The 120279-nt window shown below is 46.3% G+C and overlaps 2 protein-coding genes and 1 long non-coding RNA gene across 8 annotated transcripts; 1 reads left to right on the top strand and 2 right to left on the bottom strand.

Annotated features, from left to right (window-relative positions):
* Positions 1-2184: 2184 nt before the first annotated feature.
* On the bottom strand, positions 2185-30188 carry LOC308459104 (tubulin delta chain-like). 3 transcript variants are annotated; one of them, XM_080974214.1, is made up of 12 exons: positions 29970-30188; positions 29513-29587; positions 25514-25616; positions 23410-23505; positions 22176-22237; positions 19287-19424; positions 16591-16732; positions 13481-13660; positions 12138-12233; positions 9044-9119; positions 6022-6163; positions 2185-5267 (listed from the first exon to the last, which is right to left on the bottom strand). In XM_080974214.1, exons 3-12 carry the CDS (start codon positions 25609-25611, stop codon positions 5041-5043), a joined length of 1257 nt encoding a protein of 418 aa, XP_080830340.1. In that variant the 5' UTR covers positions 25612-25616; positions 29513-29587; positions 29970-30188; the 3' UTR covers positions 2185-5040. The 3 variants fall into 3 exon arrangements, with proteins under 3 accessions (XP_080830340.1, XP_080830341.1, XP_080830342.1); XM_080974215.1 differs by having other exon boundaries at positions 29513-29592; XM_080974216.1 differs by lacking the exon at positions 23410-23505.
* Positions 30189-31252: 1064 nt separating this feature from the next.
* Positions 31253-114565, top strand: SETD2 (SET domain containing 2, histone lysine methyltransferase). Of its 4 annotated transcripts, none has more exons than XM_080973940.1 (22): positions 31253-31387; positions 34707-34853; positions 54082-54097; positions 55608-60076; positions 60922-61053; positions 63809-63937; positions 65898-66021; positions 66963-67040; positions 70312-70409; positions 72938-73064; positions 74136-74270; positions 76057-76185; positions 78554-79201; positions 93707-93755; positions 96291-96459; positions 98093-98771; positions 100954-101088; positions 101824-101963; positions 104668-104779; positions 108485-108565; positions 109585-109686; positions 113688-114565. In XM_080973940.1, exons 1-22 carry the CDS (start codon positions 31332-31334, stop codon positions 113847-113849), a joined length of 7917 nt encoding a protein of 2638 aa, XP_080830066.1. In that variant the 5' UTR covers positions 31253-31331; the 3' UTR covers positions 113850-114565. The 4 variants fall into 4 exon arrangements, 2 of the variants coding, with proteins under 2 accessions (XP_080830066.1, XP_080830067.1); XM_080973941.1 differs by having other exon boundaries at positions 96294-96459; XR_013977810.1 differs by lacking the exons at positions 98093-98771; positions 100954-101088; positions 101824-101963; ... (2 more) ...; positions 109585-109686; positions 113688-114565 and adding an exon at positions 82807-83099 and having other exon boundaries at positions 96294-96386.
* Positions 50859-56276, bottom strand: LOC308459180. The gene is made up of 3 exons (XR_013977862.1): positions 56138-56276; positions 53994-54072; positions 50859-51826 (listed from the first exon to the last, which is right to left on the bottom strand). It is a non-coding gene; the product is annotated as an uncharacterized lncRNA (long non-coding RNA).
* Positions 114566-120279: the final 5714 nt, after the last annotated feature.

The raw sequence follows: 120279 nt of genomic DNA on the forward strand, positions 1-120279 counted from the left end.
AGAGGGAGGGGGGAAAAAAAGCAATTTAAAATACAGGTTAAAATGCAATTTAAAATGCAGCCTCATTCTAAAATAGCTCATAAATCAAGACCATAAGGGGAGGGAAACATAAGGGTCAGACCGAGTCCAAAGCAAAGGCCAGGCAGAACAGCTCTGTCTTGCAGGCCCTGCGGAAAGATGTCAAGTCCCCAATGTCAATGAGAAGGGGATGCTGGGAGTTGTGTGTGGGGAAGGCTGAGCTAGGAATCCTACCCTCCTTATCCTGTTGCTGATAGGCGGAGAGAGAGAGAGGAAGACGAGGGCTTCATTCAAACACTTCTCAAGAATGGGGCCAATTCCCCTCTAAAGAGGAGTCTACCTGGACGCTTTTGTTTAGGACTGCATCCTTTTGTCCTACATGCTCCTTCTGCCATCTTTGTAGAAGAATTTCCTCCCAGCGACCAAGGGCTTCAGAAGAGAGCGGGGTACCCGTTTCAGGGCATATCCTACATTTCAGGAAAAGTCCATAATAGGGGACTCAAGTCTCCAAATTAAGCAGCTCATTGTTCTTTTCTTTTTTCATTTTGTTTATTGATTTTCACAATTTCAACACACACACACACACACACACACCCTATTTAGATCTTGGTAACATTATTAAGTGACTTCCTCAAACCCCCTTGGTTGAATTTCATTGTATCTCATTTTTAACAGTTTTCCAAAATCGATTTTCTCAAAAAGTTAACTTGGGTCACTTAACCTCTTTCATTCTTTCTAGTTTGACATTAAACACCTTAAATCTTATCCTTACATATTTAACTCCTAAGACTATCGATTTATTTGCAAGCTCTTCCAATTAAGTTATCTTAACGTATTGAACTAAGTAATCTTTAAATTTCTTCCATTCTTCCTGGTACTCCTCCTCCTTCTGGTCGCGGACTCTTCCAGTCAGGGCAGCCAGCTCCCAAAAATCCATCATCTTCATCTGCCAATCTTCCACTGTTAAGCAGCTCATTTTTCAGTGGCGTGGACTGTTTGGAGACGCAGTTCGGTGAAGGGATGGCCCGACATTGCCTGTGATTGCTCTTGGAGCAGACCTTCCTCTGGAATAGCGAAGGTCTTGACACGACCTTGACACTTGCTCCTCTCTTCTTTTTTTTTTTTAAAAAAATAATATTTATTAAAATTTCAAAAGAAGAAAAATCACATTAATAAGAAAATTAACAATAAAAAAGAAAAATACAAAATACAAAAAAGAAAAAACAATTAAAAAACAATTCCATCTTTTCTTCACTTCTTTTACATTTACTTGTTTCCCGGACCTCCTCATACCTCCCTCTTTTGTATTCCAATTCAGTATGTTAATCCAGCAATTCCTTTCCCTCCTTTTTAATCCTAATTTTTAATCTTGATAAATTATAACATTAAATTTTTACATATTAAAAACCAATTTTTCCATATTTTTTTATACCATTACCGCTAGAAACCGCTTAACTTCAATCCGTCATCATTCTAACATTCATTAATTTTACAGTATTTCTGTAAGTAGTCTTTAAATTTCTTCCAATCTTCTTCCACCGACGACACTTGCTCCTCTCTGTGCCCCTGAAAGATGGGAGACTGGAGGGTGATGGGCAGTGTAAGGGTATCAGGGGGTTGCTCGAGAGCAATCAAGCAAATGCCTCCCTGGTCTGTTGTAAAGCCTTGTTATTGGTGCCAGAAAAAACCTTCACCACGCAGAGCGCCACTATTCCATGGCGGGCTCATTCACTGGCAGAATCTGAGAGTGGGTGGTCCTTAAACCTTCCCCGGCAAAGTAGTTTCTTGACGCCCAGTCTGCGCCTCCCCTCTCGGCATGGAAGCCTACTGCGCAGGGAGGGCGTGGGTAACGGAGGACCGCTCTCCTCCCCGCTTTGCCCAGGCAAGGTGTCCTGGCACCGCCTCGCCTCCTCCGAGCCCTGAAGCTCCTCTGCACTGGAGGCGTGGTTACTCTCCTCTGCTGAGGAGGTGCTGCTTCCCACAATCTTTGGGGGCTCTCTGTAGTCCATTCGGCTTTTCCCCTCTCGCCCCTGAGCCGATGGCAGTTCCCTGACAGGCAGGGAAAGCAGTTTCCTTCGCCGCAGCACCTCTGCACGTGGTTCTCTCTGCACCTGTGATGGGTTTGTTGAGCCCTTCACAATAAATCCCTCTGCTCAATCAGAGACGTATTTTACAGCCTTTATTGTACATACTGTATTTTTCGCTCTATAACATGCACCTGACCATAACACGCACATCGTTTTTAGAGGAGGAAAACAAGGGGGGGGGGGGAATTCTGAATGAAACAGTGGATGTATCATTTTTGTGCTTCATGCTGTGGCCACAGACATGTGATCTGATGGTGAATTTGGGGTGACCCAAAGCAGAAAGCCTGAGAATCCCTGTGGATTCATGCTTTGTAACCACGTTTTTGCGCCATTGTGGCCCCAGGCAACAGTGGGTGCGTGAGTTTTGGGGGGCAGGCTGTAGCCATGGACATGCTATGTGATCTGATGGTGAATTTGGGGTGACCCAATGCAGAGATCCTGAGGATCCATGTGGATCCATGCTTTGTAACTACATTTTAAGTGGGGAGGGCAGGAAAAACACAGAAGGGACAAGGAGCATAAGAATGCAGGAGAGGGATTTAACGGGAGGGAGGAAAGAAAGGCAAAAGTCCCCCCACCCACCCAAGCCAGCCCTCTCTCTCTCCCTCTCTCCCACCTGCATGTTTTCTGGCTGCCTGCGAGGAGCAGGGAGAGGAATTAGAAGGAAGGATGCTCTGCTTTCCCCTCTGCTTGCCTGGAGGGGAGGGGATTTGCCTGCTCTTTGTTCCGTTTGAGCAAACACAGCAACGAAACACAAGCAGGTGGGCAGTAAGACCCTGAGGCAGAATGCAGGAAAGCAGCAACTTCCTCTTTTCAGGTTTCCCTTCTCCGACATGTGATTTGATTTTTGCCTGATTTTTGTTCCTGTGCTCGCCCTAGTCGGCTCCAGGGACCACACATTCGCTCAATAACACGCACAGACATTTCCCCTTCCTTTTTAGGAGAAAAAATCTGTGTGTTATAGAGAGAAAAAAACGGTATTTACAAGGTACAGAGCATCACTTCCAGCGTCCGAATCATCCATAGCAGATCCTGGGAGAGGGAACTTCCTGCTCCTCCTCCAGCAAATCAGCTTGGGCAATCCCAAATGGTTGTTCCCGGTGTTTTAACCCCCTCCTGTCCTGAGCTGACAGAACAGGTCTTCCCTCTCCCTCCGTGCCTGTGATGGCCTGGGATTCGGACTCGGGTGCTGAACCTGAAGAATCCCAGCCTGCACAGGATTCCCCGCCTCCAGAACCAGCTGAGCCAGGGCTGGGGCTTGAGCCTGAAGGGTCCTCACCTGTGCTGGATCCTCAGGTGCAGGCACCAGCTGAGTCTGCTCTGGCCCTGAGATGATGGAGGACCCATTGCCTGCAGGTGCTCCACTCTCAGCCCCGTCAGGAGAAGCTGAGGTTGCCTCTGGGTCTGGTAACCCTCCAGCCTCTCCTGAACTGCAGAGGCTCAGGGCAGAGAGGCGGAGGGAACTAAGTTCCCCCAGGAGGAGTGCTCGCCTCCAGGCCAGGAGAGGCGAGTCACCTGTGGACCGGGGCCGCCCTATGCCTCAGGGCAGATAAAAGCCAGCCAGCCCCAGTCCCAGGTTGCGGGAGCAACATTGTTGGTAGCCTGTTCCTGCCTGCACCCTGCCCTGCTCTTCTGCCAGAGTTCCTGACCTCACCCGACTCCCTGCCTTGGATCCCGCTTCAGCTTTGATGGACAGCCTCCATACCGCACCTTCAACCTCAGACTGGACTCGGACCTCGCCGCACGGTTAACCCTCGGGACCAGCACAGTGCCTGAGCTGGCAGAGAGGTGCTGATGCCCGCTAACTTCACCTGAGTGGCTTCCCCTTGCTCTCCACCCTCTTTTACTTCTGCCTCTTCTACCGGCCCCTCTCTCTCCCCCTCCTTCAACTCCAGAGCCTTCCCTGCCAGCTCCGTGACAGTACCCATCTATCAGAACAGAGCTCCCCCAAATAGCGCCTGGCCTCACCCACAGAGGTCCCCCCTGGCACCCACAGTGCACCCTTTCGTACTGGCCTTTTGGGAGTTGCAGTGGCAAACATCTGGAGAGTGCCGGGGTGGCGTGGGGCAAAGGTTGCCCTATGTACACTACGGATCTCCAACTAAGGGACGTTGCTGGATGTTTTAAAGCACAGAGCACTGGTTTCCAAACCTTCCACGGACCACTTGAAAGTTACTGAGGGTCTTCGCGAACCACTTAATGATTCTCCTGCCTGTTGTATAGCAACTGTCCAGCACTGTGATAAATGCTTTGGAATTTATTAAAATTAAAACTCTCCAGCATGGACATTCACAGACCACTGCTGGTTGGTGGGACACTATCTGGGAGCCCATCGCAGATGGACACGTGTTTCTTTCACTGAAAGTCAGCAGGCAGGGCACTAGGTTTTAGAGATCCTGATGGACAGGCCTCGCTCAAAGAGAGGGATGAGGCTCCTGATGCCCTTCGGATGTCGCCGGACTGCAGCTCCCATCATCCTTGACCAAAAGCCATGCTGAATGGGGCTCATGGGAGCTGAAGTCCAGGAAGTGCCCCGAGAACTTTAGGTAGAGGACTCATTCTGACTCTCCCACGAGAACCATTCCCAAAAGCATTCCTGGGTGGGCCAGAGTGCCTGTAAAAGGGATTGCAGGTATACATTTGAAAGCCAGAGTCAGGTCCTTTCCCAAAGTTGGTCTCCCACAGTTTTTGGACTACAACTCCCATCATCCCTAGCTAGCAGTAGACAGGGATGATGGGAACTGTAGTCCCAAAACAGCAAAGTTTGGGAAACCCTGTTTTACACAGTCACGCAGCCATGCTGACCCTGGGGTGTGTTTGGGTGTGGATTGCGGGGGGTGGCACATTCTTAACGAGAGTCACCCCATATTTCCTTGGGCCCTGCTCCTCCCGGGTGTTACGAGGTGGTCTGTTAGAGGTCCTGCATCCGTCACGCTCACTCCCCGAGGTGGCTGTAATCTCCCAGGACGGAGCGCACCGTCTCAAAGGCCTGCTCAAAATCTCCTTCCTCGCAGCCGTGCCTCCAGTACCAGTGCAGGAAAGCGTTGCTCTCGTACATGGCCCTCGCCCGCTGCTCCACCCGCTGCAGGAGGTCAGCTGAGCTGCTGTGGTTGGCACAGACGGTCAAGTTGTGCCTGCCGGGAGCCACGAGGCTGGCAGCATCTGGAGGGAGGACAGAGGTGGTGAATTAGCACAAGCTCTGGAGCCAGCCTAAAATATATAGATTTACAGCAGATGTCCAAAGCACATCATCAGCAGGTCTTGGGAGTTGCATGCAAAGATACTGCCACCCCATGGAACAGCCTTCCCAGGGAAATTCTCCTGGCATCATAATTCAGCCAGGCCTTTAAAACTAATCGTGCTTGGATATAATATTAAAAAGCAGAGACATCACCTTGCCGACAAAGGTCCGTATAGTTCAAGCTATGGTTTTCCCAGTAGTGATGTATGGAAGTGAGAGCTGGGCCATAAAGAAGGCTGATCGCCGGAGAATGGATGCTTTTGAATTCTGGTGCTGGAGGAGACTCTTGAGAGTCCCATGGACTGCAAGAAGATCCAACCTCTCCATTGTGAAGGAAATCAGCCCTGAGTGCTCACTGGAAGGACAGATCCTGAAGCTGAGGCTCCAAGACTTTGGCCACCTCATGAGAAGAGAAGACTCCCTGGAAAAGACCCTGATGTTGGGAAAGATGGAGGGCACAAGGAGAAGGGGACGACAGAGGACGAGATGGTGGGACAGTGTTCTCGAAGCTACCAGCATGAGTTTGACCAAACTGCGGGAGGCAGTGGAAGACAGGAGTGCCTGGCGTGCTCTGGTCCAGGGGGTCACGAAGAGCTGGACATGACTAAACAACAACAACAACAATAATAATAAATGTCCTGGGCAGAACCAGAACCAGGGGCTTGCGAGACTGACCGGTCCAGTAAGTGGCAGCGAAGGGGTTCCACGAAACGCAGCGGTAGCCTTGCCTCAGCTTCCTCAGGACCAAACTGGGGTTCGCGAGAAAGGCGTCTTCCCGGGGGCCGCGAGCCACAGCCAGCACGGCTGTGCTCTGGTGCTGCCGGCAAGCCTGCTAAGGACCAAAGCACAAGGGAGATGGAAGAGCCCTCACCACCCCAGCCCCACCTGGTGCCCTTCCCCGGGACTTGCATCCACGGATGCTCCCGAGGGAGCAGGAATTCCTTCGGCTAAACAGAGCAGGAACAGGGAAATCCAGCCAGACTGTTTTCGAAAAGGGTCAACCTCGTTGTTGCTGCTGCCCCTCGTCGTCCTGCCACAGCAGTGTGGAATAGTGGTTAGAGCAGGGGTGGGGAACCTCAGGCCTAGGGGTGGATGCAACTCTCGGATCAGCAGTCCTTCCTCGCTCCCAGAACCCGGGCAACCAAATGTCCCTTTGTGGTCGCCATCTGTTGTAAACAACATCTGCCCTTTTTCCCTTATGGGGTATCCAAGAGCCCATATAGAGTCCTTACATAGGTTCCCTAATGGTAGGAGAAAATAAAAGAGGCCAACCAGAGAATATTGAGAAGCAAAGCAGCTTGTAAGCCTGATCTTTATTGATCTGTTGCAACAGGGTCCTCACTCACCACACAAAGGAGGGAGGAGGAACCTAGAACAATTGCACGCAAGGCCTTATATAGACATTTTAATTCCCTGCACTGGAGCTCAAGACCACTCCTCCATACATCATACATACATCACAGAAGGGGTGTAACCTAAGACCACCCCCCAGATACATCATACCTACATCACAGAAAAGACGGTCTAAAACAGAAATTTGAATGTTGTTTTTCTCCTGTCGTTGTTTATCTCCTGTCTGGCAGGTTACTTGATTGGATTTCCTGGGGAGCCTGACCAGTTTTTTGTAATGATAAATACAGTGGTGCCTCGCAAGACGAAATTAATCCGTTCCGCTAGTGTCTTCGTCTAGCGGTTTTTTCGTCTTGCGAAGCAACCCTATTAGCGGCTTAGCGCTATTAGCGGTTTAGCGGCTATTAAAGGCTTATCGGCTTAGCTGCTAAAAGGCTATTAGCGGCTTAGCGGCTTAGAAAAAGGGGGGGGGGGAAGTGGGAAAAAAATCTCAAGACTCGCAAGACATTTTCGTCTTGCGAAGCAAGCCCATAGGGATATTTGTCCTGCGAAGCAACTCAAAAACGGAAAACCCTTTCGTCTAGCGGGTTTTCCGTCTTGCGAGGCATTCGTCTTGCTGGGCACCACTGTACTTAGTTCCTGGGCCAGGTCACAGGCTCACACCCTATTCATATCTTAAATGTGCCCTTAAGACAGGATCTGTGAGGAAAGAGACAATGGGGAGGTTTCCCACTTTGACCTTACAGAGAAAACATTTGCTCAGTTTGGGAATCAAAATGGTTCCAGGTCGGTCTTCCTGTGCTGATCTATGTACGTGCTTGGTTGGTACACTTATGAAACTTTAACATATACCTAAGACCTCAAAATTCCTATCACACTGGCATGTGTCCTTCATCTCTGGCAAAGCCTTTTGCTCACCTGGATGGAGACAAAGAGATTGGAAATGTCTGGAGAAACCACCCTACTGTGCAAAAGGGAAACTTGCATTTTCCGCTGTGCCCAGTTTTGCCTCTGATCCTGCCCACCGCCAGGCTGCCCAGAAGGTAACACCGACCCCAAGCAGATAATGGTTCCCCATCCCCAAGTAAGAGTGCCAATCTAGGGCTGACGAGATCCGGGTTCAAATCCTGGCTTTTCAAAAAAGCTTACCAGGTGGCGACCTTGAGGCACGCATTTACACACAGCTGAACCTAACCTTGCAGGCTTATTGGCAGGGTAAAATGGAGGGGGGGGGACTATGTGTGCCCCTTTAAGCTCCTTTGAGGAAAGGCAGGATATAAATGAAGGGACGCGGGTGGCGCTGTGGGTTAAACCACAGAGCCTAGGACTTGCCGATCAGAAGGATCAGAAGGTCGGCGGTTCGAATCCCTGCGACGGACTGAGCTCCCGTTGCTCGGTCCCTGCTCCTGCCAACCTAGCAGTTCGAAAGCACGTCAAACTGCAAGTAGATCAATAGGTACCGCTCCGGCAGGAAGGTAAACGGCGTTTCCGTGCGCTGCTCTGGTTCGCCAGAAGCGGCTTAGTCCTGCTGGCCACATGACCCGGAAGCTGTACGCCGGCTCCCTCGGCCAATAAAGCGAGATGAGCGCCACAACCCCAGAGTCGGTCACAACTGGACCTAATGGTCAGGGGTTCCTTTACCTTTACCTTTAGGATATAAATGAGATAATGGAACTGACTTTAGGATATTACCGGGTTTCTTAAAAAGGGGTGGTATTATTGCTTATCAAGCACTTGAAATAACTGGGCAGCTCTGTCCTTCAGTTCTGTTCCTGAGTCTGCCCCTCCTTTGCTAAATCAAATAATCCCGCTCTTGTATTTGTTCTTTGAAACTACCTTCCAAACTCCGCTTTGGGCTGGATTTTACGAACGAGTTTGTTCCATGGGCAGGCAACCTAAGGCCCGGGGGCCGGATGCGGCCCAATCGCCTTCTCAATCCAGCCAGCGGACGGTCAGGGAATCAGCGTGTTTTTACATGAGTAGAATGTGTCCTTTTATTTAAAATGCATCCCTGGGTGATTTGTGGGGCCTGCCTGGTGTTTTTACATGAGTAGAATGCGTGCTTTTATTTAAAATGCATCTCTGCGTGATTTGTGGGGCATAGGAATTCATTCATTTTTTCTTCAAAATATAGTCCGGCCCCCAACAAGGTCTGAGGGACAGTGGACCGGCCCCCTGCGGAAAAAGTTTGCTGACCTTCTATCCCAGCTCAATTCCTAGTATGATCTGTTATCCGAGGCAGGAGATTCTTCCTCTGAATTTTACACTGCAGCCTGCACGGGGGCAAACGCCCAGAGGTAGAGAAGCCCAAGTTACTCATTTAACTCCCCCCCTAGTGAAAGGATACGGGATTTCCATCCAGAGACTGGCGAGGCAGCGGCTGCAGCACGGAAGACGCCAAGCTGTCCCAAAAGACCGTCCCCCTGGGGAAATGGAACGCAGGCCCCGCTCACCACAAAGGCAATCCCATATGGAGGAAGGTAAGGAGCAATAGCTCACAACAGTGTCAGAGAAATTAACTCTTTTTTCAAAGAAACGAAACAGCTCCTGTGGGGACTGAAGGCCCTTGCTTTCTCACTTTCCCGCCGGAATCTGAGACTCCATCGCCCTGCCTGTCTTAGCTCCCCCCTCTTCATACCTCTTCTGGTTCTGGGAGACCAGGGGCAATAGCAGCTGATCACAGCAGGAGGGGGAGACCCCCAGCAACCTGCTTCCCCAGCAACCTGCCTCATCCTGCTTCTTCTGCTTCTTTAAAAAAAAAAAAAAATATTCAAAATTATAACAAGACATATTATCCAAAAACATATCATCCTTATTCCCCCCCCCCCATTTTTCCTCCCTCCCCCCCCCACAACCCCACCCCCACCCCGACTTCCTTCAGTTCCAGTCTTTGGTTTCTCTAAGAATGCTGTTTTCTGCATGTTACAAAGTTTTATAGATCCTCAAACTATTTAGCTGATTATTATCAATAAAAAGTTTGTGAATGTTTATTCAAAGCCAGCCAAGGAGTCCAGTTCGCTTTGTTGCGTCTTCAGATACTTTGTAAAGGGTTCCCATTCATCCTTAAAGTCACAGTTATCCTTGTCCCGTAGCTTGTATGTCAGTTTTGCAGTTCTGCATAGTCCATCCATTTTCTTGCCATGATTCTTTAGTTGGGGTTTCTTCAGTCTTCCATCCTTGTGCTACCAGAACTCTCGCGGCCGTTGTCGCATAGCCTCATCTCTGCTTCTTGGCTCCCTTCCTCTCCCTCTCCGGACTGCTCTCTGCCCCAGACTCTCCCTGCTCACTAAGCCCAGTTGCCTCTTCAGCTTCCAACACCTCCTTTCCCAGTCTGGCCACTCATCTCTGTCCCAGCAACAAGCCCTGCTGCTCTGAGCCTTTTTTCCCTGGGGTTCCCCTTGGGGGTTCCCCAGCTGGTGCCTTACACCATTCTTCTGCATCTTAACCAGCCCATGACGGGCGCTGCTTATACCAAGCCAGACCACAGACCCATCTAGTACACAGGCTGACAGGTGGCCCTCCAGGGTTTCGGAGAAGGAGATGCTATTTTGGAGGTGCTATTGGGGACAGAACCTGGGACCTTCTACATACTGAGCCATCCCACTGTCTATATACCAGTTAAACTGGGTCAGCCAGCACTATATATTCTGGTACAACAGTGGTACTTTGGGTTACATATGCTTCCGGTTACAGACTCTGCTAACCCAGAAATAGTGCCTCGGGTTAAGAACTTTGCTTCAAGATGAGAACAGAAATTGTGCAGTGGTGGCGCGGCGGCAGCGGGAGGCCCCATTAGCTAAAGTGGTGCTTCAGGTTAAGAACGGTTTCGGTTTAAGTACGGACCTCCGGAACGAATTAAGTACTTAACCCGAGGTACCAATGTATTGAATTTTTATTTTATTTTTATGTATTAAAATATATATATAAATAATTTTATTTGGTTTTAAAAGAATAAGAAACAAATGCAACAAACAAAACACAAAAATCCATACACAGAGATTACTCTGAATCTCGTGACTTACTCCGACCTCATCCATGGGCCCCAATAATAACATTTATAACTGCCTATCAGTTTGTTGGGATGCGGGTGGCGCTGTGGGTTAAACCACAGAGCCTAGGACTTGCCGATCAGAAGGCTGGCGGTTCGAATCCCCGCGACGGGGTGAGCTCCCGTTGCTCGGTCCCTGCTCCTGCCAACCTAGCAGTTCGAAAGCACGTCCAAGTGCAAGTAGATAAATAGGTACCGCTCTGGCGGGAAGGTAAACATGACCCGGAAGCTGTATGCCGGCTCCCTCGGCCAGTAAAGCGAGATGAGCTCCACAACCCCAGAGTCGGCCACAACTGGACCTAATGGTCAGGGGTCCCTTTCCCTTTATCAGTTTGTTATCTCGTTTTTTGTCCATCTAAATTGTCCATAATTTTTCATTACATTACAAGAGTGTTTAAAATCCTGCTAATGCTGTCGTCTCCTAAGTAAACTATAATTTTTTTCCTGTTCTTTTTTAAAGCTTTTGTCATCTTGGTTCCTGAGCTTCCCAGTTAATTTTGCCATTTCGGAATAGACCATCGTCTTGGTTTGCCATTCTTCTCTGGTCGGGGTTGTCTCTTCCTTCCATCTTTGGTCTAATAACATCCGAGCGGCATACTTTATGTATGAAAATATAGACTTCACTCTACACCTTTGTTTGAAATAGAGCTGTTTTAATGAAAATAAGACTTTGGCCTGGATTCGGCATTCTAGCTCCCGCAGGCATCCCCGGACTTGACCCCCCAGCTCTTTGGGACTACAACTCCCATCATCCCTTGCTAACAGAACCAATGATCAGGGATGATGGGAATTGTAGTCCCAAAAGATCTGGAGGGCCGAGTTTGCCTATGCCTGTGCTAGGGCAACAGGGCTTTTCCTCCACTAGTTCAAACTCCTACAATGCAGGGTCATCTAGTATCACCCCCTGCAAAACAAGCAACACAATAATAATAATAATAATAATAATAATAATAATAATAATAATTTATTATTTATACCCCGCCCATCTGGCTGAGCTTCCCCAGCCACTCTGGGCGGCTTCCAACAAAACACTAAAATACAATAACATATTAAGCATTAAAAGCTTCCCTAAACAGGGCTGTCTTCAGATGTCTTCTAAAAGTCTGGTAGTTGTTTTTCTCTTTGACATCTGGTGGGAGGGCGTTCCACAGGGTGGGCGCCACCACCGAGAAGGCCCTCTGCCTGGTTCCCTGTAACTTGGCTTCTCTTAGGGGAGGGAACCGCCAGAAGGCTCTTGGAGTTGGACCTCAGTGTCCGGGCAGAACGATGGGGGTGGAGACGCTCCTTCAGGTATACTGGACCGAAGCCGTTTAGGGCTTTCAAGGTCAGCACCAACACTTTGAACTGTGGTCAGAAACGAGTTGTAGCCTCCCAGTGAGGCCCCTGCTCCTACCTTGTGCTGGCTTGAGCTGTGTGGAGGAACTTGAAGGCAGGCATGGGGCAGACGGTTCTCAGCAGCTCCCAGGGCTCCATCCCCATGCTAACCCCACTGCAAAGCAAGGGACAGAGCATTGAGAAGAGCAGACACAACAGGCAACACCTGCTCCAGAGGCTCCCAAACCATTTTGGGGCTGGATAATAATGATGATAATTTTATACCCTGCCCATCTGGCTGGGTTTCCCAACAGAATACAGTGGTACCTCAGGTTAATAACTTAATTTGTTCCGGAGGTCCGTACTTAACCTGAAACTGTTCTTAACCTGAAGCACCACTTTAGCTAATGGGGCCTCCCACTGCCGCCGCTGCGCGATTTATGTTCTCATGCAGAAGCAAAGTTCTTAACCTGAGGTACTATTTCTGGGTTAGCGGAGTCTGTAACCTGAAGCGTCTGTAACCAGTGGTACCTCGGGTTACAGACGCTTCAGGTTACAGACTCTGCTCACCAGACTCTGCTAACCCAGAAATAGTACAGTGGTACCTTGGGTTACATACGCTTCAGGTTACAGACTCTGCTAACCCAGAAATAGTACCTCAGGTTAAGAACTTTGCTTCAGGATGAGAACAGAAATCGCGCCGCAGCGGCAGGCCCCATTAGCTAAAGTGGTGCTTCAGGTTAAGAACAGTTTCAGGTTAAGAACGGACCTCCGGAATGAATTAAGTACGTAACCAGAGGTACCACTGTACCTCGGGTTAAGAACTTTGCTTCAGCATGAGAACAGAAATCGTGCTCCGGCGGCACGGCGGCAGTGGGAGGCCCCATTAGCTAAAGTGCTACCTCAGGTTAAGAACGTACCTCCGGAACAAATTAAGTTCTTAACCCGAGGTACCACTGTATTAAAAACACCAAACATTAAAAACTTCCCTAAACAGGGCTGCCTTCAGATGTCTTCCTAAAAGTCAGATAGCTGTTTATTTCCTTGACGTCTGATGGGAGGGTGTTCCACAGGGCGGGTGCCACCACCAAGAAGGCCCTCTGCCTGGTTCCCTGTAACTTGGCTTTTCGCAGGGAGGGAACTCCAGAAGGCCCTCGGCACTGGACCTCCGTGTCCGGGCTGAAAGATGGGGATGGAGACGCTCCTTCAGGTATAAAGGGCAGAGGGCGTTTAGGATGGGAGTTGTAGTCCGGAACACCTGTTGGGTGATAGGCTGGGGAAGGTTATCTCAAGCGCAGACGTCTGCAGAAAGCATTTGGCCCTTCTTAAGAGAATGCAATGGAACGGCTCTTCAATCAAGGGCCGGCTGGGCATCAAACAGCAAAAGCCAGCCCCTCTCCCCAGGGCCTGCCTCGGACTCACCTTTGCGATGTGAAAATCTTTAGTGGGCAGAGAAGCCCAGCGAGGCAGGAAGCGAGGTAGGCATTCATAGAAGGGAAGGAGACTTGGCACGAGGCTTCAGGTGTGTCCTTCCTCACCAGGGGAGCGGCTGCCTGCTTTAGCACCTCGTCGTTGTGAAACAGAAGGACCCCATCCGCATACCTGGGAGGAGGGCAAAGCAGGGTCAGGGGCATTTCTGATAGACTAAAAGGTAAAGTTAAAGGGACCCCTGACCATTAGGTCCAGTCGTGGCCGAATCTGGGGTTGCGGCGCTCATCTCGCTTTATTGGCCGAGGGAGCCGGCGTACAGCTTCTGGGTCATGTGGCCAGCAGGACTAAGCCGCTTCTGGCGAAACCAGAGCAGTGCACGGAAATGCCATTTACCTTCCCGCCGGAGCGGTACCTTTTTATCTACTTGCACTTTGAGGTGCTTTCGAACTGCTGGTTGGCAGGAGCAGGGACTGAGCAACGGGAGCTCACCCTGTCGTAGGGATTCGAACTGCCGACCTTCTGATCGGCAAGTCCTAGGCTCTGTGGTTCAACCCACAGAACCACCGGCGTCCTAATTTCTAATTCTTCCCCACCCCAGATGGGACTCGAACCCACAATCCCTGGCTTAGGAGGCCAGGGTCTTATCCATTAGGCCACTAGGGCTATATTCTGATAGACTAGATAATAATGCAGTCATACCTTGGGTTACAGACGCTTCAGGTTGCGTTTCTTCAGGTTAAAGACGCGCCGAAACCTGGAAGTACTGGAATGGGTTACTTCTGGGTTTCGGCGGTCGCGCATGCGCAGAAGTGCCGAATCGCGCTTTGCGCATGCGCAGAAGTGTTGAATCGCAACCTGCGCGTGCGCAGATGTGGCACTGCGGGTTGCGGACGCTGTGGGTTGCGAACGTGCTTCCCGCACGCATCACATTCGCAACCCGAGCACCTATTGTAATAATAATAATAATAATAATAATAATAATAATAATAATAATAAATTTTTATTTATACCCCGCCCTCCCCAGCCAAAGCAGGGCTCAGAGCGGCTAACAACAGTAAAAATAGCACAGTTTACATAAAACCACCGTCAATTAATTGAAATACATTCTAAAATCAATTCAGAATCAAATTAATGGCAACCACTGGGCTAGAGTTCTATGAGGATTACCAAAGGCTGTGCCTTGGCCAAAGGCCAGGCGTAACAGCTCCATCTTGCAGGCCCTGCGGAAAGATGTCAAGTCCCGCAGGGCCCTAGTCTCTTGGGACAGAGCATTCCACCAGATCGGGGCCACAGCCGAAAAAGCCCTGGCTCTGGTTGAGGCCAGCCTAACCCTCCTGTGGCCCTGGACCTCCAATATGTTTTTGTTTGAAGACCGTAAGATCCTCTGTGGGACACACCAGGAGAGGCGGTCCTGTAGGTATGAGGGTCCTAGATTTCCCAGATGTTCTAATAACACAGCGACAGCTGCTTGACAGTGCAATGGACTCCCTTGGAGAGTGGTAGAGTCTCTTTCCTTGGAAGTTTTTAAACAGAGGTTGGTTAGCTGACTGCCAGGGACTCTTGAACTAAAATTCCAGCACTGCAGGCATAGATGACTTCCTTCTAACTGTGGACTGGGGCTGATGGGAGCTGTAGTCCCAAATACCTGGAGGGCACCCCCTTGGGGGAAGCTGAACTAGTTTATGAATTTCTTCCCCATCCCTTCTCCTTTGCAGACGCTCCTGAGGATGTCACCTATTCTTATTCAATCAATCAATCTTTATTACGGTCCAGAGACCCAACAAATCGTTACAAAGCAATACACAGTTCAGACAGTCTGCCTCCAGGTTAAACAAGCATTTTGTTCAGACTTAAAGATAGGGAACATTGGTTCTTGCAACCACCAATAAAACTTCACCACTGCTAATGTTCTAGCGTTTGTCCGGTCTTCCAATAGGAACCTGACACAGTGAGCCTCTGATTTTCCCAGGAAAGGTACCAGCAAGGGTAGTATCAGTTCAGCCCTGGCTTGCTCGTATTTCGCACAGCGCAGCAAAATATGTTTTACAGACTCGATGTCTTGGGCATACAAGCAAAGTCTGTCCTGGTAGGGAACTCCTCTCAACCTGCCATCCAACACTGCAGAAGGAAAGACATTTAGTCTGGCTTTGGTGAATAACCTTCGATAATTTGGTACTGTCAGGTTTCTAATGTAAGGTGTTAACTTAAAGACATGCCCATATTGTACTCCTACTGCCAGTGGACTGCAGACTGTGTGTGATCGAGATCGCAAGTCACTATGTGCATTATCCCATAATCTTTGCTTTTAACGTCTTTAGGGTGCCTTCATAACCCAGGTAATAAAGTGGGGGGGGGGGTGCCAGACCAATAGAGGTGGTTTTTCTAGCCATGGTTTTCTGCCATTTGCTGACAAACTCCTCATTGGTCAAGTGTTGGTACAAACACTTTCTCCTTATTGTTCGGATCTCACCATGTCTGGTGCACATATAGTTAGGGGTTTTTTTGCTGGTTTTTTGGAACAGTTTTATTCGAGTTCGGGATTTTTACATACATTATATTATCTCCTTCCAATTTTTAAATTTCCTGTAGAATTTTTTCCTTTCCCACCCTTCCCACCCCCATATCCATTGGAAGGGTTCAAACTATTATCCTCAGCCACGGGTATAGCGTCTTTAGTTTCCACCAAATGTCTTTTGTTCCAGTAGTGTTTATCCATTGAATATAGGGGTTCCATCTGTTCTTTATTGTGGTGGGCTTCACCTTCCATGTTGTTTCCTGTGACATGACTGCGACAATGTCCGACTGAATAAGTTCAAGCAAATAACTATTCCATGTCTCTACTGTCCATTTTTCTCTCTCTTTCCAACCTAAAGCTATCGTTATATAGTTAGGTACTTTTTGAACTTCCAATAAAGGTGTTTTTTTAAAAAAATATGCTTGCCATGCTTGGAGGAGAACCACTGAAATAAAGTGGAAATGCCTAACTCTGGCACATTCATTCTGACCTGTCTACCCTGAGTAGATCTGCAGTCAGCTATATTCCAGTGTCAATGCTTTTTTTCTTGCCAAGCCTTGTAAGAGATAGATCTTCCTTTACTCACCTCTGGAGCCAAGAAAGGCACAACAGGGCGTTGTAGTGTTGCAGAGGGCTCTCACCAGTTTGGTGCGGGGCCACCGAGACCGACAGGATGTGGCCGAGGGGGTACTCTTCTCGAATGGCTTCGCACAACCGGGAACTCAGCCCTAGGGGAGAAGAGCCCAACACAAACAGATTAGCCTTGCTTAATAGCAGGGAAAGAAGGAATTGCCATTATTATCACTGCTAATCAATCATCATCATCATCATCTGTATAAGAATGAGGAAATCCTGACAAAAGAACAGTGGCAAGAGAAACTGATGTATCATGCAGAACTGGCTAAATTGACATACAAATTGTCAGATAAGGACAACTGTGACTTCAAAGAAGAATGGGAACTTTTTACAAATTCCTTGAAAAGACAACAAAATGAATTGGACTCCTTGGCAGGTTTTGAATAAACATACGCAAATTTATTGATTGATAAGATGGTAGATAGATAATGTAAGGCAAAGGTAAAGGTACCCCTGACTGTTAGGTCCAGTTGCAGATAACTCTGGGGTTGCTCACTCTATAGGTCAAGGGAGCCGGCATTTGTCCGCAGACAGCTTCCGGGTCACGTGGCCAGCATGACTAAACCGCTTCTGGCGAACCAGAGCAGCACACGGAAACGCCATTTACCTTCCCACCGGAGTGGTACCTATTTATCTACTTGCACTTCGTGCTTTCAAACTGCTAGGTTGGCAGGTTGCAGGGACCCTGCAACAGGAGCTCACCCTGTCGCAGGGATTCGAACCGCCAACCTTCCGATTGGCAAGTCCTAGGCTCTGTGGTTTAACCCACAGCACCATCCACGTCCCACAGATAGATAATGTAAGGATCAGCATAATTTTACAACATGCAGAGAATAATATGTGTTGAGAAATCAGAGAGAGGAGCTGAGGGAAGTCTCTGGGGAGGGGAGGGAGGGTTTGAGGGGTGGGAAGGGGTGGAAATAATGAATATGATATGTTTGGATAAGTTGTTATGTTGAAATTGCTAATAAAACTATTTTAAATAAATAATAATAATAATAATAATAATAAGTATATCTCGCCCATCTGGCTGGGCTTCCCCAGCCACTCTAGGCGGCTTACAGCATATATAAAAACACACCAAAACGACAAGCATTAAAAAAACCAGAATATCCTATACGAGCAACAAACCAACCAACCAACCAATAAATTGATAGAAACCAATAGCAGTAATAGTTTATTTTTATAGCCAAATTAAAATAACCGCAACCCCAAAAGCCCAGCCTGACGAAAACAAAACAGAGGAACCACAATTAAAACCATTTAAAACATTTTAGCCATTTGCCCCAAGCTAAGAGATGTTTCAGCAATGTCCGTCTGGACATTGCGATGTAATTATTATTATTATAATATTAACTGGCCAAAGGCCTTGTTGAAGAGGAAAGTTTTCGCCTGGTGCCTAAATATGCATAATGAAGGTGCCAGGCGAACTTCCCTGGGGAGAATATCCCACAAACGGGGAGCCACTGCAGAAAAGGCCCCATTCTCGTGTTGCCACCCTCTGGACCTCTTGAGGAGGTGGTACACGAAGGAGGGCCTCAGAAGGTGATCTCAGGGTCCAGGGTGGTTCATATGGGAAGAAGCGGTCCTTGAGGTATTGCCGTCCTGAGCTGTTTAAGGCTTTACAGGTCAAAACCAGCACTTTGGATTAAGGCCAGAAGCTAACTGGCAGCCAGTGCAGTTGGACCAGGATCGGTGCAAGATGTGCAAACTGCCTTGTCCTGGTGAGCAACCTGGCTGCTGAATTCTGCGCTGGCTGAAGGCAACCCTGTTTAGTGGAGTTTTTAATGTTTGGTGTTTTATCGTGTTTTTAATATTCTGTTGGGAGCCGCCCAGAGTGGCTGGGGAAACCCAGCCAGGTAGGCAGGGTATAGATAATAAATTTATTGTTATTATCATTATTAAATTTTATTTATACCCCCGCCCTCCCCAGCCAAGACTGGGCTCAGGGCAGCTAACACCGGTATAAAAACAATTGATTGAAATACAACTTAAAAACAAGATTAAAATACAACATAAAAATGCAGCCTCATTTCAGTAGGAACTCAAATCAAAACCTTTTTGAGGGATGAAAACGTCAAGTCTTCACCAAGGCCAACTATCCAGACTGGTCCTATGTGGGCCATAAAAAAGCCAGGGAAGTCCCCAAATAGGAGTTCCATCACAGAAGGAGAATGGAAAAAAGAAGAGGGGGAGGGAATCAAACTGATTCCAAGCCAAAGGCCAGGCAGAACAACTCTGTCTTACATGCCTTGTGCAAAGAAATCAGATCCCGCAGGGCCCTGGTCTCACGAGACAGAGCGATCCACCAGGCCGGAGCCATCACTAAAAAGGCCCTGGCTCTGGTTGAGGATAATCTGACTTCCTTAGGGCCCGGGACCACTAGGGTGTTGCTATTTATGGACCTTCTTCTTCTTGTTGTTGATTATTATGAACCATCTTCAGAGGCAGCCCACACCATGCCTTTAAAAGCACATGGCTTACCCCAGAGAATACTGGAAACTGTAGCTCACCGCAGGTGCTGGGAAGCGTAGTGCCGTGCGGTGCAAACCACGGTTTCCGGGATTCTTTGAGTGAAATGCATTGCGTGGCTGTGGCCGTAGTCAGGGGAGGGGAAAATAACTTTCATTCAAACAACGTCCTCACCAGCTCCTGTGCCCCCGCTGAGGCTGTGGAACATCACAGTCCCACCGTAGAAATCCCTTTTCTCTGCCTCTTTCCGCAGACTCTCCATTGTCCGACTGCACAAGCTCTGCTCGCTCTCTGCACAGATGCCGTGATAACCTGTGAACCACAAAAGGTACAGACACCAAGTGAGAACAGCTGCTGGAGACAAGCAACAGGGCAGGAGGGTCCCTGCTTTTATTTATAATTTTAATTACCGTATTTTTCGCTCTATAGGACGCATTTTTCCCCTTCAAAAATGAAGGGGAAATGTGTGTGCGTCCTATGGAGCGAAGACGCCATAGCCCCGCGACCCTCTCCCGGCTGGAGAGGTGACGCGTGGCTATGGCAGGAGCCTCTCCGCTGCGCCTTTCCGCTGCTCCCTGACCTGCTCTTTGGAGCTGGTGGCGGGCTTCCCCCCGCCAGCCCCAAAGAGCAGGTCGAAAGGAATCTGAAGCCTGGAGAGCGAGAGGGGTCAGTGCACACCGACCCCTCTCGCTCTCCAGGCTTCCAAGGTAGCCGCCTGAACGCACCCTAAACGGCACCTTGTTTTTAGAGCGGGAAAACAAGAGGGGGAAAGTTCTCCCCCTCTCTGCGCAGCGCCTCCTGCCGCTTCGTTGAAGGGGCGCTCGGCAGAGAGGGGGAGAATTTTTTTTGCTTGTTCTCCCCCCTCTAAAACAAAGTGCGTCCTATTGTCCGGTGCATCCTATGGTGCGAAAAATACGGTAAATTTCTGTTTCACATTTTAGAATACAGTCATACCACGTTACGTTTGCTTCATGTAACGTTCTTTCAGGTTACGTCCCGCGGCGACACGGAAGTACCGGAAAGGGTTACTTCCAGGTTTTGCCGCTCGCGCATGCGCAGACACGCAAAATGACGTTACGCGCATGCACAGACACGCCGAAATGCAACCCGCGCATGTGCAGACGCGCCGCTGCAGGTTGCGCTCTTTTCATGTTGCGAATGGGCCTCCAGAACGGACCCGTTCGCAACCAGAGGTACCACTGCATTCACTTAAACAACCTTAAAATATCACTGACTTCCCTTCGTCTTTCCATGGTTCATTTTGCACAGCATAAATCCCTACTTATTTTATATACTGTATTTTTCGCTCTATAAGACGCACTTTCCCCCTCCTAAAAAGTAAGGGGAAATGTGTGCGCGTCTTATGGAGCGAATGCAGGCTGCGCAGCTATCCCAGAATATTTTTTTCTTGTTTTCCTCCTCCAAAAACTAGGTGTGTCTTATGGTCTGGTCTTGACCAGAGCCAGGGCTTTTTCAGCCGTGGCCCCAATCTGGTGGAACCGGACATCTTTCCAGAGGGCCTTCAAGACAGAGCTGTTCCACCAGGCCTTTGTCCAAGGCACAGCCTGACCCCCTCCTTTGGTAATCCTCACAGAACTCTAGTCCAATGGTTGCCATTAATTTGATTTTGAACTGATTTTAGAATGAATTGATTTCAGAATGCTGTATTACTTTACTTTTGTTAGCCACTCTGAGCCCGGCTTCGGCTGGGGAGGGAGGGATATAAATAAATTATTGTTATTATTATTATTATTATTATTATTATTATTATTTGACCAGGCTTCCACGGCTTCCGATTGGCCGCAGGAGCCACGCTTTGGTTTCTCCACGTTTCAGAAGTTTCAGACTGGACACGCCATTTCCCTCCATATATATTGGCTCTCTTCCCCTGTCTTTCCATTCTTAGGAGCTTTCCAGAGGAATGGGGGGGGGGGATCGGGCTGTGGAGCCCCCAAGGGAAGAGAGCTGAGAGCCCAGGGAGTGGTGATGGGATGACGATGAGCTTTCAGTGGGAGAAGACTGGGAAGAGGAGGTGTTGGAAGCAACAGAGCCTAGTGAGCAGGGAGAGTCTGTGGCAGAGAAAAGTCCAGAATCGGAGGCAGAAGCAGGAGAGGAAGGAAGCCAAGAGGCTGAGATGAGTCAGGCTGTTGAAGAAGCCCTTCCGCTGTGACAAGCTCCTCTCCCTGCTTATCTCCCAGAACCAGAAGAGGTCTGAAAAGGGCAGAGCAAAGGTTGGTTGCATGCAGGCGCTGACTCCGGATTGCTTGGGGAAAACCCTGGAAAGGAGGGAGCTTAAGACGACTGTGGAGAGGTGGGGACCTTCTGTCGTGGCAAGTGATCCATGGGTCAAGACCTATTGGGGATGATCCTCTGTGTTCACGAGGCCTGACACTCAGCCAAGCCTGTGCAGATGTTCTTGCTAATAAAAAGGTAACTCCAGCATTGAGCGGCGTGATGATGGGGCTTGGACTACTGCAATGCGCTCTATGTGGGGCTCCCTTTGAAGGTGACCCGGAAACTACAACTAATCCAGAATGCGGCAGCTAGACTGGTGACTGGGGGCGGCCGCCAAGACCACATAACACCGGTCTTGAAAGACCTACATTGCCTCCCAGTACGTTTCCGAGCACAATTCAAAGTGTTGGTGCTGACCTTAAAAGCCCTAAATGGCCTCAAAGGCCCAGTATACTTGAAGGAGCGTCTCCACCCCCATCGTTCTGCCCGGACACTGAGGTCCAGCGCTGAGGGCCTTCTGGCGGTTCCCTCCCTGCGAGAAGCCAAGTTACAGGGAACCAGGCAGAGGGCCTTCTCAGTAGTGGTGCCCGCCCTGTGGAACGCCCTCCCACCAGATGTCAAAGCGATAAACAACTGCCTGACATTCAGAAGACATCTTAAGGCAGCCCTGTTCAGGGAAGTTTTTAATGTGTGACATTTTAGTGTATTTTTGGTCTCTGTGGAATCCTCCCAGAGTGGCTAGGGAAACCCAGCCATATGGGCAGGGTACAAATAATAAATTATTATTATTATTAGTATCGTTACAAGGGAGAACTCTGGGGCTCTTACCATAAGCCCAGTTGCTGCCTCGTCCCTGCTTCCCCATGATGAGATTGGACTCTCTGAATAACCTGGTTTTGGGGTGGGGGGAGGAGAAAGGAAGAATGATGATGATAATGATGAAACTGTCAGAGACTTTATTCGGGTCTCCGTGCACTAAAGCAATAAAATAAAAATATGTTTCGTGTGGGGTTTCTGTTCCTGGCCCCTGAGCGCTTCGGTGTAGCGCATATAAGTGCACTGTGTCACCCCCACCCCCGTTTCTACCTTCTTCCAGTTTCAAAAGGGATAATATGTCAACTGGATGCACCTAAACTGGTCATCACCTGTATACGAAGTTTTCCCCAAGAAAGTGGATTTCTGCAATCTGAACCAACCGAATATGCATATAAAGCTTATTTTGCACAATTTAGCCTTCTGGCTAAATGGGACGTGGGTGGTGTTGTGATCTAAACCACTGAGCCTCTTGGGCTTGCCAATCAGAAGGTCAGCAGTTCGAATCCCCACAACGGGGTGAGCTCCCGTTGCTCGGTCCCTGCTGCTGCCAACCTAGCAGTTCGAAAGCACGTCAAAGTGCAAGTAGATAAATAGGTACCGCTCTGGTGGGAAGGTAAACGGGGTTTCTGTGCGCTGCTCTGGTTCTCCAGAAGCGGCTTAGTCATGTTGGCCACATGACCCGGAAGCTGTACGACGGCTCCCTCGGCCAGTAAAGCGAGATGAGCGCCGCAACCCCGGAGTTGGCCACGACTGGACCTAATGGACCCTTTACCTTTTAGCCTTTGGGCAACCTTTCACCACTGGAAATCCCGCTGACCCACCCTGGCTTCTGAGATTTCAGCAGACACTGAAAGCTTCCGAGCCTCTCTTGACTATGCAATCTCACAGAAGGCTCATCCCCTCTTGTATACTTCCCCGTCTCCATGGAATACAGTGGTACCTTAGGTTACATACGCTTCAGGTTACAGACTCCACTAACCCAGAAATAGTGCTTCAGGTTAAGAACTTTGCTTCAGGATGAGAACAGAAATCGCGCTGCGGCAGCAGGAGGCCCCATTAGTTAAAGTGGTCTTCAGGTTACAAACAGTTTCAGGTTAAGAACGGACCTCTGGAATGAATTAAGTACTTAACCTGAGGCACCACTGTACCCACTACCCGAATAAATCTATTAACAGTGGCCTGGAGATTCTTTATGTTGCCTTCCAAGGAAAGCAGGGCAGCAGAGCTGGAGCCCCCTGCCACTTACCCTCTTTTGACTTGTTTCTGCAGCTTCCTCACCACTTTGGGCTCACTGTCCACACAGACGGCACTCAGACGGCCATCCTGGGAGCAGAACGGGTAACTGGAAGAGACACAGCAGCAGCTCACATCAGGGAAGACCCAAGACACCCTCGCTCCACTCAGCTTTAGTTGAAATTCCTGCATCGCAGGGGGCTGGACTGGACAATCGTCGGGAGCCCTTCCACCTCTACAATTATATGATTCTATTAATCCTGGAGGGACGCGGGTGGCACTGTGGGTTAAACCACAGAGCCCAGGACTTGCCGATCAGAAGGTCGGCGGTTCGAATCCCCACGATGGGGTGAGCTCCCATTGCTCGGTCCCTGCTCCTGCCAACCTAGCAGTTTGAAAGCATACCAGTGCAAGTAGATAAATAGGTACCGCTCCGGAGGGAAGGTAAACGGGGTTTCCGTGCGCTGCTCTGGTTCGCCAGAAGCGGCTTAGTCATGCTGGCCACATGACCCGGAAGCTGTACGCCGGCTCCCTCGGCCAATAAAGCGAGATGAGCGCCGCAACCCCAGAGTCGGTCACAACTGGACCTAATGGTCAGGGGTCCCCTTAACCCTTTATGAATTATGGAGTGATTCCAGAACTTTGGAGACATCCCTCTATGCAAAACGATCAGTGCAAAGTCTGTTTAAACTCAATGCAATGTAGTAAGTGATGGCTTTTTGTCACTGACAACACGCCCCAAAAATGTGAGTTGCTTAAGGAATGGTGAGCCTGTGATCCTCCAGATGTGGCTGGGATCACAACTCCCATCACCTCTCACCGCTGGCCCTGCTGGCTGGGGATGATGGGATCTGGAGTCAAGCGGCAGATTGCCACCGGATCCTAGTCCTTGGGTTAGATGGCTTTCACCATTTCTTGTTTTGAGAAGCCCATTGCTTTTCAGAACAGCTCTAGAAGGAGTTCCAGCCAAGAAATTAAGAATTGCATCCCTCCCCGCATCATTATATTCAAAATTAAACCCAGAGCTCTGTATTTCTTCCTCCTGGCTCAGCTACTGAGACATACTTGAGGGGTGAGGACAAAGGTCTGTCTCTGATTTGAAGCCTTTTAAAAAGACAGAGGAATTGACTGACGTATTTTTTCCTGTCCACCCAGGGAAAAAGGAGGTGGCCATGTTTTTGCCTGGGCCTAGATGATACAACTATGATTACTACAGAAACGTAACGATTATAAACTACTCCCAAGCATTCAAAGTTCTTCACATGTATCAACTAACTGAAACCCTTACAACGACCCGGCAAGAAAAGTCACGAGAGGAGGATATTAATAGACAGGATAATCAACTGTTTTTATATGCAACAATGGCAGCAAGAGTACTATTGGCACAGAAATGGAAACAAGAAGAACTACCGATGAAAGAAGGATGGCAGACGAAATTAATGGACTATGCAGAATCAGATAAGATGACAGGAAGGATTCGAAACCTGCGAGATCGGAGATTCTCAGAGGACTGGAGTAAAGATGTGAATTATTTGAAAAGCAATTGTAATCAACAGATTACGCTAGTCGGACTGCAAGAAGTTTTGTCAGGAGGACTATGCGAAATATTACAGAAGAAAGTATGAAGAGAATTATTAGTGAAGGACTATTAAAAGTAATAGTGAAATTAATGAAATGCAGATAAAGTGATAAAGACTGAAATGTGGTTGATGTGGTTGATGGAAGTCCAAAATATTGTGTAAGATAAGAAAATATGTTATATGATTTGTGGAATTTTTGTGTGTGTGTGTATGTGTGTGTGTGTGTGTATATATATATATATATATATATATATATGTATGTATATGTATATGTGTGTGTGTATATATATATATACATATATATATGTATATGTATGTGTATATATATGTGTATATACACATATACATATACACACACACACACACACACATATATATATATATGTGTGTGTGTGTATATGTATATGTGTATATATATATACACATACACACACACACACATACATATACATATGTATGAATGAAAAAGTCATGAAAGACTGGAGGCCCAACTATAAGCCTGTGGTCTGATCCAGCAAGCTTTTCTAACAGACGTACATGTCAGCTTCTCGGTTACTTGTGCCGGTAACGATTTGCCACCATTCCTGCCCAATCTGGTTGCCACACTGTCCAATCTGTAGCCACACAGCAGACATGGTTCCTGGAAGAGTAAAGACAACAACATACCAGTGTTAGACACAGGACCTCAGAACAGGGGAAGATGTTAATTGAGTCTCTGGACATGATAAAAGCAGGTGATGTTGAATGGCTATCTTCTGTCGCTGGCATGGGTCTGTCTCGAGTGACATTGGAGTGTGCCTGAGGGGGTGAAGTCAAACCACTGTGTTGGAAGTACTTAAGTAAGCTCCCCGGACCACAAGCCTGGGCAGTGTGTCTGGAGGTCCTGGGCTGCCCAGACGACAAGACCCCTTCTCGGCCTCGCTGATGAAGCCCAGAGGAAAGCAGAGCAAGATGTTTGCCACCTGCTTGGTCGCAGGATTTGCAGAAAGGTGGCATACAACCATTTTAGGGACTCCGTTCCAAATACACTAATACCTCCGCAAACGTCCGCCTCATTAACAGTGCATTTCGGCGAATGTCTGCGGCAAACCCAGAAGTACCAGAATGGGTTACTTCCGGGTGCAAACCGCTCCGCGCACAGAGCAGAGCTTTCGTCAAGCGTCCAGGGCTCCGGAACGGATCCCAGACTCAAAACAACACACCACTGTATGTAAAAAAAAATTTATTTAGCTTTACGTAATGATTGTACACAACAAACGTAACAATTCCAAAAAGAAAAAACTAAAGGTTCTCTCAAACCGTCAGACCTTCCTCCCTCCCTCCCCGAGTTCCATTTCCAAATTTTATTCCTCCATCTTTTACTGTAATCTATCTATTACATATCCATAGTATCCAAAGTCCATGTTACTTTACAAATGTTATTGTATTCCTGCTAATGATTTTAGCTGTTTGCAGTGGTCTCTAAGATATGTCATAAAGTTATTCCAATCCTTGATAAAGATTTGGCCTTCCTGATTTCTGATCTTTCCTGTCATTTTTGCCATTTCGGCATAGTTGGTCTGGAATTCTTCTCTGGTTGGAACTCTATCTTCTTTCCATCTCTGGGCCAATAACATCCGTACAATGCTGGATGGAACTTTAGATGATGACTTTCCTTTAGATGTCCTCCAAATGATAACATCTGCCGTATTATGCTTTCCTTCTCCTACACGGGCTACTTTCCCAGGTTGATGAGCCCCATCTGCCCCTCACTTCTGTGATGGGAATTTTGAGGTCTTAGATATATATTAAATGTTCATAAGTGTGCCAACCAAGCATGTACATAGATCAGCACAGGAAGACCGACCTAGAACCACTGATGATTTCCAAACTGACCAAATGTTTTCTCTGCAAGGCCAAGGAAAATGGAAAAGCCTCCCCAATGTCTTTTTCTTCACAAATCCTGTCTTAAGGGTATGTCTGTGTTTGAATAAGGTGAGCCTGTGACCTGACTTAGGAACTAAGTATTTATCATTACTAAGTATTTATCATTACAAAAGACTGGCCAGGCTCCCCAGAGTATCCAATCAAGTAAGCAGGCGATCCAATCAAGTGACCATTAAATAGGTAATCTGTCAGACGAGATAAACAAGTCACTCAGAGTTCTGATGTAGACCACCTTTTCTGTGATGTATGTATGATGTTTCTGGGGGTGGTCTGGATCTCCAGGGTGGCAATCTCAAAAGTCTTTATAAGGCCTTGCGCGCCATTGTTCTGGGTTCCTCCTCCTTTCCTGCGTGTGAGGGGAGCACCCTGTTGCAACAGATCAATAAAGATCAGGCTTCCTAGCTGCTTTGCTTCTCAATATTCTCTGGTTGGCCTCTGTTATTTTCTCCTACCAATAGGGAACCTATGTAAGCACTCTATATAATAAATAATAATAATAAATTTTTTATTTATATCCCGCCCTCCCCAGCCGAAGCTGGGCTCAGAGTGGCTAACAACAGTAAAATATACAACATTCTAAAATCGTTCCATTATAAAATCAGTTCAAACCAGATTAATCGCAACCACTGGGCTAGAGTTCTGTGAGGATTGCCAAAGGAGGGGGTCAGGCTGTGCCCTGGCCAAAGGCCTGGTGGAATTGGTCTGTCTTGCAGGCCCTGCGGAAAGATGTCAAGTTCTGCAGGGCCCAGTCTCTTGTGACAGAGCGTTCTACCAGATCGGGGCCACGGCTGAAAAAGCCCTGGCTCTGGTTGAGGCCAGCCTAACCTCCCTGTGGCCCGGGACCTCCAAGATGTTTCTGTTTGAAGACCGTAAGGTCCTCCGTGGGACATACCAGGAGAGGCAGTCCCGTAGGTACAAGGGTCCTAGGCTGTATAGGGCTTTAAAGGTTAAAACCAGCACCTTAAACCTGATCCTGAACTCCATGGGCTCTTGGATACCCCATAAGGGGAAAAGGGAAGATTTTTGTTTACAAGAAAACCTTCAATGATGTTCCATGCAGGTATCCTTTTGCAAATATTCATTTCATACAGGCTAGGATCGGTTCTGCCAGGGTATGGAATAAAATGTTATGTATTTTGTCTAGCCAAAGGTAAAATACATAAAACAGAACAAAATGGATTACACAGCTTAAATAATTATTAAAACCATGTTCTATTCTGCCACGGTGGTGCCCTTGGAAGCAGGCTTGGGTTTACTGCTTACTCTTCTGTGAAAAGCCACCAAGGCAGGCGGCTAGTCTCACTGGTAAGGCTATGTTCTCATCAGCATAAACTGATGGCGCAGAGCCAGCTATTCCAGGTGGATTAATGCTTACCAGGGACACTGAATCACAAAAGAAAGATGTTTGTTTTAGCAGGCTCCCCATCAGAAAGCAACAAGGAGGCCTCTTCCAGGTGAATGGGAGATGAATAGCTAGAGGCATAAAAGGAATCACTGTATGTGAATAGGCCAACTGCTTTGAATGGGGTCCCGGGAACAGTTGCAAAGATCCTGAAATAAATTAAGCATCTAAGCAATATTGCCTGCATCTAAGCAATATTACTGCTCCTTTTTGTATGCCAACAGCAAAAGCGTCCTGCCCCAAATCAGACCCCCTGGACACTCTAGCACAAAATGGTCTATTTCTGGCTCTCCAGGCAGAGGGGTCTTTGACATCTCTCAATATCCCATCCGGTTTTTAAAAAACAGAAATGGAGATTGAATTTAGTACATCAAGCACGTGATGGCCAGCCTTGCTGGCAATTGGGCTCCAAGTCCAAAGGATGGCTTTCCCCATATTTATTTACCTACTTAATTTCTAGAGCTGCCCCACAGCAGAAGGACTCTAGGGCAGGCATAGGCAAACTCGGCCCTCCAGATGTTTTGGGACTACAACTCCCATGATCCCTAGCTAACAGGACCAGTGGTCAGGGATGATGGGAACTGTAGTCCCCAAACATCTGGAGGGCCAAGTTTGCCTGTGCCTGCTCTAGGGAGCCAGTGTGGTAAAGTAGTTAAGAGTGTTGGGAATAGGACCTGGGAGATCAGGGTTCAAATCCCCACTCAGTCCTAAAGCTCCCTGGGTGACCTTGGAGTCAATAGCAGCCTTTTAATCTTTCCTTATGGGACGCTGGTGGCGCTGTTACACCACAGAGCCTGGGGCTTGCCGATCAGAAGGCCGGCAGTTTGAATCCCCGTGACGGGGTGAGCTCCCGTTGCTCAGTCCCTGCTCCTGCCAACCTAGCAGTTCAAAAGCACATCAAAGTGCAAATAGATAAATAGGTACCACTCCGGTGGGAAGGTAAACGGCGTTTCTGTGCGCTGCTCTGGTTCGCCAGAAGCGGCTTAGTCATGCTGGCCACATGACCCAGAAGCTGTAAGTAAAGCGAGATGAGCGCCGCAACCCCAGAGTTGTCCGCCACTGGACCTAATGGTCACGGGTGCCTTTACCTATAATCTTCCCTTACAGGGTTGCTGTAATGTAGAGATTAGCTGAGGACGGGGTTGAACCATGGACTCCTTGGAGAAAAAGGTGGGATATAAATGCAATAAATAAGATCTTCTGCTTACCTGCTTAAGAAAGCTGGAGAGGCCAGCGAGGTGGAGATGCACCTGTTGCAAAACACACCCGGGGAATTTCTAGCACTGTTGTGAACAAACAAACAAATATTATTCATCTATCAGATTTCTTACCCATTCCAGGGTGGTTTAATAGCAGCTTGAAAACACAATAATAACAAGACAAAAGAAATACTTGTGAGTAAGCACGTGATAGGATCAGGCTGCAAACGATGAAAAATTGTGCCCATAGTGCTACAAAAAACAGCTGATGCACAGCGAGAGAGATAACAATTATTCCTATGAAGCAAAAAATAAATCACCAGCGCCAATAAATGCAGAAGCAATCCATACCATGCTCATTCTTACAACGCAAATCAGTTGCCATAAAACCACAGGGGAGAGAACTGCAGAGAAAGTCTTAGTAGCAGGAGTATTTAAAGCAGAAGACATCAATAATCCGAAATACCGCCGGATGAAGAGCGCGACGCTCTCCGCCTGCGTCCTGGGAAACGCGTCCTCCTCTTCCTCTCCAAGGAGCGCGGCGGCGCTTTGCAGCAAAAGCGCGCTTCCTTCGGAGCTTGCAAACCGGCTCTGCAAGCCGGAGGGGAAGGAGAAGCGTGTCGGGATGGCGTCGGAAGGGAAGATCCGCGACCTGCAGCCGCGCAGCGCTTAAAGGAAGCCTGCAGGAGAAAGGGGCGCCGGTTGCGCGGAGCTGCGCCTTTGCGCTTTTGCAGCAAGTAGGAAGTCGACGAGCTACAGTTTCCGTTTGGACGTTTCAGGACTCCGGGAGGAGGAGGAGGAAGAGGAGGAGGAAGAAGAGGAGGAGGAGGAGGAGGGAGGAGGGAGGAGGTGGCGGCGGCTGCTCCTCCTAGGAGCGCGATCGCCGCCGTTAAACGAGGACAAAAAAAGAAATAAAGCCAGGGAAGAAGGGACAGAGGAAACTCGGAGAGGGAAGGCAAGGAGGCAGCAGCGAGGAGGGCGAGGTTGGTGCCAAGAAAAAGCCCTGCAAAAATCAAAATACAAGCCGCCGCCGCTGGAGGATCGCCCATTGGGGGAAAGAAGAAGACGCCTGGATCTTGCCCAGGGAAGGAGCTCGTGGGAAAGGCCCGGAGGAGGGAGGTCAAGGAAAGGAGAAGGGCGTTTTGGGGAGGGGAGGTTTGGCGCCCGTCTCCCGATCCTGCCCATTTCTTCGAAGGCTCGTCTGGGGCCTAACTTTCTCCTCTGCCCACCTTGCCCGCGCGGAGAAAATATTGTTTCGGTTGCAAGAAGCAGCAGCAAAAAAGAGAGGAGCCTTTTGCAAAGAAGCGAGCGCCGTTTCCCCTTTTCTCCGCTGGAGGATTTTACAAATTGCATTCTTATTATTATTATTTTGCGCGCCTGGGACGCGGGGAGCAGTTTGCAGAGAGACCCATGGCCTGATCTGCAGCCAGCGAGGATTTGCAGCGCTTTTCTTGGAGGGCTTTGGTGGGGGGCGTCCTGTTTTGCTTTGGGGTGGGGGGCAAGGAGGCCAGAAAAGGGTAAAAAGCAGCAGCAGCAGCACATCTTTCCGCCGCCGCAGAACTTAAATTTGGATATCTATCTTGGCTTCCCCGAAGAGGATGTGAAGGAGGCGCCGGGAGCCAGACCCACCGAGCGGCCTCCTTTTTGGGGGGCAGGTCAGGAAGAGGCTTGGGGGTTTCCTGCACGCCTGTTTGGGGGGGGTTGCAACCTTGGGCGTTGGTGGCGGGGGTCGTGGTCGTTTCCCCCGCCGCCCAGCCCCATAGCAATCCCTTATGTGGGGCGGAGGCTGCGCCTGCCCTGATCCTCCACGCCGGGGCTGCTGCATCGGATGAAGAAGAGGCCGAAGATGGGGGATTTCTACGACCCGGAACATCCCACCCTGGAGTAAGTACCACGCTGCCTGGCTCTCAGACACGGGTGCGGGCGCTCGTGTGGAAGGGACCCCCAACTCGGGTTGCCCCACTTCCAGGATCGCGCGGAGGTGGGGCAATTTCTGCGGGGGGTATCCTCCATTTACACCTCCCTCCCCATCTTTATAGCCTTATGGAGAGGCTATAAAGGGGGAATGGACATATCCCACCCCCCACCCCAATAATAAACCTTTGCATTGCAAGGATTAGGCTCTACATTTCTAGGATTTTGTAATGTTAAGGGGATGTCCCACCCCATGGGAAAGTTCAGCAAGGCCTTGGCCCCCAAATATGGGGTGCCCCACAAGACCCCCCCACTCCTGGGGTGCAGTGGGTGGTATTTATTTTCCCCTGGGGGGGTACAGACATGGTGGACTCTCCTTCCCCTCCATACAAAGGGGTCTGTCAGGCGAAAGGGCGGCCAAAAAGCCACCCCGTTGTGGGGAGGAAAGGGGCGCGTGGGTCCAAGTGACCCCTTTCTCCTCCCCACAACAAAATAATAGCCCCCTTCCTGCAAGATAACGGTGGGGAGGGAAGAGCGGCTTCTCGCCACGGGCCTAAACGGAGAGGCTTCAGGCGGGGCCAGGCCTCGCATCCCCGGCCTCTCGTGAGAGCCCTGGCCGGCCCGAGGGGAGCCCTCGGCGGCGAGCGGCGGAGGGAGGAGTGGGCGGGCTTGGGAGCTGGAAGGCCGCTTCTTGAACCGGGCGGTGGGTGGGTGGGTGTGGGACGACGGCACGCCGCCTCGTAAAATGGTGAGAGGCTGGCCTTGAACCCTCGCCTCACCTCGGAGGGAAAAAGGAAGGCGCCTGTGAGGCGAATGCCCTCCTCGGCGAGGGTCATGGCGGGCCGCTGTTTTGCTGTCAGCCATTTGTGGCCACAAGGCACCTGAAAAGGGACACTTTCCCCTTTCCTCAGAGCGGGATTTTTATAAATTTTATTTTGGGGGGGGGGGAATAAAAAAATATAGGGCCAGCATTTTCGCTCTCTGAATCCCATGTGTGGGGGGGCTGGAAGAGGAAAATGGGGGGTGAGAGAAGATGTGTGTTTCCTTTCTTTCAGGAGAAAAGGATTGAGGATGAATATTTTCAGGAATAGGGGGCAAGGGGGCACCGCAAATGTGCCATTTTCCTCCCCCTTCCTTGGGCACCTTGCCCGGCTTGAGAGGTTATGGGTGCCATGCCAATTATTTTGGGTGGGCGGGCTGCAACGGGGAGGAAAAACTGCCCTTGCAATGCAAAACGTGGGGAATAATAATAATAAATAATACATTTTATTTGTATCCCGCCCTCCCCAGCCAAAGCCGGGCTCAGGGCGGCTAACAACAATCAAATAATACAACATTCTCAAATCCTTTCATTGTAAAATTAATTCAGGGACACGCAGGACCCCTAACAACAGGTGTTTGCTTTTCTGCACCCAAAATGGGGCCACCGAGAAGCAGGCATTAAAAAAAAATAAATGCCCCGCCATAAAGGTAAAACCAGACACCAGTTGAGCAAATCATCCAGACTTAATTCAGCCTAAAACTTCCTCCTTTGCAGGAAATTCATTGTGGGGCTTTGGAGCGCCCATGTGGGTCTCTTCAGGAATCATAATAATAAGAATTTATACCCTGCCCATCTGGCTTCGTTTCCCCAGCCACTCTGGGCGGCTCCAAGAAAATATTAAAATATAATAATTGTTAAGGGTGCACATGCCTTCTTGAAAGGTTTGGGGCGGGGTAGGCCGCATTTCCCCCGTTTTAATTCATTTAATTTAACTGTTCCCTAATTCAAAGGGGCCGAGGCAGGTTCCCCCGTTTTAATTCTTCACTTTGCATTGTGTTGGGGGGTACAGACAGATAAAACCGAAGAGTTCAAATTGGCTGGTTGCTTGGGGTGAGTAAGAATCCCCTTTAGGCGACTGGGCTCAGGATCCACCATTTGCTTCTTTTGTTGTTATTAATTATTTCATAAAATGTATATGCCTCTTGATGGTTTCAAAGCAGCCTCAGAGAGGCATGTTTGTGAGACAGGCTTGCCCCCCAAAAGTTTCTGAAATAATAATGTTTACGAGCAAGGCTGGAAGGGCGGTTTCCTTGACCGCTCTTTGGACTTCATTGTGGGACATCTGAAGATGAGAAGAAAAGGGCCATTAAATGTACTATAAAGGCTGAAATCCTAAACTTCCCAGGGTGTGAATCCCATTGAACACAAACTGGGGCTCTTTCTGATTAAACATACTTGGGGTGTGCGGTGATAACCGTTCTTTATTTTTGCACCTCTTATCCCAAAATGGGTCCACAAAGAGGCAGACAAAAAATAAAACTTCATATACAAGGAATAAACATTAGACGGCAAAATTGGACACCAGTTGCATAAATCACCAAGTCTTAGTTTAACTTTAACTTAAACGCCCCCTGAAATGAAGCTATTGGCCACCTAAACATTTAAAGCAGAAGAACAAGTCTTGGTGCCACCACTAAGCAGGCCCTCTTGCCTGTAGCCAACACCCACACCTCTTTTTGAACCAATGTGTACAACACTCTGCAAAATAGCAATGAAAAGAGATCTCCCTGTCTTGAGGAGTGTAAAACTTAACACAGAGATGGCAGTAGCTGGTGGGGAAGGGCAAGTAGGGGAAGATTATGTGTTGAGTTCGATCAAACATTGAGCTTCCACCCCATGACCCACTTTACTCACTAACGTGTACTGGAAACAGTGAGGAGGTGGGGGAATCCAGTCATAACAGCTCTTTTAGCCATCCTTTTCGGAAATGCATCTTAGAAGTTAAAGGGGTAGCTAATCCTTGTGATGCAATCTTGAGTATGAGCCCAGTTGCCTCCATTTTGAGTTCGCTAAGGGACATTTCTTACAGCCTTAGACCTTTATGTGTTAAATAATGTCGCTACATAAGACATATGGGCATTTGTAGGGCAGGAGAGATTTTGTCCTGGCGTGAGCCATGCCCATGCTTCATATATGGAAGGAAGATAACACACACACGTATTTTTATTATTAGTTTTCCAATAGCCAAATTATAACAATAACAATCCCCCAAATTATTCAGTTATCAAAATGCCAATCAACTTCCCATTAATAAACTTACCTTTATTGACATTTGCTTTGTTTTTCTTTTGCCACTGAATTTCACTAAATGCACATATGTAACTATTAGCAGGGTTGGACCTGCTTTCTGTTCTTAATTTCTTTCGGAGAAGGTGGCAAAGTAGCTCAAACCCTCCTTGCTTCCCTTCTCTCGGATGTACCTCTAACCCACAACCGTTTGTCTTGAATACTATTTTATTTTTATAGCACAGCTTTCATGTCGAAGGATCCCAGTGGACATCATAAACCTAATACGTCCAGCATCCCTGAAATGCAGTCACCTCTGAGGTGGAAAGGGACAGACAACTGGTGTATCTTTCCACAGAATATGGATGGGTCTGAAGAGGTAGAAAGGTAAAATTTTGGACAAGGGCAATAGGGTAAACCTTTGTTTTTGCAAAACACTACTTACTGTATCACCATCTTTCAATACCAGTGCCAAAGTATGTTTTCTACAACTTCTGAAATTAGTGTCGTGTGAAACAAATTTGAATTCAGCTTCTATTTTACTAATTCAAATCGTAGTCATGTTTTTTTGTCAGGTGGTCTTTTTATGATGGGCAGTATATAAGTTTAATAAAGAATAACATTATGGTTTTTTCCTACTCATAAAAAGTATTGTACTTGTAAGAATGTCCTTAACGGGTAGTTACTTAACAATAGTAAATAGTGTTCAAGTATTGGGTGGGAATTATTTTTCAGAATCTCACTGGTTTCACAAGCTCCCATTCTTGCAGACTGTTTTACATTACTGCTTTGTTTTTAAATCCAAGCTTCCTAACAGTTTAGCAGAACAAGTTGGCCTTTTATTTTGGGGATTCTGTAACGCAATAGCTTTCCACTCTTCATGGCTCTTTTTGTCAGCACTGCATTGTTAGGTACATCCAAAAATATGACATGTCTTCTAAAGCTGTGTGGAGATGTAATCCGAAAGATATTTCACCGTGTGGCTGGCCTCTTGCATTGTTTCCTGTGTTTATATATTACGTAGCTATACAGGGCCCAACATTATGTGAGAGCAAATATTGGCTATCTTCTTTAGCAAAGGACGTAAAGGTGCATGTTCTTTATGAAGGCATTTTTCATCTGAGATTGGTTGCGCTTGCATTTAAATAGCTCGTCTAAACTTGCATCTTCAACAATAGCCTCCTTTCTGCCCCTCAAAGTGCCACAAGATGTTTTAAATATGCTACGATGGTGGCATTCCTGGAACCAGACGAGGGGGGGGGAGAGCATGGAGCAATTTGAAAACAAACCATCATGGCTGCAGGATATTTTCTGCTTGCTGGAGAACATGGCTTCCTCCAAATAGGGTACCTTAAATAGGGCAGACACTGACAGCTTATCCACAGTAAAGCTACAGACAGCTTTCTGGCCTTTTTTTTTCTCCTTCTTGAAATGGGAGAGAGCGCGTTAATTTCCCCCGTTTAATTAATGTGAGCAGGTAGCGTTCTAGGAGCGCAGCTGTTTGAAACTGTAGGCGTAAAGTAGTAATTTGGAAAATTGGAGAGATGGCTAGTTGGCTTTCTCTCTTAACTGGAAGCTGGCAATCCGTTGTCCTGTCTTGTGCAGTTTTTTCTTTCTTAATGTGATTACTGCAGAGAAGGGAGTTTTAAACTAGATAGATGAGGTAGGAGGTAACTGTTCCCTTATGTGATGATCCGCAGCATTTTAGAAAGTGGCAAGATCAGCTGTGTTGGCTCAATTCATTTGTATGTAGAGGAGAAACACTTCCTTTTGCTTTGCTGTGGTTGAAACAGTTTGGTTATGGAAAATAATCCATTAGCTGAAGATGCAACAAACCTCAAGTATGTAAGCCAAATTAGGCAAGGACCTTTTCTGCATTTCTTTCTATAAACTACTAGGCTATCTGTAAATGGAAAACCTGTTCAGCAAAGAGGTCTAGGAACCTGCGAAAGCTTCAAAATCACAGCTTATCTTTCCTGCCTCTTATACTCCAGCTTTATTAATCCACAGTAAGTTATTGTATTCTACTTGTAATTCTCAGAAGGAATTTGCATATCTGCTCCACACGGATGGTTTGAAACAGCGTGAGGGAAAATCTACCGTACTTTTAATTACCTTGGTAGAGGGTTCAAAACAGCAATTCTCTTTGTAAACTGCTTTGAAGTTGTTTTTACTAACAGGCGGTGTATAATTTTTTATTAAATGAATGAAGGGGTACATTCACGTTAACAGTGACGAATCTGGTCCATTAAAGAGTAATACAATTCTGGCTTGAGCCGTTCTAGTACTGTAGGTTTAGGTTTTCGCTGTAACGAGCTAAAAGGATTATTTCCCTTGAATACAAGTCCAGCCTTTCTCACCCCTGGGTCCCCAGATGTTGGACTACAACTCCCATCATCCCTAGCTAGCACAACCACAGATCGGGGAAGATGGGAGTTGTAGTCCAGCAGCCTCTGAGGACCCCCAGGTTGAGAATGGCCGTTGGGCTGTGAATTATGTATGTAAAGGAAATAAATTAATACTCTTTATGATTAAGTGGTTTGGTATAAGAGTAATGAACACTTCATTGTGGAGCTAAAATCCAAAATGCAGTTGGGCCATATCTTAAGGCTTAAAAGTTAGGGGACATGGGAAGGTCTGTTGAATTTGAAGTGGTCCAGTTCAGTATAGCTCCTTCACCACTCTTCCCTAAAAACTTATTCATCCTCAATGTCATAAATCTGCCACACTTCATATTTGCCATTGCAGTACCTGAAAAAACACACTATTTAATAACCCGAAGTACACGCAATAAGGGGATGAGTGCAATATGTTCGTTCATTCATTCCTGTTGTGCTTAACTTTATTATTATTGAATTTTAGACAGTTAACGGAAGCAAATACTGAAGTCAGCCTTTGGTCATAATTTAGCTGCATCTTTCGTACAGAACCTACCACCACAGGCTGGATTTGCACTACTGTTCTGTTGTCGCTGGTTTACTGCTGGGGTGACCATCTGAAGGGTTTCTGTGTGGATAATTGGACGCTTAATCAGACTCGACTACTGTAGATCCAAGGGCGGTTTGAACATCCCAGAGTAAGATTAGTGTGGACAGTTCTGGGGTGCTTGGAAAGATTATACGCTACATTTCTGCAAGCTAGCAGTTGAGGCAGCTTGGTAGTGAAAATACAAAGCAGCGTAAGTACAAAATGATAAAATAGAAAGTAGCAGCCACTGTAGAAAAAAGAGCTGCTGTAATGTAGATAAAATATAACTCATTCCTCCCCCACCCCAGTAACATAGCACACATCAGTAAAACAATTCAGCCATCAGAAACTCCCATCACAGCCCAAAACAGTTTAGAACAGAATGTCCTTAAGTTTTAACATTTTCACTTTGAAGGGCTGTGGCCCAGGCAGAGCATTATAAAAAAAAATTAAAAAAATTACCCTCCCTTCACCGCATGGTCTCAGGTTACTACTATTTAAGATACAGTGGTACCTCGGGTTAAGTACTTAATTCGTTCTGGAGGTCCGTTCTTAACCTGAAACTGTTCTTAACCTGAAGCACCACTTTAGCTAATGGGGCCTCCTGCTGCCGCCTTGCCGCCAGAGCATGATTTCTGTTCTCATCCTGAAGCAAAGTTCTTAACCCGAAGTAATATTTCTGGGTTAGCGGAGTCTGTAACCTGAAGCGTATGTACCACTGTACAAAGAAACCATTTTAAACAAATAATCAAGAGAATAAGGTGGCCCCAGAATATACCTCTCAGAATGTCAAAAGCCAGTGTAAAGAGGTGGGTCTTCAGCATATGACAAAAGCTACATGTGGAGGGGAAATTCCACAACTTGGGGCCTGCCGCAGAGAATACTCTGGCTTGAAATACACTTTAGGGGGGACCAGTGTTGGAACTGGGATAGAAAAGCTATTTACCACATGGCTCCTGGAACCTGTGCTGTGGGCACCAAAACAGAATGCTTAGTCACATTTTTTTTTTTAAATTCAGCAACATTTTCATAAGCACGAACTAATACTGTTCTTTAACCAGGTAGAAGAGCGCTTGAATCGCTTGGCTCATGTGCCTCTTTAGGTGCTCTACTTCTGCGCGAATCGGCTGGTTCATGGGGCAGCGCAGCACCAAAAGAGGCGTACCTTTTTGTGCCCTGTTGCCCCTCAGACCATTTGCAGCCACACCAGCCGTCCAGATGGAGATGTTAGGCACCAAAACTGGCGCTCAGACATCTCCACCTCCTCACGAAAGGCCGGTTCCCTGTGGCAAAATGTGCCTGGCCCCTGGCAGGCTCAGTGGGAGGGCAGGGCGGAAAAAAATGGCGTGCCAGAATTCAGTGTGGAAAAGCTTCCTAGGACTAGGTCGCTGAACTCTGCTTGCTGGCTGTGCAGGAGGTTATGAGTTGGAATGATAATGAAGCTGATTATTGGAGCAAGAGAGGCTTGTGCCCTAAGGTAGGGGTGTGAAACCTGTGAATCTCTGATGTTTTGGGACCCCTAACTGCCATCAGCCCAGCCAGCATGGTCAGTCATCAGGGATGATAGCTGGGGTGCTGCAGTTCCTCTGTCTGCTTTAGGGAAGGGACATGGGTGGCGCTGTGGTCTAAACCACTGAGCCTCTTGAGCTTGCTGATCGGAAGGTCAGCGGTTCGAATCCCCACGATGGGTTGAGCTTCTGTTGCTCTGTCCCAGCTCCTGCCAACCTAGCATTTCGAAAGCATGCCAGTGCAAGTAGATAAATAGGTACTGCTGCGGCGGGAAGGTAAACGGCGTTTCCGTGTGCTTTGGCACTCGTCACTGTCTTCCATGCGTCAGCGGTTTAGGCCTGCTGTCCACATGACCCGGAAAACTGTCTGTGGACAAACGCCTGAAAGCGAGATGAGCCCCACAACCCCATAGTCACCTTTGACTGGACTTAACCGTCCAGGGGTCCTTTACTTTTTACCTGCTTTAGGACAAGCTGGTTTTCAAGCGCGTTGCTGCCTTTACGACTAAAAGATTTATTTAGTGGCAGTAGTAAGCTAAGAGATGGTTAACAAACCAGTGGCCCAGGCATCCCCAGGAACCACTATCGCATACTTTGGACTTGTGACAAAGGTTGGCTACGACCAGGCTAGGAGATGGAGAATGTGTAATTTGCATGGTCTTTACAGACTGAGTTTACATTCTGTGTGGAGTTGTCCCTCAAATGCAGAACGTAAGCTCAGCAGGGGCAGTTTGGTTGGAGTACAGAAGGAAATGAGGTGGTTCAAGTAAAAAAGTCCTTTAAACCTTTTGGAAGAAATTAAGACTTCTCAAACGGAAGCTCCACAGCTGCCATGGTTTTGAATCACTTTAGAAACTTATAGCTAGTGCAAGACTCTTGGACAATTTTGTGTTCCTTGCGGGTTTATTTTCCAAACCTCCTGTGGATATGTCTTGTCTTTTCTTCCCCACGGAGTGGATTATTGGTAACTTTAGCCCTCAGCGAAATGTTTTCCTACTTGCAGAACACATTTACGTGGATAAAGACAAACAGAGCAAAGTTGCTTCCTCAATTATTTTATAATCGTAATGCATCAGGGAGACAGTAATGGCTCTGGAAAAGAAAGATTTGTTTTACACCTGCACCTCTTCACCATCACTTCCTTATTAAGGAAACTAATGATTGTCTCTGAGGGCATTAAAGTGAAGGGAGGAAGGCTTGGCTGCGGTGGCGTGTAATCTTTCTTTAAAAAAAAGAAGAAGAAAACTTGCTTGGTAACGCTGCCCTTCCCAACTGAGCTAAGATGCCACTTCAAAATGTACCCTACATAAACTGGATGCATGGATAATGTTGGGTTCAGCTGATGTACCAAATTTGGGTGGGTAGGTGGTGAATGTACTGGGGACAGGCCTTCCTTTTGCATAATTTTTCCATTTGCCTAAAATGAAGATGCGTGTGTTTCTGCACGTGTGCATATTAACATACACATACTTGGTTGGAAAGTGATTTCACCCTCCTTTTTGTGTCTTGTCACATACTTCATCCACAATATCTCCTGTTAGTTAGCCATCTGCATCTGTGCAAGGTATTGCAGCAAAAAACCTGGTCCTGAAGTTATTAGGCAGTGAAAATGTAGCTGCTAAAATATACCTATGAAAACAGATAAGGCTAGAAGGAACTTTCATTTATCACAGGCATAGGCAAACTTTTTGGGACTACAACTCCCATCATCCCTAGCTAACAGGACCAGTGGTCAGGGCTGATGGGAATTGTAGTCTTAAAAAAACTTACGGAGGGCCGGGTTTGCCTATGCCTGATTCATCCTTTCCTGTTAAATGCTTGTCCTAACAGGAGAGGCTTACTTAGGAAGTAAATTCTGAATTAGGAAGCAGCCATCAAGAATTCAGCCTCTTCTGCCCTTCTTTAAGATTAGCATGAAAGTTGTACACTTGAAACATTCTCTCATACCATCCTCTTGTGGGACAGTGTTTAAGACCAGGTCCAAGCCGTGTTGTAGGTAAAAAGCAGTACAGTGGTACCTTGGGTTAAGTACTTAATTCATTCCGGAGGTCCGTTCTTAAGCTGAAACTGTTCTTAACCTGAAGCGCCACTTTAGCTAATGGGGCCTCCAGCTGCCACCGCGCCGCCGGAGCACGATTTCTGTTCTCGTCCTGAAGCAAAGTTCTTAACCCGAGGTACTATTTCTGGGTTAGCGGAGTCTGTAACCTGAAGCATATGTAACCCGAGGTACCACTGTACTTCGAATTTTACCCTTGGTGATGGGAAGGTAGCGCAGATCCTGGACCACTGTTACAGAATATTTACAGTGACTCACCTCCCTTAGGTTCACTACATAGATTCCTCAAGAAGGCATAAACTGCATAATTTGACCCAAAGGCAAACCCGGCATCTAAACAAAGGGACTTTTCAGCTGGTGTGTAAATCAAGCGAAAAAGCAAGTGATGCTTTTTCAGCGCTCCTTTGCTCAGAATCCCTTATGCTTTTAAGGCAGCATAATGTAGTTCTGTGTCCCACTTGCTTTCATTTTTTGGGGGGGGTAACAGTTCTTATTTGCATGCAAACAGCGCAGCCTTTTCTGTAGTTTTGCAAGGGTTTCTACTTTCTTTTTTCTCTGCTGCCATTTCATCGCCAGAGTATTTTGTTTGTTGTATCCACAGCAACCACCTCAGATGCAGAACAGTACTGTAAAAGTCAATAATCTTGCCTTTTATGCTTGCCTAGGGAGATGACTCCCTGACCTTTCTGTGCTCAGGAGGCCTTCCCTAAAACTTGGCAACCTTCCTTAGCCCCAGAGAATCGTTTTAAGTATAAGAACGCCTGGTTTAACAACCTATGCACACGTTCATGCGGCCAGTTTAAGTTTGCAGTGCTGTAGCTGGAACATTCTCACAATTCAAAGACTTGGCCTTTTGCAGTTTTCTGTCCCCTTCTCTCTCCCCCAACCCCTTGTTTTTTCAGAATGCAAGTAGAAAGAGGTTGTATTGGAAGCAGCTGCCTTGCGATTCTGAGCATGGAAAGTTCAGAATAGATCTGTCTGGCCATATGTTTTTTACTAAGCAACTCTGTTCCTAATGCTGGTTGAAACTTTTGAAAACCTCACCCTACAAACGTCTTTCTGAAAACAAAAGGCTGCAACATGCATGAAGTGAAATTTCTGTGCTTTGTATAGTCTTCTCTTCTTCCCTCATTTACCATCCATTAACAATATTCCACTTTTGGGTTTCAGCAAAAGTTCACAGAGCAAAATAAAAAAATCCTTCCAGTAGCACCTTTAAGACCAACTAAGTTAGTTCTTGGTATGAGCTTTCGTGTGCAAGCACACTTCTTCAGATACACTGAAACAGAAGTTGCCAGATCTAACTAACTTAGTTGGTCTTAAAGGTGCTACTGGAAGGATTTTATTTTATTTTTTATTTTGACTATGGCAGACCAACACGGCTACCTATCTGTAACTGGATTCACAGAGCAGTTAGCCAAGTGAAATGGAAACCCACCTTTAAAAAAATTAAACAAAAGCTAACATTAAGTAACACAACAGTAGGTGAGTTCTTCTGGAGAAAGAAAGAAATTTTAAAAACCTAGTGGCATAAAAAAATATTTGCACCTGTTTCAGAATGGAGCCAAATAAAGTAGGGGAATTTCGTGTTCCATAATTCCAGGGCAACATCAGAAGCAGTTCTAGGATGCATCTAACATTAATTCTGCTTGGATTAATTCTAGTTGGATACAACCTTTAGTCTGGTAGATGACATGCTTGCCCCCAGTATGAGGAACAGTGTTAGAGATATAAAAGCTAGGAGCTAAATGGCACCTTAAACCTAGGTTATGGACGCAACAATGGAATGTCTAGGTATGCTTTCTTATAACAAGAATTTATAACAAGCTGAAAATAAATGAACCGCAGCTTATGTTCTTATGTTCATTTTTCACATGATCTAGTCCTTCCCCTGCCCACCCCCCTAATATTCTTAAGAGGGTCTCTGCTCCAGTGTTCAGAGAGTAGCCGGAAGTGGGGAGGCAGAAAAGGGTCCTCCTTTCCTTCCACTCCACAGTTTTAATCTGAAATCTTAGGTGCAGCCCTGCGCCCAGAGCTCAGAAACTGCTTGTGCTAATGAAATTCCCTGTCGCAGAATGCCCCTAGAACAGTGGGAGTTTCAAACACTGTTGTGGTATCCTGTAGGAGGGAATCATTGGCTGATCTTAAGGCTTTGAGAAAGATCAAAAAGGCCATGCACACCCACATAGTTATGTAGAAATGCAAATGACAGGTTCAGAAACACAGCATGCTTAGTGATCGGATTTGTGCAAAATAAGCAAATACACATTTACTCCACTGTTGAAACTTGGAATGTAAGCTAGCTGTTTGCTTATGTTAATACAGGGGAATCCCCACTTACATGAGGGTTCCGTTCCTGGCATTCCCAAGTGTTATTGCTGCGCACGCAAGTGGGGATTCCTCCGTTCCGCCCCCTTTCGGCGCTGAAAACTGCACGTGTCAGCAGGACACAGGTGAGGGGATGCCTTTGTTGCAAAGTAGCATGTACACTGATGATGCTATTTCACATAGCTTACCTTTCGGGTGGCGCTTCTTGGGCCCTCTGTTGCTGTCTAGAAGGCATCATTGGAAAGCTTTGTTGACATCCACAGAAGCAAGTTGCAAGACAACCAGTGATTTATGATTAGCTTAGAGCTGGTTGTGTTTATTGCAAGAATGTGAAAGAGAGGGAAACGGTGGGTTTTGAGGCTGGATGTGATGGAAGTGGCAAGGATGACCCTGTGCAGAATTCTCCAAAAGACATGAGGAGAATTGGAGGATCCTGGGATGCCTAGCTGCTGTTGAGGTGTTTCACAAATGACAAGTATTGTTACATAGCTGGGATGCAGAGGGTGCATTTAGATGGTCCGTCTGATCATATCATGGCAAGTCTCCTAAGGGAAGAAAATGTGTTGTCGAGATTTGTCTAGCAGTGCCCACTGCTATGGCAACAGCATGGCATAGGATGGCTTGCCACAGTAGTTCAGATTTTCTCAGTTGTGAATCTGCCAGGGAAAGGGGGTGGCTGGACGCTGTTGCTGTTCTGCAAGCTTTGCCAAGAAGCGTTGGGTGTAAAAGAGAAACTGCGGCCTGGAGCCTTGCGTTTGTTCTAAGCTGCCACTTGGACATCAGCGTTTACCTGCAGGGCACAGGTTCAGGCTAGCCCTCCCTTGTGAGTTGTTGAATCAGGCCTTATTGCCCACTGTTATCAAGGTAAAGGACCAGGTGGAAGAGTGGGCTACCTGCATTTAGTTGCAAGGCAGTTGTTGGGCCTCTCCTGAGCCTACAGGCTGCTATTGGATTGGTCACCTGCCCTATTGCTCCCTTTGTTGCTGGCCGCCCTCCAATCACAATCTCTTGAGCTCCTCCTGCTCCTGGTTTTCATGTAGGGCCTTGACTTAACCAGCCAGCCTCTACAAGTCTACTTGAATTTGCCTAGACCGTTGCACCTTCTCAGGTTGCTGTCACTGTCATCTCTCAGTACCTCCCATCTCCCTATTGGTTAAGGGTGGCCTTTATTCTGGCCAGGAGCTGTGGGACATTCTCATGGCTCATGAGACACAGAGTGCCTTACCTGGGAATGTCACGCAATTGGACCCCTAAGGCTGGCACAAAGCACTGCCACCCCAGGGTTTAGCTTGAGGTTGTGTTGTTGTGCCTGAACAGTTCGCATCTAGTCCTTCACCGTCTTCCAACCCTGCTGTCAATCTCCTCCTCCTCCCTCACGGTGTTCAAAATTCTCCAGGCGCATTTTGCACCTAGCTTTCGACTTCTTGCGATGAACTGAAGATGCCTGGGTGCCAGGATGGGACCTGACACCTCCACTATCTGGAGATCATTGGATCTGGACTGTTTTCACACACTAATACACCATCCTGTAGAATTCTATCACTTACATTTTATCTGCACAGTCAGAATGAATTTCTGGAACCAAATCGCTTTTTCTGTGCAGCCTGGAGCAGGAGCAGTCACCATGAAGAAAGAGGTCGGAATAAGCGAATATATGTGTGTTCCTGGGTCAAATGACTTTTTTAACCTAGCTCAAGGTTGTCATCTGAACTAGCCAGATGCTTAACTGAGAATCAATCGCAGCCAGTCCATCCTTTGAAAAACAAGACTTTAGAGCCGTCTTGCCCTAAAATGGCAACTAGACATTCCATTTTGGTGACTAACCTTGGTTTTAAGGGGCCATTTGGCACCTAGCTTATATATATGAGTTTTGAACACCGCGCAAAAAGAGTGTCCATACAGATGGGATACAGATCCCTTTCCAACTGCCACACCAGAGAACTTCTCCTTGTCCTTTTTTCTAAAGCTTGGGATACACAAACGTTTTTGAAATCTAGGTGGAGTTGCCAAAGGAGGTGTCTCCTCGTGAGGACTGTTTGGAGCCTGAGTTGATGCTTGCTGTCAGCCGAAATATTGTGCCAGCCGCTTGATATCCAGAGCTTACAAAGAATGAGAAAGCTAAATTACGCTTAACCTACAACGCTATATAAACAAACCTTTTATTCAGTTAAAACCACAAGTGGTATCAAATGCTTGCTGGCTGCTGGGGTGGTTCTTTGTTTGGAATAATGTGTTGTACAGCCAAGATTATAATCCTGTGGGCAGCAAAGAACAGTACCATTCCTTTCCAAAGGTTGTGTTTATTCACAGGACGATGATTGGTTCAACAAGGCTTGAGTCATCTCAGTGTAAAGCTTGTGTAAACGATTTTAGAATGGAGAAAGGAATACTCCAGGTTTCAACAGAGACTTGGCCATAGTTGTACGTATATTACTTCTTGCTTTGGTTATAGAGAGGGAAATGGGTTTATTGCATGGCTCTGCGATGGGGTGTCTCCCACACCCATGGGAACTTTTTAATGAAATGTTTTCCCGGTTGTGGCTGTTGATTTCTACATCTTTTTACAGGCTGCTCCCCAATTTTCTAATTGTAGGAGAGAGGCTTTATACACCTACATGCACACACTACGGGCCACACCTGTATATGCTAATTATTCATGTATCAGCCAATCTTGCTTTCTCTTTCACACACCATCACCACCAGACAAATTTTGTCTTCAAGGCTGGTCTTCCCTTACTCGTTTACTGCTTCATTTTTAACCGGCCCTCTGTAATGAAAAAAACCAAAAACGCATCTGGGGTCTATTATTCTGGTGAAGGCTGACTTAGGTTTACACATATGGGTAAAGGTAAAGGGACCCCTGACCATTAGGTCCAGTCTTGACCGACTCTGGGGTTGCGGCGCTCATCTTGCTTTACTGGCCGAGGGAGCCAGCGTACAGCTTCCTGGGTCATGTGGCCAGCATGACTAAGCCGCTTCTGGTGAACCAGAGCAGCGCACGGAAACGCCGTTTACCTTCCCATCGGAGCGGTACCTATTTATCTACTTGCACTTTGACGTAGGTGGGCAGGAGCAGGGACCGAGCAACAGGAGCTCACCCCATCACGGGGATTTGAACCGCCGACCTTCTGATCGGCAAGCCCTAGGCTCTGTGGTTTAACCCACAGCGCCACCCACATCCCACACATATGGTTATTTCATAGCAATTAGGTATGCCAGCAACTAGGGCTGGGCGATACCTGGTTTTCAAGATTGTGATATATCACCAACTAAACATCACCTAGCCCACCTAGCAGTTCGAAAGCATGTCAAAGTGCAAGAAGATCAATAGGTACCGCTCCGGCGGGAAGGTAAACGGCGTTTCCGTGCAGTGCTCTGGTTCACCAGAAGCGGCTTAGTCATGGTGGCCACATGACCTGGAAGCTGTACGCCGGCTCCCTCGGCCAGTAAAGCGAGATGAGTGCCGCAACCCCAGAGTCGGCCACGACTGGACCTAACGGTCAGGGGTCCCTTTACCTTTACCTAAACATCACAATATATTGCAATATCTGCAGATAAAGATGTAACTGTGTAGAGGCGAACAGCAACCTGTGCTAATACTGAATTGCATACTTTTAAAACAGGTACAGTTCTTAGCCTCCTTCCCCAGCAGTTCTGTTGGATCTTCCTACTTTTCATGGGGTAAGAACAGAGAAGGTCCCCCCCCCCCCCAAAAAAAGAAGGGGATGCTTTGGGGACAGTGGTACAGTGTTACCAGCTGCATAATTGCTCGTAGTAAATTAACGTGCCATTTATTTCACTTAATCCTGGAAAATAGCAGTAATTTTATCTCTGGGCACATTAGCAAGTAATTATCCAAACATGATAAAACTTGAAAGTCATTTTGCCTTTTTAAAAAAAACAAAACAAAACACCCCACTAGCAACTAATAGCTACATCTATCAGCTGCTGAGTGACAGCAATGATAATTTAACAGCTGAATTTAATTATGGTTGGGGTTTATTGCTTTTTTAGTAATCTCTCATTGATGATCCTGAACAGCTCTTGGGTTTCCTTAATATCATGGAAAGGGATATTGCCTGTCCTGGCAAGGAATCTGTAATTTTGTCTAATGTGGGCTGCCCACACCATTACTTTCCTATGAACATTGGTGTTAAAGAGAACTTGGGTGGGTTAATGATTGGCAGGAAGACAGGGCTCTTCTATCCCCCTCCCTCAAGTTTATGACTATTGGCATGATGTTTTCCTATAGTTGTGAAATATTCTTCACTTGCCTTTGTTAAAATTCCGCAGAGGAATTTTAGTTTGGCAAGCCTTCCGGCAGGTAATTGTCTAAATGCAGGACATTTTGACAAGTTCTTGATTTGCCAGTATATTTGAAATACTAACTAAAAAAAATTAATCTTGTCAGGGCATGATACTAAAAGTCCATGATACAGCAAACTTGATGAAGTGTGCATGCACATGAAAGCTCATACCAATAACTAACTTAGTTGGTCTGAGTTGCTACTGAAAGGATTTATATACATATACATATACATATACATATATATATATATATATATATATATATATATTTGTTTCGACTACGGCTGACCAACCCGGCTACCTACCTGTAAATTGATGAAACTAAGCAAGTCTGGGTCTGGTCAGTGCTTTGGGTGAGGGAAACTGCCTGGGCCCCCTTTGCATCCCATCTTGAGTCCACCGTGGGGGAAAAGTGGGATATAAATTCTATAAATCCACTCAGAAAACTGATTATTGTGTTAAAAGTATCATTTTGCAGGATTGTTCGTGTTGGTTTTCCTTTTATTTCAGACGTAAAGCATTCCTGCAAAATGCAGACGTAAAATGATCACATTAAAAAAAATGCACCTTCTGGGTTTGTTTGTTTTTTGGTAACTTTTCCATATCATAGTTGATGTGTGTAGCTTCAGTCTGATGGAGGTGGCCTGCCACAACAGAGTTATGTAGCCCTCGTAAACGCCACAAACTGGAAAAGATGGTGTATTCTTGCTACTTTGGATGCAGTTATTCTCAGTAGTAGAACGTGTTAAATTTTTCACAGCAAAAGCAAAAATAGCTTGTCTTTGAGGAATGCCTACTGAAATTTTGCAGGTTCTGTGGAATGACACAGTCTAGAACAGGGGTAGGCAACCTAAGGCCTGGGGGCCAGATGCGGCCCAATTGCCTTCTCAATCCGGCCTGCGGACGGTCCGGGAATCAGCGTGCTTTTACATGAATAGAATGTGTCCTTTTATTTAAAACACATCTCTGGGTTTTTTGTGGGGCCTGCCTGGTGTTTTTACATGAGTAGAATGTGTGCTTTTATTTCAAATGCTGGGTTATTTGTGGGGCATAGGAATTTGTTCATTCCCCCCCCCTCCAAAATATAGTCTGGACCCCCACATGGTCTGAGGGACAGTGGACCGGCCCATGGCTGAAAAAGGTTGCTGACCCGTTCTCTAGAAACACCTGCTTCCTAGTTCCACTACCTCTTTGGTCACCTACATGCTCCTTAATACTCTGGGTGAATGATCTATCTCCGACAAAAAATAATTCTTCTGGGAGATATTTATGTGATGCCTTTTCATTTGTAAGCGGTCGATGAAACCTCTTCCAGAAAACATGGGTGTTGCTGGAATACAGCTATGTTAGTGCCATGAAAATAATCTTCGTACGTTATTCCGCTTTAGTTGTGGTCAGTGTAGTTGCACCTTGTGACTTTCATAACATGCATAATGTCTCTGGGCATTGCTCCCCTCCATTCAAACCAAAGGTTTACACCTTGACATAGAGATGACTTTTAACCAACATGCAAATACCGTATTTTTCGCCCTATAGGGCGCACCTCGGGGTTTTTTGGGGAAATAAATAAATAAAAAATTATTCCCCCCAGCCGCAGGGCTGGGGCGGGGGAAGCCCGATCTTCCCCCGACCCCAGAACAGGCTGCTATCCGCAAGCCTTGCGAGCCCGGCAGGAGTTGCCGCCGGGCTCACAAGGCTTGCGGACATCTGCGCGAAGCACGGGGCGCCCTCCGGAGCACGCCCCGTGCTTCGGGCTGCAGGCCGCTGCCCGCAAGCCTTGCAAGCCCGCGGGAACTCCCGCCGGGCTTGCAAGGCTTGCGGATAGCTTCCTGAAGCCTGGAGAGCGAGAGGGGTCTACGCGCACCGACGCCTCTCGCTCTCCAGGCTTCAGCGAAAGCCTGCATTCGCCCCATAGGACACACACACATTTCCCCTTCATTTTTGGAGGGGGAAAAGTGCGTCCTATAGGGCGAAAAATACGGTACGTCAAACTGACAGACTAAGGCTGTGTAATCTCCCTGGAATATTTCTTTCATCATTTTGCCGTGTTTTTGAAATCCAAACCCATCAGTGAAGGATGGTCACTGCTGGTCGTAGGCCTCACTGTGCTTTCAACTAGCTCACAGTTTGTTGGAAGAAAAAACAGCCATGTCAGGAAGCTCCGATACTGTTGAGTGATAATGCTGTCATTTTCAATGCAGGATCGATTCACAAGAGCAAGTAATTCGCTACGGGTATATATTTAAATTGACAACCATTCTCAAATTGCCAGTTAAATTCTGAGGATCTTTACTGCTGCTTCCCAGCAATCGAGTAGTACATGCTCCCCCATTTGAATACTGAGTGTTTCATCTTTATTTCTATTCCTTTTTTTGAGCTGAAGGGGGGGGGGATTTGCATTTCACAAATATTTTTTTGACCCCTGGAAATTGCCCCTCCTTCCCAGTTTAGCGAAGTTTTGCATGCCATTGTGTAATTGTGCGAAACAGTTTGCATGTGCAGTGTTAGAAACTCAGATATATCAGATAGGCACCAGACGGCTCCTTAAACCAGGGTTATAGTCACCAAAATGGAATGCCTAGTTGCCATTTTGGGGCCAGGCAGCTTGAAAGCCGTATCTTTCAATACGACTTTTGGGTTCGTGAAATTCGTCTGGTTGTGCAGATAACAGATGGAATTCTACAGGATGTGTAGCTAGTGTGTGAAAACAGTCAAGATCCAAGCATCCCCAGATAGGCACCTCCAGATGGTGGAGACGTCAGACGCCATCCTGGCGCTCGGGCATCTTCACTTAGCTACAAGTGGCCGATGTTGTTGTTTAGTCATTTAGCCGTGTCCGACTCTTCTTGACCCCCTGGACCAGAGCACGCCAGGCACTCCTGTCTTCCACCGCCTCCTGCAGTTTGGTCAAACTCATGCTGATAGCTTCGAGGACACTGTCCAACCATCTCGTCCTCTGTCGTCCCCTTCTCCTTGTGCCCTCCATCTTTCCCAACATCAGGGTCTTTTCCAGGGAGTCTTCTCTTCTCCTGAGGTGGCCCAAGTATTGGAGCCTCAGCTTCAGGATCTGTCCTTCCAGTGAGCACTCAGGGCTGATTTCCTTCAGAATGGTTTGATCTTCTTGCAGTCCATGGGACTCTCAAGAGTCTCCTCCAGCACCAGAATTCAAAAGCATCCATTCTTCGGCAATCAGTCTTCTTTATGGTCCAGCTCTCACTTCCATACATCACTACTAGGAAAACCATAGCTTTAACTATACGGACCTTTGTTGGCAAGGTGATGTCTCTGCTTTTTAAGATGCTGTCTAGGTTTGTCATTGCTTTTCTCCCAAGGAGCAGGCGTCTTTTAATTTTGTGACTGCTGTCACCATCTGCAGTGATCATGGAGCCCAAGAAAGTAAAATCTCTCACTGCCTCCATTTCTTCCCCTTCTATCTGCCAGGAGGTGATGGGACCAGTGGCCATGATCTTCGTTTTTTTGATGTTGAGCCTCAGACCATATTTTGTGCAAGTTGCCAATAGCCAGGTGCAAAATGCACCTGGCAAATTTCGACCGCTGGGCATGTGCATCTGGTAAGAAAAGGGAAACATCTCCCAGTTGCTAAAGCAGCAAATAGATGCTCCCGTGCTTTGGTGCCGTTGCATGAAATTGCGGCAGCATGTGGATGAAGAGCTGCATTCTGAGACGTTGGATCAGATTGGGAGGGATTCATCTTGTTTTTCGGAGACATTCACAAAGCCAAATCTGACTCTGTAACACCATTATGTTTTCCTGGTCACTATGTGAACCCTTTCTGTCTGCGATCACACACAGAAGGAGCCCTGACAAGTTGTGTTTGTTTTTTAAGAAGATTGAATTATTTCTTGCATTTATTTATTTGGCAGGTGTGAAAGGCATAAAACAGTGGAAGTTTATGTTTATCTTGAAATGTTTTCATCCAGGAAAAATAGAAGCTACCGAAAATACTGGTACTACTTGTACTATAGTATCTTCCATAGAATTTATTAACTCACTGAATGCTATCTTCTTGCATGGAGCTGGCCTTCTGTTGTTGAATAGCTTTCTCTGGGCCTGCAAAGCCCATTTATGTGTTTTGCTTCCAGAGCTACCAAATCACCACGGCTTGGCTTGGAGGCGTGTCACTTTGCTGAGTTGTACATGTTCTGGTGTTCTTGTTTTCATCAGATGGTGTTCTTTAGTAATAAAACAGTTTTGAGAAAACAGTTTTTGAGAAATGCTGATTTTACAACTAAAAACTGTTCCGTATGTAAAAATTACAGGAACGTTTTTAAAAAATTCCATATATAAAAGTAGTTAAAAATAATTCTATTTATTTATTTATTTTATTTTGTTATACCTTGCCCATCTAGCTGGGTTTCCCCAGCCACTCTGGGCAACTTGCAGCATATCTAATAACATAATAAAAACGTCAAGCGTTAAGAATCTCCTGATACAGGGTTGCCTTCAGATGTCTTCTACAAGTTGTGCAGTTCTTTATCTCTTTGACATCTGATGGGAGGGCATTCCAAAGGGAGGACGCCACTGCTGAGAAGGCCCTCTGCCTGGTTCCCTGCATCTTTGCTTCTCGCAGTGAGTGAACCGCCAGAAGACCCTCTAAAGGAGGACCTCAGTGTCCAGGCCAAATGATGGGGTGGAGACTAAAATAACATATATTTTAGTATGCGTCTTATTGGAGTGCTTGTGGTATCATTCCTGGAGCCACTGTGGTTGCACTGGAGATAGATACCAACTTAACTGCTTTTACACCTTAGAGCAGACTTTCCCAAACTTGGGTCTTCAGCTGTTTTTGGACTACAATGCCTATTATCCCTGACCAGTGGTCCTGCTAGCTAGGCATGATGGGGGTTGTGGTCCAAAAAGAGCTGGGGAGCGTCCAAGTTGAGGAAACCCTGGTTTAGAATGTCCATCTCAGAACTTCCCATTGGTTGAAGCATGAAATGTAAAAATAGCATCTTTTCTGTAGTTTTACAGTAGTAACTCAGAAGCAAATAATTTGCTCAATACCGTGGAAGACAAACCCATTCAAAGTGCACTAAATCAGACTAGGGTTTAACCACAAAGGAGGAATAAAATATGAATGTGGTAACTAGAACATTAAACTTGCTTTATAAAGTGCCTTTTAGGAGATATTCTCATCCCTACCTAGAGAGTCCAGTGATCGAAATCAGAGTCCTTCATTCTAAATATGTACTGTGTCACTGAGCTGTGAGCTTTAGAATGTGCTAATTGTAGTAATTAGTGATGAATGTGATGGGAGATCATATTCCTATGAAGATCACTAAATAACCTATTTGTCCTTTAGGGTGTAAGAGCAAGAGGCAGTGCCTTCGCTATATGGATTTTCTGTTATTTTTACTATTTTACCTTATTTTTCATCACTTCCTGCTAGAAAATATGATTTCTCCACCTTAATTTGTTAGTAAAAGTAGAAGCTGAATCATTCGGAACACATTAGGAGTTGGGGGTGGGGTGTATAAAGAAGAAAAATAATTGAAAACGGAAAGCTTAATTTGCTTTAACAAGGTTTACCCTATAAATGTATGTTGAATGTGAAAATTCTGGAAAATGATTTCTCTCCAAAATTAAATACCTCTTCCTCCTTGGAGGTGGCTGGCATACGCAGTCCTGTGCCTCAATTCCTATTTCTAAAATCCCAATGAATTGTAACACAGGAGGGATTAAGAGATGTAAGACGTACCTTTAAGATAGACATTCTGCACTGCTGGGACCCTGACATGCTATATTCTCCTTGAAAGCAGACAGCTTAAGACTCCTCCCATTTTGTTTTAACAGGTTGTTAGATACAGGAATGAGATGCCAGAGTATCCCCCTTTTCCCTAAATTTAATGGAGCCTGGAGAAAACAGTCCTTTTAAGTCTATAACAGTGATGCCTTTTTTATATATATAAATGATCGGAACGGCTAAGGGAGCTGGGCATGTTTAGCCTGGAGAAGAGGAGGTTAAGGGGTGATATGATAGCCATGTTCAAATATATAAAAGGATGTCACATAGAGGAGGGAGAAAGGTTGTTTTCTGCTGCTCCAGAGAAGCGGACACGGAGCAATGGATCCAAACTACAAGAAAGAAGATTCCACCTAAACATTAGGAAGAACTTCCTGACAGTAAGAGCTGTTCGGCAGTGGAATTTGCTGCCAAAGAGTGTGGTGGAGTCTCCTTCTTTGGAGGTCTTTAAGCAGAGGCTTGACAACCATATGTCAGGAGTGCTCTGATGGTGTTTCCTGCTTGGCAGGGGGTTGGACTCGATGGCCCTTGTGGTCTCTTCCAACTCTATGATTCTATGACCCTCTCTGTAGCCAGCACAGGCAAAGCAGTTTTACCTGAAAAGCAAGCACCTTTTGTTTCCACTTAGTTTTCATGCTTTCTCTGTCCTGTTTTTTTGCATGCCTTCTTGATGGACTACAACAGAGAAGAAGAAAATGATGTGAGTATATTCTAAACTGTGTTTCTTTGTGTCTTTTTTTGAAAAAGAATTAGTATGATTCCATTTGTTACCTAAAAGTTCTCCAAGTGACTTAACTTTTAAAAACAGAAATACAGTAGTACCTTGGTTCTTGAATTTAATCTGTTCTGGGAGTCTGTTCAACTCCCGGTCCCGGAACGGTTTGAAAACCAAGACGCGGCTTCTGATTGGCTGCAGGAGCTTCCTGCACTCAAGCGAAAGCCGTGTCGGACATTCGGCTTCTAAAAAGGGTTCACAAACCAGAACACTCACTTGCAGCGTTCAGAAGCCAAGCCATTCAACTACCAAGGTACCATCATACAGGCAACTCTCAATTTACACGGGGGTTATGTGAAATCGTGTATATTTGAAACACACTTGAAAAGGCCTGCAAACACCCTCTAAACCTCTGGAAACCCTTGTAAAACCCTTTTAAAAACCTGCACTTAACCAGACACTAAACTCCATCACAACTTCCTTGCTCAAACTCCAATTTTCCACAGGCCTCAATGGTCATTGCAAGGAGTCCTGGGATTGCACTTACAAAGGCCCAAGGGATTACTAGGTTCTGTTTCCACACCCTTTTGCCCATTCTGGGGTCTTTTAGGGCCGCTTTTGCCATTTTTAAAGTTACTTTCAGGTTCAGTGTGATGCTAGTGTGCATGGTCAGTTGGAGGCACGTCAATTGGGCGTTGCCTGTACATTATACCGTGGAGTGGAGAATATAAAACATTAACATATTCATACAATACAACTATATATGTGTGTGTCTTTGTGCATACATACAAAAACACACACACTATAATGGCTACAGCTGAACTTTTTTAAGCTTTTGTTTAGTTTCATTTTGCTTGAAAGGAAGGAGAATACATGGCTGGGACATCTCAGATGAGAGGCATCATAGTTTTTGTTCCCTTATTTAGAATTGCTAAAAATGCAAATAAGGTTGGCACCAGGTGGGTCTAAGAGGATAGGTATTCCACAGTCAATCATAGAATAAAAAATTGTAGAGTTGGAAAGGATCCCAAGGGTAAACTAGTCCAGTTCTAATCCAATGTGAAGTTCACACTGCAATCTCAGAATACAGCTCAGAATTTGTGTTCTGTGGCTTCCTGTTTTTTGGTGACGCACCTTGATTCCACAGCTGCCCCACACCTTGCCGAAAGAAGGGAAAATGGGGCAGTGCCTGGTGAGGATGTGGTCAAAAAATGAGCTACTGGGGTATTACCTGGGTCACAAGGAAGCCTTAGCAGCTGGCCAACATGTGTCAGGTGATATTTTTTGAGGTTTATAATAAGGCTTCTAGGTATCTTAAGCTTGTCTACTGGTCTAAGCAACTCATGACTCTTTATGTTAGAGGACCCTAATTACCACCACCCCTATTTTTTTGCCTTCTGGTCCTTTTTGTATTTCCCTTTCTTTCCCTTTTTTGCTGTAACGTGAGTACAATTTTCAAAGCCACGATTTCACCAGCTTATTTCTTGTGTTCTAGGGCAAGACGGAAAATGCGCAGAAACCTGGTTTTGTCAAAGGGACAGTGTTCAAAGGAGTCGCATCGAGCCGCTTCTTGCCCAAAGGCACCCGGACAAAAGTTAACCTTGAGGAACAAGGCAGACAAAAGGTGTCCTTCAGCTTCAGCCTAACCAAGAAAACTTTGCAGAACAGATTTCTGACCGGCCTTGGGAATGACAAGCAAAACGAGGCTCCGAGCTCCCTGGGCACACCTCTTCAAACTGACATTGCCTCTAAATTTAAACTGGATCTTGGGGATTATCCGGATGTCGTGGAGGAATTTTCACCCCCAAAGCCTAAGGTGGAATTGGGCAAGATCCACTTTAAGAAACATCTGCTGAATGTTACAACAAAGCCGCCCCCTGCTGCTGCCATGCAACTGCCACCAGCAACTGTCGGACCATCAGAATTTGTGGAATTGCCACCATCACCGCCGCCACCCCCTCCTCCTCCTCCCCCTCCCCCTCCTCCCCCTCCACAAACACTACCAGCGCCAAAACCAGTACTAACCCCAGAAATTTTGCCACAACTTCCAGTAGCAGTACAGACAGCAGCCGCACCTCTGTTGCCATCGCCTATAGAAACTGTAGTCCGCATAGCAAAGGAGCCCTCAGTGAAAGCAGCTCAGGAAACTTTAGAACTGAACATTAAGCAAAATGCTGCGTTGGAAGGCTCTGAAGAACAGCTAGCTCAGGTTATTCCTGAAGAAGCAGAACTAGTCCCAGCGAAAGGAGATTCCCATATTGGGAGGGAGGAGGACGTTTCAAGTGCTTCAAAGGGTGCTTCTCAAAGTTCTAAGAAACAAAGTTCCAAGAGGAAGTTGTCTGATGGAGCATTGCCAGGTTCCGAATCTGATGAAGATTCCGTGAGGACCTCTTCAAGTCAGAGATCTCACGAGATTAAAATATCGACAAGCTCAGAGAAGGAAAAAGATTCGCGGAAGAGCTCTACTTCTGTCAGAACTGAAGAGCAGGTGAAAAGTTCATCACGGTCTAGATCTGAAAGGGATGAAAAATATTCTAGTTACTCCTCCAGATCTGAGAGAGACTCGAGGTATTCTTCCTCCCGTTCCAGATCTGAAAGAGAGAGGAGGCGAAGCAGATCCCGTTCTCGTTCTAGATCGGAGAGAGGTTCCAGAACCAGTTCTTCCTATTCCAGATCTGAACGGTCACATTACTATGACTCTGACCGGAGGTACCACAGGAGCTCACCATACAGAGAGAAGACACGGTATTCTCGTTCGTACGTGGATAGCAGGACAAGAGAAAGCTCTGATTCAGAAGAAGAGTATCGGAGGACATACGCCAGGTCTACAGACTCCAGGCGTACATCCTCTCATTCCTCATCTTACAGAGACTCTAGGACCTCTTTTTCTTATTCAAAGTCAGAGCGGGATAGCAAGTTGGAATCCTCTCATACTGACTCAGAGAGAAAAGGAAAGCCTACAAAATCAGACAGGGACTCCAAAAGGACTTCAGAAAGTGACGTATCAAAAAAGTGCTCTCCAGTCAATGAGCTGCGTCATCGGGGGGGAACATCATCCCACTCTAAAGCAGAGAGCAGTGTAAGTTCTTCCCGACACAAGTCCTCCTCTTCAAAGACATCTACTCCAAAGTCTGATAAATTTAAAAGTTCTTTCTGTTGTACAGAATCTGAGGAAACCAGAGAGCAGTCTAATTGTATAGACTTGGAGGCGTCTTGTGTACAAAGCTGTGAAACGAAAACTGCTATTGCACAGAAGCCAGAAACAGAAAGGACTGTTTCTCCGTTAAATCAGTTGAATGATTCACCTATTTTCAAAAAGTTAAATGAATCAAAAGAGATGTCTCCTATTTCTAAATCAAATGTACTTGCAGGAATTGATAGCCATGACAGTATTAAGGAAGAGGAGTCTGTAATCAAGGTAAAACATGAACCATTAAGAACTTGTTCTCCAGTAGAATTGAATATAAATGGATCCCCAGAAGGAAGGCCCAGTGATAGGGCATTGTTCCGTGCCCCCAAAATAGAAGAAATTGTAACATCTGATGATAGTTTAGACGAAACTGAGCCACCACTTCCAGTCAATAGTCCAAATTTGAGTAAGTTACCGTCTAATGGGTTTCAGTGTGTGTATCAGTCTAAAGGACACGATCCGGATGATTCTCTTGTCCTCCTAAGTGACTCCAACAGTTTTCTTAAAGAAAAAATGGAAGAGTCAATTCCCTCTGAATATGATTGTGTACCTTCTTGTATTGTGAATGTAAATAATTCTAAAATACATGCAGATAAAGCGGATGATCTCACAGATCCTTGTGATAAAACCAAAGATCCAGTCTCCTGCTATCTTTCAGATGATGCAGCTCTTTCTTTGTATTATTCAGAAGTTGAAATTGAAGCTGAGCCTTCCAATACAATTGTTACTCCAGAACCTTTTGTGGATGTTCAGTCATCTGAAAAGTTTACGTCCGCTGATGTCGAAGATCAAAATCCGTCAAAAATTGCTCATGAGGATGAAAAACGTGTTAGATGTTTCAGCTTATCAGAGTGCAGCCCAGTCAGAGATTCTTCTACAGAAGAATATATTGTGGAAGAGAAATTTGACAATCAGTGTATTGCGCAGCAACAACAGGCTTCCGAAAATGTGTTGTCCCACCCAGAGACAACTCTGGGGGAGGAAAAGAAGGAAGAACTCTTGGAGTGTCCCGAAGTAGCACTTGAATTGGATGTTTCGCATGTTGATTCCGTTGTAGAGAAAACAAAATCGCCTTTTAAAAATGAGCACTCTTATTATTTAGAGATGCCAACAGAAGACTCTGAGAAAGAGGAGCCGGATGATGAGGAAGACTCTGTGGTCCTTGATGAAAGAACTGTAGTTGCTGACTTGAAGGCCCACGCTCCTGAAGTCCTGGTGGTAAATGAAAAAAGCGATGACTCCTTGGGAGGATCTGCATTTTCAGATGCTTTGTCCCCATCTTGCGATATTGTTGTGACGGTTGAAGAAACAGAAACTGCTGCCGAAGTGCCCAGATGTGACAGTAGAGGCAGTACCCCTGAGCTCACTTCCATCCACCACGAAGAGTATTCTGATACGGCTGAAAGTGTGAGTGAACAGGACAGTGATGACAGTGACACAGAGGACTCTGATTCAGATGATAGCAGTGTTCCAAAGAACCGCCTTCAGTCAGTTGTGGTCATTCCAAAGAATTCTACCATAACCATGGAGGAGAGCAGTTCATGTTCCTCCCGGAACAGCCAAAGTAACAGACGCTATGTGGATCACTGGGAAGATGGCAGGCCAGAGTCCAGCAGGCCATTCTGTGAAGAAATGCCGGGTGACGTGGGATCTAATAATGGCCTGCAAAATGAAAGCAAGTATCTGCCTTCTAGGGATGCAGAGGGGAGGCTAGCGATATCTACTGAGCTCAACAGAACAGAGAGTGAAGACCTCCGGCCTGGTATCCCCCATCCTCAGAGCGATGGCGTTGACAGTACGAGTCAGTCAGAGCAGGCAACAGGTTTTATTCACAAGCCAAACCCAGATGAAAGATCAATATTAACTGAAAGCATGTCTGTGGCTCGATCGATTGATGTATCGCAAGAAGGGGAGCTGCATTATATTTCCAAGAACTTTGAAATGATTGACAATATGTCCAGGCTGCAGACCAGTATTTCCAAGCCTGACAGCAGGCAGGGGAAGTCTGGTTTTGGCGAGCCCATGGAAACTGGAGATTTCTCCAGAGAGGATGGCTTCCATTCAGCAGAAGACTTGAGTAGCTTGGGGTGGGATTTCTCCCAACCAGAGAAACCAAGCAGTACATACCAACAGCCTGATAGCAGCTATGGCATCTTCCCGGGTTATGTTTACCCCCCAGCTCCGGGAACATTTGTTGGGCCTCATAACTACTGGCATGACAATGGCTATTGGGATCCAAGGATGACCAATAGACCCTCTGAGATTAGCTACGAGCAAATGCAAGGGCAGGTTCCCGATTCGCTTACAGAAGACCATGAAGAGTATGAAGAAGTTGACCGCTGGGTTGACGAAAGCCACGCCTTCTTCCCCAACCAGTCGGTGAAGTTCCAGTCACGTGACCCTAGAGAGAAGGGTTCGGTGCAGGCCCACGAGATAAGCAGCAACTCCACTAAAGAACCAATGGCCCCAAGTGAGAGGAAAGAGCAGGCAAATAAGGTTTTGGATAAGAATGACATGAAAGAGCGGGGACCATTGAAGAAAAGGAGGACGGATTTAGAGAGTGACTCAGAGAGCGATGCCGACTACCGGGAAAGGAAGAAGGTCAAGACAGAGGGAGAGCGGTTGCCATCAATACTTCAGGACTCTTCAATGGTTCGTCCGCTGTGTTTCATGGAAGACTTCAGGGACTCGCAGCGTTGGAAAGAGTTTGCCAAGCAAGGGAAAATGCCCTGTTACTTCGACCTCATTGAAGAAAATGTGTATTTGACGGAAAGGTAATAGGCCTCTTACTTTTATGCTAACATGGGAATAGCGTGCCATAAATGTAATGTGAAAATTGTTTGCCCAGGGTAGTATAATACAGTCAAACCTCCGTTTACGTAACCCTCTTGTTTTTACTGGGTTTCGCAGCATGCGCAGAAGCGGTCCTCAGGTTGCGGAAACCTCGGGATCTGACCGGACCTCTGGAACAGATCCCGTCTGCAACCGGAGGTACCACTGTAGTGTGCAGTAAGAATATTAGAATAGGGGGAAATGACGTTGTGGTTCATAGTAGTATATCAGGCTGGTACAGAGTGCCAGTTGGGGTTGAAAGAGCCCCTTCCAAAACGAGTATTGGCCCTTTTACATATTCCTTATGTTGTATTAGGTAGTTTTATATTCAGTGTGATGTTCAGTAGGAGTGAGTAATAATTCCATATTAATGCAAGCAAACGTTAAGGCTACTGTAAAAATCTCAAGCGTTACAATCTTGGAAGCACCTGCTTAGTTTATAAGCCTTTTGAAGGCATCCAGAAACATTTTAAAGTTTTGTTCCCACCAAAAAAAAGAGTTGGAAACCTACTTGGTTGAATTAGCTCCCCGATCCTGAAATTGTGAATTTCTTCAACATGCAAAAAATTCATGCTATCGGCTGATCTGTGAATCCCACTGCAGTTTTGACTTGGGTTTGTGTCAAATCAGTGGGAATTCTCAAAACATCTGTATTACCTCAAGGCATTTTGAAGTACCATGTGTTAAAATTTAAAAGCCTGCAGTACTTTTATTTTGGATAAATTCTTCAGTCCTAGCTGGTATTATGCGGTCAGTTTTAAAGTTTGTTTTCTGGAATGCTGCATAGGAAAAAGAATAAATCTCACCGTGACATCAAGCGGATGCTGTGTGAATGTCCCACACTTTCAAAAGATGAGCGAGCTCAAGGAGAGGTGGCGTGTGGAGAAGACTGTCTTAATCGTCTACTCATGATAGAATGGTAAGTGTCCTTTTGAAGGTTAGTCTGCTGTCATCACACGCCCACATCATGACACCCAGCACAAGGAAAAGAGGTTTTGATGTAAAACGCAATAATCTTTCTGGTTGTTGAAAACAGCAGGCACAACACACTTCTCTTGTGCGTTCTTGTTGATTACGGTCAAGTGAATCTGCTTCTTGAAGTGTTGTAGAAGCGTCTGCTTTGGAGGAAATGTAAGACTGGTTTGGATTGCCTTGCTGCTTGTAAAGCTTATATTCTTTGTAAGCAGCTTTGAGCATAATGAAAAGGTGTATTATAAATGTTGAGATCATGTTTTCCTCTTTCCGAAAATCTGGGATAAATTCCAAATAGATATGGGGGGGGGGGGAGAGAACATACCTTAAAATGTAACCCTCTATCAGTGTTGTTGTTGTTTAGTGGTGTCCGCCTCTTCATGACCCCCTGGACCAGAGCACGCCAGGCACTCCTGTCTTCCACTGCCTCCCGCAGTTGGGTCAAACTCATGCTGGTAGCTTCGAGAACACTATCCAACCATCTCATCCTCTGTCGTCCCCTTCTCCTTGTGCCCTCCATCTTTCCCAACATCTGGGTCTTTTCCAGGGAGTCTTCTCTTCTCATGAGGTGGCCAAAGTCCTGGAGCCTCAGCTTCAGGATCTGTCCTTCCAGTGAGCACTCAGGGCTGATTTCCTTCAGAATGGAGAGGTTTGATCTTCTTGCAGTCCATGGGACTCTCAAGAGTCTCCTCCAGCACCAGAATTCAAAAGCATCCATTCTTCGGCAATCAGCCTTCTTTATGGTCCAGCTCTCACTTCCATACATCACTACTGGGAAAACCATAGCTTTAACTATATGGACCTTTGTTGGCAAGGTGATGTCTCTGCTTTTTAAGATGCTGTCTAGGTTTGTCATTGCTTTTCTCCCAAGAAGCAGGCGTCTTTTAATTTTGTGACTGCTGTCACCATCTGCAGTGATCATGGAGCCCAAGAAAGTAAAATCTCTATGCAAATACACTGCTTCCCAGTGATACATTTTCCATACTTCAGATAAAAAGTGCCTATAGTAGTCTTCTGTCATCATTCAAACAGAAACACTCAAATTTATTCGGCACCAAGTTTCTGGTACTAGTGTACTGTACTGGAGTTTTTTAAAGTCAGGATGGAGGGAAATATCAGGGTTAAAAGTGCATACAGAGTGATAGTTGCATTCTTTTCCTTTTGTTGGAGGATTCTGGAATTCAGTTTAGTTCAACCGGCAAAGGGAAGCTGTATCAAATGCCTCTTTAAAACTTGCTATTTGGGCAAAACCTCTCTGTCAACCTCTCTTAAGTCTGACTGGGATGATAAATCCGTGTCTGGGCTTTACCATTTCATACCGCGGGTGGGAATGGGAATCACCCATGGTGGAATACTCTGCTTTATAAACCAGCTCCGCCTTCCTCCCCATCTGGTGCCTTCCAGATGTTTTGGACTATATAACTCTTAACTCCCATCAGACCTGACTATTAGTCATGCTGGATGTAGCTAATGGGCATTCCAGTGCAACATCATGTGGAGGTCATCAGGTTGGCGGAAAACTCATTAAATGTCAGGGAGCAGGTTTCTAAACCGCTTTCTCTTTGCATGCAAGTGTTTCATGTGCAGGGATTCCTTTATCTTTTTGTAACAGAGGACTATTCTATTATTTAAGCTTTCATCTGAAGTGAAGAACTTCAGGGAGTTCTCACCTGAGGGAGAACCATGCCCATGGTCTCCTAGGCATTTTGGTGTGAAGTTTCTATCTGGATATAGGAGAGGAGATATTACTAGAACAGTAGTTCTAGTAGACCTGGGACTCACCTTTTCCCCCAGTCTGACTCATTTTTCCCAACAGTTCTGTCTTTATTTCCTTTCCTTTTTTTTCTTCCTCTTTGTCAGTTCTCTCTATTTTTCACCTTTTCTCAAAAAAATTAACCTATCAGACAAGAAGACCCTTGTGTGACCCCCACCTTAGGTCCATGTGGGTCTTGACCAATGTACTAGATTTCCTTGGATCCTCATGGTTTTTTATAGCAAAACTTTTGGGCCTTCGTGTCATGTGATAGATGTTAGATTTGAATGTGATAAATACTGGTATGTTATATGTGATGTTCATACATTGGCTTAACAGGCGCATTAAGACTTCTAAAATAGTTTGCATGCTGAATAGGTACAAATGTTAATGATTCTTTTTAAAATGCTGGCATGTTCGTTAATCTGAGAGTACGATTACATCATGGTAAAGGACCCCTGACCATTAGGCCCAGTCGTGACCGACTCTGGGGTTGTGGCGCTCATCTCGCTTTATTGGCCGAGGGAGCCAGCGTACAGCTTCCGAGTCATGTGGTCAGCATGACTAAGCTGCTTCTGGTGAACCAGAGCAGCGCACGGAAACTACGTTTACCTTCCCTCCGGAGCAGTACCTATTTATCTACTCGCACTTTGACGTGCTTTCAAACTGCTAGGTGGGCAGGAGCAGGGACCGAGCAATGGGAGCTCACCCCGTCGCTGGGATTCGAACCGCCGACCTTCTGATCGGCAAGTCCTAGGCTCTGTGGTTTAACCCACAGCGCCACCCATGTCCCTTACATCATGATACCTAAGTTCAAAACCTGAGACTTGTAGGATTTGTTGTGCTTCTTTAGAGAAACATGTGTGTGATTTAGAGCGTGTCCGCTACAAGCGGGCCAGTGAATATCCACATGGTTACTAACACATACATAATTTTTCCTTCTGCTTAGTTCCTCAAGGTGCCCCAATGGGGACTACTGCTCCAACCGGCGGTTTCAGAGGAAGCAGCATGCAGATGTTGAAGTCATTCTGACAGAGAAGAAAGGCTGGGGGTTGAGAGCAGCAAAAGACCTACCCTCGTAAGACTTCCCTCGTTTTAAAGGATCTCCATCATAGCAGTTTTCCCCTCTTGGGCATGGCAGCAGGGAAGGTTTCGTTCTGGGCAGCAGAGGGATTTTGCAGAGGAAGGCTTTTCCCACTCCCTTGCCTTTGGATTAGCTATAAGCATCATATGGGTCAGCACTTTTCCATGTACAGTGGTACCTCTGGTTACATATTTAATTCGTTCCAGAGGTCTGTTCTTAACCTGAAACTGTTCTTAACCTGAAGCACCACTTTAGCTAATGGGGCCTCCCACTGCTGCCATTCCGCCACCACGCGATTTCTGTTCTCATCCTGAAGCAAAGTTCTTAACCCGAGGTACTATTTCTGGGTTAGCGGAGTCTGTAACCTGAAGCATAGGTAACCTGAAGCGTATGTAACCCGAGGTACCACTGTACCAGTGAATGAATGCACTGTTAGGATGTGCTCTGCAGATGGACCGGTTGGATGTCCAGGACCATAGTGTGTGTGTGTGTGTGTGTGTGTGTGTGTGTGCACGCACGCACGCACTCCTTTTGGGAAGGAGAAGGCTGGTCATAGGCCAAAGGCCAGCAGGATCAAAGCAGAACACCTTTATACTCCTCCCCAGGAGAAGGCAGGGCAGTAATAATAATAATAATAATAATAATATTTTTTTATTTATACCTGGCCAGAGACTGGCTCAGGGCAGCTAACACCAGTAAAATTAAAATAAAAACATAATGGGGGGGGACAATTTAAAACACAGGTTAAAAATACAATTTAAAATGCAGCCTCATTTTAATAATAGCCCATAGATCAAAACCATAAGGGGAGGGAAACATAAGGGTCAGACTGAGTCCAAACCAAAGGCCAGGCGGAACAGCTCTGTCTTGCAGGCCCTGCGGAAAGATGTCAAGTCCCGCAGGGCCCTAGTCTCTTGGGACAGAGCATTCCACCAAGTCGGGGCTAGTACTGAAAAGGCCCTGGCCCTAGTTGAGACCAATCTAACCCCCTTGCGACTTGGGACCTCCAAAGTGTTGTCATTTGTGGACCTTAAGGTCCTCCGCGGGGCATACCAGGAGAGGCAGTCCCGTAGGTACGAGGGTCCTAGGCCGCGTAGAGGAGAAACAGGGTGATCCCACGTTCCAGGGGTGTTACATTCTGTGTTGTATTCAGTCCAAATTAGGCTGATGTGTGGGTACAGCCTGGAGCTTATTAACAGGACTCAGACACTGCAGGTGAGAGCCATGATGTATACTTCTTGCAAATGCCATCTTTTTTATTGAACACATGGAAACTGTTTTACCACCAGGCTGTTGGTCCATCTAAGCCAGTACTGTTTATTCTGACTAATAAGTTAAGTGAACCCCTGTTTTAAAATTAACACACAACTATGCCCAGCATTGTTCAAACTCCCTGGCTTTGGTTCAATATTGGTTCTCTTTCTAATTAGAATCATAGAATCATAGAGTTGGAAGAGACTACAAGGGCCATCGAGTCCAACCCCCTGCCAAGCAGGAAACAGTGTCTAGTCATTTCTCAACAGTATTTGTATACTGTTTTTCAGATCTAATCTCCAAAATGCTTAATAAAAAGAAATAATACAATTGCAGAATCCAAGGCAAAATTAGATTCTTCCCCAAGTGAAGCATGCCTGGTTGACAGCAGATCATTGGAAAACAACCTCAAACGTTTAGCAAAAGGGAGAGTTTCTTCGCCACTTTCTGAAAGTTCACATTGTTGAAGTAACCACCAGGAAGGCCCCGTTCGTAGTGGGTACCAATCTAGCACCACTAAGAGGTGGAGCTCTGAGCAGGACCTTTCTAACAGATCACAGAGCTCAGGAGGTTAGTTTCCTGTTTGGAGGAAGGCAGTCCCTAAGATATTCCAGATTCAGATTGTTTAATGTATTATAGGTCCAAGCCAGGTTGCTACTATGTCTTAGGCTTTCTTTCTTTCTTTCTTGGGCCTACTTAGCAACACTTTTGTACTGGAATACTGTGGTGAAGTGCTCGATCACAAAGAGTTCAAAACCCGAGTGAAGGAGTATGCCCGAAGCAAGAATATCCATTACTACTTCATGGCATTGAAAAACGATGAGGTGAGTTACACATCGTTTTCAGTGTTTAGGCTGTGCATTGTCCGAGTACTTTTAAGAGTTCACTGTGCATGCGTGAACCCGTTGTTCGTTTTCTCTCTCTCGCCTACTGCTGTACTTTGTGCACTATAAAGAAAGCCCCACAACTTCTACAGAGGGGCTTGTGATCCTTTCAAGTTGCAGGCTACTGCTAATACGAGTAAATTCTAACATACCGTATTTTTCGCCCCATAGGACGCACCTAGTTTTTTGGGGGGGAAATAAAGAAAAAAATTTTTATCCCCCCCCCCCCCCCCCGTGCGGGGCTGGGGCGGGGGAAGCCCGAGCTTCCCCCAGAACAGGCTGCTATCCGCGAGCCGTGGGAGAGCTGCGCGACTTCGCGCGGCTCTCCCACGGCTAGCGGAGCGCTGCACGAAGCCCGAAGCTTGGGCATGCTGAGCTCAGGGCGCCCCAAGCTTCTGGGTGCAGGCAAGCTCTCCGCTAGCCGTGGGAGAGCTGCGTCTCCCACGGCTAGCGGAGAGCTTCCTGAAGCCTGGAGAGCGAGAGGGGCCGGTGCGCACTGACCCCCCTCGCTCTCCAGGCTTCAGCGAAAGCCTGCATTCGCCCCATAGGACGCACTCATGAGAAGAGAAGAATCCCTGGAAAAGACCCTGATGTTGGGAAAGATGGAGGGCACAAGAAGAAGGGGACGACAGAGGACGAGATGGTTGGACAGTGTTCTCAAAGCTACCATTTTTGGAGGGGAAAAAGTGTGTCCTATAGGGCGAAAAATACGGTACGTTGAATTAGTTCTATATAAGGATACCGTCATTTTCTCCGTCAGCGTGGCCTAACAACACTTGAAGCAGACAGAATTCCAGTTGGAACCCTGTAGAAAGTCTTTGAATATGGGTCAGGCTCCATTTTTTTAATGAAGAGATACAAACAAATGTTTTCCTTTTCAGATAATAGATGCCACCCAGAAAGGAAACTGCTCTCGTTTTATGAACCACAGCTGCGAGCCAAACTGTGAGACGCAGAAAGTGAGTCGCAGGAAGAAACTGATGCAATTTTATACTTGATTTTGGCTTAAATGAGGGTTTATGTTACAGCTCCTTTACATGGAAGTGACCATAAGGCATATGGGTAGCCAGTACAGTGAGCGACATGTTTTAAAAGGCTTTTACCCCTCTTCACTTGCTGCACTTTGATGTGCGGGGTAAGAGCATTTTAAAATGCATGCTCATCTTGTGAAATGTCAGCAGCGATAAACACTTTTGGCAGCACCTTTAAGACCAACTAAGTTAGTTCTTGGTATGAGCTTTCGTGTGCAAGCACACTTCTTCAGATACTTCAGATACTGTGTATCTGAAGAAGTGTGCTTGCACACGAAAGCTCATACCAAGAACTAACTTAGTTGGTCTTAAAGGTGCTACTGGAAGGATTTTTTTTATTTTGACTATGGCAGACCAACACGGCTACCTATCTGTAACTTTTTGCAGCGTTCTTGTGCGGGGAGCGTCGCCTCTATGATTTTATATAAATCTATATAATTTTATAATTTATAAATTAGAACTTCAGATAACATAAAACCAAACAGATCAACATGAATCGTGTTAACCAGTTACCATAAAGCAATTTTATACACAAAAAACAAACCTTTTAAAACAATTCAAAATCCGTGTATGATACCACAGGGAAAACATACAACTAGCAACAAGTCATGTTGCTTCACTTCATCTAAAAGCCTGAGTAAGAAAGATGCATCTTTAAAACTGGTGCCAGAAATAAAGTTGTTCAAACTGTGTGTCAATAGTAGTATCTTGAATTCAGCTCTGAAATGTATAAGCAAGCAATACAAGTTACTCTGGAGTGGTGTTATGTGGTCTCAACTAGCTGTGCCACTCAACAATCTGACAGTCACTTTCAGGACTAGTGACATTTTTTTAGACAGTCTTCAGGGTAGCCCCACTTAGAATGCATTACAGTATTCAATTCTAAAGCTTAGGTATGGCATTCACATACGCTGTATTCCTGATATTATTTTGCTTTTGATGATTTTAAACATGTTTGCAAATATTAAACATTGGCAATAAAATTGTATAAAAATAACTAGGTCAGTTAAGGCACGCTGATAAATTTCCAAAGTTGAGCCCTGGCAATCAACAAATTGTCCATGTCTTGCCATTTCCATATAGATTTTAACACAGTTCCTATTTCCCCCCCTTAATTTTTCAGGCATGTTCATTTTGCGTGTGCCATTGGCTGAACTGCTGTGAGGTCACTGCATTCACAAACATTTTTATTGCCCAGGGCGGGAAGCTGTCAGCATTCAGATGTTTGCAAACAACAGTGCTTTTGTACACAGGCTTGGGAGAGTAGGGGGAGCTGGAATTCTGTGTAAGAAGTATTGCCTCTTCCAAGGGACAAGTTGCCCAAAGGCTCAGTGGCTGAGTCAGCCAGGGAAGACGGGTGGAGGAGATCCCAAGTGCGGAAAGGCTTTGATGAGAAACGTTGCCTAGGAGCAGAAGCAGATTAATGCTGTGACACGGGCAGGCAAAAGATCTTTGAAAGATGGGCCCAGTGGGGGCCAGGAAAGAGCAAAGAGGCAGTTGTACACATGTGTAGAATTTATTATTTCAAAGCACACAGAGTTGAAGTAGCAGGCAGTATAAGAATACTGAAATTGGCTTTGGGGGTCACGTGGCCTGCCAGGTGTGTAAAAGACAACATCACCTGGCCAGAGGCATGTCTGAGTCCAATTCAGGCGCTTGTCTTCTTGGCATATAAACAAATATCCTGAGGGCGAATGGAGGGGGGGGGTTACACCACCAAGCTCTGCCTCCTCTGGCCCGTCGTAGACCAGTATAAAGTAAGCAGCACATAAGCGGCACACAAAACACTACCAAACCATTCTACGTACCAAATCTTATATTAATAATCCAAAATTTGAGAGAGCTATATGAAGTTGAATGTATGTAAACACACCAAAATCTTGAGGGAGAATTTCCTGAAGAAAGAAATTAAATAGTGAAACTTAATCTAAGAAGAAATGTAACATATGGACGTAAATGTTTATAAATATATCAAAACCGTGAGAGATTTTACTGAAGAAGCCCAAGACTCTTCATGGGCGAAACAGGTGACAAACGCCGGCACCCTGTCTAACTCTTGCGAGTAACATCACCGACACTTCGTTTGATCAAACTTACCTCTGTTGATATCTACAGGAGGCTGGCTAAAGGAACCTTTAAAGACTGAATCTTCCTTTTGGACACAATTTGAATGAGTTTTCTGTTTGTGGCTTCTGTAGTAGATCTTGTACATAGCTCTCTCAATTTTTGGATTATTAATATAAGATTTAGTACGTAGAATGGTTTGGTAGTGTTTTGTGTGCCGCTTATGTGCTGCTTACTTTATACTGGGGTACTATGGGAATTGGGACGCGGGTGGCGCTGTGGGTTAAACCACAGAGCCTAGGACTTGCCGATCAGAAGGTTGGCGGTTTGAATCCCTGCAACGGGGTGAGCTCCCATTGCTCAGTCCCTGCTCCTGCCAACCTAGCAGTTCGAAAGCACATCAAAGTGCAAGTAGATCAATAGGTACCGCTCTGGCGGGAAGGTAAACAGCGTTTCCGTGCACTGCTCTGGTTCGCCAGAAGCGGCTTAGTCCTGCTGGCCACATGACCCGGAAGCTGTACGCCGGCTCCCTTGGCCAGTAAAGCGAGATGAGCGCCACAACCCCAGAGTTGGCCATGACTGGACCTGATGGTCAGGGGTCCCTTTACCTTACTACGAGAATTGGCAGCATAGGTTCATTTCCTCTGGCCCGTCCGCTTTCTTGTGTCAAGCCTCCATGAGTTTACCGGTGTCTGTGTGGAACAGAGAGACCTCTCTACTTACAGAGGCTCCCCGCACAATTTAGGACCCCCCCCCCCCAGGTTTTAGATGATGAGACAAAGCACAGCACGCCCGTTTAAAAGCTGTGCAAGTGGTTTTTAATACCGAAAGGAACTAAGGCTGTTTCTTAACACCATCCATTTCTGAAGGGGGACAAAACGAGTTTGCGTCAGCATACCTAATGTAAGCGGAGTGCTGTGAACTCCCAAGCATTGCAGTTAAAATGAAGTTGGGTGTGAAGTATGTTTTCAAATGGATTCTCTTGGCATAGAGATTTGTGCGTTTGCTGAGTTCTCCAGAGATACAGAGCCTTTTCTAGAATAGATGCCCTTTAAAAAACACAGCAAGAGCCCACAGTCCATGAATATACATATTGTTCTAATCATCTTTATTCTCTCCCCCCCCCCCACTTTAGTGGACAGTGAATGGACAGCTGCGGGTTGGCTTCTTCACCACAAAACTTGTTCCGTCAGGCTCAGAGCTAACCTTTGACTACCAGTTCCAGAGATATGGGTAGGTCTCGACCTGACTTACTTGCTTTGTTGTTTATAAATGACTATACTTGAACAGAAGCCAATAAAGTGATCTTGTGCACAATCAAACGTAGGTCATATTTTCTGAACTACGGAGGTCAGGTGCTCATTAGCTGATTCATTCGTGTTTCCCCTGCTCTTGTTCTCACTTGGTTTGGAAGAGATAATGTGTTGGTGGGTTTTTTCATTATTATTTTCCGCCTGGCTACAGGTGGATGACGAGAATGAAGTTAAAAACAACAGTGCATTTTCTAAAAGAGTGCATATCCCTAATCATAACCTAATTGTGCTGTTGTACCACAGTAGAATAGTCTCTCCTAGTGGATGCTCCCCAAAAGAGAATCAGTTACTTTTCTCTAAAAGAAAAATAAAAAACCAGAGCGGAGGAAAACTTTGGGATTTTCCAACTGATTTTGATGGGAGAGGAGGAGCCAAAGTTGTTTGAACAATACATAAGTTGTTTGTCATTTATGTGTTGAATTTTTAACTTTATTTGTTGTTGTAAGCTGCCCTGAGAATATTTTGTTATTGCAAGCTGTAACTAAAGTACTCTCTTCATGTGTGAGCTATCATAGGCTCAGTTTTCAAGTTAGTTAAAATCTGCTTACCCTTGAACCCTGTTTTACTGGAATAATTTTGTGCCGTAATTTTGTAAATCCTTTAAAACCTGAGTGGTGCTTGTTGGAGACGTCAGATTTGGCAGTATGCTTGGAATATGTTTTTTTGGTTGTCCTGTTGCATAAATGACTAGCATGCTGTATAGACCGAACCACGCATGAGATCAGCAAAGGAAAATTAACAAATAAGAAAAATAGGTGATGGTGTGAAAGGAAATAGTGGTGGGAGTTCAACTCAAGGTCAGGTTTTGAACTTCTGGCAATGCCAGTGACAATAATTATCCATTCTTCTGCGGCATGTGTGTGGGCAGCCTGTGGTTATTTCAATAGAATTCATGGGCCGGATTTGAAAGCATTGTGCTTAGCTTTTATTTTATTTTTTAAAGAATTTATCATAGTACAACCCCATCTAGAGCAGGCAATTGACCTATCTTCCAGATCAGGAATACCCACAAAGCCTCCTCCTTGGCAGGATTCAGCTTCAGTTTATTGGTCTGGTCTCACCTTGATTGAAATGTTACAGGGAAAAACAGGGTGTTGCTGACACCTTGCACCTAATCCCCCCATGGCCACACTCAGCAGCTTTATGTAGATATTAAACCAGACGGTGGACCCAATGGCATCCACATTACACTTTCCAGGGGCTAACAGGCAGTCACTTTCTGAAACCAACCCCTTAGATGGGAGCAGAACCACTGCAGCTCCAGGAAAATCCCGTTGATCATTCCTGGCCATTGGCCAATGATTGCAAGCGCTGATGGGAGTTGTAGTTCAGCAACAACTTGAAGACCCATAATTCCCTACCTCTGGTTAACAGTATCAAAAGCCTCTCGGAGAGCTTTTATCTTTAATTAGGTGGTGCTGTGGTCTAAACCACTGAGCCTCTTGGGCTTGCTGATCAGAAGGTTGGCGGTTCGAATCCCCGCAACGGGGTGAGCTCCCGTTGCTCAGTCCCAGCTCCTGCCAACCTAGCAGTTCGAAAGCACGTCAAAGTGCAAGTAGAGAAATAGGTACTGCTCCGGTGGGAAGGTAAACGGCGTTTCTGTGCACTGCTCTGGTTTGTCAGAAGCGGCTTAGTCCTGCTGGCCACATGACCTGGAAGCTGTATGCTGCCTCTCTCGGCCAGTAAAGCGAGATGAGCGCCAAAACCCCAGAGTCGGCCACGACTGGACCTAATGGTCAGGGGTCCCTTTACCCTTTACCTTTATCTATAAGACCTGAATAATAGGGACATGGGTGGCGCTGTGGTTTAAACCACTGTGCCGCTTGGACTTGCTGATCGGAAGGTCGGCGGTTCGAATCCCTGCAACAGGGTGAGCTCCCGTTGTTCGGTCCCAGCTCCTGCCAACCTAGCAGTTCGAAAGCACACAGTGCAAGTAGATAAATAAGTACCGCTACAGCGGGAAGGTAAACGGCGTTTCTGTGCGCTGCTCTGGTTCTCCAGAAGTGACTTAGTCATGCTGGCCACATGACCCGGAAAAACTGTCTGCGGACAAACTCCGGCTCCCTCGGCCTGTAAAGTGAGATGAGTGCCACAACCCCAGAGTCGTTCGCGACTGGACTTAACTATCAGGGGTCCCTTTACCCTTTACCTTAAGACATGAATAGGAAAGATGAACATTGTAAGAAAAAGCAGTTAAGCATTTGTACAACTGATTTCGTCACTCTCTTTTATAAGAAGCTGAACAAAGCCCAAGATTCTTCCAGGAGCACTATAAAGCCTTTCTATATACTTCTGGGTTTGAGCTGGTAATGGATGCTCTGGTTTTTAACAAATGCTGGCTTTTGCCTTCAAGGAGGCCATGGAATAGGACAATCAATGAGCTGAACTCTATAACAGTGGAATTTTCAAGCACTTCATTTTCGTACTATGTGTTTCTTTCCAAAATAGCAAAGAGGCACAGAAGTGTTTCTGTGGCTCTGCCAACTGCCGGGGTTACCTTGGGGGAGAAAACCGGGTCAGCATTAGAGCCGCAGGAGGCAAAATGAAGAAGGAGCGGTCTCGTAAAAAGGATTCGGTAAGTGGGGTGGGGAAGGAGAAGCTTCATTATTGTTTTCTTCTGCAGTGGGACTTACATGTGTACCACTGGGGTTGAGAGGTTTTGAAAACCAGCACCTGATTTTCATATTCTTTCCTGTGACTTCTTCAAAGAGCAGAACTGGGTGCATGATCCTCTGCTGGGTTCAGACAGTCAGATGCTCCAAACCTACAAAACCACGTAGCTGTTACTGTCATTCAAAGTGACTTGGGCCCACAAAAGCGCCTGCACAAAGCAAGTGGGACAGATCTGTCCAGTAGCGTTGGCCATTAGCTACGATCCCTTTACTGGGGTGTGGCTTTGCAGTCTGGTTTTGACTCCACCATCTCTGGACATGCCAGCACTCTCCCCAATTACCTAATTTTCAGTAAAGTTGTCCCCCCCCCCATGGCCAGCTCCACTTCACATCAGTAACACCTGACTCTTTGCATCATACGGTAGCTTCCTATGCCAAAGCTACACCTCCATTGCAGACGTGGAAAACAGCCCCACACGATTCAGGCCACTTGTGTGATGTGGAACATTTAGACTATGGCTGCAGCAGGAGAGTGTCAGGCGTGCTCCAAATGTAATGTGCAAATTCTGGTTTGTGTGTTTTTTGCTGGAATAATCATTCACCCAAATTCAAATTTTTAGCATGTTTGTACTGGTGTTAAATTAGTGGCTTTTGCTGGAATTGCAGAATTAATCAGGTTGGGAAAGACTCAGACCACTGTCTTGAAACTGAACCCCCCCCCATGCAAAATGGTCTGAACAAATTTGGCCTTGTAAGGGAAAGGGTATGTTTTTATCATTTGGCTGCAAAGAGCAAGCAGGATCAAGGTCAACTGCATTGGAGCTCCCTGTAGAATAAGGAAGTTTCTTCCTGCTTAGGGTGCATTTGATCTCTCCGCAACTTGTAACTCCAGCACTCTGGAAATCCAGTGTGACCTATTCCAAACCTTTCCCACTAGTAAGTAAACTCTCCTTCCGAATAAATGCCAATTTGCAAAGGGTTGGGGGAGGGAAGCGCACTTGTACTTTGTACAACTTTTCTTTTGGTTTTGGTAGGTGGATGGAGAATTAGAGGCACTCCTGGAAAACGGAGAAGGACTTTCAGATAAAAATCAAGTTCTCAGCTTGTCTCGGCTGATGGTGCGAATCGAGACTCTGGAGCAAAAGCTCACCTGTCTCAAACTTATACAGGTGATTATTCCTTCTTTTATTTGACCTGGAAGTGGTTGGCAAATAAGTTAAATAAATTCTAATTTAATATTTCACTTTTAATGGTGGGGCTGAGAAGTTTTGAGGGATTGAAGTAGCCTTGCTTGGGGGAGGGGGCACATTTGCAACTTCATGATATTTTATCTGTCATTGAACCTACAGATGGGATTCTGCTTATGGCAGGGTTACATGCCCCCTCACCTTTTTGACTTTTATTCACCGTTTTATGTAGTGCATCATCAAATTTAATCTCTCTCTTTGTTAGTATTAGGACTATCACATTTTTCATTGCTTCTGTTCTCTGCCCTACAGAGAACCTGTATGTTCCCCTTAGTGCAGGAGCTAGATCTGAAGAGTTCTCTTGTTTCTCTGTTTTCAAAGGAGGAACAGCCCTGTTCCTTTGTTCCTTTAGTCATGGTGCAATCAGAAACCTGTTGTTGATCCCAGCACAATCTAACCAAATTGTGTCTGCATAAGACCTCCTGCCCTCCCATCTTGTTACAAATTGCAGAGTTTGGGCTTTTCCGTCACAAACATCTCCGCTCACCTGCACGGATGTGGGCTGCAGGTTAGCCACCCCGGTCATCTATTCAGCTTTGCTGAATAGAGTGGAAATGCAATTAGAACTTAAAATGTACGCGCAATGAGCACAGTCACCTTTTGCAGCTAGCAGCGATTGACAATAGAAAACCCCTGGAATTGCTGGGTAAAATAACACCTTCAGTGGGAAAGGAAACAATGGTCTCTATTCAGACTGAAATGAATAGAATTAGATTTTTGGGTGCATTGCCGTTCAGCGGTTTCAGATTGGAGCCTCCCTTTGAAATTGCTTTTTACAGTTGCCTGAGGGAGTAAGTTTCCCAGAGCTACACAATGAGGCCTCCCAGATCTAAGTTACGAAACCTATATCGGAATAATTCTTAGCTCTTCAGACCATGGACATGTTTGTTGCTTGGTGTGAAGCAGTTCTGCCCGATGATGGTGGATTTTTGACTTTAGCATGAGAATCATCAGAGGAGTCTGGCTGATGAATTGGGCCAGTGGCCATTCTAGTCCATCATCCTGTTCTCACAGTGGCCAGCCAGATGACCATTATCAGGAGCTTGCAAGCCATACTGGGTGCAGCATCATAGCTGTCAGGCGGGACAGTCCCTTATCCCAGCGCCGTGTCCCGCTGCTGTCCCTTATTGATGATGTCCCTTAAATTCCCCGGGTTTCAAAGGAAGCAGCTCCTCTCCCTCCCTCCCTCCCTCCCTCCCTGCCAGTCAGGGAGGAAGGAGGCTCCAACTGTGTTGCTTGGCTGCGTTGCTCACCCAATAAGGAGTCTAAGAACGACTGGGGGGTGGAGCTTGCATGCCTTGTGCCTTTGCTCAGCGCTTCCCAGCGGAGAGGCGACGGTGGTTTTCCTTGCTGCATCCCCTTTGCTGGGTTGCTGCGCTGTGGGAACCACCGCTTGAGGCTTCGTTTGGCTGCTGGCTGGGCTTTCTGCCTTTGGCTCGGAGGGGTTCAGAAGTCAAACATACCTGTGCTCTGAAAATCCCTTATTTTGGCTGCTGATCCCTTCTTTTCAAATCCGTAAGTTGACAGCTATTTGCAGCACCCTTCTGGTAGCTCCATCCTTGCCAAGAGTGTGTGTGTGTTCTTTTTTTCTTTTGCTTTGTTGGGTAGTTGTCTGCTTTAGTTTTGCTGGTTTGCAGCGACTGTGAAAACGTGGCTGTGTGGTCTCTTGGTCATTCTCTCTCCCTGCCCCCCTTCTTTCTCTTCACAGAATACTCACTCCCAGGCCTGCCTGAAGACGTTCTTAGAATGTCATGGATTGTCCCTTCTCTGGATTTGGATGGCAGAGCTTGGTGATGGCAGGGGAAACATAGCCAACAACTTGAAACTCCAGATAGAGGTCAGTGGCTGCCCTGGGATTTCTGTGTTGCTGCGTTTTCAAAAATAGCTTCGCCAGAGTTAAGTCAGGCTTCTAACTTTAGTTCCTTGTCGTTAGTTTCTTTATGGCTTCTCCCATTCAAGCCAATTTGTGAGGAAATCATTCGCCGTTCTAAGAATCTTGTAGTCAGTGTAGGGTGGAGATTCAGAAACTATTTTCCATTCTCGGTGCTGCTTCTGGCTCATTATTCCCAACATCTGTGACCCTTCCTATTGTTCTCTAGCGTACCACTTGCTAGCAAAACAATTTGGAAAAAGATAAAACTGGATGCTATATAGATTGTGCAGGTAAACTATGATTATAGCTCCCAGTGCAGAGGTGTATTTCCACAGTCCCACAGAGCCTGAATTTTTGAATGCACATCTGTGGTTGTGCTTTTATTTGGAAGAGACTCAAGCAATTGCTGTAGTGTGTATCTGGCATGTAAAAAAGATAGAGGTAAAGGGACCCCTGACCATTAGGTCCAGTCGTGACCAACTATGGGGTTGCGGCGCTCATCTCGCTTTATTGGCCAAGGGAGCCGGCGTACAGCTTCCGGGTCATGTGGCCAGCAGGACTAAGCCGCTTTTGGCGAACCAGAGCAGCGCATGGAAATGCCGTTTACCTTCCTGCCGGAGCGGTACCTATTTATCTACTTGCATTTTGACGTGCTTTCAAATTGCCAGGTTGGCAGGAGCAGGGACCGAGCAACGGGAGCTCACCCTGTTGCAGGGATTCGAACCACCGACCTTCCGATCAGCAAGTCCAAGCGGCACAGTGGTTTAACCCACAGCGCCACCTGCGTCCCTTCTATCTGGCATGTAAACAGTGCCAAATTAGAGAGGTCATTTCAGAGGTCAGGCCTCCATCTGGGTCTGCTTACATCTTCACATTGTTAGATATTTTGGTTCTTGTGTATGTGACCTACTCAAGTCATGTCTAGCATTGTGTAATTGCTCATTGACATTTAATTAACCTGTTGTTCCTCCAAAAGGGATTTTATTTTTCTGATTTGTTGTCAGAAATTTCAGGCTACATCTGCTTAAGGGGCACTCTGCTTCAGTTCAGACTTTCTACAAACCATGGTTTTGAGGGTTGGGAACAAGCTGCGGAATCATACTCTCCCCCTGTCCCCCGTTTAATCGTGGCTTTCCCTTCCATTTCCTTTTTAGCAGTAACCATAATTTGCTGTGGTATTCAGATCTGCAAACTATGGCTAGTGCACTTTCCCCCTGCAAACCAACATCTGAAACTAAACTTTGAAATGGACTTCTGGTTTGAAGGGCACATGTTAGCTGTTCTATGCTGATTCGGACATCACAGCAAATTATGGTTAATGCTAAGAAGGAAATGGAAGAGGGAAAGAGGGGGGCACTTGACCATGGAGCTTGTTCATGAACCTTCAAAGGTGGAGGATAGTCTGAATGGAGCCCCAGTTAGTGTGTCGGCAGAGCATAATAATAATAATAATGATAATAATAATATACCCCGCCCATCTGGCTGAGTTTCCCCAGCCACTCTGGGTGGATTCCAACCACGTGTTACAAACAATACAGCATTAAATATTAAAAGCTTCCCTAAACAGGGCTGCCTTCAGATGTCTTCTAAAAGTTTGGTAGTTATTTTTCTCTTTGACATCTGGTGGGAGGGCGTTCCACAGGGCGGGTGCCACTACCGAGAAGGCCCTCTGCCTGGTTCCCTGTAACTTGGCTTCTCGCAGTGAGGGAACCGCCAGAAGGCCCTTGGTACTGGACCTCAGTGTCTGGGCAGAACGATGGGGGTGGAGACACTCCTTCAGGTATACTGGGCCTTTGAGGCCGTTTAGGGCTTTACAGGCCAGCACCAACACTTTGAATTGTGCTCAGAAACTTACTGGGAACCAATGTAGGTCTTTCAAGACCGGTGTTATGTGGTCTTGGCGGCCACTCCCAATCACCAGTCTAGCTGCCGCATTCTGGAGTAATTGCAGTTTCCGGGTCACCTTCAAAGGTAGCCCCACGTAGAGCGCATTGCAGTAGTCCAAGCGGGAGATAGCCAGATCATGCACCACTCTGGTGAGACAGTGCGCAGGCAGGGAGGGTCTCATCCTGTGTACCAGATGGAGCTTGTAAACAGCTGCCCTGGACACAGGATTAACCTGCACCTCCATGGACAGCTGTGAGTACAAAATGACTCCCAGGCTGCGCACCTGGTCCTTCAGGGGCACAGCTACCCCATTCAGAACCAGGGACTCCCCCACACCTGCCCGCCCCCTGTCCCCCCAAAACAGTACTTCTGTTGCCAAATCTAATTTCAATCAAACCGACCATTTCTGAAAGTTTACAATTCTCTTTTCATGTTCTGTGATCAGATTATGAAGACTTTGGAGCTTTTGCCTATTCCCAATAAAAACATGTTGGAGGAGAGCAAAGTGCTTCCGATTATCCAGCGCTGGGCTCAGACTAAATCCGCTATTCCACATCTCAGCGAGGGAGATGGTTATTCGAGTGAGAACACATCGCGGGCTCATACTCCACTCAACACGCCCGATCCTTCCGCTAAGCCTAGCGTGGAGGGGGACACGGACACGCCCAAGAAGCTTTCTTTCCGGAAGCTCAAGATCATAAGTGAGAACAGCATGGACAGCGCCATCTCCGATACGACCAGCGAGATTGAGCTGAAGGAGGGCAAAGAGGACCTTGAGCATCTAGACAGTGTCCCAACAGAGACGGCAGAGGAACTGCCACCCCAGCAGGAGCCTGGCAAGGATGCTGCCGCTGAGGTCTCAGCAGACACCAGCAAATCCCAAGCTGTCGAGCAAGATGTGGAGCCCGAGACAGAGATGAAGGAGACCTCTGCTGCGAAGCTGGAGGAATCTGTGGCTGCAGAAACGCCCTCTCAAGATGAAGAGGAGGGCGTGTCAGATGTGGAGAGTGAGAGGAGTCAAGAACAGACCGATAAGATAATAGATGCAAGTGATTTGGCGACCAAGCTTCTAGATTGCTGGAAAGACCTAAAAGTAAGTTGGCTTCTCTGTAGCAGATGCTTTTATCGTTTAGAAGGTAATGGAGGTTTCTCACAGTTGACTTGTTTCTCTTGTGCAGAGTGTGTGTATTCTGAACGGCTGCAGATTTTCTCTTTTTCTTTTAGCGGGAAATTCAAATGGGCCAGGCTAAAACTTTTTTCCATGCTTGTAATGAAAACCTTATAAGCATAATTGTGACCTTTTCTCCTCACACCCACCCTATTAGCCAGTAGTGTTGAATGATCAGCAAACTGTGAAGACTGGGAAATGGATTAATTATGCAGTTTGTATCCTCTATTCACAAAAGTTGCATCTATGGGCCCTGCTTGGTAAAATTTGGGTTGGAAAGGGTGGTGGGATTTGTTGTTCACATGACCAAACTAGGGGAAATACCTTCCATTAGAAAATTATTTGACCAAAAGCTTTCCATAAGTATTCTGTTTTTCCTTTTGAAGCAAAACTGCCTACACTTCGTTAACTGGCAGTTAATTAAATTACAGATAGGTAGCCGTGTTGGTCTACCATAATCAAAATAAAAAAAAATCCTTCCAGTAGCACCTTTAAGACCAACTAAGTTAGTTCTTGGTATGAGCTTTCGTGTGCAAGCACACTTCTTCAGATACACTGAAACAGAAGTTGCCAGATCCTTCTATATAGTGAGAAGGTGGGGAGGGGTATTACTCAGAAGGGTGGTGGGAATGGGAGATAGGCAGATAGCTGGGATGAGCCTGCTGACGACTCTTAACGACTGTAATGGGTCTTACAGGAAAAGGCAAGGGGTGAGAAGGTGAGAAATGGCTTAGTCATGTATAATGGGATAAGAATCCAATGTCTTCTCACTATATAGAAGGATCTGGCAACTTCTGTTTCAGTGTATCTGAAGAAGTGTGCTTGCACACGAAAGCTCATACCAAGAACTAACTTAGTTGGTCTTAAAGGTGCTACTGGAAGGATTTTTTTTTAAGTTAATTAAATTGTTAGCAAAAGACGTACACTTCAACTTTGCAAAGAGAGCATTTCTTCCACTAATTTAGTATTGGTCGTCTTTGACCCAAAATTTCCTGATGTGCCCTCACTAGTTTTACAGACCAGTGCAACTAGCTGTTAATGAATGAAACAATCAACAAATTTTTCTGCTAAAAATCAAAGTCACAAGAATATGTAACAGCGATTTGAATCTGTTTGGCAGAAAAGTGAATTATCACCTGTTCCGAAAAACATAGGCTGTCTGCTGTGAAACCTTTGGGAAATGCTGCTATCCTGTTACGCTTTTTTTGCAAGAATAGTTAGCCTGGAAACAGGCATGCTACTGAAGTTTTGTGTGATGTTTTGCTGCCTTTTTTTATTAGCCTGGTGGGAAGAAGGATAGTGGGGATGGCAGGCCACAGTGAGACCTCTTTGTACCTGTTGTCTCTTGAGATGCCAAAAGATTCAAACCACCAGTAGTTACTACTCTTCGTTTGGCTAGATTAGCTACCACGTAAGAAAACAGAAGCAGAGTAGCAATTTCTCCAGTTAGCCCCTCTCTTCTTTATCAGTGGACAGTCTTATTAGCTCCTTTGTTCTTCCTACAAGGATATGTGTGGGTAGATTCAGTGGTACTTAGGGCTGAGAAAGACATTACATTGGAATCCAGAGACCAGGCAGGAGCCTGGGCCTCCTTTTCCTAAACCTTTGCCTTGTTGGAATTTCTAAGAAAAATACTAAGCAGTATTCACACAACATAAGATCGGCCCACTTCTAAAATCGGGCATGATTCCTTTTTCTTACATCTGGAGATTTGCTCAAATGATTATTTTTGAAGTGCGATAGATGCAAAGAAATCATGCCTTTTCCTCTGTGTCCTTCAGGAAGCATTTTACAATACTTGGTCCGTGTGTGTGTTGATACAGATAGGTCAGGAGAGGGGCGTTTTGTACAAAGTAAGGTGCTTTTTAAAAAAGAAAATAGCCCTGATTCTCTGAAGAACTTGACCTGTATTTGCAAGATGAGTGTGGGATTAAAACAACAACAACTTAATTCTTTCAGTGTAATGAGAGAACTAACAACAAGATGGATAATTAATAATGTATGCCAGGCTGCCAAGTGTCGTCTGCGTAAAAATAAGTTTGTGCATCTTGTTCTTTCTGCCTAGAGTATGCCCAGTATATATTGCATCTTGAATGGGCTTAGGCTTTGCCTCTGAGAATCTTTTTCTCTACCCAGGAAAGGGAGCGGGCCTTGGGCTTGCTTGCACCTTGTTCTGCTCTGTCCCCAGGATGGAGATTTGAAGACAGGCTGCACACACCATACCTTTAAAACACATTTTACCTCCCCAAAGAATCCTGACAACTGTATTTTAAAAGGGTGCTGGGAATTGTAGTTGTGCCAGGGGATCCAATGATCCTTTGAGGGAGGAATGTGCTTTAAGTGTATGCAGCCTTAGTGCAATACTGGTTTATCTGTAGCCAGGAGCCCCCCCCCCAGATCTGCTTCCCATGCCTAGATCGAAATCCCAGAGTATCATTCAACCAGTTCATGGAGCTCCTGGGCATATATGAACCCAGTGCCTGCCGCTTTTATGCAGGGAGAGGTCATTGTGCGTATGTAGCCACTCCCTTCTCACCTCAAGTAGAGTAATGTTCATATCAGCAACTCCTTAATTTGTCTAGATTCAGGGCTTTGTGTTTGATTTTAAACCCCCGTACCTACTTGTCAGTCTATGCCCTGGTACTGAGGATTGAAAAGAAAATACAAATTAGTTGTAAAAAAACCAAATCAAATCAGAAACCTAATTGTTGTTCAGTTGTGTCTCAGATACGTCGTCTTGTGAGGATTCATGGTGGGGTTAGCATGAAATCATAATTTTCTTGCTAAGTTATCTTTCTACTCTCCCTCTCCCCTTTTGGGATAGCCCTGGCTCAAGAGCAGTTTGCTCACATCTATGGTCAGCTATGGAATCATTATCCATCAAAATTCACTGTTTTGGATTTTTAAGCCCTTTCTGTTGCAGATCACATCACATAATATTAAGAAGGTCAATACATGGTTTAAAATATTGCTGCCAGTATTACATATATTGATCTAGCGGACATAGATTCTGATCTCGTGCTCAGTGCAGTAGCATCCCTGTTGCCTAAACCAAGCCCCTTCCTTCCACCCACCCATCAAAAACAATAGTCCTCCTTTTTAGGTTCCTGTGTTTGGGAGCTGCTGTATGACAACGCTGAATTTAATCTGTCCTGCACTGCATTACGATTGCACTAAGAGTTAGCTGCTTCTGTCTGACATTAACTGCTTTTTAAAAAACCTCCAGCGCATTTATGCTCGGAAGAGATACCTGTAAACAGCATAGTTTTTACCTGATGCAAGAAAACGATTGGGACCTGTTGTCTCTGAGATAAACATGGAGCCCATTTGTCCATGTTCCATGCCAAAACCGATTGATGTTGGTTGCTTTAGGGTCTTCCAACCCCGTAATATTAGTCTGGAGTGCTGGTCATCTATGTAGCGTAGACTGATTGGGCGGGAGGGTGTGGAAAGCTTGTAACATAAAGCTATGTCCTTCCCGACCTCTTGATGCTGACCCCTTTGTAGTAATTTCAACCATTTCCATCCAGCTTCTCAGGGCAGCCAGGAGCTTGTTAACATCATCCCCAGCTGACCATGAGTCTCCTTTTCTCAACTCCATTTTCAACTCCGCCCTGAAGAAAGGAGAGAACGTAGCGTGCGTACTGTGAAGAAAGCAGGAAGATGGTTGGGAAGCTGGATGATGCATGAGAAATATAATAGGTGGAAAAAGAGAGGACAGAGGTGGCTAACTCATTGATGCCGACGTAATTTTGGTGCGTCCATTGCCGGCAATGGATGTCGCTCTGGGAGAATCCCCCTATTCCTGGCGGGGAAGGATCGAGTGAGCTATTCTTTTTTATATCTATATATATATCTATATATACCTCTTCACACAAAAGACAGCTGCCGTGGCTTTTGAGCATTCAAGGCCTTCATGGGCTTGAATTCCAGGATGAACACCAGCAAAAGGCAGCACACAACCCACTGCAACCACCCGCAACACACACAAAAACCCCCAGGCCGGGTACGTTTTCAGCACGGGTTTCTGCAAGCGTTTCCTGCCAACTTCGGAAATGGTGCATGTGTCTCCCTGTGCTGAAAATGTGCTCCGAACTGGGATAGACACGCAACAGGAAATGGCTAAAAACCAGCATAGCGCTTTGTTTAGCTCGCATGGAGACCTGCCATTTGACCAGCGCTCGTTTGGGCATAGGAGAAAAACAGGTAAGTGCCCCAGGAAGGACGGATGAAACTTTGAGGCATTGGCAGGGAGGGAATCACAACATCTCTTAAGGTATGATGGATAATGGTTCCATTGCTGTCCACCCCTCTGGATTTGAATGACAAAGCTGCCAGTGAGCATCTGTGGCCACAAACCGCGTGAGGTGCTCACCTCTTTCACTGGAATAATTTGACGGATCAGGAAATTATGCTTTCAACTCAGCATGAGGACCAATTTAATCAGTCTGTCGGTAGTAGCGTGGTAATTAGGCGGTTAGCGGCTCTGGTTCTTATTTTCTGGCGGGAACTTGGAAGTACATCACTGTGGCCGGAATAAGGCTATGTACCCTCGCAGTCACTCAGTTACTCATGCAGGTATGTAGGGATGCTTTAGGAAGAGATCAGAGTCAACAGCAACCTGGAAATTAGAATTTCCTCAAGGGGTAGCCATTTTGGGGGGCATTTCAAGGTCTTTCTTTTTTTTTCTTTTTACTCTTTGAACTAGAAACACAGAAGTGGCGTTTTAGTCCTCAGTCATATATTAGATTTAGGCTTTGCTTCAGACGTGCCGGTTGTGTTACTGGTCTGGTAACGGCTTAGGGATTATAGGTTTCTTTGTAAAAATGGTTTCGTAGGCAGTAACTGGCTCTCTCTGCCCCCATTTTGGTCCATTTACTGTGCACCCTTCCCATTCCCTTCCTCCACTTTGTTGCTTTCAGTTGGCCGATATGGCAACTCCTCGCAGCCGTTGGCTGTGCTGGCATTCCACACGGGGCTGCACAGTGATGCTTGAGAGAGCCTAGGTTATGGTTATAGTCATAGCTATCCCAGGTCATGCTATTGGCTCTTAAGATACATTAAAGGCACATCAGGGAGGACAAATCTGGAGCTGTTAAACTGCCTTATGGGCAGGTTGCTGCGTGTTAGCATTATAATCCCTTGAATTTGTGTGGCATAACAGTGTTTAAGGCCTGGGCCCCATTTCGGGACTGTCTCTGGCAGTCTAAATGCTTATGCCATGGAAATGCTAAATTCTTATGCCATGGAATTTGTCCCACCAGCCCATGTTGAACTGGCCTGGGCCCATTTAATACTAACACTTCCTGGTTAAAACGGTGAGGGTCTTTAAAGCAGGTTATTTGTTCATCTTTTATTTAGGAAGCTTGAGGGGCTCCCGACTTCCAGTTCTTGTAAAAGTTTACAAGAACTTCTCATTCTTTTTTATTATTTAAACCCAATACTCTTTTGTTAGAAGAGGCCGAGATTAACTGGTGTTTCACTCCGGAATTTCAAGCCTTTAAAACAGGCTTCCTCAACCTCGGCCCTCCAGATGTTTTGGGACTACAACTTCCATGATCTCTAGCTAGCAGGACCAGCGGTCAGGGATGGTGGGAATTGTAGTCTCAAACATCTGGAGGGCCGAGGTTGAGGAAGCCTGCTTTAAAATGTTACGAGAGAGGTGTGTAAGTGGGAAGAGCTTAAATAGCAAAACAGCTCATTGCTGCTGTTACGGACAAAGCAATTACCTTGTTTACTGACTAGTGGAGCAAGCTTTTAGCATATTTCTACAGAAATCCGTATGGATTTTTATACGGCTTCGTACTCTCTTAGGCGGTTGTTGTAAGACAGATCTGAAACTGGAAAATATACATAGGGGAGAAAGGCAGTAGTTTGGGCTGAAAGACAATGCAAAGACTGTTCTGTTGAGCAGCCTTTCCAAGACCCAGGAATGCTTCAGGATGGAAAAGTGAAGGCAGTTTTCCAACTCCTCCTCCCATACCTGTGTGTTACTTTGGCATTAAGCCATGTCCTGTGTGTTTCTGTTTTATCTATAAGCTAAAAACTAGTTTGTAGCTCCTGTGTGCTAAGGTTTTGTATGGCTTGTGCCAAAGATAAGGTGTCTTTTGTTGTTGTTGTTTATGGTGCAAACCAGTTGAATAGGTGGGGAGTGGGGGGAAGAACGTAGAATGAAGAAAGCATGAAGAGCATATGATGTAAATAAATAACACACAAACCCTGGCTTTGTGTTAATGGCAATCTAAATATACCCCAATCCCCATAGCTGTCGGAAGGAGGCTACTAAGCATGTTGGGTGTGGAGGAAGAAAATAATAAATAAGGAAGAAAATAGGACTTATAAATTCACTCGCCTACCCTGCACTATGGGTGTGTCTCATTTTGCAGAGTAATCTTTCATTTTCCCCAGGGGTAGTGGGAGACATTTTCCCCATGTGGCCAAAGGATTCCCCCACCCCCTTTTTTTGTACTAAGTTTTTAAAGTTTATTTTCAAACAGTAATTTTTTCAGCCTTCATACAGTTTCCTCAGCCTTCGATTCTACTGCAGTATATTTTTATTTAGCCTTTCAGCAACAATAGTGAGGCAGAAGAAGGAGTTTATTGCTTAGACCTCTCTGTGTGCTTTGTTTCAGAAATTTGGGAAAACAGGGTAACCACATAGGTCACATGGAGACAGTCTATATTGGAGCCTTTGCTTTTCTTTGTAATAATTCTTAAGCAGTCACTCCAGATTTCAATAATAAGGTTAATGTATAAAGCCAAAATGTTCAATGTTTCCCTCTTTGATTTTTTGTTATGTTAAGTGTTTTCTGGATGCTTCTATGTCCAAAAATAAAGACAAGTTGCCTTGGCCTGCATCCCAACTAACTAGTAGTTGTCCTTTATAGTGAGGAGGGTATAAGTTGTTTCTGATGAGGGCACAGCAGAAAAGTAATAGAATAGTGTCTGCATTACAAATACAAATGTAAACTGGTTTTCCTGTCAACAGTTTTCATTTGTTTAATTGGTTTAGATTTAATCACGTCCCCAAAGCTCAGAGCAGATAACAGGATTTAATTGGCATGTGTAATATTACGTACAGTGGAATTTTAAGGGCCATTAAATAAAATCTTAACAAACAAATCCTCAACCCAGAGTTGCTCTGAGCTTGTTAACATGTGACATTGCTCATCCTCATAAACAGCCTGATCTTTCCAGTTTACACATTTGGTGTAACTAATATGCAGTGTGAGAGTGGGGATTGGGCAAGGCAAGATTATATCAATGGCTGCTGGCAGTACCGTAATTGAGGCAGCGCTTTGAGCAGTCGTTGGGCAGAAAATGTGAATAGGCATGCATAAATTATAGAGCCAAGTGGTGGTTTTTTTAAATTGACAAAGGAACGCAAAAGGGTATTTAAAGGGAGATGGAATGTAGAAACAAATGCAGGAAGCTAGAAGGCCAATACAGTGGTACCTCGGGTTACATACGCTTCAGGTTACAGACTCCGCTAACCCAGAAATAGTACCTCGGGTTAAGAACTTCACTTCAGGATGAGAACAGAAATTGTGCGGCAGCGGGAGGCCCCATTAGCTAAAGTGGTGCTTCAGGTTAAGAACAGTTTCAGGTTAAGAACGGACCTCCAGAACGAATTAAGTACTTAACCCGAGGTACCACTGTACTGGTGAATTAGGCAGCAGTCTGTGCATTTTACGTAGGAATAAGGTCCATCAAACTCAGCGTGACCTGCTTCTGAGTAGACATGCACATGGCAGCACTGTTGAAAATGCAGGGTTTTGAAAGTGGGCTTGAAAAGTGGTCAAATGAGAAACCTATTTAGCAGTCATCCCTGGGTGTATAATCTGTAGAAATGAAAGAGTAGCCTGCGTTGAAAATGGTATTGCTTATTGCGGGAAAAGGTGCAGAGTGTGAAATAAATTTAGGAATCGTGAAAGAAACTCTTCCCCGAAACTACTGTGGGTAGAAATTTCAAGAGAAAAAGCATATCCTGCTATAAGGCATCTCCACTCAGTTGACCACTATCCTGGCACAATGGCTGACTTAAAAGTATCCTCAGACCAGGTAAAGGTCAGCTTGAGTCATGGCACAGAAAGAGGCTGGGATCTAAAGCAGCCTTTCTCAACCTGCAGGTCCCCAGATGTTGTTGAACTACAACTCCCATCACCCCTAGCTAGCAAGGCCAGAGCTCAGGGATGATGGGAGTTGTAGTCCAGCAACATCTGGGGACCCACAGGTTGAGAACCGCTGAAGGAAAGTGGCATTAATTAAGTCCAAGTTGGCTTTAGGCTTGTTTTTCTCCAAAAAAAAGAATAGTTTCTATAGTGCATGGCAACTATATGTGTAAAACAAACGTCATGAAACGTCTGGTGGGGAATCTAAACAAGTCTTCCGGTCTATCGAGCCCTACACAGAAGTGAAAGAACCTCTTGATTCCACACACATGAATGGTGGAAATTGCCCAGACAGTCTAATACAGACATTTAACTTCTAGAATGGGAACTGGTAAAAAAATAAAAATAAACAAGGGGATTGGTCAAAGGGAAGAGGACTATTGTGTCTCTTTAGGAAGGTTGGAGTTCAGTTAAACCAACTGTAATCGAGTAAACTAAGATCAATGCCCCAGATAGGAAGAGGCACAAGTAATCCAAAAGTTTGCTTAAAAAGCCGAGGAAAGAAGAGTTCTTTAAAAAGCACAAGTCAAAATACACTGGTACCACGGGTTAAGTACTTAGTTCGTTCCAGAGGTCCATTCTTAACCTTAACTGTTCTTAACCTGAAGCACCACTTTAGCTAATGGGGCCTCCTGCTACCGCCGGGCCGCCGGAGCACGATTTCTGTTCTCATCCTGAAGCAAAGTTCTTAACCTGAAGCACTATTTCTGGGTTAGCGGAGTCTGTAACCTGAAGCGTATGTAACCTGAAGCATATGTAACCTGAAGCGTATGTAACCCGAGGTACCACTGTAAATAAAAACTAAATGTAAAGGTAACTAAACGTGAAACTGATGAGGGACCAAGGTGGAACCTAGAAAGTTGTGCAATATTGCCCATCAGAGTTAGAGCCAGGCGAGGGGAGACTTTCTGGGAAGCGCGTTTAACAAGCCAAGTACCACAGCTACGAAGGCCCTCCTTCCAGTCACCACTTGTCCAACTTTAGATGGCAGGGAGAGATGCAGAAGAAGGTGACCACAGGGTTCAGGCAGGTTCCTGTGGTGGAAGGCAAATCGCTTGGAGCCACGTGGGACTGGATGAATTCATCTGGTCAGATCCAGTTAGACGGTGTCTATTTCCATGCCGGGTACAACAGCTGGATAGCTCAGTCAATAGAGTGTGAGACCCTTAATCTCACGGTTGTGCATTTGAGCCCCCCAGTGGGCAAAAAGATTCCTGCATTACGGGGGTTGAGCTAGATAACCCTTGTGGTCTTTTACAATTCTATGAACTGTGAAGTCCTATGGTTACGAAGTGATGGCTGCTAGCTCAAGGTAAAGGTAAAGGGACCCCTGACCATTAGGTCCAGTCGTGACCGACTCTGGGGTTGCAGCGCTCATCTCGCTTTATTGGCCGAGGGAGCCAGCGTACAGCTTCCAGGTCATGTGGCCAGCATGACTAAGCCGCTTCTAGCGAACCAGAGCAGCACGTGGAAACGCCGTTTACCTTCCTGCCAGAGCGGTACCTATTTATCTACTTGCACTTTGACGTGCTTTCGAACTGCTAGGTTGGCAGGAGCAGGGACCGAGCAACGGGAGCTCACCCCGTTGCGGGGATTCGAACCACCGACCTTCTGATCGACAAGTCCTAGGCTCTGTGGTTTAACCCACAGCACCACCCGTGTCCCTAGCTCCAGATAAAAGTGGTCAAAGGTAATAAATATATTGCTGTGCAAGGCATATCTTTTTAGGCGAAGATTTCCTTGCACCTGGGAACTTGTATGGCTTTAAAAGAGGACTAGGCAAATTCATGTGAAAGTTTCCTATATGCCAGGGAAAGAAATACCTGCCAATGCACTAACCAAAGTTGCTAACAGGGAACAAATGGCTGTGTATGTACATGGATTGCAAATGTGTTAGATTCTGCAATGGTTGGTATGAAAAGGGGGAGAATGTTGATATTTTCACCCTCTCCCATTGCGAGAATCTCCTGATAGGACGTTTTCAGAAAGGAGGGGGCGGAAACTGCTCTCCGCTTCTTCCGTTCCTTCCTCACTCTGTGTGGCGTCTGTGTCTTAACTATGTAGTGATTAGATGGCTGCGTGGGAGCTGTAACACTCGTGCAAGCCAGTAGCTCTTTAGTTCTTAGTTTGTAGTAGCTGTTAGAAAGAAGTTATGCTTCACAGCAGGCTTCCGCGTTGTTTATACTCTGCCGAGGTTGGCGCTCACAATGCACAGTTGTGAGTCCAGTGCACTGAGACCTGCTTTCCAGGATTGGAAGGTCTCTGGAAGTGCTCCAGTCACCTGGCCCAGTCAGGGCAGAACCAGTTACTGAGCCCAGTCGCTGGCACCGGCTCAAAGGCGTACTGACAATTCTATCTGTGCCTGCTAGCCATAAAGTCTATGCTGTTCTTCCATGGTTAGAGGTATTATGCATCTGTATACCAGTTGCTGGAAATCACAAGTGGGGAGAGTGCTGTTATACTGAAGTCCCGCTTTTGCAGGCTTTCCATGGACATCTGGTTGGCCACTGTGAAAACAGGATGCTGGACTGGGTGGGCTGTTGACCACGCTGTCTCAACAACCTCCTGGCGCATAGATGAGGAGCCTGCGTGCCTCTAGATATTGCATGACTACAAGTCCCATCATCCCTGACCATACCATTTGGGGGCAAGTGGTAGTTGCAGTCCAAAAACATGTGGAGGACCAAAGGTTTCCATACCTGTCCTAGGGCATGGGTGACCAACCGGCAGATCACTGGCTGAATAAGACCTGACAGCCGTTTCTACTCACCCCAGTAGCTGCGGTGTCAGAAGCAAAACCCCACACGTCGCTTGGCAAGCAGCTGTAACACGTGAAGCATCAATTCTGAACCGGCAAACTTAGAGAAAGAGAAGATGTGTTAGAGGCCTCCCCTTTTGCAGCCACCTTTGCTCAAGAGGGGCTGCAGCTGATATCTTCTAATAGGGAAGGTACCATCAAAAGTTGGGTTTTGAGCCCTTCAGCAGCTCAGCCAGGGAAGATCTGGTGTCTTCCTGCCCTGGTTGAAGAATGTGGCTGTGATCTGTTTGTGTGGAACTTGCCTGCTTTCAGATATTATTGGTGTACAACCCCCATCCTTCCTGGACCATTGCCTGGAACAGGTCCAACAACATCTGTATGGACCACCTGTTTCTAGGGAAACAGAAATAGGTGCACACTCTTCTTTGTCAAAATAAATTTAAAAAATTGTCCAGTAGCACCTTAAAGGTAAAGGTCCAGTCGTGGCCGACTGGGGTTGCGGCGCTCATCTCGCTCTATAGGCCGAGGGAGCCGGTGTACAGCTTCCGGGTCATGTGGCCAGCATGACTAAGCCGCTTCTGGTGAACCAGAGCAGCGCACGGAAACGCCATTTACCTTCCCGCCAGAGCAGTACCTATTTCTCTGCTTGCACTTTGACGTGCTTTCGAACTGCTAGGTTGGCAGGAGCAGGGACCGAGCAACGGGAGCTCACCCCGTCGCGGGGATTCGAACCGCCGACCTTCTGATTGGCGAGTCCTAGGCTCTGTGGTTTAATGCACAGCTAGACCAACTAAGTTTGTTCTTGGTATAAGCTTTCGTGTGCATGCACACCTCTTCAGGTACCAAATTAGAGATTGTAAAGTCCTTTCAATCCCTGCATCAGGGTTCTGTTCTTGTACTTTGTAAAATGCCACACACACTGATCGCTGCTGATTAGCAGTATGTAGCCCTAACTAGTCATCCCAAAACTAAAATGGTTGACACAATGTGCTGTGTAGCCTTGCAGTCTTCCATTCCGCTTTCCCTAAGCTAATGCCAACAATCTCCCATTTCCTCCTTCTATTCAAAATAGTTCGGCTTTATTATTTGATTTGATTTGTATACCATCCATCATCTAAAAATCTCAGGGCGATTTACAACATAAACATAAATATATAATAAAAATATATAATGAAAAAATTAAAATACATAATAAAAACCAAACCAAACCAAATAACCCTCCCCACAAACACAAAAGGACATAGAATGCTAATCAGCCAAACGCCTGGTTAAAGAGAAAAGTATTTGCCTGGCGCCTAGAGATATGTAATGAAGGCGCCAGGCAAGCCTCCCTGAGGAGAGCTTTAATTTTCTGTTTTAATTTTAACAATTAATGACTCTTGACTTTGTTCTCTCTAACCCTTTCCTCTGAGGCTCAGAGGAGATCACCACCCGCCTGTTCGCTTTGGTTTTTAAAGGACAACAAATGATCCTCTGTCTGCTAACAACAAATCCAGTACTAATTTAATGTTACATTCAAGCGCCATCTCTTCCCTCCCGCCCCCCAATCCTTAACCCTGCCCTATACTTCCTTGCTGTTGAGCATAGGGGGCATAGTATAGGGATAAAATAAGTATAAAGAAAGGGCTTACACAGACAGCAATTTGCTGTTCCCTCTGTTCAGCCCTTGAAAGTTGGGGAGCCCACAAGGTTGGTCACTTCCACATCTAGGTATGATAATGACCCTCTGTGCCTGTTCCAGCAGCATGAACAAGCAAATAATAATAATAATAATAATAATTTATTATTTCTACCCCGCCCATCTGGCTGAGTTTCCCCAGCCACTCTGGGCGGCTTCCAGCCGAATATTAAAAACAATACAGCGTCAGACATTAAAAACTTCCCTAAACAGGGCCACCTTCAGTTGTCTTTTAAAAGTAAAATAGTTGTTTATTGCCTTGACATCTCCTGGGAGGGCATTCCACAGGGCAGGCGCCACCACCGAGAAGGCCCTCTGCCTGGTTCCCTGTAACCTCACTTCTCGCAATGAGGTAACCGCCAGAAGGCCCTCGGAGCTGGACCTCAGTGTCCAGGCTGAATGATGGGGGTGGAGACGCTCCTTCAGATATACTGGACCGAGGCCATTTAGGGCTTTCAAGGTCAGCACCAACACTTTGAATTGTGCTCGGAAACGTACTGGGAGCCAATGAAGATCTTTCAGGACCAGTGTTATATGGTCTCGGCGGCCGCTCCCAGTCACCAGTCTAGCTGCCGCATTCTGGATTAATTGCAAAAGCTGAGATGAGGGTCACTGGTGCCTTTGGGTGACAAATGGGCACGGTTCCATCCCCCTTTACAACAGTTCACCTAACTCTTAATGAACTCAGGTGATCCTTAACCTCAGGCCCAGGGAGTGAATACAACCTATCTGACCCCAGAACCTTCCCCAGGCCACAACTCTGCTTTTTCCTAGTTGAATTACATGTTTGAACTATGCCTCTTGTTCGCCTAGATTGGGGATAGAAAGGGGTGTATGAGTGTGTGTAAAACCTAGCCTGCTGTACATGGATATAATGTCAGTTGCTCCACTCGCTTTAGCCTCTGGTCCCACCTCTGGGAGAAGGGAATATAGCCCCCAGGACCCCCCCATGTCTGCACCAATGTATAGGTCATAAGAATACTTATCTCTGACATCATTCGTTTCTCCTGCCTTTCCTAAATTATTGGATGAAACGGAATATCTGATACTTGGAAATAGAAGGTTAAAATGGAATGCACAGGTCCAAGAAAAAATGATTCAGATTCTGGATTCCCATGAATTTGCTTTATTAAAGGGGGAAATGTTGATAGAAACAGGAAGCATAATCGGACTTTATGAGAACATAATCAACCGAATGCGCCCACTGATGACCACAACTAGTGTGATAAAAAACAAAAAGTTTAAAAGACAGACTTGGTTTGATAAGGAATGTCATAATAGCAAAAAATGCCTAGCTAGGGAACTTAGAAAACTGAAGTTAAAACAGGATAAGCACAATCTTGCTCTACAAGCTGAGGTAGCCCAATTACAATATAATTATAAATTATTACTTAAAAGCAAGAAACAAATATATTCTTAACAACAGTGGAAAGCATTGGGAGACGCAGCACTTCAAAAGGTCATAAAATTGTGAACAAGCCATGGCCTTTAGCTTCTTCCTTCTTCCCCCTCCCTCCCTCTCTCTTTCTTTGATACAGGGTAGGGGCTGTAATTGCCATCCAAACCATGGTTTTCCATTATGTCCAAACTATAGTGCAAGAACGAAGGCAGCTGGAGGGGCATCCGCTAAAGCTTTTGGTTCATTGGCAGTTTCCCCAAGCCATGGCTTGAAGGATCACTAGGATTCAGCCATGGTCTTTAGATATCTTTTGAGGAAATGCTCAGGATTCTGTAGTTGTGATTCCTTCATGTGCCCTGTGCGTATGAATTTGGCCTAAATCAGCCGCCAAACCTGACTTAGTTTCTGTGACTTGTTTTTGCAGGAGGTGTACAGGATCCCAAAGAAGAGCCAAGCAGAAAAGGAGACCACTGGTACGTACTCGTAGATGCTCTTCTTTGGGTATCAATCAGGTTGAGAAGAAGGCCATTGATTACAAAAACTTTGCACTGAAAGCCCCCGTCAGAGCATAATCCTCTGGGACTTTTGAGTAGAACTTCCTTAAAAGCACTCTGTGATTCAGTAGTTCTGCATGACTTTATAGGGATGCTCCTTTGTTCTGTCCTTCTCTTCCTTCGTTGCTCTCTTCCTGTAGCTCTACTAAAACAGCTTAGCCTTGCTTGACCACAGAAGACTTCCCTGAGACCTGGGAGGAGGACAGGCTTAAAGTTGGCACGTGGTTCAAGCTCTGGTGTTGATCAGCACTTGTTCCTTAGCAGGGGCAAAAAGAGAGTTTGAAAAACCATTTCTCAGAGTTCCTTGCAAGTCAAGATCTCCCTACATTTAAATATAAATCCAAAGGTAAAGGTACGCCTGACCATTAGGTCCAGTCGCGAACGACTGGGGTTGCGGCGCTCATCTCGCTCTGTAGGCTGAGGGAGTCGGCATTTGTCACAGACAGCTTCCGGGTCATGTGGCCAGCATGACTAAGCTGCTTTGGCGAATCAGAGCAGAGCACGGAAACGCCGTTTACCTTCCCGCCGGAGCGGTACCTATTGATCTACTTGCACTTTGACGTGCTTTCCAACTGTTAGGTGGGCAGGAGCAGGGACTGAGCAACGGGAGCTCACCCCGTTGTGGGGATTCGAACCGCCGACCTTCTGATTGGCAAGCCCTAGGCTCTGTGGTTTAGACCACAGCTCCACCCACATACCATAAATCCTTATATAGATTTTGTTAAATAAAAGATATCAGCATCAGTCAGGTATCTTCTCTGTACTCTTTTTTTGGACCTAAAAAGATCTTTGTTTAGACAAGCCTATGCAGTTACATAGAAATTAGCAAGTGTTTTAATCTGTTTTTAGCCGATTCTTGGTTATCGTATTTTTTTAAAAAAAACTTTTTCACTTTGTCTTTTACTGACAGTTTTAACATTTGGGTTATTTTGTCATCCATTTAGGGGTTTATGTACAATCAAACGGTATATACATTTTGTTAGATATTTAAATACATGAGCTAACGTGGCTTGCCTTCAGGTGTACAGACGGGACTTAAATAATGATTTACAATTGAGGGTGTTGAACGCACACCATATAAATTACCTTAGTGTGATTCTTTTGGCTCACTTCTGTATGCTAGGTCAGTATTATTATCTCCATGTTCCAGATCAGATTCAGGGGGGTCAAGGAGGGGAACAAAAGCTATGACTTGCCCAAAGGTCACGTAGTGAATTCACAGTGGAGGTGACATTTGCACCAGGGACTTCCTGATTTCATAACTCAGTCTCTTAATAAAGAAAACAGTTGTGGGTGAAGCAACTCCAAAAAGCCAACGAAGAGTGTGTTGATTGTTAAACCCCTTGCTCAATCCTTTGCCCCTTTACTTGGAACTAAATATTCTCGACATCTGGATTATTGACATGCACAGAATTGCTCTGCGAGTTCCTTGGGTTGGCGGCTGTCTTTCCCAAACACATACATTTCTTGCTTCTCCACACTGAGAACAATATTCTACTTTCGCATATAGGTCCATGAGGGCTGCCAGTCTACAAATGATTATTTGGAACAGAACAAAGAAGTAAATGGCATAGTGTTTAATTCCCCAGGTTTAGAGACTTTCTGCATAGTCTGTAATTTGACCAAGATCAGAAATACTGCAAGCACGCCTCCAGTTTATTGCAGCTTCAGATCTGCAGGTTCTGCCCAAAAAGTTGAGGCTTCGTGGCCTAAATGGAGGCAGGAGCCTGGGAATCAAACTTGAGTTAAAACAAAATATTTTATAGTATCAATTGACCACAAAACCATGGTTTATCATAATAGAAACAAGCTGAAGCAAGCCTCAGACTTGCTGAAGCCTGTGCTCCTTTTCCTTTTCAGTGTAGCTGCAAGGCATTTGTAAGCTTTTTAAAGATTTAACTGCAGCTTCTCCTTTTGTCCTTACTTGACAAGCTGCTCTAAATCTCAACCATGGTTTGTTTCAAACAAACCCACTTCAAACGGACAAAACGATAAGCTGAGGTTATTCAAGAACAGAAGCAAAAGCCTTCAGACTCCGTGTGGCTAGACCAAAGGAGAATGAGGTGAGCCCGAGGCTTGCTGTGGTTTATCATGATGACTGAACCACAGTCGTTTTCTTAAGCAGGTAAACAGGAATTTTAAAAGTAGAGCTGTATTATGAGGATTTTAAAAAAATAAATCAAAACCTCTTGTAGATCTAAAATACGAACAGGAACAATCCGCCCAGTGTTACACACTTCAGTATTGCACGAAGTTCATTCAAAGAAGAGTTTAGCATTCTGAAATAATTGGCACTTAAAATGGCTTAAGTTTGGCTGGATCGTACCCTGTACAGATAACTTTCCTGAAGTGGCTAGGAAATCTTATCTAGGAAATCTTTTTTTCTGGGAAGATCTTGCGTCTCTGGTGCTTGACATATAAGCCACGCTAACAACTTCTGCCTGTTTTTGACAGCAGATCGTGGGAGAGAGTCAGCGGGCCGAGACCCAGCCGCTACCCCAAAAAACCTGAGCAGAGAACGGGACCCCGAAAGGCAAAGTCAGAGCAAGGAAAAGAAAAAACGCAGAGATTCTTTGTCACCCCCGTCGGCGTATGAACGAGGCACCAAACGACCAGATGACAGGCAAGTTGTTTTCTTCTTTTTACACGTCTCCAGATAAAGGCTTGGGGTTCTGAGCTTCCTGGTTTGAAATCATCAAGTGATAATAACAGAGAGAGGTTTAATTAGATGATCTGTGCTTCTTCTCCAAAGACTATCAATAATGGCTCACAAAGAGCCAAGCCTTCATGAACAAAGCTTATCTATTGTTTTGTGCAATATCTTGTTTGAAGATCCATTCTAGACATTGGTCAGTGATGTCTGATGTGGCTTTTCAAACTACGGTTTTTCAAACTCTACATGTCAGCCTTTTCATAACTCTACCCCGCATAAGAAGAAGGCAGAGAACCCATTTTCAAGTTGAGAGCGGGAGAGGCGATACAGAGGGCAAGGAGCAAAATGAATCTCTGCCTGGGCTGGGCTGCAGCAAAGACATTAGGGGAGAATCTCCTCCATCCCTCCCATATTTCCACTCCTCTGGAAGGCTTAGGGAGGTAACAAGACAATTAAAAATGAATGTGAAATTGAATCTGAACAAAGCAGTTAAAAGTGGCTAGGTCCCTGTTCCTGCAGTTGGTTTCATTTCAGCACCTGAAAGCCAGGTATGATGGTGATGGTGATGATGATGATGTTCTTCCTCCCAAAGGATTCCAGTTCCTGCTTTCAGGCTATCCATAGGCTTCAAGTCACCCACTGGAAGAACATGAAGCAAGACTAGATGGACCTTTGGCTTTATCCAGCAGCCTAAAGTCTTGCCTAAGGCCCCAATCCTCACCTGTGTGTGTTGGGCGGGGGGTTATTGGTTTGTTTTGTTCTTGCTTTTATTACGCATTTTGTGTTTTCAACTTGTATTTCTCTGCTGGCAACTGCCCTGAGATCCTCGGATGAAGGGCAGTATGCAAATTTTAATAATAATAATAATAATAATAATAATAATAATAATAATAACGAATTCACAGCCAGCCACAATGCTATGCTGGCATTTGCCCGCTTACCCCAGGCTAATAGCCATGGGATCATAGCAGTGGCAGCTAATAATAATAATAATAATAATTTTGTATATATACCCTGCCCTTCCTGGTTCAAAAACTGGGCTCAGGGCGGCTAACAACAAATCTAAAACACTTAATTGCAAAAGCAACATAAAATACAGTATAAAAACATGAATAACAATAAAATTCAAAGTTCAGAAATCAATTTAGGGGAAATCTATCTAATAAGCGTTAGATAATCACCAGGGCTAGCTGGCTGAATTAGTCCTACTTGGGCCAGTGAGGAGGCCAGGGGGAAATTAGCTGTGGGGTCTCAGAGCGGGTAATCTTCATAAAAGGGGAGGGGGGAGGGAAGAGAAGGGAAAAAGAAGATCAGACTGAATTCACATTAAAGGCCAGGCGGAATAGCTTTGTCTTACAGGCCCGACGGAAGAGGTTCAATCCCACAGGGCCCTAGTCTCCTGGGACAGAGCATTCCAACAGGTCGGAGCCATCACTGAGAAGGCCCTGGCCCTGGTGGAGGATAGTCTGACTTCCTTAGGGCCCGGGACCTCTAAATTATGGTTATTCATGGACCTTAAGGTCCTCTGCGGGGCATACCAGCAGACCATTAGGTACGTTGAGGCCAGGATTGTTTGACACTCCCTTCGTCTCCTCTCCCCCAGATACGACACACCAGCCACCACCTCCAAGAAGAAAGTCCGGATCAAGGACCGCAACAAGCTGTCCACGGAGGAACGCCGGAAGCTCTTTGAGCAGGAGGTTGCGCAGCGTGAGGCCCAGAAGCAGCAGCAGCAGCAGTTGCAGACCCTTGGGATGGCCTCCCCTCTTCCCTACGACTCCCTGGGCTACAGCGTCGCGCACCAGACCTTCATGGGCTACCCGCCCGGCTACCCCATGCAGGCCTATGTGGACCCCAGCAACCCCAATGCCGGAAAGGTGCTTCTCCCCACCCCTAGCATGGACCCCATGTGCTCCCCGGCCGCCTACGAGCACCCTCAGACTTTGGTCGGGCACACGATCGAGCCGGCCCTGGCCGCCCCTCAGCCGGTTCCCGTCGTCCAGCACGTAGCAGCAGGCACCCTGGAGGTGTCCGCCCCGCAGTACGTAACACAGGGCGACCCGGTGGTTCACCAGGAGCAGAGCGTTGCGGTCTTGCCGGTGCCGGCCCCGGTGCAAGGACAGAGCTATGGAGTCTGGGATTCCAGCCAGCAGACGGTAGCAGTGCAGCCGCCCTATTCTCCAGCCCAGTCCCAGCCGGCCATCTACTACCAAGGGCAGGCCTGCCAGGCTGTTTACGGAGTCGCGTCGCCCTACTCGCAGACCACGCCACCCATCGTGCAGGTAAATCGCGCGGTGCAAGGGCTCCAAGTGATTTTGGTTTTTTTGACACAACCTTCACAAAGGTGTGCTCTCCAAGGCTTAAGAAGTACAGTGGTCCATTGCGTTTTGAGAAACAGGGTTTTTTGTTTTACATGCTCCATTCCATACTCACTACTCAGTAAAGTTGGGCAGGGGTCTCCTTCCACTTGATCCAGAAGCTGCAGTTAGTGCAGAATGCTGCAGCGCAATTGCTGGCAGGAGCGAGGCCTTGTCAGCGCATCACACCGCTGCTCAGAGATCTGCCCTTGTGGCCAATTTGCTACCGGGCCAAGTTCAAGGTGTTACTATTGGTATATAAAGCCCTTAAGAACTTGGGACCGGTTTACCACATGTGCCCAGCAGAATTGGCACTGCTATGTGCAATTCAGCCATTTAGTGTGGCGCTGCCTGCGCATTGAGAACTCCTTGTCTATTGAGAGCACAGTTCTTGAGAACTTTTCTGCTTTCGGCATCTGCTAAAAACGTTGTTTAGCCAAGCCTACCCAGGTGCTTAGAAAGTTGGTGTAATTTTAATCTACTTTAGTATCTTAACTTTTGTATGTTTTAAAATATGATTGTGGATTTCACACACCCACACACCCCCTTGATTTTACTGTTTGTCCTCCGTAAACCACTTTGAGGTTTCTTTACGGACAAGCGGGATATAAATTTTATGAAATAAATAAACAAATATCTACTGCCCGCTTGGCAGAGAGAAGTGGAAATTGGCAAGGGAAGAGATCTGTGAGCCCATATTCTCTCTGTCCCCCTGGCACCTTAGTCAGCCTATGTGCCTGCAGTTGAATAGGTTCATCAGGAACTTCTAGGGTGCAAGAAGCATAGTAACTATATAACTGCAATGGGATAGAACTTCAGCCTCAGCAACGATTACACAAAACAAAACAAAAGAATTGCCGTGAAAATCCCTGAAACGAGAGGTAATCGGATATAGAATTGAATAACAAATTTAAAAAAAAAAAAATTAAGGAAAAATTAACCTAGAATTAAACAAAGACTTAATGAGATGCCGGCTACAAAACTCGTTTCACTGAACTAATCAGTTTCCTCAGAAGGAAATAAAGAATTTTAAACCTTAAATAATTTTAAGTGATATCAAACAAACTCAAGAGCAGGGCTGAAACGCTTCCTTGAGTTTACAAAAAAGGTATAAAAACCTCAAAGTTTTAAACATAGCCCTATTTAAGAGAACATTATAAACCTTAAATGGTTTTCAATGATTTCCAGCAAACTCAAGAGCAAGGCTGGAATGCTTTTCTGAGTTTACAGAAAAGGTTTTAAGAAAAACTTACAAAGGAATACGAGATAAGTTGTTTAAGTTTCAAACAAGCTCTAAAACAGGGCAGAATCTCAAAAACAGGGCTGAAGCGCTCCTGACTGCTGATGTTAAAGACTGCTGCAACTGACTATGGCAACAGACTTCTATTAATCTGAAATAGTTGTTTTGCCTTATGCTGTCTACAGCATAAAAGGACTATACATTTGGGTGTCTGGTCTGCACAAGCATTGTAGCTTCTTGGGCTTCTTTGCAATGCTCAGTTTCTCAATGCAAGAGGTGCAATGTGTTGCCTAGAAGCCATTTCCTCTGCCCTGGAAGTCCTGCTCCAACTCTCTATTTTTAATGGCTGGTTGCCGTTACTCAGTGATGGGTAAGCATTTTGCACATGCTTAGTTTGACCTCAAACTATTCTTTAGCTTTTCTGATTTAGTATCCTTGTCACAACAGCGCCTGAGATTGTAGCTGCTGATGCTAAAAAACGGTGGAATGCAGATCTGCCAAGTATCTGTTAAATCTTTCTAGTGGAAACACAGGACTACTCTTTTTTTTGACGGAGGTGCTGTTATTGGGTTGTTGCTTTTATTTTGATTATATTGTGGTTTTTATGTTGAACTTTTCTGTGAACCACCCTGAGACCTCCAGGTATAGGGTGAATTCAATTAATGAATATGAATATGAATTCAAATAATAATAATAATAATAATAATAATAATAATAATAATAAATCAATAGAAATTGTTACAGTGCAGTATGGAAGACACCCAGCTGTTTGTCTCAAAGAAGCTGTTGTTTTCTCCTCCCCTCCTTCAGAAGCACTAGTGGGGTTCTCCAAGTAATTTCCCCACTGCTCTCTTGTTTTCTCCCTAGAGCTACGCACAGCCAGGTCTCCAGTATATCCAGGGGCAGCAGATTTACACTGCTCATCCCCAGGGCGTTGTGGTGCAGCCTACGACGGCAGTGACAACTATTGTAGCCACAGGACAGCCCCCGCCTATACAGCAGGTAAGGTTTGGGGAGTGTGGTCTTCTTGGACTTCTAGAAGGGCCTCCTCTTAGCCGACCGGAATGAACCTTCGCAAAACCTTCCGCTCTCACAAGTTGCAGATGAAAGAGATTAGGTCCAGTTGTTCAAGTGAAATGCCTATTTCAAAATCTGACATCATTTGTACAATGCAGGAATGAAAAACGCAGTTCTCAGTGTCTTGGCCCTGGGATATGTTTTCCCCAATATAACACAACCTTTCTCTGGGTGCGTGTTTAAAAACCTTAGCAGATTTAATTACCAAAAGTAGAAGATGCATAAAAATTGGCTTGTGAATGACGTGTGTGCGATTTCCTGCGTTTTCCTAATCAAAATGCTTTCTGCATAGGAAGAGTGTAGCCAAGTGGCTCTAACTCTGTTTTATAAAACTAAGAAGAAGGCAGAGAGTTGAAAGATTGTGGGCAGCTTTGTTCTCCAATATAGCACTTCACATCAATGTTGCTATTTCTGGATCCTTGGAGTATTACTATTCAGAGAGAGGGTTTTTATTATTATTTTTTACAAATGTCTTGAAAAATTATTGGACAGGACAATAGCAGAAGATTCAAGGTTAATCAGGAATGGATTGTGGTCCTTACCTCGCTTAAGAAAATGCTCCACTTCTCTCCCTTTTGTTGATGCGTTTGGCCCTCTTTCAGTTCCGTTGCTACAGATCAGTATTTTTCATGTTTGCTCTCCTTGTCTCACCCCTTCCAGCCAGAGTTGGTGGTCACCAACAACCTCTTGGACCTGCCCCCTCCATCTCCTCCCAAACCCAAAACCATTGTCCTCCCTCCGAACTGGAAAACCGCCCGGGATCCTGAGGGGAAGATCTACTACTATCACGTGGCCACCAGGTCAGCGACCTCGTCATGTTTGTTCTGCTATTTATACCTGCAGCAACCTATTGTTCTCTTTTTAAAAAAAATGTCTGTTGTTTTGGGTATTTCACATGATGGGAAGGATCTGGGTGCATGGAACCTGAACTGAGTGGATAGGGAATCACTTTCTGAATGACACGCTCAGCTCAGTGAAACACTATCATTTGAGAACGTAAGGCACATCTTATGCGGTGGCTTTGAGGTGTTGTAAAACAAAAATCCGCCCTTTTTCCCTTATGGGGTATCCGAGAGCCCATATAGAGTCCTTACATAGGTTCCCTATTGGTAGGAGAAAATAACAGAGGCCAACCAGAGAATATTGAGAAGCAAAGCAGCTAGTAAGCCTGATCTTTATTGATCTGTTGCAACAGGGTCCTCACTCACCACACGCAGGAAAGGAGGAAGAACCCAGAACAATGGTGCACAAGGCCTTATATAGACATTTTAAATTCCCTGCCCTGGAACTCACAAGCACCCCCCAGATACATCATACCTACATCACAGAAAAGGCCATCTAAAACAGAAATTTGAATGTTGTTTTTCTCCTGTCCTTGTTTATCTCCTGTCTGGCAGGGTACTTGATTGGGGAGCCTGGCCAGTCTTTTGTAATGATAAATACTTAGTTCCTGGGCCAGGTCACAGGCTCACACCCTAAAACATTTGCTCAGTTTGGGAATCAAAATGGTTTCAGGTCGGTCTTCCTGTGCTGATCTCTGTACGTGCTTGGTTGGTACACTTATGAACATTTAACATATATCTAAGACCTCAAAATTCCTATCACAGAGGCGAGGAGGAGGAGACCTGCAGGCTGTTGACCTTGAAGCCCCTCAACCCACAGGCTCCTGTGACTTTGCCCCTGCCTGTTTTGTAGTGCACACAGCATTGATTGTGGGGTCAGCGCAACCTTTGTGGCAGGAAGTGCAAGGTGTCTGGTTTGTTCAGCCAAGTTAAGAGCATTAGAACTCCCCTTTTTTTAAGTACTTGCCTCACTATCTTTTGGCCTGCTGTGCTCAGATACAGCATTTTTTTAGGTCAGAGACCTGAAGCTTTAATCAGAAACCTTCCTTATAGCAGCATTCACATCCTAATACAGGTCACCTTGCTGAGAGGCTGCTGGCTTCAAGGCTAGTATTCACCAACGACTTTACAGTCATACCTTGGGTTACAGACGCTTCAGGTTGCGTTTTTCCATGTTACGGGCTGCCGAAACCCTGAAGTACCGGAATGGGTTACTTCCGGGTTTCAGTGGCCGCGCATGTGCAGAAGCACTAAATCGCTCTTTGCGCATGCGCAGAAGCGCCGAATCGCAACCCGCGCAGACGCAGGTTGCGAACACTGTGGGTTGAAAACGTGCATCCCGCACAGATCACATTCGCAACCCGAGCATCCACTGTATTTTGTTCCTTGGACCACTTCTTCCCTTAGAATTGGTGCTAACCACTGTTCAACATGTGCATTAAGAGAAACCAGATATTCAGACATCTAGCGCTAGCTAGCTTTTTACGTTTTGAGGAGCTGTTGTAGGAGAGAGCACTTGCTTTCTTCCGAGCCCCTCCAGAAACCCCTTCCCACATCACATATTCGGACAGGATTTCCTTTGAGAATTCAAACCTTGGCTGATCCTTACAGCTGGTGGCCAGTGACAGAAGGTGTCTTCATGGCACTCAGAGTGGGTACATTGGGGGGGGGGGCGTTTGCCAGCAGCTCGGGGAGGGTGGCGTGAGAAGGATGCAGCAGCCATGGGCTCTTCGATCCCAGTCTCGCCCTCGCTTTGTGCGGGCTGGAAGGGCAATGTGAGGATGATGCAGCAGGGCAGGCACGCACCCTTCCAATCAGTCTAATTGGGGTTCTTGGAAGGGTGCAGGGCTGTTGTGTCTTCCTCATGCTGCTTTGTGAGGCTGGAGTGTAGGATCAGACCCGCAAAGCCTGCATGAGGAGCAAAATGCGCCCAGGGCAACAGCTCCCCTCGCCCTGCCCATGCTACGCCTTTGCTGTGGCATCTTGCTTGTCTTTGGGGTCAGAGAAGTCTTTCTTGTTCATGGATCATGGTCTCCTTTCTGTAGGCACCACTGTCTTGCCAGAGTGGTGCATGCTCTAGTTATCTCCCGCTTGGACTACTGCAAATGCGCTATACGTGGGGCTGCCTTTGACGGTGACCCGGAAACTGCAACTAATCCAGAATGCGACAGCTAGACTGGTGACTGGGAGTGGCTGCCGGGACCACGTAACACCGGTCCTGAGAGATCTGCATTGGCTCCCAGTACGTTTCCAAGCACAGTTCAAAGTGTTGGTGCTAACCTTTCAAGCCCTAAACGGCCTCGGTCCTGTATACCTGAAGGAGCATCTCCACCCCCATCATTCTGCCCGGACACTGAGATCCAGCACCGAGGGCCTTCTGGCGGTTCCCTCATTGCGAGAAGTGAGGTTACAGGGAACCAGGCAGAGGGCCTTCTCGGTGGTGGCGCCCACTCTGTGGAACACCCTCCCTTCAGATGTGAAGGAAATAAGCAGCTATCTTCTCTTTAGAAGACATCTGAAGGCAGCCCTGTTTAGGGAAGTTTTTAATATTTAATGCTGTATTGTTTTTAACACTCGATTGGGAGCCGCCCAGAGTGGTGGGGAAACTCAGCCAGATGGGCGGGGTATAAATAATAAATTATTATTATTATTATTATTATAGGCAAACCCAGTGGGACCCTCCAAACTGGGACAGTCCGGAAGATGATGCCAGCCTTGAGCACGAAGCTGAAATGGATCTTGGAACCCCAACTTACGACGAAAACCCCATGAAGGTGAGTTCATCTGACTAGCAGGTGAAACTACCTGCATAGTAGTAACTCGGCTTGTTCCTAGCAAACTAAGGATAAGTATACAGTGGTGCCTCGCAAGACGAAATTAATCCGTTCCGCGAGTCTCTTCGTCTTGCGGTTTTTTCGTCTTGCGAAGCAACCCTATTAGCGGATTAGCGGCTATTAGCGGCTTTAAGAAAAAGGAAACAAACTTGCAAGAACTCGCAAGACGTTTCGTCTTGCGAAGCAAGCCCATAGGGAAATTCGTCTTGCGGAACGACTCAAAAAACGGAAAACTCTTTCGTCTAGTGAGTTTTTCGTCTTGCGAGGCATCACTGTAGGTTCCTAGCTCAAAAGGTGATTTATCTCCTCCAGACATGGAAAATGAAGTTAAGCTTTCTAATAGGCCACAGAGCTGATCTGCCCAGACCGGTTGCATAAACCTCCAGACAAAAGGTAGTATAGAGCTATAGTTGCATGTGATAATTGTAATGTGTTGAGCCCTGTTAGTGCTCAGGTGGCAAACCAGAATCTGCTCGTGGCTAGAGGTACACCTGCAAGCCATGGTGCCGTTGTTTCCACTCTGACAGCCTCTGCACCAGGAGGCTGGATCGCTGAATGAATGGAAAATGAGAGAAATAATCAGGAATCAAACAACCCCCCCCCCCAAAAAAAAATTTAAAGAGTGGGAATGCTATGGAGGGTTACTTAAAAAAAGCACATTGCTCCCAAATAAAATCCTTGTTGTGCTTCGATTAATTTTCACAAATTGCAAGACAGATATATAATGTAATGCTGATGATTGATAAGGTGAAAAAGGACGCAGTTCAAAAAAAAAAGAAAAAAGGAAGAAAGGACCGATAATGAGGTAGATGGAAGTCATATTAGAAAACTCGAAGATTATTTATTTACGACTTAAAGGTACGGAGATTTATGGTGGTAGACTTTGGGAAAACGACTCTTATTATTAGTTTGCGGATTGTATCGTGGCACCGAAACAAGAGTTAGAGTGGACTTAAGGGGAAGCTTATCGGAACCATTCAAGACATCAAAAGGCATGAAACAAGGCAGCATATTGGCTCCCACGCTTTTTAACTTTTATGATATGGTGCCACATCTAACACAAGCGCAATCCTCCGCTCCATCAGTTAGTAATAGGAAGATATCCTGTCTGCTGTACACCAGTGATGTGGTGCTGCTATCACTCTCTCAATTAGGTCTTAAAAATCTGCTCACAGCTTTTAGCTCGTATTGCAAGCGAGAAGAGCTCGGCGTGAATTACTCCAAGACCAAAATGTTGGTCTTTGGCAAGCGTAGCCCCAGATATACAGTGGTACCTCAGGTTAAGTACTTAATTCGTTCCGGAGGTCCGTACTTAACCTGAAACTGTTCTTAACCTGAAGCACCACTTTAGCTAATGGGGCCTCTTGCTGCCGCTGCGCCCCCGGAACCCGCTTTCTGTTCTTATCCTGAAGCAAAGTTCTTAACCCGAAGCACTATTTCTGGCTTAGCGGAGTCTGTAACCTGAAGCATATATAACCCGAGGTACCACTATAAATGGAAAATGGACCAGCAGAATCTGGAGCAGATACACTCCTTTAGATATCTGGGTGTTCTTTTCACTGAGTATCATGGAAGGGACACTTCGAGGCTACGAAAGTCAAAGCGCAGAAAGCTTGTGGGGCACTAATGAAATTCTCTTTTACGCTGGGTGGCCAGTTATGAGAACCTGTACCAAAAATCTTCGCCAGTAAAGTGGTTTCCCAAATGCTGTATGGAGTAGTGATATGGGGCATGGACCCAAATGCTAACAAAGCCTTAGAAATAGTGCAGAACAAATTTCTCAGGAAAGTGCTCTCGCTCCCCAATGGGACCCCAGCTTGTGGGGGGGAATTAATCTTCCTTTTCATTGAGCAGTTAATAGAGTCCTGGAGATCCAGTTTCACCTTTGTGTTTCAAGGGCTTTGTCTGGCCTATGAGCAAAGTGCTGGAGGCCGGAGACCAGGACCCACTTTGAATGCAGCCGCAGACTTGCTGGATGGCGCTGGGCACCTCTCTCAGCCTCTAGGTAAAGGTAAAGGGACCCCTGACCATTAGGTCCAGTCATGGCCAACTCTGAGGTTGCAGCACTCATCTCACTTTATTGGCTGAGGGAGCTGCCATACAGCTTCCGGGTCATGTGGCCAGCATGACTAAGCCGTTTCTGGCGAACCAGAGCAGCGCACGGAAACGCCGTTTACCTTCCCGCCGGAGCGGTACCTATTTATCTACTTGCACTTGGACGTGCTTTCGAACTGCTAGGTTGGCAGGAGCAGGGACCGAGCAACGGGAGCTCACCCCGTCACGGGGATTCGAACCGCCGACCTTCTGATCAGCAAGTCCTAGGCTCTGTGGTTTAACCCACAGCGCCACCCGCATCCCACTCAGCCTCTAGTCCACTCCATTTATTTGCAAGATTGATAGTGTAAGATGTTGAGAAAGACCTTCTGAAAGTGATAGTAAATAACAAACAGGGAGGAGGCGTCAGGTGGACTAAATTGGCTTTCCCCAAACCGATGCCCTTCAGCAGCTTTGGTCTAAAGCTCCCATCATTGCTAGCTATGGGACATGCATGCTTTGGCTCATGAGAGTTGTAATCGAAAGCTGCTGGCGGGGGACGAGGTTGGAGAAGGGTTGAGTCAGTTGGTCTTTGGGATCCGTTGCGGCTATATGATTCTGTATTGATAAAACACCAAAATGTTCAGAAGATCTGGAAAAAAAACTTTTGTTGTGGAATAGTTTAAACCTGATGATCCAGAAAAAGCAAATGTATTAAATGGGAAATCCCTAGGGAACTGAAAGGTTTCCTGCAGAATTCAACAAGCATTTCAAATCTCATATTTGTAGAATCTATTTTGGACACATTTCAACAAAAGGCACTACTTCAGACTCTTGAGAAACTGCTCTAAGAATTTTTGTTTCCCCAAACTTGGCAAGAATGCCGTGCAGCTGAAGCAAACCAAATTACCCCCCTTACATCTGTTTGTTTTCCCTGCTGTCTATTTTTGACTGCAAGCTGTTTGGTGGCAAGGACTTGTCTGTCTTTGCCTATGCAACTTTGCAAGATTCTGTGGACTCAGCTGGTGCTCAGAGACAATATGAGAAACACATTTGCATGCCTGGTGGCAATGTAAGGCTGTCCGTAGATAAATCATTGTAGAATAAATTAAAGCACCTTAAATTAAGCAGAATTCATTCCTCTCGTCAGTGCTGAGTAGCAAAATTATCTGTGCATTTGTTAAAAGTCTGTGGTTTGAGCGTTTGACTGTATACGTCAAACACCTTATTTTATGTTACTGGGCTCCTCAAACCAGCTCTGATCCCACCAGCTGCTAATCTTTCATACCCTGGGATCCAACCCAGCATGACAGATCTGGCAAGAGAAGTCTGAGGGTTCCTCTCTGAGCTGCTTCTCTTCTCAACATGCTCCCCTAAAATAACGTGACCTCATCATGCAAAGTGTGAGTCTGAATGTTCTGAATTCCCAGGGCAGGTGTCTCCAAATTTCTCTCTGTCTCAGCTGACGTGTAACAGAGATCTGCGCCAGTCTTTTGCTGCTTGGCTAAGAAGGGAAAGAACTCAGAGGGCACGACATGCATTTCATTCTCTCTGTGAGATGAAACCGGCACCTCCAAAAATGAATTTTCTATCCTTTCTGTCTCTTTGCAGTCTTCCAAAAAACCCAAAACGGCAGAAGCAGACACTTCCAGCGAGCTGGCAAAGAAGAGCAAGGAAGTGTTTCGAAAGGAGGTGAGTTCCAGCTTCGTAGTGGGTGAAGTTTTTGCTCCTCCTCTGGGGCTGAGCTACTGGTGCTGCAGTGGATGGATTCCTCCTGTGCCCTTTGAATTAGTGGGTGTTTGAGAAAGATCCACAGTAGTGCCAGATTAAGGGGTGGTAGTCAACAAAGTTTTACTTTGAGTAGGCCAGTTGAAATTGGTAAACATGACCAAGGGCTGTTAATCGCAATGGGTCTACTCTGAGTAACACTTGGTTTGATACCACCCCAACATTCTTGCATTCTTGTCCTGGACCAAGTTTCCAAATGATACACAGTCGTGCCTTGGTTGTCAAACGCCTTGGTACTCGTACGTTTAAGCTCCCGAACGATGGAAACCCGGAAGTGGTTTTCGATTTTGTTTTTGGAAGCCGAACGTCCGATGCAGCTTCTGCTATTTTTTCCGGCGCTCCTGTGCAATTGGGAGCCGCCCCTTGGTTTCAGAACGTTTCGGAAGTTGAACGGACTTCACATTCTGTTCGAAAACCAAGGTATGACTGTACCAGAGCCAGGGCTTTTTCAGCCGTGGCCCCGATCTGGTGGAACGCTGTGTCCCAAGAGACCAGGGCCCTGCGGGACTTGACATCTTTCCGCAGGGCCTGCAAGACAGAGCTGTTCCACCAGGCCTTTGGCCAAGGCACAGCCTGATCCCCTATCACAGAACTCTAGCCCAATGGTTGCCATCAATTTGATTTGAACTGATTTTATAATGAATTGATTTTAGAATGCTGTATTATTTTACTGTTGTTAGCCACTCTGAGCCTGGCTTTGGCTGGGGTGGGTGAGATATAAATAAAAAATTATTATTATTATTATTATTACTGAGAAAATGTTTCAAGAAGGTTTTTGCTCATGCGTCCCAACAGCTCCTGCACGCACTTCCTCCCTCCATCCCTCCCCCAGCCCAGCCCCCTTCTTCTCTTGCTGAATTAGGGAGAAATAGCCAGTGGCTCTAACTAAGGATTGTCATTTAACGTTCCCCCCCTTTTTCCAGATGTCTCAGTTCATCGTGCAATGCCTGAACCCCTACCGCAAACCAGACTGCAAAGTTGGGCGGATAACCACAACCGAAGATTTCAAGCACCTTGCACGGAAGGTATGGCGTGCCTTTTCCTCAAGAGCCAGTGTGGTGTAGTGGTTAAGAGCAGTAGATTCGTAATCTGGGGAACCGGGTTCGCGTCTCCGCTCCTCCACATGCAGCTGCTGGGTGACCTTGGGCCAGTCACACTTCTCTGAAGTCTCTCAGCCCCACTCACCTCACAGGGCGTTTGTTGTGGGGGAGGAAGGGAAAGGAGAATGTTAGCTGCTTTGAGACTCCTTCGGGTAGTGATAAAGCGGGATATCAGATCCAAACTCTTCTTCTTCATCTCCGTTTGCACTCGAGCTGCCGGTGACGCCGGCCAAGCTGAGGCCAGGAAATGAGCTTTAAGGGGAAGGAAGCCTGGAGGGGGGGAAAAACCTGGGTTAAAAACAGAAGATTTCCTGGATTATCCTTCCTTTGAAGGCCTGACCTTGGGAATACTGCAGGGACCTTCTTGCTTCAGGGGTGCCCACAGGATCGGACATTTGCTCCCATTTCCCCCAGGGGTATCTCTTGAAGACCAGGTCCCTAGACAAATCAGTGAGGAGCATGTTCGCGAGTTTGCATCGGGAGGAGCTACCGCCGATGAAACTCCTCTGGCTCAGAAAGCGATTCCGTTTCTCCCTGATCTGCGGAGGGTGGGAATCGTTTCCAAGGCAAGAGCCATTTGCAGGAATCCACCTGGCTGCTTGCGAGGCCAGATGGTTGCAGAGACTTGTTTGCTGAGGCTTGAGTTGCGGATGGGATGGAAAAAGCCGGGGCAGGCAGGCGGAAAAGTGCCTTATGTGTGGGGGCCGGAGAGAGGGGAAAGAAACTCGGTGTGCCTTTGAGCTTGAAGAGTGGAAATGGGAACTGTGTGTGCCAGCAGCACCATTTGGAGACAAAGTGCTGCCTTTGAAGCCCGTGCCAAGTTTCCTCTTCTGTAAGAGGACCCGCACGAGGCCCTCTGTCTTCTGAGCACTGCTCTCTTGCGCTCTCTCGCTCAGCCACCACCTCTGTTCCCAGAGCTAGCAGCCCCAGGGTGGTGTTGAAGATACCCTGGACAGTTGGTGGCCTACAGTTGACCGCAGCCTCTCCTGCTGCTGACCAGAGCAGCTGGCTTTCGACTGTCAGGCTCCTGCTCTGGAAGGGGGAAATGGCAGAGAAGGTCCCGCCAGCCATCAAGCAACGAGAGGCAGTGTGGCATAGTGGTTGGGCTAGGACCTGGGGGACCCAGGGCACCGGCGGAGGAAGAGGCGTGCAGGGGGAGCGCACTGCCACCGGTAGCGCGATCCCGGCGGGGTGCCATCGCAGCTGGCTGCCTGCCTGTGCTGGGCACTATGCCCCTACAGGTGGCACACCACGCCCCCGGGACGCACGCCAGCCCCACCCCGCCTGCTCTCCGCCCCCCAGTGCCAGAGCATGAAGCTCCGACACTGACCCAGGGTTCAAATCCTCAGCCGTGAAACTTGCTGGGTGGCATTGGACCAGTCACCATCTCTCAGCCTAACCTACCTTGCACGGTTGTTGCAAGGATAAAATGGGGGCAACAGGGACCGCATACCGTATTTTTCACTCCATAAGACAAACTTTTTTCCTCCTGAAAAGTAAAGGGAAATGTCTGTGTGTCTTATGGAACAAATGCATGGTCGGTTGCTGGCTCCCTTGCCCAGGCCTCCATTGTTGAATGTTCTGCAGACGGAGGCTGTTTATTTCCCCAGTGACATGTGACTGGCTGGTTAGATTATCTGTCTGGAAGCTGTAGAAACGGCTCCCTTTCCTTTCCTAAAGAAGCTGCAGAACTGTGAGTTGAACCCCATAAAAACAGGATTTTTTCCCTTTGCAAAGTAAGCTCAACAACTTTGAGCTGATCCTCAAAAAAAGGGACTTTTCCCCTTTGCAAAAGAAGCTGCACAACTGTGAGCTGACCCCCCCCCCCCAAAAAAAACGGGGCTTTCCCCCTTTCCTCCTCTAAAAACTAGGTGCGTCTTATGGAGCGAAAAATACAGTACACCTCCCTGAGCTCCTTTGGAAGAAAAAGGTGATATATAAATGTAATAAAATTTATAATAAAAATTAACTGGTAGACTAAAATAACAAAAACAGCCAAACGGTTTAAATGCAATCAATCAATCAATCAATCAATCAATAAAGTATCAAGCATTTTCTGATTTCTTTCCCCCTGGATAGAGCTGGGACCTTGACCCTTAGCTGGCTCTGAGGAGGACCACACTTCTTGCGCTTTTTAAAAATAAAATTGGGACACACACAAAGCAGCTTACAAAAAAGGAGTGCAAAAGAACTTTTTAAAAACCAGCACAAAGGGCTATTGTTTTTTAAGAAGTGGGTGATGCCCAACATCAGTCCTGCTCAGAGTAGACCCATTGAAACCAGGTGACTTAATTTCATTTATTTCAGTGGGGCTGCTCTGAGTTATGACTGGTGCTAAAGGCACTGCAGCAGTATGGATAATCAGGAAGAAGAAAGATTAAAACAGAAAGGATTCTCTACCCTGTTGGTGGAAGACCCAAGTGTGCAGGTGGCCTGGCAGATGTTTCTGAGCCACAAGAGGGGTGCCAGCACCGAGAAGGCCCCGTTCCGTGTCCCGTCAGTCGTGGGGAAAGATCCCCTTTTGCTTGGCGTGTTGAGCATCCCTGGCAGCACCCTTTTCAGTGATGGCTCCGACCTGGTGGAATGCTGTGTCCCAGAAGACTAGGGCCCTTCAGAATTTAATTTCCTTCCATCGGGCCTGTAAGACAGAGCTATTCCGCCTGGCCTTTAATTTGAATTCAGCCTGGTCTTTTATTTCCCTTCTCTTCCCCCCTCCCCCCTTTTATGAAGATCACCCGTTCTGAGACCCCACAGCTAATTCTCCCCTGGCCTCCTCGCTGGCCCAAGTAGGACCAATTCAGCCAGCTAGCCCTGGGGATTATCTAATGTTTATTAGATGGATTTCCCCTAAACTGATTTCTGAACTTTGAATTTTATTGTTATTCATGTTTTTATACTGTATTTTATGCTGCTTTTACAATTAAGTGTTTTAGATTTGTTGTTAGCTGCCCTGGGCCCGGTTTTTGAACCAGGAAGGGCGGGGTGTAAATAATTTTTTATTATTATTATTATAAGCACATCCTGTGCTCCATAACGCTGACTAATGTTTGCTTCTCAGCTTTCATAGAAACATGGAATCGTGTTGTTGAAATGAACCCCCAAAGGTCATCCAGTCCAGCCCCCTGCAATGCAGGAGTTACAGTTTAATAATCCCTGACAGCTGGCCATCCAACCTCTGTTTTAAAAACCTCCAACAAAGGCGAGTCGGCCACCTTAACAACAGAGAGACTTGTGGCACTTTAAATTCATCACAACTTAAGCTTTCATAGGGACGCAGGTGGCGCTGTGGGTTAAACCACAGAGCCTAGGGCTTGCCGATCAGAAGGTCGGCGGTTCAGTGCCCCGCAACAGGGTGAGCTCCCGTTGCTCAGTGCCTGCTCCTGCCCAGCTAGCAGTTCGAAAGCACATCAAAGTGCAAGTAGATAAACAGGTACCGCTCTGGCGGGAAGGTAAACAGCGTTTCCGTGCACTGCTCTGGTTCACCAGAAGCGGCTTAGTCATGCTGGCCACGTGACCCGGAAGCTGTACGCCGGCTCCCTCGGCCAGTAAAGCGAGATGAGCGCCGCAACCCCAGAGTCGGTCACGACTGGACCTAACAGTCAGGGGTCCCTTTACCGTTTTAAGCTTTCACAGACTAGAGTTCTGTTCCTCAGATGCAACATCCTAAAAAGAGCCCAACGCTCTTTTTATTTCTAAAATCTCGCTCCCACTGATGAGACTCAGCTGAAGGAGCTTTCCCCTTGAACCTGGGTGGCACGAAAGGGAGCAGGTTTTCCGAATCATCCCTTGAGCGAGGAGCCTTGTTTTGTCTTGATTTCCCCTCCCCAGCACAATTCCGCCTTTGCAGAGAGCCTCCCCCTGCTTTCACAAGTGGATCCCTACAATCTCCTTAACCCGGCTTCTCTGTTTCCTCTCCTCTCCCGCAGTTGACCCACGGAGTCATGAACAAGGAGCTGAAGTACTGCAAAAACCCTGAAGACCTCGAGTGCAACGAGAACGTGAAACACAAGACGAAGGAGTACATTAAGAAATACATGCAGAAATTTGGGTCCGTTTACAAGCCCAAAGAGGACACGGACTTGGAGTAGCAGTCGCGGCAGGAAAGACATCTTTGCTTCCAATCTAGGAGCTCCCCTAACAAGGACACTTCTCATTTTCCTTTTGTTTTCCACAGGATTTCCGGCTCTCTCTCACTCTCTCTCGATCTTTCCAAGTCGGGTTTGAGGAGGCCAGGCAGAAACTGCAGTGTGTGTGTGTAGGGGGGGAGAAACTAACTCGCACAAACACACCCACCCCATGGTACAGTTGTGACTCACTCACCCCATCGTTCGTTCCCTCTCTGCAAGAAAAGCCGGAACTTCCGGTCCGTTTGGTGCTGTTTTAGCGCAACAAACTCGAAAGCGCGTCTCGTCTCTCCCCCGCGAGATCTGTATCATATTTTAACGTATATGTGAATATATTGAGTTCTCTCACCCCCCCCTGCCCGCCCCCCTTTAGCCCGAAACGTGTTGATATCATGGGAACACTTTGTAAGAATAGTTTTGAGAAAGGGGTGGGGTGGGGTTTTTTTTGTTTTGTTTGTTTGTTTTCCGTTTTCCTTTCTTTTTTTCGTTCTCTGCAAGGTTGCTCTGTTATCATGTAAATATTTGCGAACAGGCTGCCTCAGGGTTTCTGGCAAGCCGCGTGCTATGTTGATAAGATTGATTTTACTGCTTAAATCATTTTACTTTATCCAATTTTTACTGAAGTTTTTATGTAAAAGAAAAAAATTAAAAAATTAAATAAAACGGCAATGAAAGAACAACGGCCGCTCTTGGGTTTTTGTGCAGCGTTTGAAAAAAAAGCGGTGTCTTTTTCCGCAGTGGAAGTTTACGATCCTTGACACGGCTTTTACCTTAGCCTTTCTCTTAAATAAAATAGGAGGCAAGATTCACCAACGAACGCCCTGTGTGAGTACTTCCACAGCGAGGCTGTTCCACCCACCTCCTGAAGTAGGTTGTGGGCATAACTATCAACCGTCCCTTATTTGGTGGGAAAGTCCCTCATCCCAGTGCTGTGTCCCTTATTGATGATGTCCCTTAAATTTCCCGGGTTTCAAAAGAAGCAGCTCCTCTCCCTCCCTCCCTGCCGGCCAGGGAGGAGGGAGGCTCCAGCTGTGTTGCTTGGCTGCTTTGCTCACCCAATAAGGAGTCTAAGAACGACTGGGGGGTGGAGCTTGCATGCCTTGTGCCGATCAAGTCGGCCGCGTTGCCTGGGGACTCGCCTTTGCTCAGCGCTTCCCAGCGGAGAGGTGACGGTGGTTTTCCTTGCTGCATCCCCTTTGCCGGGTTGCTGCGCTGTGGGAACCACCGCTTGAGGCTTTGTTTGGCTGCTGGCTGGGCTTTCTGCCTTTGGCTCGGAAGGGCTCAGAAGTTGAACATACCTGTGCCCTGAAAATCCCTTATTTTGGCTGCTGATCCCTTATTTTCGAGGCTGCTGGTCCCTTATTTTCAAATCTGTAAGTTGACAGCTATGGTTCTGGGGCTGTCGGGAGAATTCCCCCAGTACAGTTTGTGAGGGGAAGGTTGTCATTCTGTCTGGCAAACTGATATATGCTTGTACAGATGGGACATTCAACATAACCAGACGTCAGATTCCACCCTAGGCTTCTAGTCCTAGTCCTCATGCTACATCACATTCCTAGGAACTGTTGCTTGCTGATGGGAATTGTGGCACTGCAAGGGAAGAACTACAGTTCCCAGAATTCCCTGGGGAAAGCCACTTGCTTTAAATGCATGCTGTAGGTACGACCCTAGATCTGGGAGCTGCTGCTTCTTTGGCGATCCCTCGTAGCCAAGTAAGATTGTCTTCCATAAACATGGTTTAACACTGAGTCCGTAAGTGACTGTGGAGGCCAGTTCTGGATCCACACGTCCTTCCACAGTGGGGACATTGGTTTCCGGGTAGGAGTTAATCACAGTGTGGATTTGCCAAGTGTGCCTTCCTCTTAGCACCTTTCTCCCTTGCGTCCTGAGTTCGAGTGTCTTCAAAGCCCACGACACCTTGGGTAAAGGCTGTTCTCCACCTGGAGCACTCGCAGGCCAGTGTTTTATATGGGCTTGCTTAGAAAAGGAAGGGCCCTCTCCTCTGTTTCTGTGGGTCATGCCCTGCTAGAGGCGAATGTCCCGATTCACACCGAATGGCAAATGCATTTTAAAACTGGAAAGTACATTTCCCCCTTCTCCTTACCTGCAAAGGTATTAGTAACATGGTGATGAGTGCAGGTAACACAAATAACTAGTTTCTAGGCTTCAGCAGTGTTTAGTGAAGGCAGGGAGAAGAAAAGAAAGCAAGGGATGGGAGCGGAAAATAAGTCATTTGCTAAAAGAGGCTGCTGGATCAAGCCATCTAGTTTAGTATCCTGTTCTCAAAGAGGCTGACTGGATGGGGAACCAGCAAGCAGGATTCGAACACAAAAGCCCTTTCCCCTATTGAGGTTTTCAGCAGGGGGTCTTCAAAAGCATGGCGGCCTTTGGCTGTGGAGACAGAGCAGAACCATCATGGCTAGTAGCCATTGGTAATGTTTTGTTGTTTAGTCGTGTCCGACTCTTTGTGACCCCCTGGACCAGAGCACGCCAGGCACTCCTGTCTTCCACTGCCTCCCAGTTTAGTCAAACTCATGCTGGTAGCTTCGAGAACACTGTCCCACCATCTCGTCCTCTGTCGTCCCCTTCTCCTTGTGCCCTCCATCTTTCCCAACATCAGGGTCTTTTCCAGGGAGTCTTCTCTTCTCATGAGGTGGCCAAAGTCTTGGAGCCTCAGCTTCACGATCTGTCTGTTCAGTCAGCACTCAGGGCTGATTTCCTTCAGAATGGAGAGGTTTGATCTTCTTGCAGTCCATGGGACTCTCAAGAGTCTCCTCCAGCACCAGAATTCAAAAGCATCCATTCTTTGGCGATCAGCCTTCTTTATGGTCCAGCTCTCACTTCCATACATCACTACTGGGAAAACCATAGCTTTAACTATATGGACCTTCGTTGGCAAGGTGATGTCTCTGCTTTTTAAGATGCTGTCTAGGTTTGTCGTTGCTTTCCTCCCAAGAAGCAGGCGCCTTTTAATTTCGTGACTGCTGTCACCATCTGCAGTGATCATGGAACCCAAGAAAGTAAAATCTCTCACTGCCTCCATTTCTTCCCCTTCTATTTGTCAGGAGGTGATGGGCCCAGTGGCCATGATCTTCGTTTTTTTTTTTAATGTTGAGCTTCAGACCATATTTTGCGCTCTCCTCTTTCACCCTCATTAAAAGGTTGTTTTAATTCCTCCTCACTTTCTGCCATCAAGGTTGTGTCACCTGCATATCTGAGGTTGTTGATATTTCTTCCGGCAATCTTAATTGGTGACGTTATACTCACTGAATTTGTCTAATCCTCTTAAAGCAGGCATGGCCAAACTTGGCCCTCCAGCTGTTGGGGACTACAATTCCCATCATCCCTGACCACTGGTCCTGTTAGCTAGGGATGATGGGAGTTGTAGTCCCAAAACAGCTGGAGGGCCAAGTTTGGCCATGCCTGCTAAAGCCATCCAAGTTGTTGGCCATCAAAGCCCTCCTGTACAATGTGTAGTACAAACTATACATTGCCTTTCTCATATCTCTCCCAAATATTCCAACGTTCAGCTTCATTGCGTACCGATGAGTTCTAGTATTTTGTGTGTGATGGGGTGGTGGGTTTTCCCGCGAGGCAGGGCCCTGGGGAGAGGGGGTGGGGAATTGGCTGTCCTGGCTGAAACAGGAATATTAAGAGGCCTGCTTTCTGCAGGGACTCTCAGCAAACATTGCCTACCCTGCTCATAGAATCAGTATCGTGGAGTTGGAAGGGATCCAAAATAAGAAGAGGCTGTTGGATCAGGCGAATGACCCATCTAGTCCAGCATCCTGATGGGTCATTGGCCAGCCTGATGCCCATCATGGGAAACCTACAATCAGGATTCGAACACAGGGCACACACTCCCCTCCTGCGGTTTCCAGCTACTGGTCTTCAGAAGCATTGCTGCTTAAAGGCAGAGTATAGTCATCCTGGCTAGTAGCCACTGAATTCATCCAATCCTCTTAAAGCCATCCAAGTTTCTGGCCCTCCCTGCCTCCTGGGGGAGCAAGTTCGAATCTCCTGCAGTCGCTGGATATCCCAACTTCTGCTTAAAAACCTCCAGTACAGTTGAGTCCTCAACTCCCAAGTACAGTGGTACTTTGGGTCTCAAACGCCGAAAACCAGGAAGTAAATGTTTCGGTTTTTGAACGTTTTTCAGAAGCCAAACATCCGAGGTGGCTGTCGGCTATTGTTTCCGGGGCACTTACACCAATTAGAAGCTGTGCCTTGGTTTTTGAACATTTCGGAAGTCAAACGGACTTCTGCAATGGATTAAGTTTGGCGCTTTTGTTTTTGCTATTTATTTTGCGTTTTTGTTTTTGAGGCTTTTTCGGTTAATTAGTTTTTGTGACACTGTGGAACCCAGTTCAGCTACTGATTGATTGATTGATTGATTGATTGTGTGACTGCAGAAATGGATAAAAGCCCCTCATCCAAACAATGACTATCATCAGTGCAGGTAAGAATTTTTTTTTTTTAATCATCTACAATACAGTGGTACCTCGGGTTAAGAACTTAATTCATTCTGGAGGTCCGTTCTTAACCTGAAACTGTTCTTAACCTGCGGTACCACTTTAGCTAATGGGCCTCCCACTGTCGCCGTGCCACCGGTGCGCGATTTCTGTTCTCATCCTGAATCGAAGTTCTTAACCCGAGGTATTATTTTTGGGTTAGTGGAGTCTGTAACCTGAAGCGTCTGTAACCCGAGGTACCACTGTACCATCTTATTTATTTTATAGTACAGTGCATTGATTATTGCTTTCATTTTATGGATCAATGGTCTCGTGCGAAATTGCTGTTTTAGGGGTTCTTTTTAAAAGTCTGGAACGGATTAACCCGTTTTGCGTTACTTTCTATGGGAAAGCGCGCCTTGGTTTTGGAATGGACTTCCGGAACGGATTAAGTTTGAGAACCAGGTACCACAGTAACGTACTGCTTGGGACCTCCCCCCGAATTTCACCGCCACCGTTTCTCGTGCCCGGAAAGAATTGGAGCAGGTTCAGGATGGGGTGGGGGGGTAGAATTAGCCACTGAGGATTCCTCCTTTCCTCCTGGAGCTTTCTCTGTTCAAAGAAGGGGCGGCGAAAGGCCTTCAAATCGCAAGGATTAAACCCAACCTGGGGGCTGTGCCAGAAGATGGGGTGCCAAGTGGTATATCAGGAGTGTCTCTTTAATTACTGCCAATTAAAAGAAGTACAATTTCTCGGGCTGCCTCTGCACTCCTTCCTACCCCCCCCCCAAAAAAAGAAGACAGACTGGAAGCTTTCAGCTGCTTAAAATTGCTAGCCTCTTGCCCTGTGCTATTAAGTCGAATGAAAGGGAGAAGAGGCAGGGGCACTTTCTAATAACTAACACTTGTAGCCAGAGCGACGCTAGAGAGCAAATGTTTTGGCCTCGGGCGAGCAGGAAAGGGGGGGGGGGAATTAATCCGTGTCTCCAGCCTTTGTGAGTCAGAAAGCCGTCTCCCAGAAATGCCTCGTTGGGCCAACGGATTACGAGGCCTTCTTTTGCCTCGGCCCGAGAAAGGATTTCGAGCCGCTCTGATCCTCCTCTCTCACGAAAGGGCTTGTGCCGGGGTATTTAGGGTGAGACTGAGAGCTTGGAGGAGGTTTCGCACCAAATCTGGATCTGGGATTTTCATCTCCTTGTCGCTTCTGCCACAGTCCTCCTTGAAAATGACCGCAGCAACGTCTCCAAGCTGAGAATAAAAGATGTCATTCATCCAAGCCTTTATTGGTAACTTCTTTGGCGATCCCTCATAGCCGAGTAAGATTGTCTTCCATAAACACTTTTTTAACAATGAATCCGTAAGTGACTGTGGAGGCCAATTCTGGATCCACACGTCCTTCCACAGTGGGGACATTGGTTTCCGGGCAGGAGTTGATCACAGTGTGGATTTGCCAAGCATGCCTTCCTCTTAGCACATTTCTCCCTTGCGTCCTGAGTTCGAGTGTCTTCAAAGCCCATGGCACCTTTGGTAAAGGCTGTTCTCCAATTGGAGCGCTCGCAGGCCAGTGTTTCCCAGCTGTCGGTGTTTATACTACATTTTTTAAGATTAGCCTTGAGACAGTCTTTAAACCTCTTTTGTTGACCCACCAGCATTACGCTTTCCATTTTTAAGTTTGGAATAGAGTAGTTGCTTTGGAAGACGATCATCAGGCATCCGCACAACATGACCAGTGTAACAAAGTCGATGTTGAAGAATCATCGCTTCAACACTGGTGATCTTTGCTTCTGCCAGTACACTGATATTAGTTCACCTGTCTTCCCAAGTGATGTGTACAATTTTTCGGAGACAGTGTTGATGGAATCTTTCGAGGAGTTGGAGATGGCATTTATAAGTGGTCCATGTTTCACAAGCATACAATAAGGTTGATAGTACAATAGCTTTGTA

Source organism: Podarcis pityusensis (assembly GCF_964106645.2).
Source record: "Podarcis pityusensis genome assembly, chromosome: 12".
NCBI classification, from domain to species: Eukaryota; Metazoa; Chordata; class Lepidosauria; order Squamata; family Lacertidae; genus Podarcis; species Podarcis pityusensis.

Excerpts from the sequence above, each read along its gene's own strand:
- LOC308459104 (XM_080974214.1), bottom strand. The coding sequence starts at position 25,611 with ATGTCTGCTGTGTGGCTACAGATTGGACAGTGTGGCAACCAGATTGGG. Across the intron at positions 19,425-22,175 it reads AGGCAGCAACTGGGCTTATG|GTTATCACGGCATCTGTGCA; the intron begins GTAAGAGCCCCA and ends TGTGGTTCACAG. Across the intron at positions 12,234-13,480 it reads AAGATTTTCACATCGCAAAG|TGGGGTTAGCATGGGGATGG; the intron begins GTGAGTCCGAGG and ends CTTGCTTTGCAG.
- SETD2 (XM_080973940.1), top strand. The coding sequence starts at position 31,332 with ATGAAGAAGAGGCCGAAGATGGGGGATTTCTACGACCCGGAACATCCC. Across the intron at positions 70,410-72,937 it reads TACCAGTTCCAGAGATATGG|CAAAGAGGCACAGAAGTGTT; the intron begins GTAGGTCTCGAC and ends TTTCCAAAATAG. Across the intron at positions 104,780-108,484 it reads ACGACGAAAACCCCATGAAG|TCTTCCAAAAAACCCAAAAC; the intron begins GTGAGTTCATCT and ends GTCTCTTTGCAG.